Source organism: Colias eurytheme, chromosome 7 (assembly GCF_061535395.1).
Source record: "Colias eurytheme isolate Ceu_HAF_F1 chromosome 7, ilColEury1 Martin Lab GWU primary, whole genome shotgun sequence".
Taxonomy (NCBI): Eukaryota; Metazoa; Arthropoda; class Insecta; order Lepidoptera; family Pieridae; genus Colias; species Colias eurytheme.
Window position 1 is genome coordinate 2,694,157 of NC_142986.1, and position 144,179 is coordinate 2,838,335.

The 144,179-nt window shown below is 32.9% G+C and overlaps 10 protein-coding genes and 2 long non-coding RNA genes across 23 annotated transcripts; 4 read left to right on the forward strand and 8 right to left on the reverse strand.

Annotated features, from left to right (window-relative positions):
* Positions 1-7,645: 7,645 nt before the first annotated feature.
* On the reverse strand, positions 7,646-29,912 carry LOC149906919 (uncharacterized). The gene is made up of 9 exons (XM_090103958.1): positions 29,627-29,912; positions 23,848-24,058; positions 21,584-21,688; positions 20,801-21,052; positions 18,886-19,071; positions 17,894-18,015; positions 17,021-17,182; positions 8,505-8,675; positions 7,646-8,210 (listed from the first exon to the last, which is right to left on the reverse strand). The coding sequence occupies exons 1-9, from the start codon at positions 29,804-29,806 to the stop codon at positions 7,920-7,922; spliced, it is 1,680 nt and encodes a 559-aa protein (XP_089960084.1). The 5' UTR covers positions 29,807-29,912; the 3' UTR covers positions 7,646-7,919.
* LOC149906920 (uncharacterized) lies at positions 12,256-14,587 on the forward strand. Its single transcript, XM_090103957.1, has 4 exons — positions 12,256-12,758; positions 12,905-13,162; positions 13,580-13,934; positions 14,214-14,587. The coding sequence occupies exons 1-4, from the start codon at positions 12,738-12,740 to the stop codon at positions 14,441-14,443; spliced, it is 864 nt and encodes a 287-aa protein (XP_089960083.1). The 5' UTR covers positions 12,256-12,737; the 3' UTR covers positions 14,444-14,587.
* Positions 29,913-32,041: 2,129 nt separating the features above from the next.
* Positions 32,042-45,460, reverse strand: LOC149906921 (uncharacterized). 10 transcript variants are annotated; one of them, XM_090103959.1, is made up of 9 exons: positions 45,343-45,460; positions 43,600-43,867; positions 41,053-41,263; positions 40,432-40,794; positions 39,472-39,657; positions 38,373-38,494; positions 37,012-37,173; positions 34,290-34,457; positions 32,042-33,692 (listed from the first exon to the last, which is right to left on the reverse strand). In XM_090103959.1, exons 2-9 carry the CDS (start codon positions 43,804-43,806, stop codon positions 33,402-33,404), a joined length of 1,710 nt encoding a protein of 569 aa, XP_089960085.1. In that variant the 5' UTR covers positions 43,807-43,867; positions 45,343-45,460; the 3' UTR covers positions 32,042-33,401. The 10 variants fall into 10 exon arrangements, with proteins under 10 accessions (XP_089960085.1, XP_089960087.1, XP_089960086.1 ...); XM_090103961.1 differs by having other exon boundaries at positions 45,424-45,459; XM_090103960.1 differs by having other exon boundaries at positions 43,600-43,853; positions 45,343-45,459.
* A 1,690-nt stretch (positions 45,461-47,150) lies between these two features.
* Positions 47,151-61,330, reverse strand: LOC149906922 (uncharacterized). Its single transcript, XM_090103971.1, has 9 exons — positions 61,082-61,330; positions 55,809-56,019; positions 54,382-54,744; positions 52,981-53,166; positions 51,512-51,633; positions 50,683-50,853; positions 49,446-49,616; positions 48,476-48,557; positions 47,151-47,895 (listed from the first exon to the last, which is right to left on the reverse strand). The coding sequence occupies exons 1-9, from the start codon at positions 61,274-61,276 to the stop codon at positions 47,687-47,689; spliced, it is 1,710 nt and encodes a 569-aa protein (XP_089960097.1). The 5' UTR covers positions 61,277-61,330; the 3' UTR covers positions 47,151-47,686.
* A 373-nt stretch (positions 61,331-61,703) lies between these two features.
* On the forward strand, positions 61,704-62,456 carry LOC149906923 (uncharacterized). Its single transcript, XM_090103892.1, has one exon. It carries the CDS (start codon positions 61,704-61,706, stop codon positions 62,454-62,456), a length of 753 nt encoding a protein of 250 aa, XP_089960018.1.
* A 7,149-nt stretch (positions 62,457-69,605) lies between these two features.
* LOC149906924 (uncharacterized) lies at positions 69,606-78,198 on the reverse strand. 2 transcript variants are annotated; one of them, XM_090103973.1, is made up of 9 exons: positions 77,884-78,198; positions 77,484-77,703; positions 76,859-77,069; positions 75,294-75,650; positions 74,980-75,165; positions 72,050-72,168; positions 71,374-71,538; positions 70,978-71,148; positions 69,606-70,259 (listed from the first exon to the last, which is right to left on the reverse strand). In XM_090103973.1, exons 2-9 carry the CDS (start codon positions 77,673-77,675, stop codon positions 69,969-69,971), a joined length of 1,692 nt encoding a protein of 563 aa, XP_089960099.1. In that variant the 5' UTR covers positions 77,676-77,703; positions 77,884-78,198; the 3' UTR covers positions 69,606-69,968. The 2 variants fall into 2 exon arrangements, with proteins under 2 accessions (XP_089960099.1, XP_089960098.1); XM_090103972.1 differs by having other exon boundaries at positions 69,607-70,259; positions 77,888-78,198.
* Positions 78,199-78,879: 681 nt separating this feature from the next.
* Sou (required for meiotic nuclear division 5 protein souji) lies at positions 78,880-94,894 on the forward strand. 2 transcript variants are annotated; one of them, XM_090103979.1, is made up of 10 exons: positions 78,880-79,118; positions 82,420-82,549; positions 88,044-88,186; positions 88,776-88,868; positions 90,059-90,219; positions 90,577-90,783; positions 91,051-91,228; positions 91,409-91,593; positions 92,691-92,842; positions 93,964-94,894. In XM_090103979.1, the coding sequence occupies exons 3-10, from the start codon at positions 88,051-88,053 to the stop codon at positions 94,028-94,030; spliced, it is 1,179 nt and encodes a 392-aa protein (XP_089960105.1). In that variant the 5' UTR covers positions 78,880-79,118; positions 82,420-82,549; positions 88,044-88,050; the 3' UTR covers positions 94,031-94,894. The 2 variants fall into 2 exon arrangements, with proteins under 2 accessions (XP_089960105.1, XP_089960103.1); XM_090103977.1 differs by lacking the exons at positions 78,880-79,118; positions 82,420-82,549 and adding an exon at positions 87,826-87,961.
* Positions 79,773-81,702, reverse strand: LOC149906926 (THAP domain-containing protein 1 B-like). Its single transcript, XM_090103975.1, has 5 exons — positions 81,535-81,702; positions 81,061-81,235; positions 80,833-80,895; positions 80,552-80,611; positions 79,773-80,232 (listed from the first exon to the last, which is right to left on the reverse strand). The coding sequence occupies exons 1-5, from the start codon at positions 81,603-81,605 to the stop codon at positions 79,981-79,983; spliced, it is 621 nt and encodes a 206-aa protein (XP_089960101.1). The 5' UTR covers positions 81,606-81,702; the 3' UTR covers positions 79,773-79,980.
* LOC149906927 (mitochondrial genome maintenance exonuclease 1-like) lies at positions 82,380-87,540 on the reverse strand. The gene is made up of 5 exons (XM_090103976.1): positions 87,171-87,540; positions 86,495-86,956; positions 84,972-85,185; positions 84,227-84,572; positions 82,380-84,015 (listed from the first exon to the last, which is right to left on the reverse strand). Exons 1-4 carry the CDS (start codon positions 87,361-87,363, stop codon positions 84,236-84,238), a joined length of 1,206 nt encoding a protein of 401 aa, XP_089960102.1. The 5' UTR covers positions 87,364-87,540; the 3' UTR covers positions 82,380-84,015; positions 84,227-84,235.
* Positions 94,895-99,596: 4,702 nt separating the features above from the next.
* On the forward strand, positions 99,597-103,827 carry LOC149906928 (uncharacterized). The gene is made up of 3 exons (XR_016456953.1): positions 99,597-101,108; positions 101,466-101,666; positions 102,247-103,827. It is a non-coding gene; the product is annotated as an uncharacterized LOC149906928 (long non-coding RNA).
* Positions 103,828-124,127: 20,300 nt separating this feature from the next.
* Positions 124,128-125,922, reverse strand: LOC149906929 (uncharacterized). Its single transcript, XR_016456954.1, has 2 exons — positions 124,932-125,922; positions 124,128-124,708 (listed from the first exon to the last, which is right to left on the reverse strand). It is a non-coding gene; the product is annotated as an uncharacterized LOC149906929 (long non-coding RNA).
* Positions 125,923-131,999: 6,077 nt separating this feature from the next.
* LOC149906930 (uncharacterized) lies at positions 132,000-133,584 on the reverse strand. The gene has a single exon (XM_090103980.1). The coding sequence runs from the start codon at positions 133,542-133,544 to the stop codon at positions 132,156-132,158; it is 1,389 nt and encodes a 462-aa protein (XP_089960106.1). The 5' UTR covers positions 133,545-133,584; the 3' UTR covers positions 132,000-132,155.
* Positions 133,585-144,179: the final 10,595 nt, after the last annotated feature.

The following is a 144,179-nucleotide window of genomic DNA, read 5'->3' on the forward strand; positions in this document are numbered from 1 at the left end:
ATATTAAGCTTACATCGTAAATTATAGAACTGTCTTTGTCTGAATTTTTAAATTAATATTAATGTCTTCGATTTGTTATATAATAGAGTAGGCGTTGAATCTTTAAGTAAGTAATCTTTTAGTTATTTAGAAATATTAAAATTAGGAAAAATTAATATTTATAATTGCCTACGCATCTTATTTATGTTATAACTAGACATCGGATTATATGCACTAACAAAATGCCAAAATATGCATGCAAATATGCACTAAAAAAGGCCGAAATATGCACTAAAAACGACTGATATGCCTAAAATATGCACAATACAAAATCAAAAAACCTTTATTATTTTATATATGTATTTAAATCAAAGATTGTACAAATACAGTGAAATTTTCATGAAATTTAGTATAGTTTTTGTGCCAATATACAATTAGGCATTTTTACCTAATTTTCGAGCGCAAATTTGTGACGTTTGTCACCCGCGAGCCCAGTGTTGCCACCTTAGACCTTTCCGGGCTAAATCTAGCCCTTTTTTGGAATTCAACCCATGTTTTAAGTTTTAGGGTAATCTAGCCCTATTTTGAATAGCTCAAAATTTACTTAAAATGGAGCCCATTTTGTAATTTTTCGCCATTTTACCATGCCAAAATAGGGTTTGTTTACTCGCTGAGCGTTCTGATTGGCTAATAAAGGTTAGTCGACCAATCAAAACTCCCGTTACTTAACGAAATATGCACTATTGGGGAAAAAGGCTAAAATATGCACTAACGCCGTAATTAGCGAGTTTTATGCATTTGCATATGCAAATATGCAAATGCATATAATCCGATGTCTAGTTATAACTAAATAGAAATTTGAACTAGAGTGCTATCACTGTTAAGACCAATTTGACAGCCAATTGACGAAGTGGGTTGTGACCCTGTCTGACCCTCGGTGTGTGGGTTCGATTACTGGTGAATAACTTTTGATAAATATTGAATTATTATGACTTACTAAACCTTGTTACTAATTGATAAATAAATGTTTTATTTACTTTGCTCGAGAAATATATATGTAATCCATGTGATGTGGCTAAAACGTTAAAGGTAAAATGTATGTTTAACTAGCTGCGCTCCGCGGTTTCACCCGCGTGGCTCCGCTCCTGTTGGTGATGTGATGATATAATATAGCCTTATAGCCTTCTTCGATGAATGGGCTATCTAACACCGTAAGAATTTTTCAAATCAGACCAGTAGTTCCTGAGATTAGCGCTTTCAAACAAACAAACTCTTCAGCTTTATAGTATGTATTAGTATAGATTGGTAATTTAAGCTTTATCTTGAATGTGGAAATGCAAATGAATTATGACTTGCATGAAGTATACCAGTTAGCCGAACCTATTAATGTGAATAAAAGTTATACACGACTGCAAGATTTAATAAATTTTAGGTAAAATTTCTTACAGTGGACAGAAATGTTCTTTTGAATTTGATAAATATATATTTTATTTAAAATATCCATTTATCAAGTAAGAGTGAAAGCAGATTTTATTTTATCAATCTGAAAATAGCAATACAATATTATAAAAATGTGTCAGTTGTTACATTATTAAATAGGTACTTCCATAGACTTCTGTGAGCTTCTATTATTTTTAAAATAAATCATATAGAGATTAAAGTTAGCGTATATATATGTAGAATTTCACAATCCCCAATCGGTGGTAAATGTTAAAAATACTATGTAATGACGATTCGAAAGTGCTACTAAATAGTAGTCTAATTGAATAAATGAATGTTTGAGTTTGAGTTTGAGTTCCCAGTGTTATTGAGTTTCACGAAAAAATATTGTATTGTATATCCCAATAAAATGCATCAGTATCAAGATTTTTGGAATGTACGAGATGCAAATGAGCCTGCGTGGGGTTTGCTTTTTTATTTTGAATTTGACGCCGTTTCAAAAGATCCGGTTATTGTAATTGTACATCCTTGTTGAGTGTATTGAACCAGTGAAATGTAGTTCCTATTGAAGAACCTACTGATGGTGACGGTGCATTTTTTTCTATAGAAACAAAGATACCAGAAAAATTAGGAGATGTTGAAGTCTTAAGAATTTTTTTTTATGGTGAATGTATTTCTTTAATCTTTATCGATAGGAGGTCCATAGGTTCATTAATTTAAAAATAACTAATTAAACATCTGTATCAATGTATAATTATTGTTTGTTCTTACGATTTGAAAGAATGTAATTTACAATAAGAAAATAAAATGTTATCTAACTTTGTCTCATTAGCATGAGTTATTTGTTTATATGTTTATTAAATAATAATACGCAGTATCACAAGTATTTGAGGAATTTTCCTCAAGTGGCGCCTAAGGTATAAGCAAAAAACTAAGAGCTATACAATAATAATCTTATTTTCGTTTGGGTCACGACCTCACCGCTCGTTTTGTGGTATTCTACATATTTTCAACTTTCGTTTTTGCGCGGTTCATCAGCAGGGTATTTCCCAGATTATCTTAATTCTAATACATCGAATAATAAAATATTTGAATCAATAAATCTTATCGTTGCTTTTATGATAGAGTAATATAGGTAGGTATTTTTAAAAGGCTGTTGAAGTAAATTTTATTTCTATCTTTAACTTTCTTCTGTGAATGAAGAAAAGTCCCTTTTTTCATACTATTATCCAACAGTTTTTGTATTCATATAATCTCTAACAGAAAATTTGAGTTTGTCTCATGAATTATCCTCGTATTTTTATGATTTTTCGCCTTTTAAGTAATCCTACTATTCTAGTTCATAAAATTTCGTCTCATCGTCCTTGAGTTGCACGTTTTGTTACTAAGGTAACTATTTATGTAATAAAATTATACATAAAGAAATAATAACGGATTAATTTCTCTTATTTTATGCAAATGTAGTATAATATATAACAGAAAATAATATTTATTTATTATTATTTATTATGTATCTCAATTCCATCATAAGGAAGGTACCCGGTCCTTTGGAAGTCTTTCGTGGGGACACGGATCCAACAAACAGAGGCCCTTTCGAGAACTTTACTGTGTTGTGAGACATGTATACATACAAACATTTATTATTATTATTACATTCACATTTCATAAACAATTTACACATATAGTAAATATCATAAATTAATTTAAAAAAGTTATACAATAAAATAGGAGGAACTCCGGAATCTGTGGTAGTATAAAATGTGCTACAGATACGTCCCACCCCTCAAATATATAAAATATATAAAGGTTAGGCCTTATTTCTCATTATCACGTACATAAAATAAACCTTAAGAACATTTCTCGAATTCATGCAAAATTTCTGTAACGTATTTCTTTATGTAAAGCTCCGTAATATATGTGTACAATAATTTTGAAATATTATCATTATTCGTTTAAAAAAATTCCGTAAAGTGACAAACAGCCGAAAATTCAAGGAATGTCACAACGTAATTATTATTGCTGTAAACAAGTTAATATAAGTATATTTTAATACTAGAGGTCCGCCCCGGCTTCGCCCGTGGTACATATTTCGCAATAAAAGGTAGCCTATGTCCTTTCTCGGGTATCAAAATATCTCCATACCAAATTTCATGCAAATTGGTTCAGTAGTTAAGGCGTGATTGAGTAACAGACAGACAGACAGAGTTACTTTCGCATTTATAATATTAGTATGGATTACACATTTCTTGTAAATTCTTCTCATTGTCAAGATTTTAAATAACTAATATGTTAGCCTGTGACCTTTGACGCTCATAAAATTTCGAGTCAAAACATTACATAAATATGACAAGCATCATAGTAGATGCTTGTCTATGTCACTATCTGAATTATTATTTATTTATTGTATTGTTAATTAATTTATTTCTTTTTCAAAAATAGCGACGCAGTTATATGTAAATAAAAGGAAAACACACCAAATATTTTCAGAGACTGGGTTTTTTTTTCAAAATATCGTATCTAAGTATATACACGTATATATATCTACGTAAGTATATACAAAAAAAAGTTATAAAAACAGGAAACGTTTTTGTTATATATTATGTTTATTATAACCATTTATTTGCGCATTTTATATAATATTATAACGCGTTATTTGTAATGAAGTTACGGAAACAGTAAAGCTTACAATTTATGAATAGAATTTTGTTCCGGCACGTATGTGAAAACTTGTACCTACTTTACAATAAATGAGCATATAATTTTCTCTAGCAATAAGTATCCATCAATAAAAATATTTTAAAAGAGAAACAATGAAAATAATTAACAGAGTTCAAAAAAAGGAGAAAGTTCTCAATTCTTCGGAATATTTACCAAAAATAAATAAATATTTTTTTTTATTAAGTATATTATTTTTTATTACAGACAATCGAAGCCAATGGAAAATCTAACACAAATGCAAAGCAATTTAAGCTGTGAGAACTTCTTTGAAGACGATATCACAAAAATTCAAATTAAGCAGCCCTCGGAGTCAAAGCCATTATAATGTCAAAGCTACTACGAAACGTAAACAAAATACCAATATAATAATAGCGAGGAATTCCAATTTTACATTGGAATTCAAATAAATCGTCTCAATCAATTTGGATATCCCATAAAGACGCAAAATCGTGGCGCCTACATTCTTAGCATTGTCATAATATGATCGTAGGAGCCGACTGACCGTTTACGTTTATTTGTTTTTTCCGCTTCTATAAATTACGTTATTAGCTATATTAGACCGGCTACTCACCTACCTGCAGCAGGGGCAATATTGAAATTACACCATTAATTGCGATGTGTATTGTCTATACACATCATAATTAGGGGCAATTTAGAGAACTCTGAAATTGCTCCGGCCGCCGACCAACCGAGATTGCCCCTGCGGCAGGTACCTACGTGAATAGCCGGAATTATAATGTATGGGCAATTTGTAAAACTTGCGTCTTTAATAATCCTTTCGTCGATGAATTTATTAGTTTGTGACTTTATTATTTTAATGCCTATGTTTCTATGGACTATTGATAAGAAAATACCCAAATTATTATACTGTTATAAATTCGGACATAAAAACATTTTAGAGCACATCCGTTATGTTAAATCACAGAAAATACCTAATATCATGTTAGTAGCGTATAAGTAGGAAGAAACGGAAATTTTTGTCAAATATCCATAGACCGGTCATAGTTCTAAATTCCAGACACTTTATGAGAAAAACAAAACCCTTTCAGCCATTGTACATCTCAAAACACAACATGTTTATTTGCGACTATTTAAACAATCTAAAATAAAATTACAAATTCATTATATTACTTTAATATTATCTAAATTTTCGGGTTGTCTGGCAGAAATCGCTTTCAGCGATAAGACCGCCCTCTGTACATGTTATACTTGTATGGCTCTTAGTTTATAATCCTGTATTAAGTGTGCAATAAAATATTTTTCATTTCATTCATTTCATTTCATTATACAACTATATACACGCAAAAGTATATTGTTTTTTTCAAAAAATCAGCGGAGTCAAATCGTGAACTCTGGGAAATACCAAAACCCACGCCGCGGCCGCGGCCCAATATCCGACTGTTTTTACCTACCAAATATAGTAAAACAATATTCGCCTTCCAAATAGAATATTCAACATGTGCTGTTTGATTAAGATTGGATTCAGGATATGAACATTTCCTGGATAGTAGCGTTCAGATGTTCGATATTAAATTTCGTTTTTAAATACAGTTCCGAAAGAATGAAATATTTTACCAATAAAATTGTTTGACTGTAAAAGGCTTTAATTTTACGCATACGACGACGTTAAAATGATATATATAAGGTAAATCTACCAATAATTTATACGTATTAACATTTTTCAACATTTATTACGGCAATTCATTTACTTAAAGACTCCGGGAATGCATATCTTCTAGAATAATTGTAATTTAATTAAAATACAAGACATGTGACAGTCATTAACAACGAGGTGTGTATTATTTTATGTATTTTATTTCTTCATGCGTACATAATATGTAAAAACACTAAAGGATGTACAAGTTATTCTTGTACATTTAAGAGTTTCATAGAAAAGTAGAGATTTAATAAATATACATAGTATTAAATAAAGTTTAGCTTTTGATCAAAAATCTAGAGACGCTCCCGATTCAAAATAACTAATATGTAGGTACGTTTGTATAATAATATATCGCAGGTAGTCTTAAATGAATGTAATTTTTTATTTTTTTTTTATATCATTATACCAACAACTTTGTTATATTATACTTCTTAAGTAGCCTTAATACCTATATCGTAACTATTTAGTAAATATACTGATGCAACGGCCCTATGCGGATATAAATAAATTGATAAAATAAATTTGCATGTAATAAATAAACTCCTTGAATGTCACCTGGAATCAAGAGTAATTTACTTGATGGGATCATTTATTTAACTTAAATAAATCACCCATACAAGCGTCAAGTATGTATTTATCGTTTTTTGCAACAAAAACTTGCAACATATTCACAGAAAAAAACATTTGATTTCCTCTTATAATCTACTAGCATTCTTCAACACGATGAGTACACTTGATGTCTTCATAATAATAGGATATAGAAAAATTATATTTTGTGCAAATATTGATTTATTATTAATTTCTTTTTGTATCGTTAAAATACAAAGCAATGTGTCGTGGTCATCTTTATTTTAACCTATAGGTAAAGATAATATAATAATTAATAATACTATATTCTACTTATAGTAATGTCGACTGTCTGTTGGAATAGCGGCTAGCACGGAATCGTTACAACTAGGAGTATATGAATAAAAGTCGTGAAAATACCACATATTTGACAGAGGCTTCTCTTTTTAATCATAACTATAACAATAACACTAAATAAATCAATGAATCAGAGCTTGGAAACCAAGACTACAAATTTTCTAAACTAATCTATGTCCTTGAGACATATTATTACATACAAGAGGTCTATCATCATCTATCAAGGTTAATTTTAATTTAGAGGTAAGCCTGATATGAATCACTCTAAATTACACAAGCAAAAAAAATCGAAATTGCTGTGCGTACTTCAAATATAATAAATATGTAATGATGATCAATGAGAGGAACCGCGTGTACAATTCGAGATTTGTTTTGATCAATTGAAAATATCAAAATTTCTGAGATAGATCATTCAAATAGAAAATACCTCTGAATTTTTATTTATCTGTGTCATATCTATGACTGGAAAAATCTAACGATGGTCTATATTTGCTCGATTAATGCGATAAGGCGATCGTCATTACTCATTTATTTTCTAGAAAACTCGAAAAGGTTTGTGAAAAATATCATACAAATGCATTTGGGCTTTAGTATCCCTGTATTTTATAAGTAAGTAATTTATATCTAAGCTGATAACTGATTCCCACCCGATATTTTACAAGATACATAAAATTACCCATATGTCCCTGCGACACTTGAAATTATCTGATGGAAATAACAAATACATTTTTCTTTAAAACCTAGTTGATAAGGCAAGGTAATTCATTTAAGGTACACTTAAGACTGCCACATTTGGAGAAGGTAAGTATGAATATTTATCATTATTACCCAGATCTTGAGACATTTCAGATAATTGTTTAATCCATGGATATTTTTCTTTTCTTCGAATATTTATGTTTGAAATAAAATACAGTTAAACCATTTTGGAACATTTTATTTGTCAGCGCATAAAAAACCTCACGTTCAAAATGTAAGTCTTCCAAAAAGGGAAGCACGTAAACAAGAGCATAAACAACTCTCTAAAACTTTCTATTTACATTTGCAACAATATTTTATTACCATAACATAGTTTATTTTTCAGAACCAGTTCAAGATAATTTAATACCCATCAACACAATTTTATAAAAAAGTTTGATACAAAAACATTTGGAATAACATCTTATATTAGACTGTCCTCGGCATTTCATCGATACATATTTCAACAATATTTCTCTACGAGAACTCTTCTTAGTATTTTACCGGACGGATTCTTAGGAATTTCTTTGAGGAAAACTATTTCTTTAATTCTCTTGTAAGGGGCAACTCGTTTGCCTACAAATTCCAATATTTCTGATTCAGATACATTTCTATTCTCGTATAAAACAACGAATGCTTTTGGTTTTTGTCCCGTAGCAGGATCAGGTACCGGGACGACAGCTGCATCGAAGATATCTTGATGTTCTTTTAGAACGCTTTCTAACTCTGCTGGTGGTACTTGATAAGCGTTTACCTGTAAACAACAAAATAACATGAAATATATTTTGTACTAGTTTAAAAAGCACTTCGAATATGATTAAATCTCTATCATTCATACCGTCATCATCTCTTAGTAAAAAATAATATCCAAAAAGTAATTGTACATCGTCATGTACGTCGTCACAAACAAGTATACACAATTGCTCATCTTAATATCAATGATTTTATATGGAAAATACGTTACTATGTATTTTCCATATAAAATAAAGAATTAAAATTGCAAGTCAATATACTTATTGACTTGCAATTTTAATTCTTATACATATACCTTTATAAGTTCTTTCAGTCTATCAGCAATAATAACAGAGCCATCTTCAGCTATCCTGGCTTGATCTCCGCTACGGAACCATTTATCTTCAAGGAATACTTGGCTATTTGCTTCCGGATTGTTCTTGTATCCTTTCATGACATGAGGACCTTTTATGAGAAGTTCGCCAACCTGAAAATTAACTTCAATTAATAAAAAGCAAGACACCCACACATTCACGTGTTCATTAAATAGTTAACAGATCGTACAACAAATGTAATTAAAGGAAATTGTTATTGATCCAATGTTATAAATACCGAATTTAGTCACAATAAAACCTCTATCATTACGTTAATGTTCCGCTATTGTTTTACATTAAAACAATTGCAGCAATTATTATATTTATATTTGTATATGAGAACGGAATCAATTATGTATATGGCAAAATTTTGTTTCCATTAATCCCAATATTTTACAATTAGCGATTAAGTATCATTTAAATTCAAAAGAATTATTTCAGAAAACGACTTAAATTTGTAAGAATTATCAATTATGATATTGTATTAATGAGAATGATCAATAGAAGTGTGCAGTTACATACATTGATACATTTCATAGTATTTTAAGCAAGGTTTATGGAATTTTATTTTTGAGTTCTGGTCACTTGTAATGATGAATTACAGTCTAGAATAATATAATTTCAGCTACTCATTATATTATCTATAAGGGTCGATCAACTTTTAATGGTCCGACGGTACACGCATCATGTCCCTGAACGATAATTAATAAACATGAAATCATAAAGAGTTAAATTGGTTTTAATTATATTCTTTTTAATATTTTCTAACATTATTGTAAACAATATTTTACTTGTTTTATTAATTTGTGCGTAGTTTCATGGTTGTCCAGAGACTAAATGCAATTTTCCAGTACTATCACATTTGTCCCCAAGCTACAATGCATTAAAAAACTTCGCATCACGAACACATACTATCACGACCATAAATACCAAATACACTTCTTGTTTCAGTTAATGATTATTGACATAAAAACATACAAATAATTTTTTTTTATTGGATATAATACGATTTTCAGGCATTTTACTTAATAAATCATCTACATGGCACAGGTCTCACAGACAACCGTAATTTAGTTATGGAAACAAAACACAGAGTGCGCGGTAGATTCCTAAACAACAAGCTAAACACAATAATTAACTGTCGGGCTCAAACGCCATTTTGATTTGTATAAAATCACGGCAACAGTCGTCCGAGCAACGTTGGTGAGTGTGGGGTGGCTTTATTGTCAGTCCGTCAGACAACTGTGATTAAAACATAAGTACTTGATGCATTGTTATCAATTATACTACACGAGATGCGCTTTCATCTATAATTTAGTGTGAGCTGAGATTAATATATAAAATAACAATAGTATTTGCTTGGCGGGTCAAAATTTTAAAAATGTCCCGCCGACAACCAGTCACTTGGCCAACCAAAGTGGTTGCACCATGGACAATTTGGCTGTCCCTAGGACAATAATTATATAAAACTTATACTTTAACAGTTAAATAGTTCATGTTTTGTTTATTACTCGGCTGTTTCGGGAACACATTTTTATTACGCGATTTTATGTCTAGTTTAATTGTAATTTTAACATTTCAAAAATCAAGACGACTAAGATGTCCCCATATGAAAATCACATTATACTTTATTCATTCAGTTATATCGAGAATCAGTTCATTTTAATTAAGTAAAATCAATAATACGATACGTAACAACCTCGCCTTAATAGTTTTTTTGTAAAAAATATCACTATTTTCGCTTTACTGAAACTTTTTTATATATGAAACATTGTTTGGTTGTTCAAAAGACATCATTCGTTTCAATTTTAATAAAAATATTTCGTATTTTGGGTGTAAATAGAACAAATATCAAAATATTATTTATTAATTAATATTAGAAGAATTTATTTTAATTCTGAAGGGAATTTAACATTTAAAAAAGTACTATTGTGTAAGTTGTCCAAAGGACATTATTTCCCGTGAATAGATCGGTTCGTGAAGTTAAATCCACAAATGTATTTAATCAACATCACTGCTGCCTATATAATCTTAATCTACGAAGAATTATCTTCTAAATGAAATAGTAAAATGCTGAAAATTAAGTTAAAAAAAAAAATACGAGAAAATTATGATCGGGACCTTTAAAAATTGATTGACCCATAAATACTTTCACATACTAATACCTACGATTCTACTGAAGACAAGAGTTATCTGTTTGCAACAATTTTAGGCTTTAACTAAAGGTCAAAACTAAAAAAAGTCGTTACATCAAAACACATCTCGACACTCATGTGCATCTAGCCTTTTAAACAATTCTATTCAATTCGGATCGAATACCATAAACTTGTATGGATGTATTATAATTGTATGAATAAACTAATGACGATCTTATTAACTAAAGAAATCTTTTTATCGTCACCTCTATGATATGATGATGATGTCAATATTAAGCAATTTAGAACCTATCTCAAAAAGTATTGTTTATTTTACAATTAGTATAGTTAAAATGCTATTGACTCCGAACTCCAACAAGGAAACGTCATATTGTAAAAATAGAAATAGTGTTAACAAACCGTTTATAACACCATAACTTCAATGTAAATAAATTTCTTTTCTAATATTAAATATTATATTTAAATGAAATAACTGCGCATTTACAAAATTTTCTTGTAACTCTATAAAATAATCGTATAATTTACCAACGCCTGTCATATAATTTGGTCAAAAACTTAGTAACATAATATACCTACACAACAACAGGAACATTCAAAATTAAACATCTCATAACATACTTTCGTCTTTATATACTTTTCGAGCGTTTAAACATAATAAATATAATCTATTTTTTCACCACGCTTGGCAATGCGGTTACAACCAAAACAAATTGTGATCTTTCAAAATAAACGACTTATAAATGCACTACACAAACAACTACATAAATAATACACATAACCTAACACTATGTTTTTCATGTTTCTGATAAGAACATTATATTTATCACATGTTTTTCCCATAATTGGCGCCAAAACCACTTTGCAACAGACTAGGGTCACTAACCTGCATCGATAACTTCGTCTAGGAATTATATCTAGCGCAATAGGAATACTAAGAGGTGTTTAATATATAAATGTATTCAACCGCAAACTAGTTGTTACGTATATTGTTACCGACCTATAATTACATGTTAACTGTATCTAATTCAACGTGCAGTCCTTTAGGGTCTTGTGCTACACAATATACATAACTAATAATTTCTCAATTATGTTATAAATTCCTAGATAATAATGTTTAAATGCCTACTGGCAGTTATACTACATGTTCATTTTTTTTATTTAGATACTTATTTTTAGGCAACAATGTAGTTACAGTAAAAAATCTAAATATTACTTAAAACTACGACCCCTATGGTTTTACAGTATTGTATCTAGTTGGGGTGGGTCATACCGTCATTAAAACCAACGATTTAAATATTATTACCTACCTACTTAATATAATTTTTGTAAGCCTCTCATTGCCTCTATTTTTTCATACCCAAATTTGAAACCAAATTCATAAGTAAACAAGTTCTTATTAATAAGAAAAAAAAGTCCTGTTTCAAAAATACAGGAGAGTTTATTTGTATTTAGGTCGATTCAATTGCTACCTCACAGAAAAGATCTCCTCTAGGGAGACAATACGTTAAATATTAACGATAGCAACGTCTCTTTAACGGCCGCTTTCAATATTCGATCGTGAATCTTAGATTTCTATTGATCCAGATTTTATCCGATCCGTCGATTGATGTTGAATCTGCATTTCAATAAGCCGATCTCGTCTCCAAATCCATTAGAAAAAAGGGATTGGTCATAAATTTGCGCCCTCCTTAACGTTTTGTTTTACGCATTTGCAGTAAAAGAACATCAGCAATTGTTAATGAGTAAAATGGTGTTTGCTTTCTTATAGCTAATCTATTTTATGTATAATCACAAGAAATTGCATACACAGTAATAATAATAATTGATTGCAAAGTTGCAGCGGTAAAGTACTATAACGTTAACGTTAGATTAGTAACATACGTTTTGTTGAAGAGGAACGGAACGTCAGTCAATCGCAAACGTCAGTCAGTCAGTTTGACATTGGCAAAATTAACTTAAATTATATTATTATAGTCTCAAGTTTGTTTGTTCCTTGGAAAGAAGAAAGTTAAATAAAAAATGGAGTCAGAGGCAGAAACTGTAAGTAAATAATTATACTAAATATACGTGCAATAAACATTCACGTCCACAAATGTATAATTTTCTATGTAAAAGATAAACGCGTGGCGCGGTATTTCGCGCCATTTCGTACAAAACTTACTAAGTTTTATTTTATTTGTTTGTAGAGTAAAACTAAACCTCTTTCGAAGGAAGAGACGAAAGGGCTGCTCTACTTAATTGAGGGGAGCAAGATATTGTATAACAAGAAGACCAATGCCACCAGTAATAAAATGAAGATAGAAGAATGGACACGGATTGCAGGGGTCTTCAATGCAAATATAGGCACCTGTCGCCGTACACCACAACAACTGCGTCTTAAGTGGGAAAACTTGAAAAAGAATTCGCGAAAGCGCATTGGTCTCATGCGGATGGAACGGATAAAGGTAAATTAAGTTTAAAATAGATAAACCCTAAAAATACAAAACTTGGACTAGCCTTGCCTGCTTGTTAGTCTAATAACTAGACTAGTGGTTGTAAGCGACTGCTGAGCATGAGGTATTAGTCAGTATTTTCAGGTTGGGCAGTGTTTTTAAGTTTTAACATTAGGAATTTCTCAGTAGCTGCCCGGAGTCTGGATATGTGCCCGGTAGATGGCAATAGGCTTGCCTTAAAACATAACTGGCAAAATGTGGGTGTGCCAGGGTGTGCTACCGCTGCTCAACCTGTTGGGGAATACAGGGCATGATGTTATGTTATATTTTACTTATAGTTAAGTAGGTACTGTAAATGGTAGTCCAGAACATGTTGATGAGGAATTTTTTTAAATATATAATTAATGATTATGTCAAATTATGTTCCAGACTGGAGGTGGGCCACCAGGGTACTTTCCTCCAGATGAGATCCTGGACAGGGTAGCAGCATTACTGGGCAGCACTGGAGAGGGTCTCACAGTGAGGTTTGGTGGTGATGCTGAGCCCCAACTTATTGGTGATAGTGATGGTGATGGGAGTGTTGGGACAGCTTATATTGTGCCAGCTGATCATCCAATGCTATTGATTGACACTCCATTGCCTGTGGAAAATCCTACGCCGTCCATGGATTATACATCTGTGTCCATGGGCAATGAAGTGCCAGCCAATGGCATTGGGGATGAGTTGGTGTCGCTGGGTACGCCCAATATCCATTCCATTGAAAAAAGGAATTTCAAAACTAGTGGTAATATCCTATTACATAATAATAATGTGATACTTTGCATGTTTGTTACACAATAATGCTTTATTGGCTCAACCAATATGGATAAAATTTTGGCACACAGGTAGACTATGACCTGGAACATATATGTTAGGTACCTACATGAAGATTGTGAAGATGAATAAACATTAAAGTTTGTGAGGATGGATATTTGATACTTTTCCATGCAAAAACTACTAAAAGAATTTTGATGAAATTTTAAACATTATGTTTTCCTATATTTAATGCATTTTTGTTTTACAGGTGGTGTTAAGCGGAAGCTACTGAAGCCAGACAACGGGTGTCAAGCTCGAAACAAGGCATTGGCAGAGTATTATAACATTAAAAAACAAATGTTAGAAACTAAAATGAGAGAGAAGAATGAAACTTTATTATTACAGAATAAAAACTTAACGCTAGTAAATGAAAAATTAGAGTTAGAAAATGAAAAATTAAAATTAGAAATAAGGAAGCTGAAGGGTGAGGATTTTTAAAATTATATAATTTCGTGTAAATATATTTTATGTAGGTATGTAACTAAATAAACTATTTTGAAAAATTAATGTTTTATTGAAATTATCATTGTTTAATAATTTGAAGCTAATAAAAGGTATGATAATAAAGACAAAATGTTAATGATAAAAATCTAATCAAAGGAATTTACAAATTATCTCAAGACAGACTATTCATATTTTTGTAAAATAAATAGGTAGGTAATAAGTTTTAAAAATAATTAGAAATCAGTCCTTGTCTATTTCTGATATCATTTTCAATACTGTCCGAATTCTCTGATATCACAGTAGTTTCATTATCGTCTGGCATTTCTACTTCAGGGGGTACTTCTTCAATGTTATAATTTCTGCAGATATTGTGAAGAACAGCTGTAGCAATTATAACTGTTTGTATGTTATATAATGACAACCGCATGGTCAAGGATATTACTGGGAAGCGACGTTTCCAGACTCCAAATGTCCTAAACAAACAAATACATTTTTTTATAAACTTGGTTAATAAAAAGTAAATGAATAGGTAGGTACTTAATTTTTATAATCTCTAGTATAGTGAAAGCTTTATAAAATGGTGATTTTACCTTTCAATTGTGTTTCTAGTTTTTATCTGGGCCTCATTGTAGTTTATTTCCTGGGCAGTTGCTGGGTTTAACAAAGGTGTGAGCAAGTAAGGCCGGTTTGGATAGGCACTGTCCCCGAGCAACCAGCGATTTCCTAGAATACCATCTTCACACTGGGCTGTAATAAGAGTTAGATACATTAGAAATTCATATTATTTTAAATGTTAATAACATTTAAAAGGGCAATAAACCCAATATTACTTACCTTTTAATACTGACTGATTAAAAATTGTAGCATCATGAGCAGAACCAGGCCACCGAGCAACAACATTCATTAATTTAAGGTCTGCATCACAAACGGCTTGGACATTGATTGAAAAGTATCCTTTCCTATTTCTATATTCCTCTCCTATTGTTGAACCTGAAATACATAATATTTTATTTTATTTGTTGTAGCAAATGTATGGCAACTTTCTACAAATAGTAATTAAGTAAATTGCAAATTTTTTATTGATAACAAATCAGTACTTGTATACCTACATGGAGACTGAATGTGTACATGTGTACAGTCAATAGCACCACATACTCTAGGAAATTGAGCTATGTTATAAAATTTATCTGTAGTTCTAGAATGCAGAAAAATATATTTGTTATACAATCTAGCGATAGCAGCAGATATATCTGCCACTATTCTACAAGCTGATGATAAGGATACTCCAGCAAAGTCGGCCACTGAATTAAGCATTGTACCCAATGCATAAAATCGAAGTGCCAATAAAAGTTGATGCAATGGTGGTATACCATTATTCCTGAAAATGATAGGTACTTTAGTTATGTATCCAATTTTTAGGTTATGTTTATATACATTTTGAAGCAATTTGAGCAAACAAATAAATTTCTTACCGTCTTGATTTCACTTTGATATAGGGCATTATTTCATTAAAGACAGATTCTACTGAGGCTTTGTTCATTCTGAATCTGAATGTAAACTCTGCGTCAGTTAAACTTGCCATGAAGTTTATTCGTCGAAAAGTTTTTGAGGACACAGCTCTCTCTTGTTCGCTGTCGCTACTATCCCAATCCGACAGCTGAGCTAATAATTCAAGATCACTATCACTTGAAAATATTTCCATTTTCACGCCTTTTATCAATACAATCGGTCAAAATTGGAGGATCACAAATAAAGATCTATAACGTTCAAAAATCGATTTGTCAAAATCAGAGATCGGTTAAAGAAAACACCATACTCTCACTTTCATACAAATACCAATCTAAAAACCCGATCGGCCCTCCCAAAGATGGATTGAAAAAAAAGATCGAGTTAGCGATCCATCGATCGGTTATTGAAATACTAAAAGTAGAAAATGGATTGAAATATCAATCTCGACCAGCAAATTAGGGATTGAGATTCAATATAGAAAGCGGCCGTAAAAGGAAACTTCATTTTCAAGGTAAAGAAAAACGTGAGCAATATAATACACATGGATGTTCCATTTAGTTAATCCTGAAAAAATATGTGGCCTATATAAAAATTGTTTATTTATTCAAAACTGAAATCTTGTATTAATAGTAATCTGTTCCATCTAACGCTAAATGATTTTTGTCTTGAATACAAGAATCTGTAGAAATAAGCTACAATTTTTTGTTGTGCATGTTCCGCAAAAACGTCATTCTTAATCAACCGAAACTTCGCAAAAAACTCGTAATACTGATCATTTATTGACGAACATATCTACCAAGCATTTAGCTAATAACCGCCTCCGCCTCCTTGGTTCAGTGGTTGACGCGTGAACGTAGAACCGAGGGATCCTGGGTTCGATTCCCGGTGGAGACGAAGAAAAAAAAATGTCTCGGTCTGGCAGGACACAGAAAGCTGATCACCTACTTGTCCTTAAACAAAATCGATCAGTGAAACAGATGTATGGATAATGCATCTGACCCTTACCCCACTCGGGGACACGGGACTTCACTTAATTTAGCTAATAATGTAAGTTTAATTTACCTCATTAGGTCCCATATTGTTGAACTTTTCGTCCACCACTCTTAACTGTGTATTTGATAAAGCAAATCCCACACTAGTATAGTTCTTAAATCCTATCGGGCTGATTGTGGCTAGAGGACTGGTTTCTGTTAGCCCGTAACCTTGTCCGACATGTAAGTCCCTCTGTAATAATAACAAAGATTATAATTAAATAGTTTAGTAACAAAGTACAGAATTTAAAAAATTGTATTTAGAGAAATAAAGAAAAAAATACACCTTATGTTTAAATAATGGCAATAATGTGTAAGGCTATTTTAGCTCTTATCGTCTGAAGTAATAGAATAAGTATTCATTTCGATAGTGACAGAACTTATGCACCAAAACTCATATTCAGATAAGGCAACATCTTGCTACTATCATATCTATACTAATATTATAAAGCTGAAGAGCTTGTTTGTTTGTTTGTTTGAACGCGCTAATCTCAGGAACTACTGTTCCGAATTGAAAAATTCTTTCGGTGTTGGATAGCCCATTTATCGAGGAAGGCTATATATCATCACGCTTAAGACCAACACGAGTGAAGCAATGCGGGTGAAACCGCGCGGCACAGCTAGTAAGTTATAAATCTTCTTTGTCCTCCAGCCCACGTACCATGAAGTCTTAAAGCAATATTATTTCCATCGTGGAAAAATGACGTGCCATCGCTTTCCCACACTAAATAATACTGCTATAAGACAGCATGGTATTCCCGCAAGACGAAAAACTATAAAAAGGCTTTATGCAACAAGTATTTCTTGCAAAAATAGTGCCATAAATAACGTAACAGGATTAAAGTCATCAACTATTAATGCGACATAATCTTAATAAGGGATTAACGCTTAACCACATACTCACATTCATTTTTCTTAAAAACGTCTCAACGTCAACTTTCGGTAGAGGAGCTGCTCCAATAGTGACAGATCTCAAGCGATCCAAGTGTTTTGCTTTTACTTGAGGGTACGTCGATAGAAATAGTACTGGAAAAAATTATTTTGTATTTACAAATGGTAAGCAACATAGATCGTCCGTTCTGTATTTAACTGTATACAATATAGGTACATGATAATGAAAAATATGAAATAATAAAAAAAATTGGTTGTCTGTAAAGTCGGTTTACTGACGATTGTTGAACGTGACAACGTCCGATTGTGCTTCTTTGTCGCTCGTTCCGCGCTCTCGCTTGCACTTCAAGCCTTACATGGAACGCCTCAGAGCGAGGTAACGCCGCATGAGTCATGTTTTTTCGTGCGTGCAGCCGGCTCAATCGAATTATAAGACGTTGTCACGTCAATAAATGGTACAGTTGGAATATTTTTTCTAGAAGAAACCTTATAATAAACACAATGCCGCAAAACGACTAAAAATATAAAAGTAGCTTAGGTTTTATTCCAACCCAAAAAGTCACGTCTCATAATAAAGCTTTTTGAAGAATTTTGCTGAATGAAATAGACGTTGATCACTAATTTAAGTCAAGGCTATAAAACTAGAAAAATAATGTCATATAGATTTAGTATTAATCGTCTTTTCTAATAAACTTTATAATATAAAGCCAATTTATAATATGTATATGTACTAGATTTCCGCCCGCGGCTTCGCCCGCGTTTGCAAAGGAAAACCCGCATAGTTCCCGTTCCCGTGGAATTTCCGGGATAAAAACTATCCTATGTGTTAATCCAAGTTACCCTCTATATGTGTGCTAAATTTCATTGTAATCGGTTTAGTAGTTTTTACGTGAAAGAGTAACAAACATCCATACATCCATACAATTCTATACATCCTTACAAACTTTCGCCTTTATAATATATATATTAGATATATTAGATATATTAGATTCTCTGAATACTTACACAACGGTGGTGCTAAAAAGAAGAGCTCCATTTTATGCTTCTCTAGAGCTTCACAGAAAGTGTCAGGTTTGAATTTCGGCAGTGTCACCAGTCTCGTACCAACAGACAGCTTATGAATTGTAACTATACTAAGACCATAGGAATGGAACATGGGTAAGATGGCTAGAGTGGAATCCTGGTTTGAACCTGGAAAGAAATAAATGTTTTAATTAAAATTCTTATTAGTACGGTATGATGTGGATGTTTGGTGCTTCTTCATGCAATTTGATTTGACAGAAATTTAAGGCAGCAGTTGTTTATTTTGTTTTTAACAACACATGATTACGAAGTAGATAATAATTGAAGTAAATCTCCCTTTGGTCTGTAGTTAAAAATTTTTCTTTTAATAAGTAGATAATCTGTTCAGAATAACGCAAAATTGTCAGAAGAACGAACGAATAAAACATCAGAATAAGGCTTCTTATTCAGTTGAATAGTTGTATAGTTATACATACATAGCAATTTCCACATCTTAAGTCTAGAAACTAGATTCAATAAAACCACTATATAAGTAATAACTTCAAGTAATACTGAGAACCCTACAAACGTACAGACGGTAAGATTGGCAAACGAACGTGTTTCCAGAATTGTAAGAGTGATTACACAGCGGGATTAAAAACAACACCATTGTTGTTTGCGTCTTCAGACAGGGGTAATATTTCTAGGGGTGATGACAAAGCGTAATGCCTCGTATATATGATACCGGTAGTTTGGTATGGGGTATATAGTTACCTTACGTTAATCTGCCTAATAAGTTTGTTTATATACCAAAGATTACAACTAGGTTACAACCACTTTTTTTTAAGGGAAAATATACACCTTATGTGATACATCAGTTAATGTAACATCAGATTTGAGCTATCGTGTGTATGACTACAATTCAGAACGAGAGGAGTCTTGAATGGACAGTTTCTTAAAATAAATCTGTTGTTATTAAAATGTGCAGCACTTTCGATAGTTTTTGTTTGACCATATGCATCATGATTTTCGATACAATCATAATAGCAATCTAGTGAAAATGATTTTATAAATAAATTAAATTGATAAACGCAATCAATAATTAAATTGATAAACGCAATCAAAAATATTAATAACAGAAATTAAATACAATATGAATGGTAACTAATAACTATATTGGAGCAAAACTGTAGCATTTTATCCGTTACATTTGTCGTAGTAACCAGGTATGCAGCTCTATGAACAAAAACCTTTTCATCACTTTCACACTACGAACATTTACATATTTTCTTACAGATAATAATTATAGCATTAAGTTTATTTAACCTGTGGTCAATCGGAAGTGTAATATAGTAAATACTATAGTGTATTTACATTGCCACATTAATATGAATTGCAAATATTGAATATGTTAATCGAATTGTGTGACATTACGTAGTATGGATTGTTTTAACAAAATTGCCATATATATAGTCTGATTTAAAAAAAGCAGTGGCAGTTTTTAAGATTTGTTCCTAAAATTATTATCTGCCCTTCGAATATATCGTAACTTTTAAATGATTTTTACAGAATACATTCATCAAAGATATTAAGAGCGACTGTTGGTGTCAGAAATCATTCTAGATTAGAATGAATTTTTCAGGTCTAATTTTTATCTCTACAGTCCACAATAGCCATTAAGAAAGATCTTCTGCTGCGTTACCACAATTATTCGACAGCCTTATCTCACAAACAATTCAAAGAATAGAAATATAGAAAAATCCTACTTTAAACTATTTACTAGCAGCGTTCAAAGCTGTGTATTTGAAAACACAGACGTATTTGCATTTTAATGCATAAAAGTCTAAAAATAAAGTCTTAAACTCTACTATCAACATCAGACACGTTCGTTTAATTTAATCATAAAATAAAAAATTACCTGTTGTATCCGTATGTAGCTTGCATTCATAATTTTGCTGTTGACAATTAGTAACTATGTTATGATGAGTCAGTTCAACTCCTTTAGGTAATCCCGTGGTACCGCTTGAATATGGTAAGAAGGCTACGTCATCAAATTTTCGTTTAACTTCTTTTAAAATACTAATATCTATGTTTGTATTATTAATTATCTCTTTATAAGATATTGTTCCTTCTGGTCTATTACTGATTGTATCCATTGATATAATTGGTATACAGTAGAGCGTCGATTATCCGAACTAATTGGGGGACGTGGGTGTTCGGAAAACCGGTATTTTCGGATAATCGAACTAATGTACATATATATTGATTCTCATACAAATTTACGTACAGGTAAATGAAAACCATATTATTAACATTTATGAATATCTTTAATGACAAATAGGAAATAACAAAAAAAGTGCAGACAATCTTGTAGTCAAACTAGTGTTTACTAATTAAAATTAACGCTTAAAAAAATCTTGAATCTTCGTTTGTACTTAACTGGTTGCAGATTCGCCTTCTTCCAACCGTTTATTAATCTCGTATTTATCTTTCATAGAAAGGACAACACGCTTACGTTTAGGCATTTCAAAGAAACAGTTTACTTTCGACTAGCAGTTACTAGGACGTACAATAACGAAATGAAAAAGTCGCGACAAGTGTGCGAAAACTGACGCGCGGGCGGGCGGTGGTGACCGCGCGTACTATGTTCGGATAAGCGGTCGTTCGGTTGAGCGACGTTCGGATAATCGACGCTCCACTGTACTTTTTTTGTTCAATTCAAGCGCTTCTCTGACGACTGGGACTATATCTGGTATTGTTATTATCAGTTTTGCTTCTGATAACTCGATCTGTCTTTGAACTTCATCTGGAAAATAAAAGAGTATTTCTTAGTAGGTAAATAATTAAATTATTAATTCATCGTTGTCTATACCTTCATTTAAATGACTATTTAGGAGATGATTCCTAATAATTTCCTTAATAACTTACATGTTTAAATCGCTAAATAATGACATTTTATTAGAACTTAGATTTTAACTAGCTTTCCGCCCGCGGCTTCCACAAACCCGCATAGTTCCCGTTCCCGTGGGATTTCCGGGATGAAACCTATCCTATGTGTTAATCCAAGTTACCCTCTATATGTGTGCTAAATTTCATTATAATCGGTGCAGTAGTATTTGCGTGAAAGAATAACCAACACACACACATCCTCACAAACTTTCGCATTTATAATATTAGTAGGATTAATAACATTAATTAATAAAAACTCTTAATCCTACATCTGGACAAGTTTTTATGGTAAGTTATTTTCTTTTATTTATATTGGCAGCTGATTTTATTTCAATAACAAAACTGTTTAATTAAAATATTATTTTGTATAGGTAGTTAAATTATTGTTCTCTTACAATTTTTTTCCATCGCAACTCTAAATAAAATAACAGGTATAAAGATAGATTAAAATAAATATGAGATGCACAAGTCATTAAAAAAATATTTCGTAACTTATTATGGTGGTGTAGTGAGTTTTTTTTAAGGAATGGTACAACCTGGTAGTAATTATTATTGTAATTATTGTAAGAGCAGTAATTATCTCAATTATCTCGAATCCTCTTTTTTAGCACAAATATAAAGGTCTCATCTCAACTGTTGAAGTACCATGCTTTTCGAAATATGTACTTACAAATTTTATAAAAGCGAAAGTTTAGATATATAATAGATGAATGGATGTTTGTAACTCTTTCACGTTTAAACTACATAATATTTAACTACTGGATGGATTTGGATGAAACTTAACAGGAATATAGATATACATTTTTGTGTTTTATCAGAATAAAAATAAATTTTAGTCATAAGTCAGCGGGTGAAACCGCGCGGCACAGCTAGTATATAATAAATATTATAATGTAAACTACTAGAGCTTTTAACGTGAAATCAATATCAACTTCAATTACCAAACCATAAAATCACTTACTGAATAACAGAGCAATGCGCGTCGCATATATTAATTAAACTAATACACAAGCATTAAATGGAAATTTAATCAACAATGTACTGAAATATTATTGAAATAGACAAAAGCGCTTACTATTAAAGTTCTTTAAATTATTAAAGTATTTAATATACTTAGTTAAAGTGATTAGAGATGTGGTATGAAAGTTAAATGCGTTCATAAGTCTCTTCATCTTAATCTATTATTATTTTTGCACTAATTTGATCAATAAGAGTCGCCCTAACATAAGCAGAGGCGCTAACTCTTTGCAAAATTTCTCTATTTAAAAAGGAGATATGTATGTAAGAATGTAGCTCAAATACCTGTACGTTTTCCATCACTTTCTTAGTAAACTACCTACTATGAAAAATCAGATAATTTAGAGATGCACAGGATAGACAGTTGCATATAATATTTTATTTATAATTTTAAACGTAAATACAATTTTGTGACAATAAGCAATTGCAATTTTCCCTGAAGTTGTTGTTGATAATCGTGAGGAGATTATTAAAAATACGTTTCCATTATTCGTTAATTTTAATTCATGTTTGTTTATTTTCATTAAAAAGTCTGACAAAATAAAATCTAATAGTTCTAATAGTTAAGTATTTTATTTTTATTTCGGTGACATTAAATGATGATCTCATACTATGAAATTTTAATAATTTATAAGTAACTAGGTTTCCGCCCGCGGCTTCGCCCGCGCAGTCAAAGAAAAACCCGCACAGTTCCCGTTCCCTTGGGATTTCCGGGATTGTGTCATTTTCCCGGGATAAAAGTAGCCTATGTCCTTTCTCGGGTATCAAAATATCTCCATACCAAATTTCATGAAAATTGGTTCAGTACTTTAGGCGTGATTGAGTAACAGACGGACAGACAGAGTTACTTTCGCCTTTATAATATTAGTATAGATAATCACCAACAGTATCGTTGCACACAGCGATAAAGAGAATGACAATGCAAAAAAATGCAAAAAAGCAGGATTATACGGATTAATTTGTGTGACATATTATAAAAATAATCTAAAATGGACTTACATGCTGTATAAATAGGGTTCAAAGTCGTGACAACTCCACCCGCAGACAGTATCCCGAATATAGTTATAGGGTATTCTGGCAAGTTTGGCATCATAATAGCAACAGTGTCGCCATCTTTCACACCAAAGTTCTTTCGTAAATGTGCTCCCAGTATTTGCGAGTGCTTGTGGAGCTGTGCGTATGTGTACTTTCGTTCTGTAACCCCGCATTGCTTGAAAATCATGAAAATAATATTTTAATAATTAAATTAAAACAAAAATAGAATTAAAAAAAATCATGAGGAGGGAATTAAACTCGCGGTTTTCGCCTAGTCTGGTAAATATTTTCTAATCTTAAAGTTTTGGTGTAGACACTAGACACATTAATTATCATAGGTGTATCATAAAATATACCATGTTTCAATTATTATTTAATATTATAATAAATTATTTTATTTTCCAGTAGTGAAAATCTAATCTACATTCTTCAGTGCGTTATAAATTATAATTATTGCACCTGTTAGTAATAGATAATAAAAATCAATCAATCCCTTAATATATGATGAGGTCAATAAAATTTATTTATCAATATTACATTTTATACAACACGGCTTAACTTCGCTGGGCGTAAAAAATATTGTTATTTTCCATTTATATCACAAACAAAATATTATCAACCAAGAATTCTGTAAAATTCAAAAAGTCTAGCAAACTGCGTTACTATGTTAATACTTAAAATACTGTAAACTCAAAACTTTATTATAATAACATATAACAAATCATTTAAATTCTAAAATATATTTTAATTGAATATGAGCTGAAACATAAATTCTACTAGTTATTTGCGAATAATTCAAAAACCCTGTTAATTTGTAATGTTCATATATATGTATAATTTCATCTCTATTACAAAAACTGCATCAATGTCAAAATAATTACAGTATTGTAAAGATACAAAGTCATATATATAGGGGTATATTATTCTCTAGATTGGTCAATTTGTAAACTATTATTTAATTTAATGGCTATTTTCATGTTGTGGTAGAAAGGAAGTTGTAAATTATAGTTGAAACTATAGTGGACGAAATAATAATAGAAAAGAGTCTGTTTGTTTATGTTTTTGTTTACTTTGTCGTGTCATTATTACTATCTCTATTTTGTATGTTATGGAGCAAGTTAGGAATAGAGGCAATTTTCATTATGTCCATTCATAGAATATACACAGATTAAAATAGTGAACATAATCTAATCAAAACGTTAATGAAAATATGAAACAAAAACTCCTAGAGTTAAACTACATTTGGCCACAAATACAACAAATTAAAAATCATTATCAAATTATACCAATCCGCATTAGGATAAAATCTTTCTCGAGATCGTAAAGCATTATAATATTATATGAGCTAAAAATAAGTTGAAGAATTTAGTAATTTTCTGAATTATCTTATTGACGTGACAACGTCTTATAATTCGATACAGCCGGCTGCACACACGAAAAAACATGACTCATGCGGCGTTACCTCGCTCTGAGGCGTTCCATGTTAACATACGTCCAACTCTTGATAAAAAGCTATATGGGTCATTATACAAAAATGGGGTAACTTTTGAGGATATTTTGTTTACTATATTTTTTATATCAGATTGTTACAAATTAGGGTGTATATGATAGCTAATCTAATGAATATATTGTTCCAAATCGGGCCAGCCACTTTTTTAAATAGATTGTGAGATATTTTAAATTTTCTGGATTTGGCCTCCAGGGGACTGACGAGGCTAACATGGTACTGATAAAAAACTATAACTTGTAATATTCTTAAAGAAATTCAATGAAAATTACTACAAATCTCTCAGTTTTAATAATGGCACATGTCTTTTACGTACTTAACATGTTTAAAAATGATAATTAATAATATGTGATACTGGGAAAAACAATGTCTCAATTTTCAAAACAGCCTTCTGACATTTAACGCAACGTGAATATTCTTACTCTCTTACTTAACTTTTACTACTTTGAATTAGTTTTACTTGATATTTTAAGTAATTCACAAACAATAGAAACAAAAAAACGGCCAAGTGCGAGTTGGACTCCTAACAAACCTATTTTTTATTATGTTTGTAACTTAAAATTTACACTTTTAGCAATTTTTCCTTTATCTGTGTTATAAGACGTTGCTATTTACCGAGTAGAAGTAAACTATAGTAGACTGTATACACGGCAAGCATCCTGTGTGTTTTTTTATTCCCTTGCGAATATTGAATTTTGTGGAAATTTGCAGTATTAACGGATGTAGGTATCTTTTGATTGCGTTGCGGTATAAGTTTGATTTTTTTTACAGCCCCAAGGGTTCTTAATCTTGAGTATCCAATATAAATTTCAGATTGATACCTCCACGCGTTCCAAAAAAACGTCTTAACAGACAAACGGACAACAAAGTGATCCTATAAGGGTTCTGTTTTTTCCTTTTGAGGTTCGGAGCCCTAAAAATCTACCAATATTTATGTTAAAAGTACTAATTATTATAAAATTAAAAACCAAAGGCTCGAATGAAAGTCTCATCTGAGTTTTCATAAGAGCCCCTTGACATTTTTATAATGTTATTAAGTATATTAATTAACTTTTATGTTATTTTGAGGTAATTTTACTTCACAGTATCATACTATCACGTATACGTATTTATCTGATAAATATAAAAAGCTATGCCCTGAAAGCATCAAAATCAATAATTAAAAGAAAATAAGATCTTTTTAATAAAATTATTAGTAGTTTGTTTCAATAGCTCTTTTCTTTGCTACTCTTTTTTAAATGTTTCTTCCCTAGTCAAATTCAGTTTCTTTTAGCGAGGCGCATGATGTTTTTAACTGAAATATAATATAGAAATGCTTATACCAATAGCAATCAAGATAAAAGTTCTCAAAAATGATAGAATCATCAGTACTATGGGGCCGCGTCAGTCCTCTGGCGCGATATCTGACAAAGGACTGATGCCAGCGGATTGATGAAAAGGGACTTAATATGAGGTTATAATCACAAATTAGGTTTTTTTGCCTAATTTCTAATATCAACAAACTATATTTTTACAAATCATAGTTAACCATTTATAAATGAAAATAAAAATCGGATTAACAATAAAATAACGACTCACCATAGGACTGAAATGTTGACTGGCGCAGCAAGATTTTAGAGGACAAACACAACCCTAGCGCTGGTACAGTTATGACGGCCGTCAAAATATGCGGTGCACAAGTAACTTCATTACCAACATTAATACTTAAACAGGGATTTGACCTCGACTTGGTGATATTTAGCGAGAATTTCGAATTTAAAAAACACACAACGGACTGACTAGTGAAAACGATGACAAAGTTTAATTTTATTTTTTAAATAAAATGGAAAACATTGCGTTATGAAAGTTGTAGTATATAATACTACGTACATCAAAGATTGTAGTGAATTAGTAAGTTTTCTTAAATCGATGATAATGTTTAAACGATAGTCACTTGATTGTTGGTTTTCGGCGTTTCGGAGTTGTGACATGCCAAAGTACTGACGTTTGAGGTATTTATTTATTATTTTTATTCATTTGTATTTTAAATAAAGAAGTGAAATTGAGTGACCAAATAAAGGACGCTTCATTGTTTTAAAATAGATTGTTATTTGAATAAAATATAATAAGACTTTGTTTAAATTGGCTGATGACATCGAGTTACCCCATTTTTGTATAATCACCCATATGTATTTCAATTAAACTTATTTATTTTGTAACAAAGTTGAACTAAAAGATCATTATAATTACCAACATACATTTGTTTACATTTTCTTAACCCATTGAGCCCAGAACGGCCCGATCGGACCACGACACAATAGATTTTCTATTGTGTCTGTGATTCCGGGGCCTGAGTTATTAAAATTGAAACAATAAAAATTTACTCACACAAATAGCAAGAAATTATTACTATAAAAAAATTGCCATTGTTAATAATGACTGGGAAAACGCTTCATAATTGATGATTTGATTCTTTGAGTGATTCGATTAAGTAACTGTTTATCAAACTGTAAAAATATATAATATTGATTGATTATTTATTGCATTTATTAAGTATACTGTTACTTGCTGATAATGGTTGCTTTCCACGACAAGTATTTAAGGAATTTTATTAGTTCCACGCCGCAATACAGCACAGTTATTGTAGTTTTGAAAGTTTTTAACTTTCCTATCATTTGGAGACAAATCCGATTAAGTTTGGTTATCATCGAACTTATGAACTTAAAATCCTCTCAGCTGCAGTTCTCGGTTTATTCGTGATGTTACTAACATGACTTTCCTTAAAAATATACATTACCTAGAGGTCATTTTAGTTACCGGTGGTTATGAAATATGTTCATAGATGCAATATTGTAGAATCGCAACTACAAGTTTCTCTAAATCGACATAAATCTCCACATGTATCTCTACACATAATATCATTGAATACACATCGAAGAAGTAAACAGTTGTCGTTTTAGCATTGTTGTCTACATAGTTTTTGTCTTTTTCTTCAAAAAAACACATAACTTTTTGCTCCCATATCTCCTTTTACCTGCCTAAACTATTTGCCAAGTTCGATAAATTATAAAAACTGTGTCTTAAGATTTTTTGTGTTATCATCGGTACAAAGCGATCTAGAATAGTAAGAAACAATTTTTTAGATTTAGAGCAATATTTTTTGTATGAATGTGTAGTTCTATCACGCGTGTCGCAACAACTAGGTATCCACAGGTGTCATTATACTTCAAAAACAATACTATTGGTATTTCAAATAGTTTAAAATCCTAAGTAATACCATATACAGTGCGGAAATTTTCGATGGGCTCTGGAGGGAAAGTACTTGAAATACTGAAGATAGCGAATTTTGCTGAAAGGAAACATTCCATTATTTTTAAAACGAAATAGAACTGCTTTCAAAGATTTTCAAAAATTCACTTGCTTCGACCGGGAATCGGGAATCTTTAACTAATATCTAAAATAAAATTTATATATTTATTTTATGGTAGGTATAAATAATGCAAATCATTATTGTTATTAAAAGGAGATTGATAACATTTCATATCGATACATTAGTTCATAATTTTCCTGAATATGAGATAAAAACTTAAATTATTAATTCCAGACATGATTCTGAATTGTTTGTTATCGTTATAATCGAATTTCTTAACCTGTTATAAATCTAAATAATAACATTCGCTTTTAATTGATAATATTTTATCACATTATATTTATTAATTATTTTATTTATATTTTTCTCAAAAGTTTGCAATTATCGTCGGTTATTTTTTTTATTACCTATATGAGAAATATTTTAAAGAAGAAAACAAACATTATAAAAACTTTTTGATTGCCCGGCAAGATTAAATTAATTTTAATGTAAGCCGTTTGTAATTAGTATACATATAAAAATATACGCGCAACAAAAAATACAATAAAAAACCATACGCGTATAAATCCATACTAATATTATAAATGCGAAAGTAACTCTGTCTGTCTGTCTGTTACTCAATCACGCCTTAACTACTGAACCAATTTGCATGAAATTTGATATAGAGATATTTTGATACCCGAGAAAGGACATAGGATAGGTTTTATCCCGGAAATCCTACGGGAACGGGTTTTTCTTTGAAAACACGGGCGAAGCCGCGGGCGGAAAGCTAGTCCTATATAAACTAATTTATTGTGTCAAACTATCTGCTCACCGCAGTTCCTTCCTAGACTTCTTTTTACAAATTATTCAATACTTAATATATACAGAGATCATAAAATACATACCACTGCAGTTTTATCCGCCCATTTATTAATATTATCCCAAACATACTCCGGCAGCGTGACCTCTGGTATATTTACATCCCGGAACGGTGATTTGACGACATTCCCTTTAGTCCACACATGGTTTCTTCTAAAATAACACAACACTCCATTGCCTAAACTCGTTTCCAAGCGCCTTAACATTATTGGAATTTATTTTTAAATGAAATACGTAATAATAATGGGTCGTTTACATGCTATGTTAAGACGCGCGACCGGTATGGTAGTATCGCTTATGGCTGGTAGATTATACCTGACGAACGGATTTTTTACACCGAATCGAATATTACGGCTTCGGTGGGGACACTGGTCGGACTTTGAATATATGTACACATTGTATCGTATGTAATTAGTAAATGATTTAATGATCGTATGAATTATAAGGAAGAAGTCAAGAACACATAGTACCTAACTATATTTATTTATTTTGGTAAAGTTTTGATATACAAAATATTATATGATTGATTGTATAGTTACTAAAACTAATAATTCTTCTCGTAATAAAAATGATTGCAAAACATCGAAACACGTAGGTTTACCTTTGTCATATTGATATTGCATGTTATTATAATATTTAAGTGTCGAATAAACTTTTGTTACGCTACGGTGTAAGAAATAAACCTTAATATGTATATTCTTTAAAGATAGTGGCACAATGGGATAAAAACATTGTAATAACAATAACACTAGATGGTTAGAAGAGAAGAGGAGCATACATGGTTTGGCACTACATAATAAGAAACATCAGTCAATGATATAATAATTATAAAGCGTGTGTATGTGTAAGTAATTTTAAAATTAATAATAATTACATCACGAATATGTATTTACCTACAATTTTCACCAACAATTGTTATGATTTAATCAGTAATTGGTTGTTTTCAATCAATACTTCCAATAATTCCTTTATGAGTATTAATTAAGGTTAACTGGCACAAATGGTATCGCAATCTGTTTGTTCATAACACATTATTTTCTTCTAACGATGTAAACATATTATGGAAATACTCGGGGACAAATTTTTAATTTATATTTATATTTTTTATTTTTTATGATAACTCGGTGTATCACGAGCCTTACTAGCAAGGTCATATACCCTACTCATTATCATTTTATAACGTTATCATTATAACACAGCATTATCACAAATCAAAACACAACATTATATTAATATATGGTTATTATTGTTTTAAGATATTTTTCATATTTTAATGTAATAATGAGAGTAAGTAAAAAGTGATTTTGTGAGTGAATGTGTAAAATAATTATTAAATAATTTTACACTTACTAAAGACTTACTAAAGATATGTAAGTATATGGATTTTATTCTATAGCCACGGCTATAATTAACGAAATGTCGAATTAAAATTAAAGGTAGGACGTGCTAAATTCAATTCTTGAAAAAACAAAACTTATCGACTTATACTTAATTTTTAATCCTCATTAAAGTTCCACTAAATTAAAAATTTGTCCCCGAGTATTTCCATAATATGTTTACATCGTTAGAAGAAAATAATGTGTTATGAACAAACAGATTGCGATACCATTTGTGCCAGTTAATGACCTAGTGTTTTTCATTAAGAATATTGACCTCACAATATTTGACAATTCAATAGCACGTGTACCCTTGACCCCTTATAATCTTTTGTTTAAATACCTACTACTAGCTTTCAGCCCGCGGCTTCGCCCGCTTTATGTAAAACCTAATAAATTATATACTTACTTAAACCTGTGACTTAAACCGTCCTCGAGAATTACTCTATCTATTAAAAAAGCATTAAAATCCGTTGCGTAGTTATAAAGATTTAAGCATACATAGGGACAGAGAAAGCGACTTTGTTTTATACTTTTTGGAGAAGAGTTCTCTTTGTAGGTATATAGTGATTAAGCTGTAGGTATCTTAGCGTTATGATATTATATAGCCTATAGCTTTCGTAGATTGAGAACTAAGAATCGATTCTAGTGATTACAAAACATTTTAGATAATTAGTAATACAATAACTTTGTATTGTTCTTAATTTTTTTTTCAAATAGCTCACTATCAGTATTATCGCATAGATATTATCATTAAAATTACCTTATCTAGCATTAGAGAGTTTATGATATAGGTAGGTACATACTTATTAATTATATGTTAATATTTTATTACGTTTATCTACATATTACTATTGTAACTTGCTACCAAGATGTTATTATGTACTGATGTGTACTTGTTGTATTTGTCATCATTTTAAACGTCTACTATATGTATCTATTTATTTGATCAAACTTAATAAGGTATATGCAAATGATTACGAATAACCTTGCTGGTCATATGTTTTGTGTTCATAATAATAATGTGATCATTATATCAAACGAAAGAGACAATAAAAGCCAAAATATGTGTTATTATTTTATTATAAACTTCATAGTATGTATTATTTTTACATATAAAAAATATAAGATACAAAAACAGCCTTCTCTTTATGATTTTCTTATACATATATTTCCATTTACTTACTTATATAAAAATAAATGTTATACACATATCCAAATTAATATTTGTGACATAAATGCACTTAAAATTAGTAGCCACTTTTTACAATTACTCGGATTTTTTACATCTTCTAGTTCACACAACAATATTATTATGAAGCGTAGGCATATATGTATTTCAATTTTTAATACAATTTGTGGTATGTTATACACATTTAGATATATTTCATTAGCGGTCGGCTTACGTTTTCTCTACATAAGAATCCATCCTCGTACTTCAAGAAATATAATAAAAAAAGAATTATCGAAATCGGTTCAGCCGTTCACACGTGATGCCGTGACATCGCGAAACGGGTTTCATTTATATATACATATATATATAGATTACATAGGTACACGTGTATATAATGACTGATTATAACAAATTTATCTACAGATTAATAGAACATTTTGAATATTTTTATTTCGTTTTTTATAATTAAATTAGATTTGAAATCGTAATTTCACAAACGTGAATTTGAAATGTTTTTAAGACTTCTTTAAAATAAAAATTGTCGCTCAACGTTGTAAGTCAACTTTAATAAAACATTATTTTATCATTCTTATTTACAAATAGATACTTATCTGAAATATAAGGTTTCCATATTATGACTTATAATCATATGAGTGTATTTTATATCACCATGGATTAACCAGAATGCAGCCATCATTTTTTATCTATGGTCTTTACAAAGCCTATTTCCATGGCATAGAATGTCCTCTGAATTCCATGAAAATATCGGGGGTTTCCTGACTAGAGTACATCTTTACAAGAAACTTAAAACAAAATGATCAAATGAAAATATTGCCATAGAGCATGATGTCTAAGTACTAAACAAATACCTATAGTTTACAACATTTTAGAAAATTATTTGAATTAACTTTTAAAGAATAAAAAGTCGGCAAAATTCCAAAGTCAATAATTAATTGGCCTTAGATCTCAAATATTTTTAAGCAAATTAAATGCTGTAAAACAAATAATTAAAATTCAACATATAACAATTTCCAATACGCACTTGATCACTTAAATTCTCTTAGCATCCTGTTTACAGTTTGTCTGTTATTACTTACTTACTTACTCCTATTGCCCGTAAACCCCGAAGTGGGTCTATTATAAGTGGTTGTCTATTATTAACAAAATATATTATAGCCTATAGGTACTTAATAATAATGACCCTTTTCCCAATTCATACCAAGAAATCAATCATTACCCAGAAATTTAAACCTAACAATACTTAGCCTTCAAATCCTTTTTAAGTATCTTTCCCGCAGCAGATTTCGGAATACTATCAACAAAAACAACATCATCTATATGTTTAAAAGCCGCAACTTTTTCGTTAACAAAATTACAAATATCTTTAACATCATTTTTAGCGTTTTCTTTAATAACTACAAATGCTTTGGGAGTTTCGCCCTTAGTAGGATGTGGAACTCCGATTACTGCAGCGTCTTTGACAGATGGATGGTCTCTTAAAAGGGCTTCTAATTCCGCTGGTGGTACTTGGAATCCTTTTACCTGAGAAATATTAATTTAGAAATTATAGTCTTTTAAGCGGATTTTAAACGCGATTTTAAACCTATTACCGTGAATATAGTCTCTTTGTGACCACGCTCACTGTGTTCGGAACTTCGGGTTAATGATATAATAAATAAATCGCGTTTATTATCTGTTTTAAAAGTCTATGATTCCTCAATAGTTGTTAATTCAAAATTCTACACAATATTATCAAAATGATGTATCACTTTCAATTTCATTTTTATAGGGAAATATTTAATAGTTTCGATATTTATTTATTCAAACTATTATCTATCTATCTAATTACTGTACGTAGTTTTAAATAAAACATAAATCAACTGTTCTACTCATAGATAATAATTAAGGAAGTCATTAGAAAGTTTCATTATTACGACAAGTACCTAATTATCGAATTGTAGATACTTGATAATAAAAGGAAATAATATTGTAATACTGTGATAATAATGCTTAGCATGTTTTTGGCTACGAGTATTTGTATCTATTTTATTTGTACTTTTAACCATTGCTTTAAGTACTTTATCTAAATGCTTACATTTTTCAAGACCCTTTATTATGTTTTCATTTATTATTTCTTACCTTAATAAGTTCCTTAATCCGATCAACAATTTTAACAACTCCATTTTCATCAGCGACCGCCATATCTCCAGTTAGGAACCAACCGTCAACAAACGCTTCTGAATTGGCTTTAGGATTATTCCTATATCCTTTCATTACTTGAGGACCTCTTACTAGAAGTTCACCAGTCTGGAATGTATTTAGTTTTGGTTATATTTTAGTTAAGATATTTTGGCTTGTTGTATATAGTAATTTTTAAATAGATGAAATAGTGAATAGTTCACTGGGTTAGAATGGATAATTTAGTTCTGATGATACTTCTGTAGTAATATCTTTCGGTTCATTGATTATGGCATATTTTTATCAATGAAATATTCAATTGTTTGGTTGTAAAATTTATACAAACGGTAGTTACAAGGTCAATAATTTGCAATATTAATAACAAAATTATTTGTAGATAGCCACATCATTACGTATTTTTTTTTTAATACACAATTTATTATTGAATAAGGACTCTAATTTAAGGTTTCTATCGAAGAAAATGTACGTTTCGTGTTCACCAAAAAAAAAATTTATATCCAAAGTAATATTCTACATTATCTTCCAACAAAATAATTAATTTTATTTTATTTATTTATTTATAAAAGGATACCTTACAGCTTATAATACAATAAATAGTAAATTAATAATTAAGTACGCCAATAACAAGGTACACCAATTATCAGTTCAACTTAAGTGACAAAAATAGAAAACAGTGCTTAAAGTACTTAACACTATACAAATTGGAATTGGTTATTATAATTAAATAGCAAATTTCAACCCAAAACAGGTATGTGTGTATGTGTGTGTGTGTGTGTGTGTGTGTGAATGTGTGTGTTGTGTGTGGGTGAAAGAGAGTGTGTATGAGAGGGTACATTGAATGTAGATATAGTTCAACTAAGTATGCAAATTATTTTTTATATTCTAAATTAATCAAGTCAAGGATCGCAGTTTTAAATTTAGCGCGAGATAAGTGGAAAATGTCGACAGATGAGAATTTTTTATTGTAAACGTTGGGAACTCTAAGAAACGGTGTGTTTTTAAGATAATTTGTTGATACAGCCGGTACATGGAATAGGGGTGTGTGGCGAGTTCTCTGAGTAGGTGTGCAAAAGTTGATGTTTGAGAGCGCTGATAAGAAATCAAACTTATTACTTACGATATCATGCAATAGCATCATATCAATAAGATTTCTTCTATCTTCTAAGGTATTAATATTAAAGTGTAAACAAGCCTCTGGGTAATTTGTTGAGAAATATTTAGTTTTAAAACTTAATTTTTTAATAAAAATCTTTTGAAGCCTTTCTATTTTCTCGATGTGGCATTTATATATTGGACGGCAAATGACACTAGCAAATTCGAGGATGCTGCGAACATATGCAAAATAAATTACTTTAAGACAAAGGATATCATCAAACGGATCTGCCTGGCGAAGAATAAAACCTAGATTTTTATATGCCTTTTGGGTTATTGTATTAATGTGTATGTTATAAGAAAGTTTTTCATCAAGGATCACACCAAGGTCCCTCACAGTTGTAGCAGCCGGAATAATTTCATCGCAGATTTTGTAGTTGAAAGATATAATAGATTTATTACGAGAGAATGATATTTTTTGACATTTTTGGATATTTACGGATATTTTATTAATTTTATAATAATTCGAGAGTCTATTTAGGTCTTCCTGAAGTAAAAAGCAGTCTTCTAATGTGTTTATTTTCCTAAAAATTTTTTTATCGTCGGCATACAACAAGAATTTTGAATTCAAAAAGCAGTTAACAATATCGAATAAATATAAATTGTATAATAAGGGACCGAGATGTGAACCCTGAGGAACTCCTGAGGTTACATCGACGAAGTTGGATTTAAAGCCTCCCAGTACGACTGATTGACACCTGTTTCGGATATATGATTCTGTCCACTTAAGAAGATTTCCCCGTATTCCGGCTGCAAAAAGTTTACGCATTAAGACATTGTAGCTAACCCTGTCAAAAGCTTTCTCAAAATCTGTGTATATGACGTCGATCTGAACACGGTTATTCATATTATTATTTATGTAATGTGTTAATTCAAGTAGATTAGTTACGACATTGCGCGATTTAATAAATCCATGTTGCTCGGAAGGAATACAGCTGATAGTGTGGTTATAAATCTGTCGGTATACTAATTTTTCTAACATTTTTGCGAATATATTCAGCAGTGATATCCCTCTATAGTTTGTTATACATTTTTTGGAATTTTTTTTATGAATAGGTATTATTAATGCTTCTTTCCAGCAATTTGGAAAGATGCCTTCATCTATAGATCGTTGGAAAAGAATACGTAAAGGAGCGAGAAGACTAGTATGACAGCGTTTGATAAAAACTGCGGGTATACCGTCAGAACCCGCTCCTTTCCGACCGTCTAATTGTTTGAAAAGCATCTTAAGATCCTTATCTTCTATGGCGATGGTAAATAAATTGTTAGTAAAGGGAGACTCACATACCGAGGGCAGAGAATCCAAAGGATTATCAGATTGAAAAACAGACTGGAAGTATTCGCTAAACGCTGAACAGAAATATATGTACATGTAAGCAAAATTTACATACTTGTATTATTTTATCGTTAATAGGTACCTTAACGAAGTTAACTTTATCATTTTTCCAATAATTCTGTATTTCTGTAACAATTCTGTACACATCTATCTATTACCAGATTTAATATTTACCTGACCAGGTCCCAAAGGCTTCCCATCACTCCCAACAATCTTTACTTCAGTACTAGGCACGGGAGGACCAACAGCGCTGTAGTCATCCGAGTCTATAGGCGCAACACACACTACAGGAGACGTTTCTGTCAGACCATAGCCTTGGTTGAAACGGATTTTACGCTGAAATTATAAAGACTATCTATACTAATATTATAAAGAGGAAAAGTTTGTAATTATATATTATGTATGTATTGTTTTCACGCATAAACCTCTTAACCGATTTTGATGAAATTTGGCACAGACAATCTTTAGACCCTGAGAAAGAACATAGGCTACCTTTTATTGCGAAATATGTAGCGAGCGAAGCCAGGGCGGACCGCTAGTAATATATAAATAGAGCTAAAAAATATAGTTTTTTTACTGGTTCATCATGGTCTGTTTTAAGTTCGCGTTTATTTATCATCTGAGTCTATAGGTGCTACACACACTACAGGAGACGTTTCTGTTACGTAGCCTTGGTTGAAACGGATATTACGCTTGAATTATATAGAATAAAATAAAATAAATAACTAACTATATTGAAAACAAATTTTTTTGGCTTTTAAAGCTGTAGACACTCCTGTAGCTGCTAAAAGTATCGTAAGACACAAAAGTACCAGAGTTTCTTGGCAGCTGTTTTTGGCGATTTTAGCTGCTACATGAAGTAGATTTGGTGAAGAAATTAATGCTTGAATTGGGCTCGAGTTTAATTGGTTGATAAAGTATTGATAAAAGCCTGTGTCTTCTTAATGAGATAATAAAACGTTTTCCTTAGAGCATTGGGATACTTAATTTAAAGGAATTTTAACTAAAAAGATTCCGTAGAAAATGAAACAATTCATTTTAAGATCACATTTTATCATTAGTCTGTATCTTAGTACCTACACTTGATAGTTACATTTAGTTGAGAAACGTGTCCATCGTTGTATTGCCAATTGCCATGAATTATACTGTACAGATTTTCCTATTAGATAAAACAGTAGGAAGTATTTCCCCGATATCATCTAATTTATTCACACAATTGCATTTTAATGATTCACCTGAGTCATATAGCGGCATTATTATAATTCTAAAACGATCATAATAATATAGTTAACTCTTTCATGTTCTACATATTGTTTCATACTAAATAGATACTTACTTATTAAAGTATTTCATGGCATATAATTCTATTATACCTAATAGGCAAACCTAAAAAATATTTTGTTTATTATTTTTGAAACTGCGAATTGCGCAAAAAAACTATCATAATGACAATTATAAAAAATGGTTTTGTAAGATTTGAACTCTAAATGTATAATCTATTCCCTTCCCCATAAAGTTAATATTTCAATATTTACCTGAACTTTACTCAAGAACCGTTCAGCATCAGACGGCGCCATTGGAGCCGCGCCGTTTATAACCATTTGTAAGTGACGATATGTTTTGGGAGAAGCTGCAGGGTGAGATGCCATGAGGAGTACTGAAAATTTTGTCCAAAACATTGATGAAAAAATCGTATGAATGAATCACATCTTAAAAATAATTAATCGACACTTATAAAAAGCCTCTGGCTTAATATGTACTATTAATTGTTTTTGAACATAATATAAGTTGAAAAGTGGTTAGGTTCTATTAATAGGACACCAATCCCACCTGACGATAAAATTTTAATATTATTTACATAACTATTGAAAATCAATAAAAATTACATTAATAAGTGTTAATCGCGAATATATTTGAGCATTTTTTGAAAATGATAATATAATATTAGAAGTTCTTATGTGAATAAAACACGCACATCATTGTTTGCAAATGTCTAGCTAGTAGGTACGTGGCAAAAAATAGCAGACAGATAAAATAAGAATGCTTCATGCATATTAAATAATAGTGTGTTAAAACGTGATTAACTCTGCCAATAAATACTTTATTTACGTTTTATCGATATTGCAAGAAGGATTTAGTCAATCTGTGAAAATTTGCATATTCTAATTCCCTCCATTACTTCAATTATTCACATAACATTTTTTACAAATTATTTGTACGCTTTACTGATAATTAATTTCTTAAGCTTTAGTTGTCTTCATGCAGAATGTAATAGTCAATAGTGTATTCAGTATGGGGATGAAAAACATCCATAACCAGGCAAATACTCACATAATACTTATTTCGAGCAAGTTATAACTTCGAACGCAACAATTACCGTTATGTCAATGCATTGGAACTACCTATAGCTATTGTTACCTAAATATATTATAAACATCGTATATTCCTGAAGCCATATTCATGGTAAACAAAAAATTAAATCAATTGAAAATTTAAAATATTTCTGTGTTATTTAACATTTAACTAAAGTTAAAACGACACGTTAAGAACGTGTCAAACAAGTATTTTAGGTATAATATCTTCTTCTCAAACCTTTATCAATTCGAATCTCAATTCATACAATGTATTACTTACCTAGAGGTGGTGCAACAAACACCAAATTAGTTTTATATTTCTCCAAGGCGTTCACAAAATGGTCTGGGTTCATTTTGGGCAACGTCACCAATTTGATACCATGCGACATTTTGTGAAACATCAACACTGTGGCTGCGTAAATGTGGAAGAATGGCAGCACTGACATTACTGAATCTTGGTGGGTAGCTGAAAAGTTATTTTATAACATTAATACTTAACGATGAACCAGAACATACAGAGCCGTAAGTAATTAAAGAGAGTAAAAGTAATTTAAATACCCAAGTTTTCTATTAGTCTGAAAATTCTACATTATTTAACAGAATTTAAACAATTTAATGAGATATTGTGCATTTCATTGGTATACCGTATAGATAATGCGGAAGACTGAATAAAAACTTCTGACAATCCATGAAATCGTGATATAAAAATATAAAAAATCCAATAGTGGATTGTCGTATTTTTTACATTTTAATGAAATAGTACAAAAACGAATTATTGTCTTATGTACTAGTAAGATTCTAAATAGCCAATAGATAGTAAAAGGTGAATTAACAATAGCGTGGACGAGGTCCACCTCAAAATTACGTAATCTAAGATAACATTCCAGCATAACTAGATAATGTTGTTTATATCCGAATATTTGAATTCTTTAAAGCAGGTAACATCATTATGTTTTAGTTTTGTGCAAAATTACTTATTAATTAGGTACACATCAAGAACATTTTTCACGGTCGTATTTTAATGAAAATGTCTAAGGTTATCTTAATTGGCTGACTATGAAGCCTAATTAAACTCGAAAGTAATTTTGGAGTTAGATTATATATCCTCTATCTATTTTGAAATATGTACATTACATGTAATTTCCTTTCACGAAAACAATATGTAATTCCACAACTTGGCTAATATTTTTAATATTTAAGGTTACACAATTCTATTTAGATATTATAGATTAAATCTTACCTGTAGTTTCGTTGTATAATTGAATTTTCGGCTCGTTAATTTGTTCACAATTTGCTGTAATATTCTTACTGGTCAATTCTACACCTTTCGGTAATCCAGTCGTACCACTTGAATATGGCAGAAAGCAAATATCATCAGGTGACCTTCTAACTTCTTTCAAACAAGATGTATCTACATGGACATCTTGGCTGAGGTCATTAAAAGCTATGGTACCTTCTGGAATGGATTCTCCATTCGTTTTAACAACGATAAGGGGTATTTCTATTTTGGCCAGTGCAAATGCATTTTTTATAACTCCTACTAATTCTGGTAATGTTACTATAGCTTTAGCTTCGGACATTTGGAGCAAACGGTGGACTTCATCTGAAAAATATTTATTTTTTAACACCTTCTATTTGCAATATTTTTAAAAGTGACCTTTGAAATGTAGTCTTAATGACCACAGTATATATGTATGATACGTAATTGTCTAAAATAACGAACGAACGAGTACAGTATTACAAATTTTGCGAAATAAATTGTAACTTCTAGTCATAATTAAGGCAATAAGGAAATAACGTGTCGTTTTTATTAAAAAATGCTATAATAATTGTATTTTTATCATCATATGACACTACTTACTTGCGGTATAAATCGGATTTATGGTAGTGATAACACCTCCAGCCTGTAATATGCCCAGAGATACAAGGGGGTAATCAGGCACATTCGGTAACATAATCGCAACGGTGTCTCCATCTCTGAAATTCAACTTTTTTCTTAGATTTGCAGCAAAGGCGTTGGACAGTTTGAATGCTTGTTCGTAGGTGTAGCCTCGGCCTGTGATGGCACATACCTGGAATTAGCATTTTAGATTAAATTGGTGTATCTCTGGCCTTATAAATTACGGTTTGAATTACTTATTTTTCAGTATCACTTTTACATTATAATTTATTGCTCTGTCTGTAATTACGGCAATCATATTCATGATCATCGTTGGAAAAGGCATGCAGCTCTGTAACAAAAGGCATTGTCTTCTAGGCTATCGATAATACAAATTGTGAAGTTCTGCTGTCCACTAGAACAACAAGTATACAGTCAATAAATATGATTTGGTGTGAGGATACGACACAGTTAAAATAAAATGATCTGTGTCTTCCATAACGGTATGTATGGTCAGGAATCCGTGTCTATACATAGATTCCCTTTACAAGTAAGTAGTTTTCACTTCTAGAACTAAATGCAAACCTGTTTATTTTATTTCGTAATCTTACAACGATTAAGCGAGATCTTTATAAAATATCACATTATTATATTTTTTTAGATAGCATAAATATTTTTATTATTGTCTACTTTATCTAATCTGTCTTTCTTATTACACTAATATCATAAATTTTACTTTTCCATTGGCAGATAATAACCATAATGAAGTAACCAAAATAATAAAATTTACAACATATCAAAATTCTCTAAAGGGCCTCCTCCTATATCTCCACGTAGGCTTTCCAAAAGGACAGGGTCTTTCCCGTGAATTATGGGGAGAAACATAATAATATAAATAAATAAAAGGTTCCTACAATAATTGAGTGCTATCGGTTGGAATTCAATAGAAAAAGAAATAGAAGTTTGTCGAAAAGAAGATGAATTATTTTCCTCAAAACATACGTGACTCTTATGTATGTCAAAATATTGGATTCTCATTAAAAACTCATCAACTTCGACATTAATTACGACTTTTTGTTTTTGTTTTACGGTATCTCATTAACCATTGACGTATCAAACTGATATGAAATAAATATTGACATTTTAAATGGTAATAATTACACAATATTGCGGTTTAAAAAATAAATTTAGTAATAGAGTCCTAATTGCCACAGGGCGCATATTAGCAGAATTTCAAAACATAAGTAATTTTCACGGTAATTTTATAAATTTCGATGGACGTTGTGTTTGAAAGTTAAGCATTTATAGTAATTTTATAAATTTCGGTGGACATTTTAAGTTAGGCATTTAATTAAATTTTACTTTGCTGCGGAATTGCTATCTATATTCTGTAATAATTATTTTTAAACATAATACCTACATATTACAGTCGTTAAAACAACGTTGCAACTTTCAGCCTTTGATTATATATATAATCAAAGCTTTCAGCGTTCTGTAACGGCTAAAAGATGAAAGTACAATAATTAATCTTGGTATATTTAATTTTACTTCTTGCAACTAAATTAAACAACTGCAATTTCACATAAAGGACAGCAACTTTATATCTACATGTATAAAAACTGCAAATAAAATTATCTCGGCTTTAGCCTGTAATTTAATAAATATTTTTTCTTATTAATAAATTAGATTAACCTATTCGTAAGTTTCTGTAAAGAATTGAAGAAAAACTGAGTAGAGTAAAAATTTAGAGTTAATAAGTTTAAAAGTAGAGTTTTCCTACCTCTGCATATTCTGTAGTCGTTCGTCGAAAGTCGAAATGACATTTTATATTAGTTGTCTATTTTTTTACAGATAGCATTGTACCTACTCGCAGTAGGTTTTTATTCAATACATATTATAATTATTTAAATAAAATTGTTCTACAAAAACATAATTGGATCGTGAATATACAAGGTCATTGAGAATATTCATAACGGAAAAACTTGCCCAAAACAAAGGAAGCCTATGTTATGAATCATAATAATATTATGTTTCTTCTGGTAAAAAACTCTATTATTCTTTTTTATTTAAATTTAATTGTACTAGTAGTCAGTAGAGTCATGCTCACATAAAAATTGGGGAAGTCGGTATGTCAAATTTGGAAATAATTGTGGTTATAGGTAGGTACATATCTAGCAAAATATAAAAGATTATAAGGAAAATTTATGCGTCAGTACGAAGTTCAGCTCAACTATCTACTAACGTCTTTTTTTCATAATTAGGTACATTTCTTAATAAAATTCAGTCATATATATTATTTTGATGTACATAGTTAAAAATTGAATCAGCGATGGAGAAACTCATGGCTGGCCAACATGTTCGAATAAGAATAAGAATTTAATGTGTTTAAATGTATGAATGAATGAATGAATGAAAACGCTTTATTTTCCCCCTTACAATTAGAAAAAGACACACATAGGTATACAGAAGAGAGAGTAGAGACATGCACAAATGTATGTTAACTCTTTGGAACATTAAAAAAATACTTACAGACAGTGTCCTTTCGGGCCATCTTTCCAAATTCTGCCACACGTAGTCATACAAGGTACAATTAGGAACCTGTATATCCTTAAAAGGTGATCTAATTATTCCATCATTAGTCCAAACACTATTATGCCTCACACACACGACAGAGCATTTTGAACTCTTAATGTATTTCATTAAAGTCCTTTGTGCACTGCGTAAAACCTTCTCCATATTGCACGTCGTGATTTGAAGAGAATATGTTTATTACTGACTATTATCTGCTCAAAACAAACTATAAGGTGATAAATTAATTGATAAATGTGTTACTGAGGCACTTATGTTTTTCCTATCAATAACAAAAATATAAGACCATAAAATATACACTAACATAGTATCGTAAATCTTCAAGTCTAGGCCATTATGTAATTATTATTTATCTATGTGTCCAGCAGCTGAAGAGCGATGAATATCTGCTGTAAAAATACATTCATTATCTGGTTAATTACCGACATCGCATCTTTTTTTTACTTATTTGTTGATATAATTTTGAAAAATATAAAGAAACTATAGGTATTTTACAGTTTTCGAAGGTGTTTCAGACAGCGCAATTACAATCTGTTAATCTTTCTTTTTCTATCGCATTCCTATAAATTTATTATCATAGATTCTACGCTAATCTATAATAATATAATCATTTTTGCACAATCAAACTTTTATATTTATAAAAATGTTTATCTGTTTTCTATTTACCTACCACGATTTTATCGTAGACAAAAAACCGGCAAAAATTTAAGTTTTACGAGTAAAATTACCATAAACATATACCTATACTTGAGTATAAACAGGCGGATACACATGGTTTCTGAATAATATGAAGTATTTATATGCTTATCTCATTTAATAGCACAAAACGTGAAAATGACGTAAATCTGGCTCATAAAATTAAAATTGTTATTACGTTTATGACATGGTGGTTTTAAGTTTCTGTTACTTCATCAGTTTTTAAGCTATATCAATAGTTAATTGTAGATTGAAATTTTGTTAAAATTAAGAATACTCTATTGTCTATATTATTATCTACTGTAAGAATAGTTTCTACTATAATATCTATAAGTACTCTATTTGTCTATTTATTCTGTACAACTGGACTCTAGGTGTGTGGATCCGACTCGCTCTTAACCGGCTTTTTTTATTTAATAATATTACAAGCTGTTGTTTACGTCCTATTAACAAAGTTGGCCTTGGATATTCGCAAATAATGATACATAATGTAAACACTAAGCTTCATCACAATACAGCTTGCGAAATAACATTAAAGCTATTTTTAGATTTCAAGGATTATCACTTTATATGCCGGATGATGTTTATTTTGTTTTATTGTCATTTTAAAAGCTTTAATTATGCACATTTTTTCAGCAAAAAATATACCAAACATGGACTTTTCAGAAAATAATACTCAAACAGGCCTTCCTCTTCCTCATCTTAAAATTCTCTAGACGATTTCAATTGACTCACGTAAAAGTACACCTAAGAACAAATTTATTTTAGTGGACATTGCTTTAAGTACTCAAAAAATTGACAATACACTAGAAAATTTCAACAACAACAAGTTACAAGACAGTTCGGTCAATCGTGACTATTAAAAATTAATCGACTTGATTCCGATTAACTTATAACGCATAGACAGACACACATTAACTTGCCTAAAAATATTCTTACTAGAATCCACATTACACTATCCTATAAAATCCATAGAGCATCCTATACCTTTATACCTAACTGTAATAAAAACAAAACATAAACAATAACAAAAGCGCTATAAACTTGATCAAGGTTTTCTCTTTTTACCACGCGTGTGAACGCGCCCGATACCGGTATTATACTGAATACTGATCACTGATGCTAAATGCTACTAGCATTGAATATAAACATATATTAATGCATACGAAGCAGTGTATTTTTGTGCAACAGTCAAGTGCAGTTTGTTTACAAAAATAAATGGATCAACTGAATAAAATTTAGCGAGTGCTTCCTCGTTCGTTGACCTATAATGCTCAATGATTGGCGGAGAGCAATATTTCACAGGAAACAACAGATAATTTAATAAATAAACAGTATTCTTGGAAATTTTTTGGTGACCCATAAATTCAGCAATGTAAATTTGGTATCCTTAGGACTCTTACAAATACTGAAAGTTCATTATCTTAGGGTACCTATTTTTGAAATCAACTCTCCTTAAAATATAATAGAAGGACTCTACAATTACTTAACTGTTTCCCGTTGTCTGTCTGTCCTTAGGTATCCTGAGATTATTTTTAACTTTTAACTTTAAAACTACGCAACGGATTGTGATGTGTTTTTTTAAATAGACAGAGTTGTTCAAGAGACACATTTTAGTATTTTATTTGTTTTAGACATCGCGAGCAAAACCGCGTGTGGAAAATATATAATGGGTAAATCACACGCCTATAAAATCTAAACGCCCACATAGCAATGTATTACCGCAGATAATATAACATACTAGGTATTACGTATTGCGGTCATATTGGTTTAAACATTCATGCATTTCTACTATTGACCTACGATAAGGCAATGAGTCGGTTTAAGTTTTATAAATAATTAATTTAAATGTTATTTCTTATTAAATAAGGTTGAAATTTCAACGGTACAGCCGAGATTACAAATATTGTACATTCTAAATATTGAATGAAACCGTCCTCATCACACAAAATCAAGAGGAAAATGTTGACAAATACTTACACTATTTTTTATTTTGAAATACGGTGTATACCTACTTGAAATTATAACTGACCCTTAGACTCAACTGCACTTCAAAAGCAAATCATCTCTAGTAGGCACTTCTTGCAAAATACACTCCCGCTAAATTGTAAAATAGATTGTATAATTTGCTCTTCCTGCTAAGATAGATTGTATTTGAACGATTTTCATTCGAGAGGAACTGCTACTCTTTTCTACTTCAGGAAAATCTATATATATAAAACTCAAAGGTGACTGATATAGTGATCTATCAATGCACAGCCACTGGACGTATCGGGCTGAAATTTGGCATGTAGGTAGATGTTAGGACGTAGGCATCCGCTAAGAAAGGATTTCCCGAAACTCTTGCGGGAACGGGGAAAAACGGGGATGCACGCACAAAGTCGTGGGCGGAAGCTAGTTGAAAATAAAATGGAAAAATGCAGGCTATTGATATACATGGTTAACGTGATGGCAAATTTTATCTAGGGTATCTCTATTTATTCAAATATCTTAATTTGTGTAAATTCATATTTAAAGCGAAATAACAAATTGTTAAATTGTTATCATATACAATTCAGAAAGTATAATAATATTATCCAGGTATTTCAGTATTACTTCATGATATTCCAATTATTGCAGAAAAAACTGATAATAATTAGAATGACTGTTCTAGTAAATACATAGATGTGTTTTTGTTTCAAGGCGCAACAAAATCCATAGAACTCGTTATATCAATTTTGTACATGTTTCTCATTTTGTTTTTTTTAATTTTTTTACTTGAGCTACTTGGTAGTTAAAAAATAAAACTACTTAAATTGAAAACAAAAATTTATTTTCCAATTTATAAGTGCCTATTCGAAAAGTATATATACATATAAAATTTGATACAACATGATACAATTAATAATAAATTTGATAGTCAACAATATATTATAATCATTAAAATGTTCACATGTATAAAGATAGAAATTTGAGAAGTTTCGAATATGACTTGACAAGAAAAACATAAGAAACTTTTGTAAATGTTTTTTTAATCAAAAAACACGTCAAAATAATTAAAAACTACTCTATAAAGAACATCATCAACATCATACCATCTCAAATTTCAATCTAATAAACAGGTTTGTATAGGACGGATTTAACCTTTCAAAATTTTAATAGCAAAAACGACAAGCTAAAAATTTGTAATTAAAATTTTCCCATTAAAAATATAAACTCTCTTAACTGACTTTTTAAGTCATGATGGAATAAAAAATACTAAAAATAGATTTAATTTCTTAAACATCTATAAAGTGATTTCATCCAAGCATTTGATTCAGTCTCTCTTATGAAACTTATATATATTATCTCACTAACCGTACATTTTTTTCAAATCCTTCCTTAAAATCTTTCCTGTACTAGTTTTAGGGATTTCATTAACAAAAACAACTTCTTCTATTTTCTTGAAAGAGGCGACTTGGTTCGCGACAAAGTCTTGGAGTTCCTCAGGGGTCGCGCTGAGACCATTTTTCTTTATAATAAATGCTTTTGGTACTTCACCGTGGAATTCGTGGGGTACTCCTAGAATGTAAGAAAGCAAATGTCAGATGAATGTATGTATTTATACAATATAAACAACCGTCTAGACTAAATATTTTTATAAGGTGTATAGTATAGTATGCATATTACTACGTTATTTTTTAAAATATAAAAACTAAACATTTGACTTTTAAAATATTAACTACATGTATCTACTAAATACAACCAATTAATAATACTCATCCAATTAAAATTTCTAATATTGCTTAATTAAAGCACCATTTATTAACCAATAAAATGTTTGTTTTATGAAATTGTAAGAAACCCAATGGGTACAGCTTTAATCTTGTTTACTTGTAGGCCCACATCCCTTCCTATCCCCTACCCATCCTCTCCTCCCCTATCCTTAATCCCTCCCATCCTCGCCCCTTTCTCCCTAATTCCTTCCAAATCCCTTAATCCTGGTAGGCAACAACCATAACCTCTGTTATGGTCTATGGGCGACGCAACCTGCTTACCACCAGGCAGTGCGTCCGCTCGTTTACCTTCCCATAACATAAAAAAAGGGTACATTAATTAGTTATGTACAAAATAAAAAATATTGTCGTACTAAATTCCTTACCAATAACAGCAGCATCCTGAACGGCTGGATGCGATCGGAGCAAACTTTCCAGTTCCGCTGGTGCTACTTGCATTCCTTTAACCTGGAATATATTAATAACATATTATCTATTTTCATTGAAATCATTAAGCGCGTCACACACGGTGAAGATACTATAATATTTTATCTTAAGATACTGTAATATTTTATATTCCATCTGACCATATGACCATCATTTTTCTTTTTGTCATTGCGTACTAAGACCTCTGTAGAACCGCCATCCTGTTACAAATGACCCGAAATTTTGTGGGTCATTGATGGTCAGAACGCTGATACCGGATACCTTAAGATACTGGAATATAAAATATAACAGTATCTTAAGATAAAATATTATAGTATCTTCACCGTGTGTGACGCACTTTAGGTACTTATCTTATAAAGATGAATAGTATGTTTGGATCATTTGTTAAATGCGTTTTTATTAGGAAGTATGGTTTGAAAAAATGTAATTGGTGTATCTGATACTTCTGATAGTCCCTTTATCGAGAAACTCTAAGCTATAAGATATAATATAATATATCGCCACTATCAATAGCAGCGAAGGAAATAAAAATGTTGCAAATGCGCGAAAAAATATATTTTTAAATCAGAAGAAGTTAACTACATGGATCGGCTTGCATAATATAATTTTTTGAAGTGAAAACTTCTTTAGCGGCGTTGGGTATAAAATCTTAAACTCGCGTCAGGACACGTGGCCTGATCGAAAAAGCGTAAGACGGATGGATATCAAACATGCTCAACGTTAATAATCAAGTTTTCACTTCTGCCGGCACTCCCGGAGTGCAACCCGTCTTTTTTTTTTATTCAGGGGTAACAAAGATCAGCTACTTAAACAATCATTAGCTACTAAATTTCTCACTGTCATTATAATAATTGATGAACCGATTTCTTATCTGTTTACATACAATTATATTTATAGTAAACAACAAACCTTAATAAGTTCCTTAATCCTATCAGTCACGTACAATCCGACATTAGGCTTATAATACCCAAGGTCTCCAGTTTTGAAGAAACCATCTTCAGTAATTGATTCTTTAGTTGCTTTTTCGTTTTTGTGGTAACCTTTCATTAGTGTTGGTGATCTTACTAACAATTCTCCCGACTGAAAATTAAATATGGGAATTCGTCATAGAAATTTTATTTCTCTAAGGGCTGATTTTTCAATCCTTGGTTAAAACTTATTCATCGAATAACGTATTAAACTACCATTTCAAAAATATATTATACTAGCGGTCCGCCCCGGCTTCGCCCGTGGTACATATGAAAAATAGATGTTGGCCGATTCTCAGACTTACCCGATATGCACAGAAAATTTCATGAGAATCGGTCCACCCGTTTCGGAGGAGTATGCAGACTAACATTGTGACACGAGAATTTTATATATAAGACTAGCGGTCCGCCCCGGCTTCGCCCGTGGTACATATGAAAAATAGATGTTGGCCGATTCTCAGACTTACCCGTTATGCACAGAAAATTTCATGAGAATCGGTCCACCCGTTTCGGAGGAGTATGCAGACTAACATTGTGACACGAGAATTTTATATATAAGATTTGTTCGTATTTGACAGTATACAGGTGACATTTTAAAATGTTAGTGTAATACTTTATTGGACGGATAAATTTTAACCAACGATTGAAAAATCGGCCCTTAGTTGCTCATTAAACAAATAATTAAAAACCTATCGACAACATGACAAGAATTCGTATTCATTTATTTCAGATCACCATGTTTTTAACATTAGCAAGATAAAAAATTCAATCATGATACGGGATTCAAACCCATTACCTATACATTTTAATTATATAAATTTAAAGACATTTAATTTGAAGCAATACAATTTCACTTGCATAAGAAATGATATAATTTGTATGCATAAAAATAGTATTTGGAAAATATTTTTAAAGTGAAACTTTTATTACATCGTCTCAAACTTTTTGGTCTGTGTAGCGCATGTCGCGTGTATCGCGGCTGCCGAGTAGGTATACCTACCGGTCAGCCGACCGTCACGCGACATGCGCTACACAAAGCAGTGTTCAGAACCGTTCGAACAGTTTCACTTTTACCGTGGTTTCATAAAACCACACAACATTTTTTTTAAGACCCTTGAACATGACTACGATTTTTATAATATCTATATCTACTATAAATTGCATTAATCAATACTTACTTCACCAATAGGCACATCATTTCCAGTAACTGGATCAACAAACTTCAATTCAACATTAACCATCGGTTCGCCACACGACGAATAGTCTTCTATCTTTGTGTCTATAAATGTTGTAGTTGTTAGCGAACACGTTTCTGTTGCTCCGAAACCTTGTCCGAACGCTAGGTTCGACTGAAAATTGTTAATTTTAAGTTAAATCCTATTAATATTATAAATGTGAAAGTTTGTATGGATGTATGGATGTTTGTTAGGTACTCTTTCACGCAAAAACTACTGAACCGATTACAATGAATTTTAGCACACATATAGAGGGTAACTTGGATTAACACATAGGATAGGTTTTATCCCTTATCCCTATTTTATCTTTGAAAATGCGGGCGAAGCCGCGGGCGGAAAGCTAGTTATTAATAAGAACAATCAGTGTTTCAAAAATCTATTTAGTTTTATTACCTTGGAAAGTGTAATTCAAGAAAATAGATGGATTAATTCTGTATCATTGTAACTATGAGTACAAGCAATCAATATGAAAAACCTTCTATTCCTTACTAGACTATAAGCTTGTTCTACAACTTCTGATGATGGTCTGTATTGTCTGTTAGTAAAAAACTTCAAATTAAAATTTTAGCAATTAGTCGACTATTTATTATTGAAGTGAAACTTCTTTAGGCGCGTTGAGGGTAAAATTTCAAGATCGCGTCATAGCAATACCATCACATCATGAAGTAAGGTGACGATTTTCGTATCTTGCCAAAGATTTCTGACACGTGTTTACACCTGTCTTTTTTTTCTTCTATTAAACCTTTTTTTTTTCTACTATTTCTATACTCACCTTACTCTTTTCCAGGATAGCATCAGCATCAGATGCCGCTAGCGGTGCGGCTCCACATATAATTCTACGAACATGTGTGAAATGTTCTGCCTTTACATCGGGATGTTTTCCTAACAGAATCACTGAAAGAATAATATATATTTATAAAGTACTAGCGGTCCGCCCCGGCTTCGCCCGTGGTACCTACATGTTTAAATTACTATCCTATCTATCAAGTTGGATCGAACTGCACATGGTGTGCGAATTTTATTATAATCGGTTAAGTGGTTTAGGAGTTCATTGAGGACAAACATTGTGACACGAGATTTATATATATATTAAGATTTGTTTCAAATTTTATAACTATAACCTAAGACTATAAAATTATCAATTTGTGCAATCTAATGATAATTACTAAATTTACGGTATGATTAACATTGAAAAGAATGCAATTCTTATCAAATCCTCAGATTAATATGAAAAATTTGGAATAACGTCAACATTCTTAAAATTATTGTTATGCAATATAAAGCTTTTGGTATATTTTAGATCTTCAGGAGAATGTTCTATCATCATGATTATATCTAAGACTAGCGGTCCGCCCCGGCTTCGCCCGTGGTACATGTTTACGTTTTCTCTACATAAGAACCATCCTCGTACTTCAAGGAATATAATAAAAAAAGAATTATCGAAATCGGTTCAGCCGTTCTCGAGTTATGCGCTTACCAACACATTTTGCGATTCATTTTTATATATAAGAAGATTGTCCATTATTGTTTTATTAGTCACATAACATATTTGTATGTACCTATATTGTATATTGCAACATTACGTCAACTTTTTTTATGATTTGGGAATTCACCTTACACCATTCATTGGCGTAATCTATAGATAGATGGCCACTTAAATGAATGCAATACTGGCAATCTTTTTACATTGCTAGCTCTTGTTTATTACATATTTATTTCATTTATAGTGAGAATTATTTAAATGCATTTAGCAAACACAAAAAAAAATATAAATATAAAAAATGCTACATCAAAGACAAGTGTTCTTAAGTACCTAATTAATGATCTCTATTAAGAATAATTTTGAAACATCATTAAAATGCAAACTATCTGATTGACGTAAAAGAATATTTTCCTCCTAGATAACCATCTTAAAAAGGGGTGTCCTTGCGCGACGTTAAAACGACTTCCTTAAATCAGTTTAAAACAATATTATAATTGAAAACTGTAATTTTACACTCAGTCTATGTAAACAAGTACCTAAACAACAATGACGGTCAGAACATATTTTTGAAGTGAAACTTCTTTAGGCGCTCTCATAGTAAAATATCAAGGTCGCGTCATGGCAATACCGTCACATTATTGAGTAAGGCGATGATTTCAGTATCTTTGAATCTTGCTAAAGAAGTTTCACTTCTGACACGTGTGCTCAGCACAAACGCTTATTTATTTTCTTTATATGTTTGATATTTTTTAACTCACCAATAGGCGGAACCACATACAAGAGATGTGGTTTATCGTTCTTCAGAACATCAAAGAAGGTAGTTGCAGAAAATCGTGGCATTGTGACCAATTGGCAACCCTTGGTTATATGCCCTATTAAAGTTACCACTAGCCCATAGATGTGGAAGAATGGCAGGATACAGGGCACTATGTCTTGATAATTCGCTGAAATATATACACATACCTATATAAAAAATTATGAATATTAAATAACAGCAAAGTATGTATTTATTAACTGAAATTGTCAAAATCGAAATAAATAGGTAATTATTAATTTACAAATGAATATACCTAAACAATTTTTTGCGTAATATTTGCTAAATCATGAGTCTACTAAAATTAACGACAAGTAAATTTATAGATGAATGCACAAATTCTCACATTAGTTGTATTGCGTTTATTTAATAGAAATAACCGTATATGAGTTAAAATCATTTACTTATTAAAATAATGTCAATTGTACAACAATTGATGCATACAATTGAGTCATGAAATCCAACAATTCAGAATATGATGATGATTCGTTTATGAAACTGAAAATGTATTTTTTACTTATAAAATCTACTCGACTTCTTAAATACGTTAAAAATAGAAAACTATTTATAAAACAAACCATACAACAAATGATGTAAGTACATAATCGTTTGAGTATAGACCTAAACCAGTAATAATTATTAACTACGAAGTCGATACCTTAGTTACTTAAAAACTAGTTTTAGTAACTGGGTCTCGATAGTTACATTGTAGAGTTGTATAATTTGCTATCCGTATAAGAACATCTATACTTAGTAGATTTAACAGTTTAACAGATTCAATTGAATATGAGACCAAAAAAAATGCAGTTGGCAAAATATTGCCACTCTCTAGTAAAATTCTTGTTTCTTTATACTTAATTTTCCCGATAAGTTAGTTATAAATTTACATTTGTTTGTTGAGTTCTGGTGCATTGATAATTCTATTAATATTAAACTTACATTGCGAATAAACTACATGATTAGGTACTGTATTTAATTCTTTCTACAATTTTTTTCTTATTTTGTAATTTCATACACTTATCTTACTTAACGTACCAACAATTTTTTTTTTATGTATCGATTAAAATTTCCAATTATTTACTACTAGCTTTCCGCCCGCGGCATCGCCCGCGTTTTCAAAGAAAAACCCATTCCCGTAGGATTTCCGGGATAAAACCTATCCTATGTCCTTTCTCGGGTATCAAAATATCTCTATACCAAATTTCATGCAAATTGGTTCAGTAGTTAAGGCGTGATTGAGTAACAGACAGACAGACAGAGTTACTTTCGCATTTATAATATTAGTATGGATGTAGCAATCAAAACACTATCTAGATACTCAATAACTACTCAAGGAACAACTTACCATCGGCCATCAACGCGAAATCATTAGGCTTTTGGCTCATCAAAGTACTACTGGCTAGTAAATTCCCATGCGTTATATCAACTCCTTTAGGAAGACCTGTTGTTCCACTAGAAAACGGTATAAAAGCAACATCATCTTTCTTCCTCTCTATTTTTTCCAACATAGCATAATCAGCCTCTGCATTTTCAGCGATTTCAGAAAATCTTATAGCTCCATCTGGTAAGGATTTGTTTGGTTTATCTAATAGAACAATTTTAGCTTGACTTTTAGCGCTTTGAAGACCCTTTCTAAGGTTATCGTAACATTCGGATATTGTGACCACCACTTTTGGATTTGTTGTCGCCACTTGATGGCCTATCTCCACTGGAATTATAAAAATCAAACTTTATTAATAATTATTTTTTGTTCTAGATCAATAAAAATATTTTAAATAAAATATAAAAGATATTAACGTAAGTAATAGCAAGTTATTAATAGACTACAGGCCCGTGTTGAAAAAATTATGGGTCATTTGACCCACCACCTGACCTATCTAGAATGATATAAGAGCATAAAATAATAAGATTCAGCACTATAACGTCACTTGTAAGCTGTCCACCTGAGTGCAGATGAGAATTCGAAGGTTCAGGTAGAGATTTTCTCCCCTTGTCTCCATGATTTTTGTACGGCGTTGCGGAATAATTGATTAAAAGTAGTATAGAAATAGTATGACACAGATGCCGTACAAAATCAAATGACCAAATTTACCCCGGCAACTGTCGAAAAATAAAAATAAATTCCGACTTTGTGGACCACCATTTTTGTACGGCATCTGTGTCATACTATTTCTATACTGCTTTTAAGCCATTATTCCGCAACGCCGTACAAAAATCATGGAGACAAGGGGAGAAAATCTCTACCTGAACTTTCGAATTCTCACCTGCACTCAGGTGGACAGCTTACGAGTGACGTCATAGTGCTGAATCTTATTATTTTATGCTCTTATATCATTCTAGATAGGTCAGGTGGTGGGTCAAATGACCCATAATTTTTTCAACATGGGCCTGTAGTCTATAACCTTGATAATTTTTAATTGTTTTGAAATTCACGTTATTGTTATAAGGACTTTTTTACAATTTCAATCTATTTTTATCAATGTCATTTAAAACGCAAAATTAAATCTACATTTAGTATTCTATTATTATATAGTAAATTCATTTTTCAGCAAAATATCTCACGTTTTTCATGTTCACGAGCTTTACACGAGTAAATAATTTAGAAATCATCAATATTTTTTATTATAAATACATAATTAATTTCCTATTTTGCTTCTATTACACGTGTCTATATTTGCATGTCAATTGGTTCTTAAAGTATCAGATTACAGTTTATATTGATAAAACTGCAAACTATCTTTCCAGCAATAAAGTACATTAAACAATTCTCACTTTCTTTATAAATAGGGTTTATTGTAGTCACAATACATCCTGCCTTTAGAGATCCAAAGGCAACTACAGGAAACTCTGGGCAATTAGGTAACATCACTGCTACAACATCATTTGCTTGTAACCCCAATTTCTTCCGAAGGGATGTCGCGAATACTGCTGTATACTTCCATAACTCTGCAAACGTGTAGGTCTTCTTTGTTTCTGCACATTTCTGGAATAGATTGGATAAGGATATTAGCGGGTATCAATATTCTAGCATAATATATGATGAATATATTATGTATTGTTAAGTACGAGCAGTGGTGAGGACCTCGGGCTTCAAATTGGTAATTGGAGGGCTGAAGACCAGGTGAGTATGCCGGAAATAAATTAATTTTTCAATTTAATTGCGCATGTTGATGATATAACCACTGTTCAAAACGGTGAAGGAAATCATTGTGATGAAACCGACATGTCGAAGAATCAAAAAGTTCGACGATATGTGACATCTTCCAACCCGCACTTGTCCACTGTGGTTGATAATGAATGCAATTGAGAATGACTGAGACTACTGACACAATTAAGACTGCAGGTTTACGAGCCCGAATCCTGCAGTGAGAACATAATAGGATGATGATGATGAAATCATTAACTGTTAATTTTGTTTTATTTAGCTATCAAATTGTCAAACAATTTCTTATTTAAGAATATGTGTATTGCATGTTGAACATCTTTATGCATGCATTTCCACTTAGTTCCTTGCAATTTTCAGCAATTTGGTAAATTGTACTAAAGATTGTTTACTTGAGTGTGTAGACATAACAATAATCACGCTAAGGTCGTCTAATGTCGATATTATTGCTGAGACTGTCTCGTAGTATTAACTATGTGGTCTCGTAATCCATTAATCGTTTAGAGATATTGGCAAATCCTCTTTAATTACTATTTTATCTGACTTCGTGTAAACTCATTATTTCATTATTAATCAACTAGATTTCCGCCCGCGGCTTCGCCCGCGTTTGTTTTTTTTTTCCCGTTCCCGTGGGATTTCCGGGATAAAAACCAAGTGTAAAAACCAATATGTGTTATCCAAGTTACCCTCTATATGTGTGCTAAATTTCATTGTAATCGGTTCAGTAGTTTTTACGTGAAAGAGTAACAAACATCCAGACATCCATACATCCATACAAACTTTCGCCTTTATAATATATATTAGAATATTAGATATTAGATTTAGAAAGTTAAATAGCAGTTGTAGTAGAATATACATTTTTATTTCATGTTAAGGCTTCTTTGTGATCGTTCAAATAATACTTACGAAGTAGGTATGCAAAAAGTCAATTGTTTTTATCGTTTTAATTTAATCAAAACATTAACTTGTACACACCTTCATTCGTTTATCTGTCATCAAAACCGCTATCAGTTATGGTATCACCACTCGCATATTTTAATCTTATTTACTTTATTATGTGCGATTACATTATCATTTTTGGGCTATCAAGCTTTGAGTCATTTTTTTTTTAATTTTAGCAAAATTTTACGATACTATCGCTAGGCCTAATGTCTGAAATTCATTTCATTATTTCTGTTATCTGACATCAGACGCTAATAAAAATGTAATTAAGTAAAAAATCACAATGAGGGGCTACAATTTATCATGTAGAATATTATGAATATTTTGACTTTTTCATGTAATTATTTTTAAATTCCGTGTGAATTGAGCATTTTTTCACGAAAAATGTATGTGTGTATGAAAACTCATCAAACCTATCTGACAATTATAAAACCTTATCAGATAGGTATCATAGAAATATTTTGACTCACGGGGTCATTATTCCTTTATCAGCATACATTGCAACATTATAGCTATATAGGTACATTATCAAACTAAAAATTCGAGAACTATGTATTATGAATGCCGTGTGCATTCCTACAAAATTCCTACACCAAGTATGGATTCAGGATTTGCAAGGCTGGCAAGATTGCTTCCTAGCACAAAATAGAATGTCCAAAACCATTCACTTATCAGTTTGAGCAATACAAATGAAGATAAAACTACGTAAGTGAAGTTCTCGAAAATTCCACTCTAACTATTTATTTATTTTTTAAGGAAGTATAGTAATAATAGGAAATAGGTAGTTTAAATATATATTTTTTAATTTAATGTAATATTAAATTCAACTTCCTAGAAAATATTACTACTTTTTGATTAATATAATAACGAGAAATAAGTACTTCCATAATTATCGTATAGAGGAGAAGTCAAGGAAAAAAGTAGCCTTAACTTACTCAACTTTATAGCTATTGTAATAACTAAGTATCATTGGAATTTTCAACATAATATTATATTTAAATTCCTAGTAAGCTATACATAAATATATGTTTATCTTATATATAAAAATGAATCGCAAAATGTGTTGGTAAGCGCATAACTCGAGAACGGCTGAACCGATTTCGATAATTCTTTTTTTATTATATTCCTTGAAGTACGAGGATGGTTCTTATGTAGAGAAAACGTAAACATGTACCACGGGCGAAGCCGGGGCGGACGGCTAGTTGGTAATAAATATGTGTCAATAGATTACTTTTAATCACTACATATTAATACTATAGAGTAAACAGGTAGTCAGGCCTATACCAAATGTAAATTTCTCCTCGATGATTCATGATTTCAAGAATTATTTATATTGATTTAATTTTATACTAAACTTAAACATAATATTATGTACACACCTACATCATGTTATATAGAGGTTATGTTGATATATTTTTCTTAGATTTGTTCATAGAACTACCGTAAACAAGTTGTGAACTTGTTTATTACGATAGCTACGTCATAATATAACCAAATCTAGGAAAATTTTATTTCTATAAATATTTATGCAAAAAATTGATCGATACTTAATAATAATAATATAATGTTCGACCTTACCTTTGAACAGAACTAAGCAATTTTTCGGTAACCTATACTTATGTTATTGTAATAATATGTAATTTTGTATATATGTAATTTTTATATATTTACTGCTAATCAGGCGACCGTGCGACGATATTATCTACTATATAAAAATAAGTCGGGTTTTCCTTCCTGACGCTATAACTCCAGAACGGACGAACCGATTTCCACGGTTTTGCATTCGTTGGAAAGGTCTCGGGCTCCGTGAGGTTTATAGCAAAGAAAAGGTGTCTCTGGTGGCGAAACGGAGTTCACCCGGTTTGCTAGTTATCTATGTATTAAATTTCATCTATACTATATTTACAACAGTCATCATCTTATTTTATATGTACATCCATATATCAAATACTCCGTAAAATCATCGTCTCGAAAGCCGAGTTCACATAATAAAGTTACAGTATGACATAATAGACAAAATCTGCATAACCTCAACCTTGATAGTTTCTGCTCATTTTGTTATTCGGCTTACGCTAAATGACCTCGTCGCCAAATTAGCGTTCCGTATATTATTTATTTTTACCGGTAAATACGATCGTCTTTTGGGAAAACTGTATTTCCTTCTACGAAACGTTATTGTGAAATATTTTTAATTTAATTCTTGTTTTACTAACCTTTAAACTGTTTTAATTAATGTATTTGTGATTCATATAACGTTACAGATTACTTAGTTATTTATTAACCTATTTGTCTTTATCATAATATATGACGGGGAAAATGAGGAGATTATTTCGTTCGTAGTCATTTCATGAATGTAGAGTAGTAGAGAAATATTAGGAAATATTAGTTACAGATTTTTAAACGTTAAAATTGCTTTTTTATCATTTGGTCGTAACTATTGTATACTGTTTATACAGGTGGGTGACATTTAATTTCAAAATTTAAGAAGATAGAATATAAAATATTTTGAAACTAGTTGCGCTAGCCAACTCTGGCTATCTATAGATTAGATGCGTAAATTTTTGTTTGAAATCTTTTAAATTGGATAAATATTTCGTCTCATACTTATCTTATCGAATGTAATAAATATTTAAAGATTTATTACAAAAACGTCTACCTAGGTAAAATGAGAGAGAATAAAAAGGCCAAAGATCATCAGTGTCTCGTTAGATTTTTCAGGTGACAAACAACAGTTTCAACACAAGATATATTTAACCTGATATTGTTTATAATCTTTTTACAAGGCTACAACTAATACGTAAATCTGCTTATCTTATCTGCAAACGTGTGGACTTTGAACAATTATGCCAAAGTCCACATGCAATAAAATTAAAATTATAAAAATAGCCTAGGAATAGCACGCTAGTTTGTAAAAATCTGACGGGTGAAATTTTCCAGAGGGAAAAATCTGGTGTATATAATATGGTGTAGTATAATATGGTGTCCGCCTTCTGGTTTTGGAAATCTCAGACATTTTCCTCATCTTAATAAAATTAAGATTTACCAATAACACGTCCAGGGCCATCCAAATGGTGGAAAAACGAATGTATTATGTAGCCAAGCAAATTATTTACTTGTACAAGGGTCAGTATTGATAATACATACGTACGCACGTCTATACTTATTTTTTTATTTTCTATTATTCGCTTTTGGAGACTCTATTTCTTATATTTCATACAACGCTTTGAGAGACAGAGCTGTAAAAGCTAAAAGCTAGTAGGTATGCTATACGAGATGACTTATTGTGTTTCTAACGATGGCAAATCACTTATTGTTCTTTACTTCCTGAATAAATACGCAACTGCCCCAAATATTGGTTAGGTATATTTACCTAGTAACTAGGTAAATATTGCTATGTGTAAGTAATTAGGAACACTAGTGTTCAAAAATAGTTATTTTCTAAAATTATAATTAAATAGTGAGCAGGAAAATATAAAAATATTTAAATATTCTAGTTTTTATAACACGGAAATAATTAAAAATGTGACGCACACTCACGCATGTTCGCATATAGGTCACATCTCACAAAAACCTGCCCGGTTTTCATATATATTTAGTTTTAAAATCACTATCCGCAAACTATAAACATTGTGGACATACGAATAGGCTACACTAAACAAACAACAGACAATTAGTAATTACATTTTAAATTCTGGAATAAGTCTGACGGGTTACAGGAGGCCGATTACCTAAGATATTCGGTATAAACCTGAGTAATTGAAATTGCATAATATTCCTCAAGCTGCAGGCATGACCTGTGACTTATAATATCCTAGATGAAATATACAACGTTTTTGTTACATCTATAAACAAAAACGATGTAGAAATCAATTTGTGTTAGTGTAATGTGTATTTTATTTCATGTTTTATACTTTATTGAAGGTTTATTGTTAGAACTTACAAGAGCGATATGGTTGCTATTCCATCGATGAGAATCAATCCAAAGCCGGTCTAAAAATTTCATATCCGGAACAACTACATCAGGAATCGATGATTTGACTATAAATTGTTCATTTTTATTCAATTTCACACTCGCAGACAATTTTCTAACTGATTTCAATTCATTTATTTCACGTAACAATAATTTTCGCGCCATATTTACAAATTCGCGCGCGCTTTTCTCAACAGCGAATTGTAGACTGAAGGGCTTCGCGAATCGCGACGCGTTTTACGCAAACTTTATAACACTGCTAATTTGAGCTGTGCGAAATGAATGAATTACAGAATTATTATTTTTTCGTTTATTAACAAAATACTTTTAATAGTGAAGGTGGAGCATTTATGTTTCATTTATATATGCACTTAATCAATATACTTTTTTTTTTTTTTTTTTTTTTTTTTGCGCGGGTAGATGTGTACACGTCAACACGTAAAAGTTGCGCTCTTATAAATTTTTATTAATTTAAATACATTTTAAACAAGTTAAGTTTGATTTAAATGATTAACTAGTGTGTAGTACATACCAGCAATATAAATACAACATTCACTCCCTGCAATAACAGCATATTCAATAAATCACCACAATGGATTCTCTTCAACAGTCATTAGACAGCATGACAACTATGTTCACCACCCGGATGGCTGAATTTGAAAACACTTTGAAAGGAAACAAAGTGTCACCAGCTTGCAATGCAAACCCCAGCTTGGTATCAGAATTTTCCGAATTTCGGAATTTTGTTCTGTCTACCTTGAAACAACTTCATGCTCAAGTCAACCTTCTCTTCAAACTATATGATCATCAGGAAACTAGAAGTAGAAAGAAAATACTCCTAATTCATGGGTTGCCTGAAGACAATCAAGAGGATACATCTGAGTTACTGGTGCAGTTTGTTCGTTCAAATCTTAAAATAACTGACTTCAGCACAAATAACATAAACAGATGCCATCGCATTGGACGCACGAGTTTGGACAAACCAAGGCCTATTCTTGTAAAGCTAAGTGATTTATCTACTAAAAATAAACTCTGGTACGGTAAAACTGCATTAAAATCTACTGGAATTACAATCTCAGAGTTCCTCACCAAGCAGTGGCATGAAGCATTCCTTGCTGCTCGTAAACAGTTTGGGATTAATAAATGCTGGACTAGAGATGGCCTTGTGATTGTGTTAGATTCCAAAGGTGTGAAGCGGCAAGTAACTTGTTTATCTGATCTGAATGCCATTCCTCAAACTAACTCGGAGTTGGAGTCTGATCTGACTTCACAAGCTAGTGGTGGTGTCAAAGAAGCCCATGTTTCACAGAATGCCAGGCCAAAGCGATGCACTAAGAAACAATAAGCGGTATATCTTGTATGTATTTATCTTTTTATTAACTATTGGTCCTCCGTCTGTGTTTAGTGTGTAATGAATTCTTGCTTTCTGTTTTTACCTATATGTTTGTAACTGTGTTTGTAACAATTCACTGGTTCTTAAAATTAATTCATCTTTCCTACCTATGTGCCTTTTGTCTCCAATGTATGTTTTGTATGTTGTTATGTGATTATAATATTCATATTAAATCACTTTGTGGTTATTGGTTAACATATTTAGTAGTCACCCACGCTTAATATAATAAAAGTTAATGCCACTTGTGAGTACCGTCGTTTTGTAATTATTAAGCATTTTTTGTAATATCAAGTTTCATAAATATTGACAAAACTTTGTAGGTAATGTAAACAATTATTATGACAGCTGTCGACACCTGTCATATTTTATGTCCTTTTGACATTTGAGGTACATTGTTCGGCCTAGCTCCTTGGCATTCAGGTTTATTATATGTACTTAAAAATTTGTTTAGGAAATTAGTTCTTAGTCCTTGTTACCTAAAAATATTTTGGATGTAATGTTTATTTTAATCTATTTCTTTTCTTCTTTTTTTTCTCGTTGGCTTTGTATGTACCTCTAATGTATTTTTTTTTTATTTTTATTCTTTGTTTTTTATTTGCTGTATTTGCTTATATTGCTGGTAGTATTGGTATTGGTATTACTGGTTTAGCTTATTTTGTGCTTATAACTATAAGTAATTGTAACTAGTTACTTTTTTATGTCTAACTGCAGTGCAAATAGTGATATCTTTTATTCGGCATCTTCAAATAGTAGTAGCGATGAAAATAGTTTTTGTAGTACTTCCTTTCCCTCCCTTGAAAAAACCCTTTTTTCCCATTTCCATGATTGTCTTAAAAATTTAAATATTGTGCATATTAATGCTCAAAGTATCCCAGCACATTTCCCTGACCTTCTTTCATCTTTTGATTCAAAAGTTATCAGCGCAATTCTGGTTTCAGAATCGTGGCTAAAACCTTGCCTATCATCATCCTCATATTCCTTGCCTGGGTATAATTTAATCCGCAACGATAGAGTGGGCCGTGGTGGGGGAGGTGTCGCCATTTATCTTTCTGACTGCATTCCCTTCTCTATAGTTAGTATGTCGCCACAACCCCCACCTGCGGACGCCGCTGAGCACCTCATCATAGAGATTAGCGTAAACTCAACTAAATTACTACTCGGAGTATTCTACAGTCCTTCTCTCAATGTAAATTATTTCTCGTCCTTAGAAACTATCCTAGAAAATGCATCTTCTATTTACAAGCACATAATCTGTATGGGAGATTTCAATACTTGCATGTTAAAAAATGATACTCGATCTAAAAAACTACAAACCTTGGTAGATGCTTGCAACCTCCACTTGCTCCCTCTTAATGCTACGCACATTATCCCAAATTGTATACCTTCCTTACTCGACCTCATCCTTACCTCTTCTCCTACATATGTTGTTAAGCATGGTCAGTGTGCTGCGGATGCTTTTTCAAACCATGACCTTCTTTACCTATCCTTTCGACTCCGCCTTCCTAAACTAAAGCATAAAATTCTGATGCAGCGTAATTTTGGTGGAATGGATATAAATTGTCTCCGCAATGATGCTTCAAAAATCGATTGGGATGTTTTACTGAAGGCTGAATCTGTTGAAGATAAAGTCTCAATATTTAACAATTTTATGGTTAATTTATATGATGTTCACGCTCCTATAAGACCAGTCAAAATTAAACACCTTCCTGCTCCCTGGCTCACTGACGATTTAAAAGCTCTTCTGCATAAGAAGAATATGTCCAAGGCTCGTTATAAGATGAAGCCGTCAGATAGCAATCGAGACAAATACAAAATAATCCGTAATAAATGTAACACAGCTTGTAGAGATGCACAAAGGCGTCACATACACACCTCTGTTGAAAACGGTGATCCTGCCAGGCTCTGGAAATTTCTGAAATCATTGGGAGTGGGTAAGGATAGTAATTGTAAGTTATCTAAAGATATTTCTCTAGAATCATTAAACCAGCACTTTACTTCAGTCTGTTCTTTGGATGTAAATATAAAAACTAAAACCTTAAGCTATTTATCTTCTTTGCCCCCTCCTAATTTCCCACCATTTAATTTTCGTTCTTTCTCTGTCACTGAAGTTGAGAAAACTGTATTGTCCATTACCTCAAACTCTGTCGGTGTGGATGGCATTAGTCGTAAAATGATCGTTCCAATCCTAGACATAGTCATTCCTATCATAACCCACATCCTTAATTCCTCTATCTCATCTAGTGTTTTTCCTCATATGTGGAAAAAGGCTAATGTTATCCCTCTTCCTAAAATAAATACTCCTAACTCCTTATCGGACTATCGGCCTATTTCTATCCTACCCTTTCTCTCCAAAATCCTAGAACGCCTTATCCAACAACAGCTCAGTCTCTTTCTTAATAAAAATTCCCTCCTCGATCCCTTTCAATCCGGTTTCCGCCCCGGTCATAGTACGACTACTGCTCTTCTTAAAATCACAGATGACATACGCTGGGGTATGGACAACAGGATGCTCACAGTCCTTATACTTTTAGATTTTAGTAATGCCTTCAATACAGTGGATTTTGATTTATTGTTAGGCATGCTTCGTTCCATAAACCTATCTCCCAATGTTCTTGGATGGTTTCAGAGTTACTTGGCTGGCCGCCAGCAACGTATTCTTGTTGATAATTCTTTTTCAACCTGGCGCAACATATCTGCTGGCGTGCCACAAGGTGGTGTGCTCTCTCCAATTCTGTTTGCTGTATTTATTAATTTTTTAACTCCTCACCTAACTTCCCTTTATCATCTTTATGCAGACGACCTTCAAATATATACACAGTCGCCTTTAGCTGATATTAACACTGCCATTAATGATATAAACAACAATCTAAATAAGGTGTATGATTGGAGTGTATCCCATGGTCTCAAATTAAACCCATTAAAATCACAAGCCATCATTATTGGTAGTCAGAGTCTGGTGGCTAGAATCAACTGGACTACCTTACCACCTATCTATATTGATGGCGTCGTCGTGCCTTACCGCAAATATGTTAAAAACTTGGGCTTATATATGGACGAAACTCTGTCATGGTCAGTGCAGTTAAAAAACATCAGTAAAAAAATATTTTGGACAGCATCTAGTTTAAGAAGGCTGCGCAATTTTTTGCCTATTCCCACCAAAGTTATGCTTGCTCAGACCTTAATGCTGCCCATTCTGGACTATGCTGATGTGTGTTTTTCCAACCTAACCCAGGAGCAACTCGATAAAATCGAACGTTTGCAGAACCTTGCCCTGCGTTTCGTTTTTGGGTTGAGAAAATTTGACCATGTCTCAGCATTTCGGAAGCAACTTAAATGGCTACCCATCCGCCACCGCCGCAATGCTCATGCCCTCTCGCTCCTATACTGCATACTATTTGATCCTCGTATTCCTTGCTATTTAAAAGATAACTTTGAATTTTTATCTGCCAGGAGTTTGAACCTACGTTCTAATGATAACCTAATGCTAAGTGTTCCTGTTCACTCAACTAAATTTTATAACGCTTCTTTTACTGTTAAAGCTGTGCAACTTTGGAATGATCTACCCACCAGCATTAGGAAAGCTCAATCGCTTGAGTCTTTTAAAAATATGGTAAAGAATCATTATTTGCAAACCTGCTAATTTTCTGTGCTGTTTTTCTTTTTGTGTTTTATTTTTAGTGTTTTTGATATTGTTTGTTTTTTTTTTGTTTATTTTGATTTGAATGTTTTTGTATTAATTTATTTGCTTTATGTGTACACTATCTTCCCATATTTGCAACTGTATATTTCATGCTTGGTACTGGTTGCTTGGAAGAAATTGCTGTTTAGCAATAAAGCCGCCAATTGCTTCTGATATCCTTGTATTGTAAAATTAAAAATTTGTGTGCAATAAAGAATATATAACTATAACTATAACTATAACAATATAATATATTTTTGTATAATTATTATTATCTTACACATAATGCATAATAAGGCCAATTCGATCCGTGCCGGTGCGACTTTTATATTAGTTTTTTCGAAGTATTTGAGCAAAAAATATGTTTAATCTGCAATATAAAAATAATAATACTAGATATCTATTAGTAGATTCATATTTTACTTAATAATAATCGAAGGACTGATTTGTAATAAATACATTAGGTACCTATATTATTATTATGTTTCTATGTCCGAAACTGATAGCGAAACGCCCCTGTATTCGGGTAATTTTTTTTTTCAATGAGCCATACGTATGTATAGACTATAGATCTTTTTCAAGATTAGATACTTAATAGGTACCTATAAAATATGCAATAGCAAATTTGAATCTATAGCACATATTACGAAATAGTTACTACCCTTTGTTATTAAGTTTTTTTATAAATATTTTGCGACTAACATGCGACCCGGATATTCGAACTTAAAATTATTTATCTTCAACAATTCATTGCCCCCTAAAGATTAAAAAATATGACGGCTAGAAAGTACCTACAGATAAGATAAAATAATAATAACGATATAATTCGTTTCAATGTTTTTTAGTCACAGAATTTTGCGATAAAGTGCTAAATTTTAATACAACATAATTTAATATTTGTATTACTTTGCGAGCAGTTTTTATTATCAACAAAATATGCCGATGTTTATGTATACTGTAAAATATGTTTATATACAGCAGATATGGGGAAATTTGTGTATGCCAACTTCAGTAGATCATTTGATTGTAAGTATCAAACTCAAACTCAAACATTCATTTATTCAATTAGACTACTATTTAGTAGCACTTTCGAATCGTCATTACATAAGTATTTTTAACATTAAATTTACCACCGATTCGGAAAGCAGTATCTATCATCTATGGAGAAGAATCGGCAAGAAACTCCATAGTTCGTATCGGGTAAGTACACTATGAGAATATACAGGACTACAGGTTTGATAATAATTACAGCAGTCATACTATTATATTTTGATTTAAATTTTCATTAACAATAATTCTGGTATAGCTTTTAATGGCTTTGGAATTACCACGAAATAAAAGCATCCACTTTAAATAATTTTAACTTAGGCGACCATTGTTTCCATAAATTTTAACAGCTATGCTACTTTTTTTAATATATAGTACCTACGATACGAATATAAGCAGCGATTTTTTTAACTAAAATTGGATGTGAGTCTTTCAAAAAAATTAAACACATTATTACTTATAAAAATTATCTTTTTAATAAAAGGCAGGTTACAAAAACATTACATAACATAATAACAATAATCATTTTTATAAAGATCCATTATATGGATTAAACAAGCACCAATAAAAACACTTTAATAAATTACGTATTATATGATATGTTTTATTTAACTCCATATAAAGAGATAATCATTTTTTTTAACAAGCGTTAATAATCAAGGAAAAAGAAGATGCATTTTTACACTATTGCCAATTAAAATAGAACAATAGCTCATTTTAAATATAAAAATATTTAATTAGGAAATTATGCAAAATACAATTAAAGCAAATACACGAAAACATGTTTAGAACGACGGAGATTCTTAAATATTATAAACCATTATTATTTATGCCAATACTTCAATAACCGTATTTTTATACAAAACTATGATATTCCGATTTATTAGATATTTAAATATTATAATCATACATTGTTCTTCGATATATTTAAGGTATTTAAAAATATGCTTAAAGCTAAAATGTATTCAAAATAACATCAGGCTTAACCCTAATTTTAAAAGAATAATTATTATAGACTAGTATACTTTTAAGGCACTTTGTAAAACTAAAGTAAATGTAAAAAATTAATAACAAATCCAAGTATACCTCAACCGATAAAAAATATATTTCTAGCTTATAATAGTAGCATAATAACCTTTATATTACATGCAAATATATTCTTCAGTGTAAATAGATATTTTGAATGATAAAAAATAAGAAAGACGTGTGGCACTCGGGGACTGCCGCGGTAAAGCTATTGCATGCTATGCCTTCAAGCCACACCTCCGCGCCCGTCGGAGTGGGGAGCGTGAGGTTTTTTGATTTTTCGTTACGGAATTTCTCGTTTCGGTTCTCGCGCTCAAGGCCCGCGATAGAAGCTATGCAATAGCTTAAAATTTTGATTAAAATTGACTTGGATCCCTTCTGAGTTCACCTAATCAATTTTCTTTATAATTTAATACATATTTTGTAACCACTGTACCAAAGAGAGTAAAATGTATGATGTGTATTTTTGAAAAATATTATATAGAAAAATACTAAACAAGTTATATATAGATACTGAAGCAGCAGTGATAGAATATTCTAAAAGATTTTTTTTAATACATATAAAGTGTTTACCATAATTTCCTTGAATTAGTACAACAATATTTATTAAAAGTCCAAACTCAAAGGATCTCTTTCCCTTTTATATTATTGAACGTGAAAAAAAAGAAGTCAATATCAAGTTTATATTATTGATTTGTCAGTAATTCATATTTTTAATCGATCTCTTAGAAATGATGTATTAACTACATTTGAATTGGATAGAAAATTACTATTTCAGTCTTTTGTCATAATACGTTGTGTTGTCTGTAAATGCATTTTAAAAAAATAATCAAAAATAGTCAAAAATAGTCAAAAATGTTGCATATAGTTGCGTTCAGCGAAGTAATAATACAGGGATAGTTTTCAATGACCGGCCAAATTTTCAGAAATTGTTCAGAATCGATAACATTATCGATCTAATGAAAAAAAAAAGACGTGTGGCACTCGAGGACTGCCGCGGTAAAGCTATTGCATAGCATGCCTTCAAGCCACACCTCCGCGCCCGTCGGAGTGGGGAGCGTGAGGTTTTTCTTAACGGAATTTCTCGATTCGGTCCCCACGCTCAAGGCCCGCGATAGAAGCTATGCAATAGCTTAAAAACGTTTTTTTTAATTAGATTTCATTCCTGTCCGCCACTAAAAAGCGAACGTGTGAACATTACAAAAGCACAATTCAGTTCAACAACCTAGATAGGTATAAGTTAGCACACACATAAATTTGGCGATGCGCGCACGCACACAAGTGCATTGAATTAAGCTTATCACGTGTTTACGATTTAGGAAATTTTTTGAGACATTTTCAAATGAATGCTATTATTATTTATTTATTTTTTATTCGACAATAATATTTCAAATGTACCTTTGGTTTAATATCTAGATCTTAATTTTAAATTTTGGCTGGTCATTGAAAACTAACCCTGTAGACAGCTTTTATTTTACGTAAAAGATTGTAAAATAAACGTTAAAGAATTATGTATAAAATTAATCGTAAATTATGCAATGACAAACTAATAAGTGCTTAATACATAGTACATCTTAGTTTTTACATAGATATATTAATAATTTCCATACAAAAAGGTGATGACACGATTAATTCTAATTCTGTTTTTGTTCTTTATTCGAATCTTCATAATTTGTCATAAAAAAGCTGCATATATAATCTGTGCTCCTTAACTAGCAATACTTGGCCTTCAGATCTTTCCTCAATATTTTTCCCCCCGGATTTTTCGGGATCGCATCGACGAATTGCACTTCTTTTATATTCTTAAATGCTACGACTTGTTTGTTCACGAATTCGAGTATTTCTTTCGGGTCCAATGTTTGTTTCGGCTGAGTTACTATGAAGGCTTTTGGCGCTTCTCCCGTAATATCGTCTTTGATTCCTATGACTGCACAATCTAGAACTTTCGGATGCATTCGGAGTATTGTTTCTAGTTCCGCTGGTGGCACTTGGAAACCTTTTACCTGCAATTTCATATTAATATTATTAGTTAGTATGGTAGAAGGATATTTGGAACGGTGTTTAGGACATCGGTTAAAAGAGCTCGGAGTTTATTATCTACTAGCTGTGCCTCGCGGTTTTACCCGCATTGCTCTGTGATGATATATAGCCTTCCTGGATAAATGGGCTATCTACCACCGAAAGAATTTTTCAAATCGGATAAGTAGTTCCTGAGATTAGCGCGTTCAAACAAAAAAACAAACAAACTCTTCAGCTTTATAATATTAGTATAGATATTATAGATGTAAATAATGTGCAGATACTTAACTGCACATTATCTACACAATTATTCCGATTGATGAAGGAAAACATCATCAGGATCATCAGGAGAGCCAAAAGTTCGACATGTAACATCTGCATTATATGAAAACGCTAATGTTTATATATAAGAGCGGGTTACCAGTAGGTGGGTCACCTAATAAAGCGATCACCATGAGTAATATAATATAATATATTACTCATGGTTATATGAATATAATCCGGCAAAAAATCTTCTCAATTAAAGTAGTAAGTGAATTAGACTCTCTTTTTTGTTATTGCAATTAAGTTTTAATAAGTCTGTCCTTGTCTTAAAGATTAATAGTTGCAATATTATTACTCAAATAAAATACATATTTTATTAAAGTTTTATCAGGAAAAATGAAGTTAAAAATTGCGGAAAATATTTATAAAAAATAATACCTTTATTAATTCCTTAAGTCGGTCAGTAATATACAAGTATTTATCATCATCATATTTCCCAATATCACCAGTTTTGAACCACCCATCTTCTGTAAAAACTTCCTTATTAGCTGCGTCATTTTCATAGTAACCTTGCATCATTATTGGACCACGGAACCAGATTTCACCCTCCTGTTGAAAACAGTAAATATTTCGTTCAGAACTTGTTACATTCACTAATAATAAATTAGGCGAAATCTATACAATTAATTAAACAAAAAAAATGTGTGTAGTTACTCTTATGGTTAAATTTTGATTCGTTAGAATTGCTCTCCGCTCGGATTACAAAATAATATCTGTAAAAAATGTGAAAAACTTACAAGCGAGTAGTTTAAAAGTAACATAAAACAAACAAACCTCATTAGGACCCAAAGCTTCCTGTGTCTGCAAGTCGGCAATCTTGACTTCGCAACTCCCAAAAACATGGCCGACAGCAGCGTGGTTATTATCTCCCTTCTTACCTACCGAAATTCCTCCGTTTGTCTCAGTCAGTCCGTACCCTTGACGGAAGTTAATGTTCCTCTGAAAATATAGATTTATTTATTTAGAAAAAAATCATGGTACATAACGCATTTTGGTTGATATTATATATTTTTGCTGTTTTCGCATGGCAGATCAAAACTAAAATCATCGACAATTAAAAAAAAAATGTGTACCTTTACCATTATTTTGACATTACTCCTGAGTCCGGTTTGATAATGCTTGTATTAGAATCAAGATTAGAATATATCAGAAATACTCTTAACTTAAAACACTCAAATATTCGGACATAAGACAAGTTCCATAAAAAAAAAGACGGGTTGCACTCCGGGAGTGCCGGCAGAAGTGAAAACTTGATTATTAACGTTGAGCATGTTTGATATTTTGGAATGGTATCCGTCTTACACTTTTTCGATCAGGTCACGTGTCCTGACGCGAGTTTAAGATTTTATACCCATTACAGACAAAGTGCTCAACGCCGCAAAAGAAGTTTTCACTTCAAAAAAACGTACCAAACGAACACCAATGTTTTACCCGCATGCAGCATACCTACATTTTTCTTTAGCAGAGCCTCTGCGTCGCTTCTGGCCAAAGACGCCGCTCCACAAACAATAGTTTTTAACGATTGGACGTGTGCTGGAGTAACCGCAGAATGCTTACCTAGGAATATTACTGAAAAAGATTAAAATAAAAATTACTATGGGAGAAAACAATAAGAAATATTTTTGAATTGAAAATATTTTTATAAATGCAAAGGCAAAATACAAACACGCGCTATAATTTAATTATCTTATAAATAATGTGAATACGAAAGCTTAGAGGAAAAACACCTCATAAAAAACTATTAGTGAAGAAAAAGTGATTAAATTGTTATTAAAGTAAATGGGAATTTAAAATAACTAGCTTTCCACCCGCGTCGTCGCGTTTTCTAAAGCCTTGTTGTCTATTGGTTCTGGAAAGAGCACAAAGAGCCGTGTTAAAGGTTATGCTGCATCTCCCTATCCGCTACCCAACTGACTTGCTTTATAAGGAGATTGGATTGTTGAGCGTCAGAAAATTATTTATTCTCAATGTAGCATTACTAACCCATAAAAATATTCTCTCTTCAAGTGATCATAGCCCAGTCATATTAGGGGTTTCACCTCGGAATGAAAGATAATAAGCTGGAAATTGGTAAAAACCTTTGTTTTGGTACCCTAAATATTGTCTCAAAAGTCACAAATGCTATCGTGTCCGCGTCTTAAGATATTGAGGGTCAAAGGTCACAAAAAACGATTTTTCGCGAATATCTCGGTTCCTATTGCTTAAATGATATTTTCACCTATTATGAAAGTTGTAGAGTATAAAATTCTCTACAACTTTTGTCTAAACTTTTTTTTTATACGATCAACCGTTTTTGAAGTAGAGCGCGAAGAGTGCGCAGCGTACAGTCATATATGAGCTAATGCAGGGTCAAGCGTGAGTTACGGTTATCAGTACGTTGTATAAAGTCAATTATTGACAAAAAATTATAATTATTAAGCAATTATTCAATTATAGTATATTATTAATTCTGGATTATCTATTTTAGTTATATTTTAAAATAAAACGACATTATATATGTTTCCTTTAAAACGTGTAAATTTTTAAATACTTATATAACTGGAAATACTTGTCCCTACCCTATGATCATTTCTATTTATAGCCGATTTAAAAAAAGAAAAAAAAGTGTTACTAGAGCATTGGAGAAAATTACCAATTTGGATAAACTGGTGGAAGTATTTCAACAAGAAAACTGCCCCGTACAAACTTTATTTTAAAATGGAGTGCGCATCTTTTTGGCATTATATAATGCTCCAGAATCTGAGGACAACCTTGATTATTTCCGCTACACGCAATTCATCAAATTAACAAAACTAAATAAACCTGTACAATTGTCAACACTTCCACCAACAAGTGTAGCAGCCCGTCAACATATCAATCTCATAATATTATAAATGCGAAAGTAACTCTGTCTGTCTGTCTGTTACTCAATCACGCCTAAACTACTGAACCAATTTACATGAAATTTGGTATGGAGATATTTTGATACCCGAGAAAGGACATAGGCTACTTTTTATTGCGAAATATGTACCACGGGCGAAGCCGGGGCGGCCCGCTAGTGAAAAATAAAGATATATCTAAAATATATTTCCTTACTGTCTTTTTATTTTAAAATATAACTAAAATAGATAATCCAGAATTAATAATATACTATAGTTGAATAATTAAATATAATAATTAAGAATAAGTACAGAAATAATGGGCATTGCTTAATAATTATATTTTTTTTAATTATAACCGTAACTCACGCTTGACCCTGCATTAGCTCATATATGACTGTACGCTGCGCATTCTTCGCGCTCTACCGCAAAAACGGTTGATCGTATAAAAAAAAAGTTTAGACAAAAGTTGTAGATAATTTTATACTCTACAACTTTCATAATAGGTGAAAATATCATTTAAGCAATAGGAACCGAGATATTCGCGAAAAATCATTTTTTGTGACCTTTGACCTTCAATATCTTAAGACGCGGACACGATAGCATTTGTGACTTTTGAGACAATATTTAGGGTAACAAAACAAAGGTTTTTACCAATTTCCAGCTTATTATCTTTCATTCCGAGGTTGACCCCTTTTTTTACCTAATTTCACTGGGCAATCACGCTAACTTACTCAACAATAGAATATATAAAATTCCTTTACCTCAGGTTACTACCTCCTTTGCCAAACGATTTAGTCAATTCCTACACCCGCTTATATATAACCGCGTCAACCAGGCATTGCATTCTATTAGGCAGAGTGGTGTCGCAAAGGCCAAGAAAATTATTAAAAAATGGTTACTCTCTTTGTCTTTTCAACAAACGGAAAATTTGATTAGGTCTTTAATCTAACGCTCTTACTCACAAGTTTTACCCCATGCATCTCTTATTCAGCACACACACATATAAAAAGTATCTATTTATTTATATTTTATTCTGATATTTATTTGTTTTTTTTTTGTTCATTTAAGTTTTATCTAATGAAATAAAAAAGCATAAAGAATAAAATATGAATTGCAATTTATTCTTAAAACATTAATAAATCGACATTTCATTTACATCCTTGTCTAGTTTTGTTTGTTTCTTTATATTTTGTACTGATGCCCACAATACAGGCCACGAGTCTAGTGTGGGCATCTTGGTTAAAATGATGTATAGAGTATACTACATATTTACTGTGTTAACAGCCTTATTGTAATAAGTTCAACGAGATTGTATGCTAGATTTTTTGAATAAATATTTTTTACTTTTACAAAGACCTTCCTCGAAATTCGATATTGGAGAAAACGGAATGAAAATTTTGTTTTTGAGTTTATTGCGAAAAGACAGAAAGTCAGCGAGGAGCGTGTTGTATAAACTATAGTGATAAAATAATAATATATTTAAAATTATTAACTATGTAAACAGTAAAAAAATGCTTACTCATTGGTGGTACAGCATACATATGTTGTGCTCTGTGTCGCACAATTGTTTCCAAAAATACCTCAGGTTTGAAAGAGCTGAGCGTCACCAACTTCACTCCCACACACATTAGATTCAACATTAACGCGTTGAAACCAAATATATGGAAGAAGGGTAATATTCCTGGCAACACTGATTGGTAGTTTGCTGCAAAAAAATTACAGGAAATGAAATTATTATTTTTTTTTTTTTGAGGTCTGTTCCTTTTCTAGGAATTTTTTGCTAGTAATAGTTTTTTCAAGCAAAATAAATAAATTTTAAACTATTATATTTACCTGATGCCTCTTCTATCGCGACGATATTAGGATCCAGAATAGCTTTATTGAAGGACACAACAGATTTATGTGTACAAACAACTGCTTTAGGAAAACCAGTGGTGCCGCTAGAAAACGGCATGATGGCTACATCTTTGGGACTCCTTTTAACTGACTTCAAACAATCTATATCTACATTCAGATCATTGGCAAATTCGGCAAACTTTATCGTTCCTTCAGGAAGCGAATCATGGTCAATAAGAATAACTGGTAGATTCTTATTCATAGCACTTAGTGCTTCTGAAATATTCGCGTATGAAATTTTCGAGGCTACTATGGCTTTGCATTTTATTTGTTCCAATTGTCGTTTCAGTTCATCTGTTGAATAAAAAATTATAATAATTGATATTACTTAATTCATTCCAGAAATTGAATTCATAATATAATTACCATTCACTTGAACTATGAATCACACTCAATTTGGTAAAACCATCAAAACAAATTGAATAAATTTCATATAGAGCCTGCACCCTATATATGTGAAATAGGGTGCAGGCTCTGCCTAATGCAATTTAAAATTGATATACTACAGGCTGAACCTAATAAATTTAGCTAATAAATACTAAACCACATTTAATATAAGTTTTTCTTAACAATTATTGTAGATGTACTCTATATATTTGTTTTTTTAGCTAATCTTAAGTAGATTATGGGGAGGTATTACAAATAATTTAATCATACATTTTGCAGTGAATTGCTTATTTCAATGAGATAAGATTATAATATTTTATATGATATGATTTTATCATTTGTATCTCACTCAAGGTGTGGCAATTTTCAATTGAACCATCAATCAATTAATAATGTTTATTATTTTTATCAAACGGTAAACATTTGTACCTCGGTTCAAGAAACTGGATTGGCAACAACATTGAAATATAATCACTCTGAATTAACTGAATTTGTAGAAATTCCCTGTTTGTTATCCATAATGAATTTTGTTTATACAGTAGAACTCCAATTATCCGAATTAATGGGGACCGGGACCCATTCGGATAATCAAATATTCGGATAATCGGATTTAAAAAAAATTGTCGTTTCGATATTGCACTATTTTTTTATTAAATTAAATGAAAGAAACATGAAATTTTCACATGTTTTAAATATAAATAAAATGTACTTATGTACAAGTTTAGAAATAAAAATCATTGTTTTTTAAACATCTCCGTCAATGTAAGCTGTTTTGCGGTCTTCAACCGTTTTCGGGCAGCCAGGTCACGCATTCGCTTGACGCTTGACTGGACAATTTTTTGTGATTCGGATAATCGGCGATTCGGATAGTCGGAGTTCGGATAATTGGAGTTCTACTGTACACTACAAATGTTCCCAAAAAACATCAGTTTCCGATAAAAAAAAATGTTTAGGAAGGAAACCTATATGTACATTCGCAAAGTAAGTAAAAAATAATTTAGGAAGCTGTATATTCGCAATAGTAAAAATTTCATGCATGCAATCTAACACAATTTGGTGCAAGTAATATATTAGGTGTCTTAGCTTAAGAATTAGTGTAATAAGTTCAAACTCACGAGCATTATATGCCGGATTCATCATACTGATCACACATCCAGCTTCCAGAATACCCAATGTTATACAAGGGTATTCCGGAACATTTGGCAATATGATAGCAACTGTATCATCATTCTTTAGCTTTAATTTTGTTCGCAGAGATGCTGCAAATGTTATAGACATGCGGTATGTTTGTGCGTAAGTATATCCATGTCCAGTTGTGGCACATACCTAAAATCATGTTTAATATTTCAAAACTATCGGAAAAAAGACACACAAGCAATTTTATTTCTAATTGAACATGTTAGTCTGCTAGTCACTTTATAGAAAAACAATGTAGGATCTATATATTAATATGTATATAGAAAAAACTAATTATATATTATGTCCTTTTAAGGCTTAAAGAATTCAATAATATATTTTAGGAGGTAGGTAGGTAGATACCTAGTTAAACAGAAAAAATACAATTTGTTCTAAATTTAAAATTTTATACTTACTTACTTCAAATTAAATTGCAGTTATGAATTACATAAAATTACAATTTTTAAAGTTTTAATAGTCATACTAAAATTTGTTTATACAAGTTACTTATTAAGACATTGCAGAGATAGACAATTAACAGATGGTAAAAAAAAATAAACTTACTGTAAAAGTTTTGTCTGGCCATCTGTCCAAATTTTGCCACACAAATTCATTAACTGTGTAATTGGTATCCTCAACATTTTTAAACACTGATTTAAGTATTTTTGAATCTGTACTCTGCTGAAGTATTGAGGTAAAATAAATATTCCTTTTATTTATTGCTTGCGAAACTGTTCGTCTTAGTGTTGAAGCCATATTTACTAAATGTATTTTTAAGCAGCAGCTGTAGATAAAGAGAAAAACATATAATTAATTTCTCTACTTCAAAATAACTTCGTGCTTAAATATTTTTATTACTTCTGTTATAATATATTCATAGAACTCGTTTACGAATGACTGGTTTTTATTATTGTGATTGAACTCATTTCATTTAGAATATTTTAAATATGGCTAAAGAACTTACTTACTTGTCTTTTTGGTAGCTGCCTATTAGTCCTATATGCCCACACTCTACCTATCGAATTAGACTTTGTACTGGTGCTCAAATTAACATATTGTTTCTCTGATTGGCCTTGTTGTAAAAAAGAAATATACGTCCTATCTTCTAAACATTAACAATAGTTCTGTTTCACTTTTAACGTTATTAAATATATATATAAAAACAAATTCCAATAATAAAGATAATCAAATGATAAGAAAATAAACAAATGATAAGTAAAAAAAACTCCGTTTATCAACAACAAGTAGACAACAAGTAGGTACCCACTACCCACTCCAAATAGAAGTTAAACCGTAAACGTCAGTGAAGTGAAACTTGTCGTCTGTCAAGAAACGAAAACGTCATAATGGCTGGTTCACACTTTGATTAGTGCGAGTGCAGGTGATTAGTGCGAGTGCAGGTGTGTAGTGCGAGTAGTGTCCAATTCAACTGCGAGTGCAGGTGTTTAGTGCGAGTGCAGGACAATGGTGAAATTCGCGACGCTACACACCACGCTAAACACTAAACACTAAACACTCCTGTCCAGACGTGTTTAGGCAGGCACACTGCGAGTGAGGGGGAAGGGAGGACGCGCGGGACGTGGCTACTCGCAGTCCACTCGCAAAAAAATAGAATACGCTTCTATTCACTTTACTACACAGCCTACTAAACACTCGCACTAAACAGTCGCTGTCCACACGTAGTACTACTCATCACCTGCACTCGCACTAATCAAAGTGTGAACCAGCCAAAATTGTAGTATTTAAGTATAAGAGCGAGCGCGCACGAGCAACTTTGTCTCCGCAACGCGTATTTTGTCTCTCCCATCAATTTGTATGCGGAGTTGCGTCGCTACGTGCGCGCACTTTCATACTAGCCCATAGGTGGGAGAGACAAAATAGTTGCGGAGACAAAATAGTTGCGGAGACAAAGTTGCTCGTGCGCGCACTGTCTAACCCGAGCTGCGAGCAGATAGAGAATAGATCTGAAGATGGCGTTCGCTCGTTCTCGCTCACTCTCTTTCGCTGCCTATACTCACACAGTGAGGTACAAACAAACAAACAAAAATACTTTATTGTACTGTATTGCACAAGAAATAAAAATTACACAAGTAACTAAATACATATATAAAAGAAATAGACACAGTTGAGCACAACAGGCGGTCTTATCGCTAAGACAGCGATCTCTTCCAGACAACCTGGTGGTCAAGGAAAAACAGTGTAAGTACATAGAAGTTTTTAAGAGGTGCATTTATAAAGTTAAAATACATAAACACAAAGAACATAATATATATATATATATATATATATATATATATATATATATATATATATATATATATATATATATATATCTCCATATTATTATACACATACATATACATACCTAAAACACATACATACATAAAAGTAGTAAAGGTACGTAGATAAAATAATATAAAAATCTTAGAGTATATATTATTATTACAGTAGTATATATTATACTCTAAGATAAGAATACAAAGTACATAAATACATCCATATTATATACATACATATATATTATATACTCATACAAACATACATACACATAGAAATGAGCTAATTAGCCCAGTCATTTAAGGTTAAATTAGGTAAGAATCTCGGAATTCGAGATACCCAGCTGTAAGTCTGTAAATACTTGAATATTGATCGGCGGCGCATACGGCGCGCTCTCCGCCCTCTATCTCGAAAACGGTTCACCGTAATAAAAAAAATTTAAACAAAATTTGTAGAGAATTTTCTATTCTACAATATTGATAATAAATACAAATAGCAAAAAACCCATCGGAAATGAGATATTTAAAAAAAAAAACGATTTTTGTGACCTTTGACCTTGAAATTTAATAGTTTCTTACACCCGTAGAGGGAGAATGTACTAGAGATCACATCGGCGTATACCCGAACGAGATGGCGAATCCTTACGTCAATGTTGCCAACTATTACAAAAACTTTTTATCCGAAAAACTGGCAAAATATCTATAAATGTTTGGGTATTTTTTTGTAAGATAGGTTTATGAAGAAAAAGACAGATTTGAAAAGATTTTGTTATTTATTAACTTAACTAGCGACCCGCCCCGGCTTCGCACGGGTGCAATGCTGATACTAAATACACTACAGAAAAATTATGAACGTTGTATATAAAAACATAGCGGCCCGCTCCGGCTTCGCACGGGTATAAAATATATAGCCGGGCGGCTAAATAATAAATGTATTCATTCATTAATTTATTGTTGTATATGAAATAATGATATACCTCAAAACTTGGTTCAGGGGCTTTCGACTGTTTGCTAGTACTAGGTAGCTCAATAATATCCTGTAAAGATAAAGTTTAACTTCGGTAAACCAGAAAATTCAAATAACATAAATGTACAAAATGTACCCAAATGAAATTATTACTAACTAGCTATGTCCCGCGGTTTCACCCGCATTGCTCCGCTCCTGTTGGTCTGTTGAGATAATATATAGCCTAAAGCCTTCCTCGATAAATGGGCTATCTAACACCGAAAGAAATTCTCAAATTGGACCAGTAGTTCCTGAGATTAGTGCGTTGAAACAAACAAACAAACTCTTCAGCTTTATAATATTAGTATAGATATATATTTCACCATAATTTTATAATATAATCAATTTACCTCAAGACTTGGTTCAGGGGTTTTCGCCTGTTCTCTTGTATTAGGTAGCTCAACAACATCCTGAAAAGATTAAGTTAGTTGAATCAGATAATACTAAGAACATCCATGTACAAAATAAAAGGTGTAAAAAACCGGTGACTAATCCAGGCTTCACACATTCATATGAGCCGTGTACATACACAACAACACCTCATAAACTTCCTCTCCACGGTATGTCGTGCAGTTCTAAAATAGTGCAGTGTTGTTGCTCGTGGGAAAGTGCAATGGAATTATTAATTTACCTTAAGACCTGGTCCATGGACTTTTGATTGTTGGGCAGTACTCAGTCGCTCAACAATAATATCCTAAAAAAATAAAATTTGATTTAGTATAAATAGAAAATATACCCCTATAAAAATAAATTAATAACTTGTTTTGTTTATTATGTAGACGTAGCAACAAAATCGGTCTATGAATATTTAAACTACAACATTTAAATCCAAACTAAATGCATCACAAAAATTACTCACTGTTGTAAAAAGTGTTGGAATTGCATTGGGCATCAAATAGGTTTTTTTTTTCGTTTTTCGAAAATAACGCGACTCAAAATGTATAGAACATATTCTGTGACTTTTTCCTGGTAACCAGTTCTTCCTTCCGGTAGCTCGAATCCATCTGTTTAATGTACTTGTTTCTTTTGGAAACCTAAAAAACATATTTAATATTAAAAAAACATTTCACGATTTTGGGGAAAATTTTACCCTGTACTGGTATCCCTAATGTTAATCACATGATTATACCATAAATTTGAAACTACGTAAAAACAAATGGCGTCCTGAACAACAAGAACACTTCGTAATTTAGTCGGATAACACAAAAAAATGTTTACGTCTATTTCGATGAAAATATTATATATTTGTAGATAATTTCACATTAGAGTTAATGAAAATGTATCAACTATATCCAGTTCTATAAAACAATATACTTCAAATAAGTTTACTTACGTGTGAAAGGTAATATTTGGTAATCTTCGTTCCGGCCGATTTTTACAACCAATCACACTACAACGCACCATATTTTCACTTAAAGTCGGATTAAAACAGATCACTGTCAACGTTTATTAAACTTTGAAGTCACTTAACAGCGAGAAAAAACAGAAAACTAGCAAAACAATGGACTGTAGCCGCTTGTTTGGGACAAACTGCCTTTGTCCCCAACAAAAGAAATCGCATAACATGAGAGAAACAAAAAACAATGTTTCTGTCTCGCTTGCTCTTAGCTTTATAGTCATAAGTGTATTTCTCTCACGCATTACTTGTCATTTTAGTGCCTCCTCTATGGTTCATTCTCACTCTACGCTTACACCCTACCATAATTATGTAGGTTTTGACTTTTGAGACAACTTTTATGGTGCTAATATACAAGTATATACAGACTTACAGTTGGGTATCTCGAATTCCGTGGTGAACTTCCTATAATGACTGGATCAAATGAAGTACACGTTGCAAAAAAATAATCAGGCGGGATTCGCTTTCTAAGTTATACTTAGTAGTTTTTATTGATATTGTTGTTTTTGTTGAGTTCGATTGTTATATTGTTTGCGTTTCATTTGATTGTTATTTATTTTCGTTAAGTTTTTGTTACAAAATTTAAAACAAATGGATGAACCAAAAACTGTTGAACCGTTTGAAAAACGGTGCAAATATTTGTAGAAGAAAAAAATATTGGCGACATTCGTACAGACGAAATTTTAACAGACAACAGTTTTTGATTTTGAAACACTCGAACCGTGCTGTTTCTAAATTGTTGTCCAGAATAGGGATAATTTAAAAATAAATATACAATCATATTTTTAAACTTTTTATTAAACAAAAATGGCGTGTTTACAGAGACGGCTGAATAAATGCTGTTATAATAATTATTAACATATAAAATTGTGAGTGAAGTACAAACAAGATGACTAGTCTTTAACTATTTGGCGGGAAAAAGCAAACGGATTACGGAACTTACAGAATCTAGGTAAGTAATTATTGATAACACATTTTTTCACGAAAATCATCAAATTTATAACACGTTTTTCTAGTTTAAAAAAGAATGAACGCATCATTCTCTCTTAATATTGATATTTAAAAAGTTACAATAGGTATAGGTAGGTATAATGACTAATAACCTAACTGTTTAAAACTCCCACATTTTTGGTAGGTACCTAATAATGAATAAGTATTCTAATTTTTTTACTAGCAAATTTTTGGTTATCAAACATCCTTTACATTTACTGAACAATAATTTAAATAGAATAATAACATTTAACAATATGTATTTTACTTAATTAAAAGCCAAGAAATTAAGAGAAGACATACCTACTTCATTGGTCTTTATATCTTTACACATTGAAAAAGCTATGGGGAATTTACATTAGGAGAAAGTTTTCATCTTATCAAAAAATTGGTTGTCTGTAAAGTCGGTTTACTGACGATAGTTGAACGTGACAACGTCTTAAGGCCGATTGTGCTTCTTTGTCGCTCGTTCCGCGCTCTCACTTGCACTTCAAGCCTTACATGGAACGCCTCAGAGCGAGGTAACGCCGCATGAGTCATGTTTTTTCGAGCGTGCAGCCTGCTCAATCGAATTGTAAGACGTTGTCACGTCAAAATTACAATGTCAAGTGATATTGAGACATCCTAATCAAAACTTTTCTGTAACTTTTTGGGAAGCAAATTCTTACTAAACTTTTAAACACTAGACACTAGATTATGGTTTTTAACTCTATATGTATAGACTATATAAATTAGAGATACAAGTAATCAACCATCACAATAACATACCAGTCTTTTCCACATTCAATTATTTACGCCTCTAATTTCTTACTTATATGTGCAATCTTTGAAGATTGTATGAATTGCAAACTACTAACAATATAATAATAATTGATATTGGAATCTTCAATATTGTACATAAGAAAGAATTATCCAACACTACTCATACACTCACAATAGTCATGTTATTTATTTCCTTTTATATATAAACTGGGTGAAAACTGAACGGAACATAAAAATACATATACATACCAATATCAAAGTAATAATAAAGGAACACATATAATATGAAATAATACAAAATCAAACAATATTTCAATCAGATCCTAGAACTTGCGAACAATATCATCTTACATCAATACCATTTTTTTTCTATTGTAATATTTTTCTACAAATAAAATCTGTGACATTTATGATCACATATATTAAGGAGTACATTTTTTGCGCTTTATTTAGCTTTACAATCAGCATTCTATCCTTATCTTATAACATAAAAAAAGGTTTTATTATGGCAATGGAATTTTCGAGTACTGAGTATAAGAGATATGTAAGATTGTTTATTTGTTCACAAGACATAAACTTTATAGTATCCTCCCATTATAACATGGGAGTAGCTCTAAGCATGAATAGGTGTCTTTTATCGAAGTTCAATTGAGATGATTCTGCCTCCTGAAAGTAATATTATTATGATATATTGCGAAAGAATTGATAAAAATTAGGTGTATACTACAAAGTTGAGGAACGTTCTACAAATTGATCTTAGGCATTAAATATTAAATTAGTTGAGACGAAATTAATATAAATTTTGGTGCTCTTGCATTGCAATCTTTAAATCAACAATCAATAAAGTCGTTAATAAAACAAATTTAATAAAACTTACCAACATTATTTAGAGATTCTCCAATTCCACTTCGAAAAGCCGTTTGCCACCTTTCAAAAACTTCTCAGATTCATTGTTGTGAGTTTTCATATACTCTTCTAGTCTTATTAACCACTGCGCCCAGTGTTCCCTTAACTTGTCTGTATGTAAGTGATATACGTCAGCTTTCGATCCATCAGTGTATGCAATGACAAGTAACGCGTCTCGCACATTTAAATGTTTGTAGTTCAGATCATTGCACACAGCCCCAAAGTACGCAGCTAGCTGTACGGGATTATCGTAAGTGAGTGCTAACGATTTTCGAGGCTTGTCGGATTTCTTCCATTCAATTAATGTAGGTTTGTCTCTATAAAAAAATAAAAGTACACATTTTTTTTATTCTTGTTGCTGAGATTAATCATATTCCACTTAAGATTTAATTACCACAATATGTTTATTATGTTTAAATATTATAGCAGGATAAAGAATATCAAACAAATTTTATGATTGTTTTTTATTGTTGAAGGAAAACGTTTACAATAAACTGGAATTACTAATGCTAATATAAACAAAACCAGCAGTATTTTTTTAAATAATGAATAAAATAAAAGTAAATAAGGCAATATGGCAATTTTTTTCTAATTTATTGGAAACATAATTACAATACAGGAAATTCTGTCTTCCTCTGTTGCCTCATAATAAAAGAAATACTACAATATTAATTGTGCAGGCTATTAATGATATAAAACAATAAAACAAAACTTACTCATAATCAGCGATAGCATCGAAAATCCCCCTATACTTCAATACAGGATGAATAACATTGGATTCTATTGCCTTCGGTGAGGATATATTTTTCAATACCTCTGACACTGAGACCCACACACCCTCTACATCTTTCTCAATTCGCAACTGCGTTTGTGGTTGAGTAAAATAGTTTTTTAATGTGCTATGAAACTTTGTTCCGACCGCCATTTGTGCTGAAAATAACAATATACAAATTTATCAGTATTTGCAGCCAAGAATGTGTGACATAAAACAATAGTCTTATAGAAAAAAAACAAATTAAATGATATTGAGAAGGTAGCTACTTTGAAATTATTATACTATTAAGTACCCATCTTCTTAGTAATTGTGTCTAAGTAAATGTTAACAATATATAGAAATAGATTTTACAACTTCAGTATTCATAAGCATATCACAATAATGTACCGATTGCAATGCAAATCTAAAACAATGCCTAGAACAATAAGTAGTATAAATAACACCTATGTAAATATAGAACTAATTTTATCAGTATATCAATTTTAATTCTTATTTATCATCACACATAATCTTCTTATATATAAAAATGAATCGCAAAATGTGTTGGTAAGCGCATAACTCGAGAACGGCTGAACCGATTTCGATATTTCTTTTTTTATTATATTCCTTGAAGTACGAGGATGGTTCTTATGTAGAGAAAACGTAAACATGTACCACGGGCGAAGCCGGAGCGGACCGCTAGTTATGAATACATTTAAATCAATTTATGTATCTATTCTATACATAGTGTTTTAGTAATGTGACTATACAAGGGGATAGAGAAAATAGTAATTCTGTTTCAATCAATATATGGTTGATTTACAGTTACCAAATTGGAACATAAATTGGCATCAGTTTGAATAGTAAACATACTTTGTAATACATGCAATATTTACATGTCACCTTCAAGACAATGCAGTCTGAGTGCAATGTCCTTTATTCAAATGCACTTGTGCCGATAATATAAGCGTAAAAATTACAATAAGTATGAGTTTTTGATTCCTTCCTAATAACAAATAACTATCCGATTTGTTTATATTATTGTGCAGTAAGCACTAAAGAAATGTAATTATAATACTTTAATGTTATCAAATAAGACCAATTATTGCTTTAAAAATTTAAATAGACATTCATGTTCATAAATGACAGTAAGAACATATGTTCAAGTGGTTGACCTTGTTATGCAAGTTTGTTGGGTGAATTACTGCAGGGTATATTTAGTTAAAACTGGTTGACCATTCCTAGCCCTGAGCAATTTACACATTGAAGCTATGCACATCCAGATGCCGAGTTATAATTATATTAAAAGAATAATCTTATTTCCCAATTGATTAAAAATAAATTGATTGGGCATTGTGTTTTATAAGTACATACAATTTATGATAAAATATTTTATGTATTGTCTGTTTTAATTAGGCTGGGCAAATCACTAACAACGTATTGGAAATGACACTAATTAAGTTAATAAAACCAAAAACAACTCACCCTCATAGAACCTATTAAATTCTTCTAAGCCCATCTCTTCTATTCTTTCCTTTTTCCACTTTTCTAATGCCTTCTTCGAATCTTCAGTCATTGTTTTGTTCAAAATAAGAGTAACAGATGGATACTGCTGAGCATAGTCATTTCTGTGCTGCTTTATTTGGAGAATCTTATCTTCACTTACAAAGCCAGGCTCTGCTGGAATACTCTTAGTTGCATTCACCAAAGAGGATGTCCGTAACCCTCTGATTGGAACATTATTCAACACTGCACCAGCAAAATTCAATATGTTCCGCGTATTTTGATACATCATGTTTCTTACACTCGAAAACAAGTATGGCTTGCTTCTTCTGAATCCTACTGAATACAAGGCGTCTAAAACATTGTTATTCGATGTTTCTAAATATTTTTGCGTACTCTCACTTTGCACTTTTGTTCTGTTGTTTTGATGTGTACTATTTTTAGCTGCGAAAGATAATTTTATATATAGTGAATGTTAATGCGTATATATCACACGGCGCTACTGTCATATGATAATGTGTATTGGCAAAAACACCAAGCACGAGTTCAGTATACTATTAATTAATGCGTAGTATGAATTTTCACAGTTTCTCACGGTTTCCTATGAACGACTATCGTATTCGTAGTTAACTAAAACCTTGAAAGTGAATGCACTAACCTTCTTTTTTCAATCGGCTCTTTTTTTGCTTGTTAGTTTCTATTAGGGGACCAAAAAGTTCTTTATTTTCTTTATTGTAAAGCTTTAATTTTTCCGCAGGTTTCAAAAGGGACGCGGGTCGTACCACCTTGTTTCTAATAAATTTTTGTTGCACAGAAATATTACAACCAATTTTAGTAATCGGTCGAAACATATTGAATATGGATATTACAATAATTGTTACTCATCACCATTAATTAGCGAAGAATGCTGCCTGTAGGCTGTAATTACTATTTTAACAAATCTTCACGTAAATCTATATTTTAAGTTTGAGAGCTAAAAATAAAGTATCGTTTCACTTTTTAGTTTTCTCCATAGAACTTGAATTGAAAATGAAAATTGCATATTATACCATAGGACATAGACCGTGATAAGACCAAAAATTGTTTTAAAAGAAAACAGCTTTTTTTTAAGTCCAGAAATATTAAATAATTTCATACTTTCATAACTACAGAATAATATATAAAAATATTTTTATAACACAAATTACTGTAGCATTGAATTTCCATTCTCTCCCGAAACTGTGGAGTGTGGGGCCATAAACAATGAGAAGAGAAGATAATATTTGTACGACATGTCAAGAATGACAAATAACACTGACAGCTATTTATTTGACAAATTGATATGTCATAAGTGATTGAAAATAAAAAGGTGAAAACTGAATCAAAAGCAAAGCAGTCAAAAGCAGTCAAAGAATATAAATATGCTTCTGCATTGAAAATATTATCAAAATTCATTTCGAAAAACCAAAGGTATCAACACTTACGATATCTAGTCTTAAAGTAAATACAATATTGAAAGTTTACGTAATATAGTTTTGAATATACATTCAAGCAAAACAATGGATTCGTGTCTTGGTGTTGAACAAGATTTAGACAAAGCAACGACAAAATTTACGGGTATAAGCGATCATACAAATAAAGTCCTGCAAGATTTGATAACTCAAGTGGAGAATTTAAAACAGGAGATATCTCAACGTAAGTACCATCTATCAGTAGGTAAATTTGGTACAACAGGATTCATGTGCATGATTTGACATTTTTGTTTGTATTATTTGAATTTTATGACCCTAATTTGCCGATGTTCCAAATGTGTTTATGAGACTATATTACAAGTAAATTATCAAACATTCTGTCTTCAAGGAGAGTTTATTCAATTCACATAAATAGATTTCAGGTTTCTTTAATAGTAATTCTTGTTTTAAGTTTCATTTGGAACACTATGTATTTGTATGAATGTGTTGATTATTTAAACTACAACAAATAATTACAATGTAATTTTAACATTTTATGAAAAAGTGAAAGTTTTGGTACTAATTAACTTTAATATTTTAACAGTTATTTTTTGTGATCTGGTTAAGAAACTTTGCTCATATTACAATAGTATAAGTCCCTTACTCTTATCATTTAGGGGTATTAGAGATGTTGATTGATTCACAGACCTACCCAATAGCCACAGCAAATTTCATGAGAATTGAAAAAAGCAGATTACCATTACACACTGTAACATAAGAATGTTCGATTTTCAAGCTTCAATATAATTTAAAGTTTAAAATTATTATTCCAGAGCCAGAAAATGAAAAGCTTTCTGAAGCGCAGGCAATGTTGGTTACTGAACTAGCTGCAACACTAAAACAAACTGTGTTTCAGATGTCTACAGGTATATAATTAAATTAAATCAAATTTTAAATACAATAAAATTATTTATAAACATTATAAAGCATTTTTTAACCCATTGACCACCGTAAGGCCCGATCGGGGCGCGACACAATAGATTTTCTATTGTGTCTGTGATTCCGAGGACTGATGGATTAAAATATGTACTGTGTAACTATTGATGAATGTAGTCCAATTCATAAATACAGTAGATGTCTATCAATGGATAATGAATAAAGAGAGTATGGTGTATACTTTTTGTGTAACAGGCCTCTGTATTAGTTTCAAAAGTGACAGTAATATATAGTTAATTGAATATGGGGTAGTATTTATTCAGGTTTAACCACTATACCTAAAATTATTATAACATTTATAATTTATTTGCATATTAGAAGCATAGTTGAAGATTTGAGATTTTTGAGGATGTAATATGGTATATATTATTAATGAAGAGTTGTAAAATTAAATAAAATCAAATAAAGACATTCATTAGGTAGTGTAAAACTAAATTGTAGTGTACCTACTATGCTTTCAAACTACGAAAATAAAAATAAACAATAACTTATTTTTGAAGTGAATTGATGACTGGAAACAGGTTATTATTGAAACCTATTGCAACTGACCTTTTCTATTAAACAGACAGGTTTTTAATCACCTTAAGGAATGTGAATTGCTTTGATTTATTAAGTGTAATAATTTTCAGCATAACACACAAATAACATTGAAACATAATGGATGTAGCACTTAGATTTTGATGTTGATACTATATACTAAGTAAAAAAATAAAGATTTTTTTTTCTAAAACATTTTGAAAATCAATCAAGTTCAGTAAAATCAATCAGTTCTTCCATTATATCATAATAATTAATGAAAAATAATACTTTTCCATTTTCTCTATATTATTTCATAATTCTGCAAAAATACTGATGATTTTCCCCTTTTTAATTCAAAATCCTACCCATAGGCTGCCTGGTAGAAATCGCTCAGTAGCGATAAGGCCGCCTTTTTGGCTTTATATTATATTGTCTTTTTCTCTTTGTTATATTGTCTGTTTCTATTTGGTGCTAAATAAAGTGTATTTATTTTTTTATTTTTTATTTTATGTTTTAAGTTATTTACTCAAGTTTCAGTCTGTTTAAAGGCCTAATACAAAGAATATATATTTTTTAATTTATATTCTACATGCAATTTCAGAGCATCGCGAGTTACACGCAACAGTGTCTCGTGTCGGCAAATCAATTGACAGGCATTTTATAGCCGACTACGCGTCTGTTGCGCCCAAAGCCGAGTCCTTTTGCAATGATACCAACAGGCCTATTATGGAACAGGCTATCGCTCAGCATTTGTATAGACAGGTTTGTGTTTAGTGTTAATAGTTATGTTGTTATGTTACGCTGATGATCGAAAACGCTCATTGATCGAAAAAATACGTTGTGATCATATTAACAGATCCTTTTCGTGAAATTTGTCGTACATTTTTTTTTATTTTGATTCGTATTTGTTTTTGTAATTTATAATATAATTATTAAACCAAACAATTACAGGGTCTAGAAAATAGAAATTAACCATGACCATGCTCGCTGCAAAGTGTTCAAAACGTGGGGTTAATAATATAATGAATAAATCGCGTTTAAAATCCGTTAAAATATTTAATTTTTAAATAATACTCGCGTAAAATAGAATAAAATCAAACCATAAATTACTAATTACAGGGTCTAGAAGAAGTGGGTGACATATTTGTCGCGGAAGCTCAGATACCACCCGTAGAGCGCACGTGCACGTTCGCGCAGCTGCAGCGCTGTGCGGCCGCGCTCGCTGATGGAGATCCTTCTTTAGCATTAGAGTGGGTGGAGAAGAGGAGCCAGGAGCTTGCGCACTCGCCGCTGCCGTTCACTTTGCATAGGATGCAAGCATTAAAGGTATATTACTTATTCATGATTAAGGGGTCATAATACACATGTTATGTTTTTGGTTTGCAATCCAATGGTATTTTTGCTGGATTAAAATTATCTATCAAGTATTCAGCGAGATTCGCAGAGATCATTCAGCTGAATTTTAAAAAGTTTATCGATAATTTAAGTTTTTGATCATTTTTTTTGATTCTGCAACTAAATGATATGTGCCAATATTACGAGGAATGTTCGAAACGTCGCGGTTTTCCTTCTTACAATCTCAATTTTCCGCAGCTCGCGCGCGAACAAGGCGTAGTGGCGGCTATAGAGTACGCGCGGCGGCAGTTCCCGGCGCACGCGGCGCGGCACGAGCGCCAGCTGCAGGCGGCGGTGTGCGCGCTCGCCTGGTGCACGCCCGGCGCGCCGCCCGCCCCCGCGCACTACGCGCACCTGCTCGACCCCAGGGCGCTGGGTGAGTGTGGTAGTGTATCGAGTACGCGTGCCAGAAGTGAAACTTTTTTGGCAAGAATCAAAGTTACTTAAAAATCGTCGTCTTACTCCATGACGTGACGATATTGCTATGATGCGACCTTAAAATTTTACTCAACGCGCCATCAAAAGTTTCAATTGAATAAATAATGTATCGTTGCAGGTCTGGAAGCGTCGGAGCTGTTCATATCGGAGGCGTGCTCGGCGCTGCGGCTGGCGGCGCTGTCCCCGCTGGCGGGCGGCGTGGCGGCGGGCGCGCGCGTGCTGCCCGCGCTGCACGACATCCGCAACAAGATGGCGCACCCGCACGTCATCGCCGCCTGGGCGGACGACGAGCTGCCGCTAGAGGTTATACACAAACAAACAAAAACTTTATATATAAAGCCAACAAAAACTTAGACTACGTTAACTTAAAAAAAAAGACGGGTTGCACTCCGGGAGTGCCGGCAGAAGTGAAAACTTGATTATTAACGTTGAGCATGTTTTATATCCATCCGTCTTACGCTTTTTCGATCAGGTCACGTGTCCTGACGCGAGTTTAAGATTTTATACCCAACGCCGCTAAAGAAGTTTTCACTTCAAAACGCTTTATTGCCAACAAAAACTTAGATATAAGACGCGTCGCCGCATGGGCGGACGACGAGCTGCCGCTTGAGGTTATACCACAGAATGTATAATAAGTACTAGCTTTCCGTCCGCGGCTTCAACAGCGTTTTCAAAGAAAAACCCCCATAGTTCCCGTTCCCATGGGAATTCCGGGATAAAACCTATCCTTTGTGTTAATCCAAGTTACCCTCTATATGTGTGCTTTATTAAATTGTAATCGGTTCAGCAGTATTTGCGTGAAAGAGTAACAAACACACACATACACATCCTCACAAACTTTCGCATCTATAATTGCAAAAAAGTGATACCGCGTGTTGCAGCATCATGCTGCGTGGTGCGTGATGCCGCGTGCTGCCGCGCACCACGCACATCACGCACCACTCTGCATCACGCACTACTCTGCATCACGCACCACTCTGCATCACGCACTACTCTGCATCACGCACCACTCTGCATCACGCACCTCTCTGCATCACGCACTACTCTGCATCATGCAACACTCTGCATCACGCACCACGCGGCATCACGCACCACTCTGCATCACGCACTACTCTGCATCACGCACCACTCTGCATCACGCACCACGCGTCACCACGCGGCTTGATGCAGCAACACGCGGCATCATGCACCACGCAGCATCACGCGGCATGATGCAGCAACACGTGGTATCACGCACCACGCAGTATTACGCCGCAACACGCGGCACCCACCGACACACTTGTTCACACGGGAAGCGAATCAAATTTTAAATCGGTTCGGTAGTTTTTGAGTCCATCGCGGACAAACAAAGTGCCACGTACTTTTTATATATTATATAAATAATACTCATACTGTGTCAGGTGGAGCTGGGCGCGGACGGCGGCGGCTACCACTCGGTGTTCGCGTGCCCCATCCTGCGGCAGCAGGCGTCCGACGCCAACCCGCCCATGCGCCTGCTGTGCGGACACGTCATCTCGCGGGACGCGCTCAACAAGCTCGCTATGGGCGTCAAGTGAGTTGTGTCACAGAATACATAATAGTAGCTAAACGCTACAGAACGGACACTCTCCGCCTCCCGCCAAAATTAAACACTTACCTCACCCCGCAGGATCAGGCTAAAAATGGGCCACATTTTTCTGCAAGGACGACACGCAACGAAGATTGACAACATTAATCAAATTGACGTAAAGTAATTTTATTATTTTGGATTTGTGATTATCGTTTTTCGTAGAAAATGGTTAGATATTGTGCTGTTTACGGATGTATTTCAGCAGAAAAACGCGAATTTTTTTTACGCTAGTCACAAATGTGCCAACCATAAAGCGTTAACACACACATTTGCAGTTTCTACAGTGTGACCGTCAAAACGGTAATTTTGTATGGAGTGTCCGGGGTGTGGTTGTATAATAATTAGAAAAAAAAATGTGTGCGTGCACTAGTGTACACACGTAAGAAGTGAAACTTCTTTATGACCTTTCAAAAAATAATTTACTATATGCAACTTTACAGAAATACGTCGAATCACGCGTGGTATGGATAAGAAAAAGATGGCGTGTAACGGAAAAATGTCACGCGTAACGAAAAAATTTTACACTAAATTTTTTTTAACCCCGATAAAGAAGTTTCACTTCAAAATAAAAAATTAATAAACATACCTTTGGGAAAATATGTGATTGATGAATCATCATCATACATAATACGACTTTTTTTAACGTTTCGCGACAAGTCCTGAACCTGTCGCGCTGCTATTGCGCGGCTATCTGCTGATTTTTAAAGATTGCTAATTTTTAAAAAATGCTTGATTTTCCTGCTAATAAGGATAATAGGGCCGGTTTGCGACCGCTCGGCTAGTTGATAAACACAGGGCTTGCACAACGCACGCGTCTTGTTTATGACTATAGCTGTGCTTCCCTCCTATTGGTCTTAGCGTGATTGTAACACATAATTATAGCCTTCTACAATAAATAAGTAATCAAACACTGAAGTAATTTTTCTAATCATATCTGAGGTTATCGCGTTCAACCGAACAAAAACATCTTTGATGATATAATTCTAGATCACATTATTTTTTTACCTTTTCATTCATTGTGAAAAATAAATAAAACAAAAATAAATACATAATATTGTTTTCAGGTTGAAATGCCCGTACTGCCCCATGGAGCAGTCGCCGGCTGAAGCGAGACAGATCTACTTCTCTTGAACTAGTGCATTTGAATATTGTAGACTTTTTGTTAAGTTGTACGGCTCTAGGTATAGTCTACTCTTTGGTAGAATTACGTGATAATTGTTGTTGAAAAAATTTTATATTTTTTTGCAATGGTGTTTTGTATACCTAAATATGTTGTGAGTGAGTTGAAAATATAACTTTTTTTGTTGTTTTGCACATAAAAATAATCTCCTATATTGTATGTGTTACTGTCATGATTTAAAAGGAAAAAAAAACATTTATTTTAAGGCATACAGTATAAGAAATATGCGAAAGACTGGGTTCGATAGATACCTATTGCTACAAAAGTTTATGCGATGAATTTAATAATTTTTGTAATGTATGTGTGTATGAAAACATGTATTTATTTATGAATTACGCCATGTTTGGGAATTGCTTGTGCAGAATATTTGAGATATTTATTTTAAAATAAACTGTATTTTATCCTTCGCATTAACTTAATGTAGGTAAGTATCATGCAACTAAATAAAGTTTATTTGATGATAAAAATCAACTATTAATGAAGTAGATGCAATTTTTATAATTATTATTGTTATGTCTTTGAAAAAAAATGTGTCGTTTGTGATGAAATTCGTCGACGCTCAAAAAATTGGAATACAAAACTCAATTATTAAATGGACATAATATGTAATATGTTGTCTTATTTTTTGTTTACATTATGTATATGAGAACTAGTGGACAGCTGCTTACTAGAGGTATATTTTTCTCTTGGAATTTGTCTATTTGAGCGTCCCAATAACGTTTTGACAGCTGTCAGCCAGTAATGGCCGTTCCCAATATCATATCAGCTATCTTACGATAGATAGAACCTTACTAGCTATCGGAGATAGCTGTCTATCTATATTTCTATAACCGTAGTTTGAATATTGGGAACGGCCATTAAACGCATTACTATTCGGAAGACTTAATTAAATTTCAGTCTTACTATGACAATATATTATATAAAACACACGGATCCTTTGATAGTCAGATCGTTATAAAACAGAATATTATAACGGATTTTAATCATCATTCGAAGAAACATTTTCATTTTAGCACAAATTTAAAATCAATTTAAATACCTATGTGATAAATCTCACTTTTTAATGTATAAATTCAAATTCAATTTTAATATTTTTTTTAACTATCAATTAACAGAGTTTAATTTTTAACGAATTATTGTTGTGAGCAAGAAAATATTTATATTATATTTTTAATTCAAACGTGTATTATAGTATTATGTAAAATATTTATAGTCGTGTTTTACGTGCAGTAAGTAATGATAGACATAATATTCTAGATTTTTCTAAATAAGGCAGTTTATATAAAATAGAGTAACAGTATGAATTTTCATGTAACATTGATGTCAAATTAATATTATCTTTAATATCAATAGGAAGTTATTTTTATTCAGTAAACATTCTAGTAATATGAAAATGTATTCAATCGACAGGTTGTAGAAAACTATCGATTTTGTAATAAACAATTACTAAATTATGAAGTGTTTTATTTCAGAAAACTTTTGACATTACAATTTACAAATACAAGAATCTTAAGCTTTTCTTCGCTAACTCAAACTCAAACTCAAACTCAAACATTTATTTATTCAATTAGACTTCTTCTAGAAGCACTTTTGAAACGTCATTAAGTACATGTTTTTAACATTACCACCGATTCGGAAAGCAGTATCTACGGAGAAGAATCGGCAAGAAACTCCATAGTTGCTCTTTTTAATCATGTCAGATTTACAATTTTACAAATTACATAATATGTAATATCATAATATATTATCATAATATACCAAAGAACTGTCCTGTGGTTTTTACGCGACAACCCTCCATGGGTTTTTATCTTCCATATATTCCTTAATACTGTAATAGGCTCTCTTGACAAGTACATTTTTTATATAAGATTTAAATGTAGAACTACTAAACTCTTTAATATTATGAGGAATTCTGTTGTAAAAGCGTATACCTTGGCCCATAAATGAATTTTTAACTTTAGCTAGCCGGAATAATGGCATTTCAATTTTATTTCTGTTTCTTGTGTCATAACAATGTCTATCTCCTACTTTTGTGTGTAAGTAAGCGTTATTATGTACATATAAAATATTATTAAATATATACTGCGACGGTACAGTAAGGATACCAGTATTCTTAAAGAGATCTCTTAGTGAGTCTCGAGCACGCAAATTATATACAGAGCGTATGGCTCTTTTCTGTAATATAAATATAGTTTCTATATCTGCAGCCCTGCCCCATAGCAGGATTCCATAGGACATTATGCTATGAAAGTAGCTAAAGTAAACCAATCTAGCCGTTTCTTCATCGGTGAGATGCCTTATTCTTCTAACTGCATATGCAGCTGAGCTGAGCTTAGCAGCGGTGGTGGTAACATGGGCCCCCCATTGAAGCTTCTCATCTAATGTCAAACCAAGAAAAACAGTCGATTCCACAGGGTATAATACCTCCCCGTTTAAAATAATATTCCTTTTCACCTTTTTTACATTTGGGAGGATAAATTCTACACAATTTGTTTTTTTTGTATTTAATAGTAAATTATTAGCATTAAACCAATTGGATATGCGTAAAAGAGCAGAGTTTACTTCGTCAACATTTGTGTCATGTCTATCCACATTAAAAATTAATGAGGTGTCATCTGCAAACAGTACTATTTCACACATATCCTGCAAATAATAAGGTAGGTCATTAATATACACTAAGAACAAAAACGGTCCTAAGATAGATCCCTGCGGAACACCTATGTTAATCGGCGCACCGCGAGATTTCTCTCCATTAACGACAACGGTTTGTACCCTGTTCTGAAGATATGAAGCTATGAGATCCTGAGCTAAACCTTTGATACCATAAAAATTTAGTTTCCGTAATAGAGTGGAATGTTCTACACAGTCGAAAGCCTTAGAAAGGTCGCAGAATATCCCCAAAGCATTCTTTGAATTTTCCCATGCTTTGTATATATGTGATAAAAGAGCTACTCCGGCATCAGTGGTAGAGCGCCCCTTTGTGAAACCATACTGTTTGGCGTGCAGTAAACCATTTGATGCAAAATGACTATTTAATTGGTTTAAAATTAGTTTCTCGAAGACTTTGCTCAAAGTTGGTAATATGGAAATTGGCCTATAGTTATTACTGTCTTCTTGGTCACCACTTTTAAATAAAGGAATAACTTTGCTAAACTTTAGTAAATCAGGGAAAATACCACAGTCGCAACACTGATTAAATATAAACGCTAGTTGATTGGCAATGTTTTCTATGATATTATTTACTAAATTTACAGACATACCCCAGAGATCACATGTTTTTTTTAAATTTAATGTTTTAAAAGTTTTAACAATTTCATCAGCAGTCACGTGTCGCAATTCAAATAATTTGTTACACTCAGCAACGTGATCCCTCAATAAAGACTCTGCAAGCGCTGAAGACAAATTTAAATTCTTAGTTAAACTAGCAGGGACACTACTAAAGAAATCTTCAAAAGCAAGCGCAACATCAGCACTTTTGTCAATGACCCTACCAGAGTTGACAAGTTTTATGGTACTATCGTTTGATCGGATTTTGCCCAATTCACCATTAATAATTGTCCAAACCGTTTTAACTTTATTGTCAGAGTTGCGTATTTTGTCTCTGATATACAAACTCTTGGCAGTGAAACAAACTTTTTTAAATGTTTTTGAATAATTTCTAACATAACTAAGAAATGATAAGTCTTTGTTATATTGTTTCATACCATATATAACTCGTAAAGAACGTTCCTGCATCTGTGTATACTAGGAGTTGCCCATTGGCTGAATGGTAAATCCTTGGTAATAGTTAAAGATTTAATTTTAAATATTTTTTCATATTCACTATGAATGAACTTAAAAAGATTTGTAAACATTTCACAAGGATTTTTATGAAAGGATTGATTATTCAGGTCAGGTAGTTTATTATCAATATTATTTCTAAATGTATGAATGCCTTTTCTAGTTATAGGCCTAACATTAATTCTTTTAAATGTAGGTATGCAATCCCATTCAAAAACTACTTTCTGGCCACAGTGATCCGAAGTTAGCGTGTTGAGAATATATAAAGAAATCCTAAAGAAATCTCAGCTAAAGAAATCCTCAAATTCAGACCATAATCTATTTGCTCACAATATTATCAAACAAATCCGATCACTACTTCTTGTTTGTGTGCAATAAATAGGTCAAACTTTACATATAAAAATTCCCAAATTTCCATAAAGCTGAAAATTGGTTCATTAGTATATTAAATTAAATGTAAAAAGTCCCCTACCATCTGACCCTTCGCATATTATAATCACAAAGTTATTTGCGTTTTATAACTGAACTTTTGTGACGTCATTCATGTATAGACATGAATGACGTTCTTAGATCATTAAGTAATGGATAACACTCGCAGGCGTTTCCCCTTTTGCCGAGGTATAAGATTATTCGAATCAAAAAATCTTATGCTTTCATAAAAACTACTTGCGTAATCGATTACAAACACTCTGCGTATTCGTAAAACATCGAAAGAACGTCTGCGAGTGCTCCGCTAAAAATGCCGTTTTGCACTGTCAAGACTTGAAGAAGCAATTCAAACATGTCGAATATTAAAAAAGATGGAATAACCTTTCATTTGTGTATATTTTTTTATTTTTTTAACGTACATTTCTAATTAAATGCAATTTCTAATAATCGTCGATGTATCGTTTAGCGATATGATCAAGACAACTAATCGAGTCATGTTTACTCGATCATTGATGCGGCCCCACGAGACTATCATGGAAAGAAAATATACAAATTTAATCTTTATGAACTAAGAGATAAAGTTGAATTTAAAACGCGATAATGAACCGCATTCCTTACGAGACTATCTTTTAAAGAAATACAAATTTAATCTTTATATTCTAAGTTATAAAGTTGAATTTAGAACGCGATATTGAACCGCATCCCCACGAGACAACTTAGAATGAAACACAAATTTAATCTTTATGAACTTAGGGATAGAGTTGAATTTAAAAACTCTTCGCTTAAAAGGTCGTAAATTTTTACGACTTTCGTGACACAAATTATTTTTGTGAATGTGTTATTGTGTTTCAATAGTGTGAGTTACCCTCCCCGCACCAAAATCAGCAGAAAGTTAGAACATTTGCCAGCGTACTCCATCCATTACTTAATGATCTAAGATGACGTTGTATAATATTATAGTGTTAGAACTAGTACATAATATATAAACCAAACAATGTAAATTGTCTTTAAGTTGTCTGGATAGCTCTTTAGAGCATATACAGACGCTCCGATTTGGTTGGTGCCAACCATATTGGAACCGACATGGCAACCATTCCTAAGCATCAGCATAATTCGGTATTATGCGGCACTGAGTCGCATTATGCTCTGTAATTGGAAAACAGCGTGTATATGCTATTATATTATTATTATTTTTATATTTGTAGCTACTGTCTATAATGTAATATTGTTTATTATCTGTGGTCGCTTTATACTTCCTCTTGTGTGATGTGTCAACTGTCAACTGTTTTGCTGTGAGTGTGTCTGTGTAACTTGGCTAAGATTAATTGGATTAAATCTCAGTATATCAAGATAATCTGTTGTTATTTTCCCATAATCCCATCAGGTTATGGGCCCAGAATACGCAAAGAATAAGTGTGCATAAAAGTTTTTGTATAAAAAAGAGAAATATCTAAGAGATGCGATTCCGCGTAACGACGCATTACCACCATCATCATCGACAGCTGCAAATTCTGGAATTGCAATAAATTTTGATAAGCTCATCGGAATATCGAACTATGGTAACTGGAAATTTATGATGCGCATGTATTTAGTCCATGAAGATTTATGGGATTGTGTCGAGGAATCTGCACCGGGTGTTCCCAGGGTCAGTGACGGCCGCAAACAACTAAAGGCACTCGCAAAGATAGGTTTGATGGTTCAACCCTCGTCTTTTTCCCACGTCAGAAATGCTACCACTGGTTACGAGGCATGGAACAATTTGAAGACAGCTTATGAGGATAGGGGGCTGTGTCTACGTCTGGGACTCTTGCGCACGTTATTTGGATTTAAATTGGAACAAGTTAGTGTTATGGAAGCGTATATCTTGCGAATCACAGATTTGGATCAACAATTGTTAGACACAAACACGTCTCCATTGGAAGATGATTTTCTGTCAGTGTTAATGTTAAGCGGTTTACCTCCAGATTATGATCCGCTTATCATGGCTTTAGAAAATTCGAACATTAAATTGTGTAGTGAAACAGTGAAAAGTAAATTGTTACAAGAAAATTTACGTAGAGACTTTGACAAGAGCGAAGGTGCAATGTTTACAAATAAGTTTACTACAAAAGGTGTCAAACCTCTTAAAGTGCTTTATTTGCAAGAAACCAAATCACTTTGCTAAAAACTGTCCAACTAAAATGAATAATAAAAATAACTATCAGGGTGAAAATGTAAAATGTGAGAAAGCGTGGAATGGAACATTATTGACAGCACTGGCTGTGAACATTGACTCAAATGCTTGGTATGTCGACTCTGGCGCTACTTGTCACATGACAAACAACAAAAATCTATTAAAAAATTATGCTGTGGACACTCCGCGGTTAGTTAGAGTTGCTAAAAATAAAAAATTGCATAGTGAAGGTCATGGTGAGGTAGAACTGTTGTTGAAAGGACAAACTCAAGTTACAAAGTTAAGTGAGGTTATTTTTGTGCCGGGACTATGAACAAATCTTATTTCTGTAGGCAAAATTGCTTCTAAGGGACTTGAAGTTTGTTTTGAAACTGAGAAGTGTAATGTTTATCGTGGAAATCTGCCAGTTGCAAGTGCTACAAAGGTGAATGGTGTCTATGAATTGGACACAGTGGGTCAACAATTAACAAATGGTCATGAGCTGGCTGCGACATGTCAAACAGTGGCTTTGGTCAAGCCACATATCCAGTCCGTGGATGAGGAAGGCGCAGAAGGTGTGAATTTGTGTGAAGCCAACCAATCGCAGGAGATTTGGCATCGGAGACTTGGACACCTGAACTGACGAAGTATGCATTTACTTAAACAAGGTATGGCAAATGGAATTGATTACACTTATATTAAAAGTAAACCTTGTGCGGCTTGTATTGAAGGGAAGCAAAGTAGAATACCATTCCCAAAACAATCCTTAAGTCGAGAAATTAGGTCTCATACATTCCGACTTATGTGGGCTTATGTCAGTTTCCTCATTTAGTGGTGCCAAGTATTTATTAACATTTATAGATGATTATACGAGGATGACGTCATTTGGTTATTTTATTAAAAGTAAAGATGAAGTTCTGTCTGTATTCAAAATCTTTAAAAATTTTGTAGAAAATCAAACTAATTTGAAAATAAAGATAATTAGGACAGACAATGGTTGTGAGTATATTAATAAACACTTTCAGACATTCCTTCAAGAGCATGGCATTGTGCATCAGACGACTGTACCCTACTCCCCACAACAAAATGGAGTTGCGGAAAGAGCAAATCGGACAATTGTGGAGGCCGGACGATGTATGTTACAATGTGCAGGAATGAACCAAAGATTTTGGGCCGAGGCTTTGAATGCAGCAATCTTTATCAAGAATAAATCCCCAAGTAAAGCGGTAAGAGGAACCACACCAGAAGAAAAATGGTCATGTTGTAAAGTTAATTTATCAAATTTGAGAATACATATTTGGTTGTGTTGCTTATTCAATGATCCCAGATGAGAGGCGTAAGAAACTAGATCAAAGAGTAAAAAATATATTTTTGTAGGATATTGTAATGAGTCAAAAGGATACAGATTAATTGATCCACATAATCCTTCTAAGGGCCGATTTTTCAATGCTTGGATAAAACTTATTCGTCAAATAATGTATAAAACTACCATTTTAAAAACGTATTCTAATTGCCCGTATTTGACAGTTTACGTGACATTTTAATATTATCGTGTAATACGGACGGATAAGTTTTATCCAAGCATTGAAAAATCAGCCCTTAATGTATTAAATCAAGTGATGTGTGCTTCTTGGAAGATATAATGTATAAAGATTTAAAATTGAATCAGAATAACACTACTACTGATTGTCAAATAAATTTTACTGATGGAATAGAAAATGTGAGAACAAACGATAATGTCAATTCTTTGCCTACTACAGATTTATCAGACTCAACCACAACTAATTCAACTTTTTCTGACTCCAGCTTTGCAGATGATCCCAATGATGTCACATGGAATCCAGACATGACTCAAGATGAAAATTCTAGCTATTATGAAGACATTGATCAAAGTGTGAATGCTGTAATTGCAATGACAGCTACAAGGCATAATGGAGAACCACAGACAATTGAGGAAGCATTATCAGGATCTGAAAAAATATTGGAGGGAAGCTATTGAAGATGAATATGAATCATTTGAGAAAAATGAGGCTTGGAGTTTGACATTACTACCTGAATCAAAGAAGGCTGTACGCTGCAAGTGGGTTTTTAAGAAGAAGCTAGTATAGTTATTCCACTATACGTACATTGATTGCCCTAGCATTAAATCTAAACTTACACATTGATCATATGGATGTAAAAACAGCATTTTTAAACTTGCAAGAGACTGTTTATATGGAACAACCAAGTGGATTCAAGTTAAATAGTCAAGAAAACCATGTATTTAAACTAAATAAAGCTATATTTACAAGCCTCAAAGGCATGGTATGACAAGAAAGATAATGTCTTAATGGATCTACAGTTCAGAAAAACACTCAGCGAACCTTGTGTTTACATTAAATCAGACAACTCAGAAAATATTATTATATTAGCATTGTATGTCGATGACATTTTAATTATAAGTAAAGATACATCAGAAAAGAATGCACTCAAGGAAAAACTGATGAAAAGATTTGAAACAAAATATCTTGGCCGAGCTACATATGTACTAGGAATTAAATTAAATCAAATTACATTGGATCAGAAAAACTATATACAGAAAGTATATAGATAAGGAACGGTACAGTGAATTTTGAGAAGCACTTTGAGTAACATCACTGTTGGGTGGAATGTACGAACTATATTCTCTAAAATATGGACTAAATGGAGCAGTTTGTTGTACGATTTGTGAACTGTCTCCCCCGTTGTTGATTGGTAGTATCATTTTTTTCACAAGTGTAACTATTTCCGTCAAAAATTAAGGTAGAGCTGAAAAGTTTATGGCCGCACAATTGGCTAAGCCATTTGTTTGTGAAATTCCAAATCCGTGAGGGCCGATTGTTCCAGGAAGAAAACCACGTAGTAGTTGAATTGGTGAGTAGATGGGTATACCGTTGTTTAAAAGATTAAATGGAAAATTTAGCTGGCCAGAACCATTATAAAATGGAGGTATGTAACCAAGGAATTTAGGTGTGTAATAAACTCCAACGTTCATGGGGAGATATGATGGTGGATTAGTCGCTTCATCATCTTCAACACATAAACAGATTGGATCTCTATTGGGAAAATACACACTGACAGAGTGTTGATTAATAGGACAAGTTGAAAAGCCCGTTAATAGATCCTTACTACAATCTTCTAGCTTAGGAGTTCCTGGTGGGGCGTTTGTTGAACATCCATTGACATCACCTCCTTTACACGATTCTTTAGTATAATCGGGGTTGGTTCTATTATTACGACCAGTATTTGAGTCCTTTGATGGGTCATTAGTTGAATCACCGTTCACATTATTTCCTTCATCATCGCCAGCGTTGGCTTTGTTATTAGTAGACGCTGAATCTGCCGACCATACATTGGTTGAATCTTTTTTTTCGCCAGCTTTTTCTTTGTTATTAGTAAACGCAGAATCTCCCGATGAGACATCTCCTTTTATTTTTCCACCTTCCTTGCCACCGTTAAATCACTTCACCAGTGATCTGAGGGCCATCACATTTTTTTCCTCATCTCGTCACAGGCGGCGCCGCTCGAACCCCTTCAAGAAAAAATCACAACAATGTACAGTAGATGGGTATACCGTTGTTTAAAAGATTAAATGGAAAATTTAGCTGGCCAGAACCATTATAAAATGGAGGTATGTAACCAAGGAATTTAGGTGGGTAATAAACTCCAATGTTCATAGGGAGATATGATGGTGGATTAGTCGCTTCATCATCTTCAACACATAAACAGATTGGATCTCTATTGGGAAAATACACACTGACAGAGTGTTGATTAATAGGACAAGTTGAAAAGCCCGTTAATAGATCCTTACTACAATCTTCTAGCTTAGGAGTTCCTGGTGGGGCGTTTGTTGAACATCCATTGACATCACCTCCTTTACACGATTCTTTAGTATAATCGGGGTTGGTTCTATTATTACGACCAGTATTTGAGTCCTTTGATGGGTCATTAGTTGAATCACCGTTCACATTATTTCCTTCATCATCGCCAGCGTTGGCTTTGTTATTAGTAGACGCTGAATCTGCCGACCATACATTGGTTGAATCTCTTTTTTTTCGCCAGCTTTTTCTTTGTTATTAGTAAACGCAGAATCTCCCGATGAGACATCTCCTTTTATTTTCCACCTTCCTTGCCACCGTTAAATCACTTCACCAGTGATCTGATGGCCATCACATTTTTTTCCGCATCTCGTCACAGGCGGCGCCGCTCGAACCCCTTCAAGAAAAAATCACAACAATGTACAGTAGATGGGTATACCGTTGTTTAAAAGATTAAATGGAAAATTTAGCTGGCCAGAACTATTATAAAATGGAGGTATGTAACCAAGGAATTTAGGTGTGTAATAAACTCCAACGTTCATGGGGAGATATGATGGTGGATTAGTCGCTTCATCATCTTCAACACATAAACAGATTGGATCTCTATTGGGAAAATACACACTGACAGAGTGTTGATTAAAAGGACAAGTTGAAAAGCCCGTTAATAGATCCTTACTACAATCTTCTAGCTTAGGAGTTCCTGGTGGGGCGTTTGTTGAACATCCATTGACATCACCTCCTTTACACGATTCTTTAGTATAATCGGGGTTGGTTCTATTATTACGACCAGTATTTGAGTCCTTTGATGGGTCATTAGTTGAATCACCGTTCACATTATTTCCTTCATCATCGCCAGCGTTGGCTTTGTTATTAGTAGACGCTGAATCTGCCGACCATACATTGGTTGAATATCTTTTTTTCGCCAGCTTTTTCTTTGTTATTAGTAAACGCAGAATCTCCCGATGAGACATCTCCTTTTATTTTTCCACCTTCCTTGCCACCGTTAAATCACTTCACCAGTGATCTGAGGGCCATCACATTTTTTTCCTCATCTCGTCACAGGCGGCGCCGCTCGAACCCCTTCAAGAAAAAATCACAACAATGTACAGTAGATGGGTATACCGTTGTTTAAAAGATTAAATGTAAAATTTAGCTGGCCAGAACCATTATAAAATGGAGGTATGTAACCAAGGAATTTAGGTGTGTAATAAACTCCAACGTTCATGGGGAGATATGATGGTGGATTAGTCGCTTCATCATCTTCAACACATAAACAGATTGGATCTCTATTGGGAAAATACACACTGACAGAGTGTTGATTAATAGGACAAGTTGAAAAGCCCGTTAATAGATCCTTACTACAATCTTCTAGCTTAGGAGTTCCTGGTGGGGCGTTTGTTGAACATCCATTGACATCACCTCCTTTACACGATTCTTTAGTATAATCGGGGTTGGTTCTATTATTACGACCAGTATTTGAGTCCTTTGATGGGTCATTAGTTGAATCACCGTTCACATTATTTCCTTCATCATCGCCAGCGTTGGCTTTGTTATTAGTAGACGCTGAATCTGCCGACCATACATTGGTTGAATCTCTTTTTTTTCGCCAGCTTTTTCTTTGTTATTAGTAAACGCAGAATCTCCCGATGAGACATCTCCTTTTATTTTTCCACCTTCCTTGCCACCGTTAAATCACTTCACCAGTGATCTGAGGGCCATCACATTTTTTTCCTCATCTCGTCACAGACGGCGCCGCTCGGACCCCTTCAAGAAAAAATCACAACAATGTACAGTAGATGGGTATACCGTTGTTTAAAAGATTAAATGGAAAATTTAGCTGGCCAGAACCATTATAAAATGGAGGTATGTAACCAAGGAATTTAGGTGTGTAATAAACTCCAACGTTCATGGGGAGATATGATGGTGGATTAGTCGCTTCATCATCTTCAACACATAAACAGATTGGATCTCTATTGGGAAAATACACACTGACAGAGTGTTGATTAAAAGGACAAGTTGAAAAGCCCGTTAATAGATCCTTACTACAATCTTCTAGCTTAGGAGTTCCTGGTGGGGCGTTTGTTGAACATCCATTGACATCACCTCCTTTACACGATTCTTTAGTATAATCGGGGTTGGTTCTATTATTACGACCAGTATTTGAGTCCTTTGATGGGTCATTAGTTGAATCACCGTTCACATTATTTCCTTCATCATCGCCAGCGTTGGCTTTGTTATTAGTAGACGCTGAATCTGCCGACCATACATTGGTTGAATATCTTTTTTTTCGCCAGCTTTTTCTTTGTTATTAGTAAACGCAGAATCTCCCAATGAGACATCTCCTTTTATTTTTCCACCTTCCTTGCCACCGTTAAATCACTTCACCAGTGATCTGAGGGCCATCACATTTTTTTCCTCATCTCGTCACAGGCGGCGCCGCTCGAACCCCTTCAAGAAAAAATCACAACAATGTACAGTAGATGGGTATACCGTTGTTTAAAAGATTAAATGGAAAATTTAGCTGGCCAGAACCATTATAAAATGGAGGTATGTAACCAAGGAATTTAGGTGTGTAATAAACTCCAACGTTCATGGGGAGATATGATGGTGGATTAGTCGCTTCATCATCTTCAACACATAAACAGATTGGATCTCTATTGGGAAAATACACACTGACAGAGTGTTGATTAATAGGACAAGTTGAAAAGCCCGTTAATAGATCCTTACTACAATCTTCTAGCTTAGGAATTCCTGGTGGGGCGTTTCTTGAACATCCATTGACATCACCTCCTTTACACGATTCTTTAGTATAATCGGGGTTGGTTCTATTATTACGACCAGTATTTGAGTCCTTTGATGGGTCATTAGTTGAATCACCGTTCACATTATTTCCTTCATCATCGCCAGCGTTGGCTTTGTTATTAGTAGACGCTGAATCTGCCGACCATACATTGGTTGAATCTCTTTTTTTTCGCCAGCTTTTTCTTTGTTATTAGTAAACGCAGAATCTCCCGATGAGACATCTCCTTTTATTTTTCCACCTTCCTTGCCACCGTTAAATCACTTCACCAGTGATCTGAGGGCCATCACATTTTTTTCCTCATCTCGTCACAGACGGCGCCGCTCGGACCCCTTCAAGAAAAAATCACAACAATGTACAGTAGATGGGTATACCGTTGTTTAAAAGATTAAATGGAAAATTTAGCTGGCCAGAACCATTATAAAATGGAGGTATGTAACCAAGGAATTTAGGTGTGTAATAAACTCCAACGTTCATGGGGAGATATGATGGTGGATTAGTCGCTTCATCATCTTCAACACATAAACAGATTGGATCTCTATTGGGAAAATACACACTGACAGAGTGTTGATTAAAAGGACAAGTTGAAAAGCCCGTTAATAGATCCTTACTACAATCTTCTAGCTTAGGAGTTCCTGGTGGGGCGTTTGTTGAACATCCATTGACATCACCTCCTTTACACGATTCTTTAGTATAATCGGGGTTGGTTCTATTATTACGACCAGTATTTGAGTCCTTTGATGGGTCATTAGTTGAATCACCGTTCACATTATTTCCTTCATCATCGCCAGCGTTGGCTTTGTTATTAGTAGACGCTGAATCTGCCGACCATACATTGGTTGAATCTCTTTTTTTTCGCCAGCTTTTTCTTTGTTATTAGTAAACGCAGAATCTCCCGATGAGACATCTCCTTTTATTTTTCCACCTTCCTTGCCACCGTTAAATCACTTCACCAGTGATCTGAGGGCCATCACATTTTTTTCCTCATCTCGTCACAGGCGGCGCCGCTCGAACCCCTTCAAGAAAAAATCACAACAATGTACAGTAGATGGGTATACCGTTGTTTAAAAGATTAAATGGAAAATTTAGCTGGCCAGAACCATTATAAAATGGAGGTATGTAACCAAGGAATTTAGGTGTGTAATAAACTCCAACGTTCATGGGGAGATATGATGGTGGATTAGTCGCTTCATCATCTTCAACACATAAACAGATTGGATCTCTATTGGGAAAATACACACTGACAGAGTGTTGATTAATAGGACAAGTTGAAAAGCCCGTTAATAGATCCTTACTACAATCTTCTAGCTTAGGAGTTCCTGGTGGGGCGTTTGTTGAACATCCATTGACATCACCTCCTTTACACGATTCTTTAGTATAATCGGGGTTGGTTCTATTATTACGACCAGTATTTGAGTCCTTTGATGGGTCATTAGTTGAATCACCGTTCACATTATTTCCTTCATCATCGCCAGCGTTGGCTTTGTTATTAGTAGACGCTGAATCTGCCGACCATACATTGGTTGAATATCTTTTTTTTCGCCAGCTTTTTCTTTGTTATTAGTAAACGCAGAATCTCCCGATGAGACATCTCCTTTTATTTTTCCACCTTCCTTGCCACCGTTAAATCACTTCACCAGTGATCTGAGGGCCATCACATTTTTTTCCTCATCTCGTCACAGGCGGCGCCGCTCGAACCCCTTCAAGAAAAAATCACAACAATGTACAGTAGATGGGTATACCGTTGTTTAAAAGATTAAATGGAAAATTTAGCTGGCCAGAACCATTATAAAATGGAGGTATGTAACCAAGGAATTTAGGTGGGTAATAAACTCCAATGTTCATAGGGAGATATGATGGTGGATTAGTCGCTTCATCATCTTCAACACATAAACAGATTGGATCTCTATTGGGAAAATACACACTGACAGAGTGTTGATTAATAGGACAAGTTGAAAAGCCCGTTAATAGATCCTTACTACAATCTTCTAGCTTAGGAGTTCCTGGTGGGGCGTTTGTTGAACATCCATTGACATCACCTCCTTTACACGATTCTTTAGTATAATCGGGGTTGGTTCTATTATTACGACCAGTATTTGAGTCCTTTGATGGGTCATTAGTTGAATCACCGTTCACATTATTTCCTTCATCATCGCCAGCGTTGGCTTTGTTATTAGTAGACGCTGAATCTGCCGACCATACATTGGTTGAATCTCTTTTTTTTCGCCAGCTTTTTCTTTGTTATTAGTAAACGCAGAATCTCCCGATGAGACATCTCCTTTTATTTTTCCACCTTCCTTGCCACCGTTAAATCATTCACCAGTGATCTGAGGGCCATCACATTTTTTTCCTCATCTCGTCACAGGCGGCGCCGCTCGAACCCCTTCAAGAAAAAATCACAACAATGTACAGTAGATGGGTATACCGTTGTTTAAAAGATTAAATGGAAAATCTAGCTGGCCAGAACCATTATAAAATGGAGGTATGTAACCAAGGAATTTAGGTGGGTAATAAACTCCAATGTTCATAGGGAGATATGATGGTGGATTAGTCGCTTCATCATCTTCAACACATAAACAGATTGGATCTCTATTGGGAAAATACACACTGACAGAGTGTTGATTAATAGGACAAGTTGAAAAGCCCGTTAATAGATCCTTACTACAATCTTCTAGCTTAGGAGTTCCTGGTGGGGCGTTTGTTGAACATCCATTGACATCACCTCCTTTACACGATTCTTTAGTATAATCGGGGTTGGTTCTATTATTACGACCAGTATTTGAGTCCTTTGATGGGTCATTAGTTGAATCACCGTTCACATTATTTCCTTCATCATCGCCAGCGTTGGCTTTGTTATTAGTAGACGCTGAATCTGCCGACCATACATTGGTTGAATCTTTTTTTTCGCCAGCTTTTTCTTTGTTATTAGTAAACGCAGAATCTCCCGATGAGACATCTCCTTTTATTTTTCCACCTTCCTTGCCACCGTTAAATCACTTCACCAGTGATCTGAGGGCCATCACATTTTTTTCCTCATCTCGTCACAGGCGGCGCCGCTCGAACCCCTTAAAGAAAAAATCACAACAATGTACAGTAGATGGGTATACCGTTGTTTAAAAGATTAAATGGAAAATTTAGCTGGCCAGAACCATTATAAAATGGAGGTATGTAACCAAGGAATTTAGGTGTGTAATAAACTCCAACGTTCATGGGGAGATATGATGGTGGATTAGTCGCTTCATCATCTTCAACACATAAACAGATTGGATCTCTATTGGGAAAATACACACTGACAGAGTGTTGATTAATAGGACAAGTTGAAAAGCCCGTTAATAGATCCTTACTACAATCTTCTAGCTTAGGAGTTCCTGGTGGGGCGTTTGTTGAACATCCATTGACATCACCTCCTTTACACGATTCTTTAGTATAATCGGGGTTGGTTCTATTATTACGACCAGTATTTGAGTCCTTTGATGGGTCATTAGTTGAATCACCGTTCACATTATTTCCTTCATCATCGCCAGCGTTGGCTTTGTTATTAGTAGACGCTAAATCTGCCGACCATACATTGGTTGAATCTCTTTTTTTTCGCCAGCTTTTTCTTTGTTATTAGTAAACGCAGAATCTCCCGATGAGACATCTCCTTTTATTTTTCCACCTTCCTTGCCACCGTTAAATCACTTCACCAGTGATCTGATGGCCATCACATTTTTTTCCGCATCTCGTCACAGGCGGCGCCGCTCGAACCCCTTCAAGAAAAAATCACAACAATGTACAGTAGATGGGTATACCGTTGTTTAAAAGATTAAATGGAAAATTTAGCTGGCCAGAACCATTATAAAATGGAGGTATGTAACCAAGGAATTTAGGTGTGTAATAAACTCCAACGTTCATGGGGAGATATGATGGTGGATTAGTCGCTTCATCATCTTCAACACATAAACAGATTGGATCTCTATTGGGAAAATACACACTGACAGAGTGTTGATTAATAGGACAAGTTGAAAAGCCCGTTAATAGATCCTTACTACAATCTTCTAGCTTAGGAGTTCCTGGTGGAGCGTTTGTTGAACATCCATTGACATCACCTTCTTTACACGATTCTTTAGTATAATCGGGGTTGGTTCTATTATTACGACCAGTATTTGAGTCCTTTGATGGGTCATTAGTTGAATCACCGTTCACATTATTTTCTTCATCATCGCCAGCGTTGGCTTTGTTATTAGTAGACGCTGAATCTGCCGACCATACATTGGTTGAATCTCTTTTTTTTCGCCAGCTTTTTCTTTGTTATTAGTAAACGCAGAATCTCCCGATGAGACATCTCCTTTTATTTTTCCACCTTCCTTGCCACCGTTAAATCACTTCACCAGTGATCTGATGGCCATCACATTTTTTTCCGCATCTCGTCACAGGCGGCGCCGCTCGAACCCCTTCAAGAAAAAATCACAACAATGTACAGTAGATGGGTATACCGTTGTTTAAAAGATTAAATGGAAAATTTAGCTGGCCAGAACCATTATAAAATGGAGGTATGTAACCAAGGAATTTAGGTGTGTAATAAACTCCAACGTTCATGGGGAGATATGATGGTGGATTAGTCGCTTCATCATCTTCAACACATAAACAGATTGGATCTCTATTGGGAAAATACACACTGACAGAGTGTTGATTAATAGGACAAGTTGAAAAGCCCGTTAATAGATCCTTACTACAATCTTCTAGCTTAGGAATTCCTGGTGGGGCGTTTCTTGAACATCCATTGACATCACCTCCTTTACACGATTCTTTAGTATAATCGGGGTTGGTTCTATTATTACGACCAGTATTTGAGTCCTTTGATGGGTCATTAGTTGAATCACCGTTCACATTATTTCCTTCATCATCGCCAGCGTTGGCTTTGTTATTAGTAGACGCTGAATCTGCCGACCATACATTGGTTGAATCTCTTTTTTTTCGCCAGCTTTTTCTTTGTTATTAGTAAACGCAGAATCTCCCGATGAGACATCTCCTTTTATTTTTCCACCTTCCTTGCCACCGTTAAATCACTTCACCAGTGATCTGAGGGCCATCACATTTTTTTCCTCATCTCGTCACAGACGGCGCCGCTCGGACCCCTTCAAGAAAAAATCACAACAATGTACAGTAGATGGGTATACCGTTGTTTAAAAGATTAAATGGAAAATTTAGCTGGCCAGAACCATTATAAAATGGAGGTATGTAACCAAGGAATTTAGGTGTGTAATAAACTCCAACGTTCATGGGGAGATATGATGGTGGATTAGTCGCTTCATCATCTTCAACACATAAACAGATTGGATCTCTATTGGGAAAATACACACTGACAGAGTGTTGATTAAAAGGACAAGTTGAAAAGCCCGTTAATAGATCCTTACTACAATCTTCTAGCTTAGGAGTTCCTGGTGGGGCGTTTGTTGAACATCCATTGACATCACCTCCTTTACACGATTCTTTAGTATAATCGGGGTTGGTTCTATTATTACGACCAGTATTTGAGTCCTTTGATGGGTCATTAGTTGAATCACCGTTCACATTATTTCCTTCATCATCGCCAGCGTTGGCTTTGTTATTAGTAGACGCTGAATCTGCCGACCATACATTGGTTGAATATCTTTTTTTTCGCCAGCTTTTTCTTTGTTATTAGTAAACGCAGAATCTCCCGATGAGACATCTCCTTTTATTTTTCCACCTTCCTTGCCACCGTTAAATCACTTCACCAGTGATCTGAGGGCCATCACATTTTTTTCCTCATCTCGTCACAGGCGGCGCCGCTCGAACCCCTTCAAGAAAAAATCACAACAATGTACAGTAGATGGGTATACCGTTGTTTAAAAGATTAAATGGAAAATTTAGCTGGCCAGAACCATTATAAAATGGAGGTATGTAACCAAGGAATTTAGGTGTGTAATAAACTCCAACGTTCATGGGGAGATATGATGGTGGATTAGTCGCTTCATCATCTTCAACACATAAACAGATTGGATCTCTATTGGGAAAATACACACTGACAGAGTGTTGATTAATAGGACAAGTTGAAAAGCCCGTTAATAGATCCTTACTACAATCTTCTAGCTTAGGAGTTCCTGGTGGGGCGTTTGTTGAACATCCATTGACATCACCTCCTTTACACGATTCTTTAGTATAATCGGGGTTGGTTCTATTATTACGACCAGTATTTGAGTCCTTTGATGGGTCATTAGTTGAATCACCGTTCACATTATTTCCTTCATCATCGCCAGCGTTGGCTTTGTTATTAGTAGACGCTGAATCTGCCGACCATACATTGGTTGAATATCTTTTTTTTCGCCAGCTTTTTCTTTGTTATTAGTAAACGCAGAATCTCCCGATAAGACATCTCCTTTTATTTTTCCACCTTCCTTGCCACCGTTAAATCACTTCACCAGTGATCTGAGGGCCATCACATTTTTTTCCTCATCTCGTCACAGGCGGCGCCGCTCGAACCCCTTCAAGAAAAAATCACAACAATGTACAGTAGATGGGTATACCGTTGTTTAAAAGATTAAATGGAAAATTTAGCTGGCCAGAACCATTATAAAATGGAGGTATGTAACCAAGGAATTTAGGTGGGTAATAAACTCCAATGTTCATAGGGAGATATGATGGTGGATTAGTCGCTTCATCATCTTCAACACATAAACAGATTGGATCTCTATTGGGAAAATACACACTGACAGAGTGTTGATTAATAGGACAAGTTGAAAAGCCCGTTAATAGATCCTTACTACAATCTTCTAGCTTAGGAGTTCCTGGTGGGGCGTTTGTTGAACATCCATTGACATCACCTCCTTTACACGATTCTTTAGTATAATCGGGGTTGGTTCTATTATTACGACCAGTATTTGAGTCCTTTGATGGGTCATTAGTTGAATCACCGTTCACATTATTTCCTTCATCATCGCCAGCGTTGGCTTTGTTATTAGTAGACGCTGAATCTGCCGACCATACATTGGTTGAATCTCTTTTTTTTCGCCAGCTTTTTCTTTGTTATTAGTAAACGCAGAATCTCCCGATGAGACATCTCCTTTTATTTTTCCACCTTCCTTGCCACCGTTAAATCATTCACCAGTGATCTGAGGGCCATCACATTTTTTTCCTCATCTCGTCACAGGCGGCGCCGCTCGAACCCCTTCAAGAAAAAATCACAACAATGTACAGTAGATGGGTATACCGTTGTTTAAAAGATTAAATGGAAAATCTAGCTGGCCAGAACCATTATAAAATGGAGGTATGTAACCAAGGAATTTAGGTGGGTAATAAACTCCAATGTTCATAGGGAGATATGATGGTGGATTAGTCGCTTCATCATCTTCAACACATAAACAGATTGGATCTCTATTGGGAAAATACACACTGACAGAGTGTTGATTAATAGGACAAGTTGAAAAGCCCGTTAATAGATCCTTACTACAATCTTCTAGCTTAGGAGTTCCTGGTGGGGCGTTTGTTGAACATCCATTGACATCACCTCCTTTACACGATTCTTTAGTATAATCGGGGTTGGTTCTATTATTACGACCAGTATTTGAGTCCTTTGATGGGTCATTAGTTGAATCACCGTTCACATTATTTCCTTCATCATCGCCAGCGTTGGCTTTGTTATTAGTAGACGCTGAATCTGCCGACCATACATTGGTTGAATCTTTTTTTTCGCCAGCTTTTTCTTTGTTATTAGTAAACGCAGAATCTCCCGATGAGACATCTCCTTTTATTTTTCCACCTTCCTTGCCACCGTTAAATCACTTCACCAGTGATCTGAGGGCCATCACATTTTTTTCCTCATCTCGTCACAGGCGGCGCCGCTCGAACCCCTTAAAGAAAAAATCACAACAATGTACAGTAGATGGGTATACCGTTGTTTAAAAGATTAAATGGAAAATTTAGCTGGCCAGAACCATTATAAAATGGAGGTATGTAACCAAGGAATTTAGGTGTGTAATAAACTCCAACGTTCATGGGGAGATATGATGGTGGATTAGTCGCTTCATCATCTTCAACACATAAACAGATTGGATCTCTATTGGGAAAATACACACTGACAGAGTGTTGATTAATAGGACAAGTTGAAAAGCCCGTTAATAGATCCTTACTACAATCTTCTAGCTTAGGAGTTCCTGGTGGGGCGTTTGTTGAACATCCATTGACATCACCTCCTTTACACGATTCTTTAGTATAATCGGGGTTGGTTCTATTATTACGACCAGTATTTGAGTCCTTTGATGGGTCATTAGTTGAATCACCGTTCACATTATTTCCTTCATCATCGCCAGCGTTGGCTTTGTTATTAGTAGACGCTAAATCTGCCGACCATACATTGGTTGAATCTCTTTTTTTTCGCCAGCTTTTTCTTTGTTATTAGTAAACGCAGAATCTCCCGATGAGACATCTCCTTTTATTTTTCCACCTTCCTTGCCACCGTTAAATCACTTCACCAGTGATCTGATGGCCATCACATTTTTTTCCGCATCTCGTCACAGGCGGCGCCGCTCGAACCCCTTCAAGAAAAAATCACAACAATGTACAGTAGATGGGTATACCGTTGTTTAAAAGATTAAATGGAAAATTTAGCTGGCCAGAACCATTATAAAATGGAGGTATGTAACCAAGGAATTTAGGTGTGTAATAAACTCCAACGTTCATGGGGAGATATGATGGTGGATTAGTCGCTTCATCATCTTCAACACATAAACAGATTGGATCTCTATTGGGAAAATACACACTGACAGAGTGTTGATTAATAGGACAAGTTGAAAAGCCCGTTAATAGATCCTTACTACAATCTTCTAGCTTAGGAGTTCCTGGTGGAGCGTTTGTTGAACATCCATTGACATCACCTTCTTTACACGATTCTTTAGTATAATCGGGGTTGGTTCTATTATTACGACCAGTATTTGAGTCCTTTGATGGGTCATTAGTTGAATCACCGTTCACATTATTTTCTTCATCATCGCCAGCGTTGGCTTTGTTATTAGTAGACGCTGAATCTGCCGACCATACATTGGTTGAATCTCTTTTTTTTCGCCAGCTTTTTCTTTGTTATTAGTAAACGCAGAATCTCCCGATGAGACATCTCCTTTTATTTTTCCACCTTCCTTGCCACCGTTAAATCACTTCACCAGTGATCTGATGGCCATCACATTTTTTTCCGCATCTCGTCACAGGCGGCGCCGCTCGAACCCCTTCAAGAAAAAATCACAACAATGTACAGTAGATGGGTATACCGTTGTTTAAAAGATTAAATGGAAAATTTAGCTGGCCAGAACCATTATAAAATGGAGGTATGTAACCAAGGAATTTAGGTGGGTAATAAACTCCAACGTTCATGGGGAGATATGATGGTGGATTAGTCGCTTCATCATCTTCAACACAGAAACAGATTGGATCTCTATTGGGAAAATACACACTGACAGAGTGTTGATTAATAGGACAAGTTGAAAAGCCCGTTAATAGATCCTTACTACAATCTTCTAGCTTAGGAGTTCCTGGTGGGGCGTTTGTTGAACATCCATTGACATCACCTCCTTTACACGATTCTTTAGTATCATCGGGGTTGGTTCTATTATTACGACCAGTATTTGAGTCCTTTGATGGGTCATTGGTTGAATCACCGTTCACATTATTTCCTTCATCATCGCCAGCATTGGCCTTGTTATTAGTAGACGCTGAATCTCCCGACCATACATTGGTTGAATCTCCTTTTTTTTCGCCAGCTTTTTCTTTGTTATTAGTGAACGCAGAATCTCCCGATGAGACATCTCCTTTTATTTTTCCACCTTCCTTGCCACCGTTAAATCACTTCACCAGTGATCTGATTGCCATCACATTTTTTTCCGCATCTCGTCACAGGCGGCGCCGCTCGAACGGCTTCAAGAAAAAATCACAACAATGGCTCTTTGTAGTATTAAATGGTTTGGTAAAACGAGTAAAACCTCAAGTTTGCGGAAGGACGGGATTACTTTTCATATATAAGTAGTTTGTTTGCGTATAATTTAAATATTATTACGAACAATAATTTACCAAATTTATTTTCCGTCTGATTTGCTTCTGGATAACTGATTAAGCTGTTGATTGTCAGCTAATGGTTCATATTGTGGACCGGATTCCGAAAACGGATACGACTTTGAGGTGATATTATACTTATCATTGTTGTTAGTGATTACTGCGTCCAATACTCCAACATCATTTCCATAGTTTTGTGAACCTTGCGTTGAATATATTATGCTATCAAGGATGGGTTCATCAACGCTTTGCTTCGGTACACGCTGTTGAAGTTCAGCGGTGTTCTTGTTGTTTTCATCAGATACGGAACGGTACATTGAATTTTGAGAAGCACTTTGAGTAACATCACTGTTGGGTGGAATGTACGAACTATATTCTCTAAAATATGGACTAAACGGAGCAGTTTGTTGTACGATTTGTGAACTGTCTCCCCCGTTGTTGATTGGTAGTATCATTTTACTACAATCTCCTAGCTTAGGAGTTCCTGGTGGGGCGTTTGTTGAACATCCATTGACATCACCTCCTTTACACAATTCTTTAGTATGTGGTTAAGTTCTATAATGCTTCTCTCAAATATTTCAAGGAATAAGAATTGTATTACAATAATTGTTTTATTTATTTTATTGTAATTTTTATTATATTTTTATTATTATTTTTTTAATTTTAATATTGTAAGTAATTAATTGAATGACGATTTAATTTTAATATGAATATAAATTGTTTACATTGTCTATAAATAGATATTTTCTTATGTTTGTCAAACTATATTTTTGTGTAGATATTATTATAATTATATTTAAAAAAATTGAATTTTTGTGTCGGTTTTTATGTACTTAACTACTTTAATTTTATATTTTAAAATTGTAATCTGAATGCCGATGTTATTTTAATATTATGAATGTTTACATTGCTGATAAATATATGTATATACATGGACGTATAAAAAAAGACGGACGCCGTATTACGAACAAACAACGTGAAGCCACCATAGTAAGCTAGCGATCGTGTAAAGACAATAAACACGCACACACTCTCACCATAGTAAGCTAGTCGGCCGCCATTACGTCGTGAACTACCGACTGATTAACTGCGTCACTGTTTCAAAAAAAATATTTAAAATGCCGTCTTGCGTGGTTAAATGGTGTCGCAACAATACAATTTTAAATAACAAAACACAAGGGATTACATTCCACAGGGAAGCAAGTTATTTCTTTTATGTTTTAATGACAAAATTATTACGGCAAAATTTATAGAAAAAAATACAGCCGCCATTGACATCAACACAGCTGTTGCCATGGCAACATGGCACACACACAAGGATGTTTCGCCGCCATTACTAGGCTTCACTCAATGTTTAGGCGATATACCGTCCGTCTTTTTTTATACGTCCATGTGTATATATTATGTGTTTCGAACTTTATTTCTATGTACATATTATTATCATATAAAAAAAATGAATTGTTATGTATTTTAATTTGATATTTTTAAATTGTAATTTTGTGTACAGATTTTATTTTTATATGGCTGACATTATTATTATTTTTTTTAAATATGTTTTATTGATAATTCTTGAACGTTATTTTGTGTAGTTATTTTTTTGTTCTTAAATCATAATCGTTTTTAAATGCATGTGGTGTTAGCCTATAATTAATTGTTGCACTTGATATGTTAAATTGTATTTTCCTTGTATGTCTATAATTAGTGTTAACAATTGTTGGCTATCCTTTGTAAAATAAATAAATAAAGTATCATCGGGGTTGGTTCTATTATTACGACCAGTATTTGAGTCCTTTGATGAGTCATTGGTTGAATCACCGTTCACATTATTTCCTTCATCATCGCCAGCATTGGCTTTGTTATTAGTAGACGCTGAATCTCCCGACCATACATTGGTTGAATATATAGCGCCAAGCAATGTGGCAACCCCGCGCGCCCATAGGAATCGTCGACCGCCCGTTCGGTTTCGAGATACTACATACATACTACGTAGTTATTTAAAAAGTGAACTGTGAAAGTCAGTGAGCTACAAAACTTAAGACGCAATTGTCACTGCGCGTTTTAATTATTGATTGTAACCGTTTTTTGCTCATGTCATTTTAGTATTGTGTGTGCTTTTTAGTATTAATAAATGTTTTTAATCAGTAGTAAAGCCGGGTATCCACTTAGGTTCGCCGTGGATTGCGAACAATGTGTGCTCCGCGAACGTGAACGTGTATAGTGTACACACTTAGGCTGCAACATCAGTGCTCCTGTCGGAGCGCTAAATTCCGCGCTCCGACAGACGGTCGGTGCAAACATGCCGCCTCCAGAATTAGTAGGAAGTGCAGCTTATATTTTGATACATTATATTGTGATGGAATACAAACAACCTCTTCAATTTTGGCAAGGTAATATGAATAAGGGAAGAAGAAATAATGAAATAATGCATATATTCATAATTTCATCGGACCACTCCATGTTCGCGAACTTAACAAACACACGCTCGCGTCCACGAACAAACTGCGCTCCCCTTTGAGTTCGCGCAAAAAACCGCTTCCGGAGCGCTCCGCCGTGCTCCGATCGTGCTCCAGTCGCGCTCCGCGATCACGACGTATCCATTATGTTTGGTTTGCGGAGCGGGCGCGTTCGCAAACCACGGCGAACCTAAGTGGATACCCGGCTTAAAGTGTATAATTCAAGAAAACCCCTTATCTAACGAACCCAAACTATAAAACTATAATTAAATGTTTACATGAGTTATTATGTAAATGAATCTATTATAGTTAACAAATTTCACAATATTAATCTCGGAGCAATTATCAAGCCTGGAGAAGTAACAATTAATTGAACAATATAGCACTAGTTTGGCCTTTTTGGCTTATGGCAAAATGCACAGAACAGTAAAAACATATAGAAGTGCTGTAATGTCTAATTAGTATGAAAACCAGTGTCGCCAAACCCACACATTTAAACCGATAGTTATACAGTACACTACAAGTAAACTATGCCTTTGATTGGACAGCTTAATTTGAGTAAAAACTGACTTAGGTTATAAATTCAGCATTTCAATATGTACCCTAACACACCATGTTACGGTTTATTTTAATATAACATCCCTAGGTATATTAGCTGTTTTGTTTCTCATTGCACAGAAATTCCAAATTCGAAAACATTCAGCTACTCCACAACAGAGGGCGTTAGTTTTCGATAGATATAAATTTGAAACGCAACACATAGAGATAAGGTTGAAATTTGTGTCACTCAACATTAATGACATTAACTTGATATTTATCTGATGCTATGCTCTGAGGGATGTCAGCCTTGTTATCGATAATTCACAAATAAATATTTTTTGTGTATTTTTTTTTCTTTCTTTTATATGAGTATAGTATAATGCGTCACATTTTGGAGTATGTTTATTACTACTAAGTACGTCTTTTTATATTATTATTATTAAATAAAAAACGGAATAGAATAGTATAAATCTATATTTACAAAATACAAACAGAAAATATATGCATTATTTTAAATCTTGGAACTGCTGAAGGTTTGATGTATCGGTGGCCTTTGTTAGACCGCTTAGTACTGTTCGGCATCCAGTTAACTCGTCACGTTGCATTTATCCATTTCTCTTTTAAATTAGCCTCTTTGGGAAATCTATAAATAAATTAGACAAATGAAAGCTAAGGAAAAATAAAATAAAATTTAATATTTATAATGTTTGTCTGTGTAAATATGGAAAAAAGGTTTGACAGCTGACAACCGACTCGAATATTTTTCTGCGCACAACTGAGAGCAAGTTAGGTGATCTAAACTTATCATTGACACGTGGGCCACGCCCACATCACACTTCTATCTACTTTACTGTTCTGTGGCAAAATGTCATGCGAAAAAAGAGGACAGATATATGTCAGTTCGACAGTTTGAAATGACATGTGCCCATGTCAATTTGTTTCAGTGACCAGTCTGGTCACGGACGCATGGTGATTTTAATTATTATTTTTGAAGTGAAAAACGAGTGTTTTAGTTTAATTTGTTATTTTATGAAAAGACAATTGACTAAAGATAACATGGCTTGTGATGCTTAAGGCTGTAAAAGCCGTAGTAATGTGAAATCGGACGAAGATAGAAATTTGTCATTTCACAGGTTAGTGTTTTGATCAATTTTTTTGTTAATTGTATGATAAATAAGTTAATATACCTTATTTTCTTAATCATCTATGTTTTATCTAACCGTAATCATTGAAATGAAATCATAATCAGCTTAGTTTTTAGAAAAAATGCAAAATATAACTTCCATAGTGTTGTGCAATTATCGATACTTGAGTAGGAACGAAGTACTTCATTGATAATGACTGCTTTAGGTTAGGAGAAAAAAAAGGTATTTAAGTATGGATTTTATTGTTATTTGCAGGTTTCTGGCTTGAGAACAATTAAAAGATGTTTGAGTTAAAGCTATAGCACAGGAAAAATTGGAAGCCTTCAAAACATTCTCGGCCTTGTTCAAATCATTTCGAATCAGACGGGAAGAAAAGTAAAGTGCTTTGCAGAGATGCTGTGCCACAAGTTTAAGGTGGCATCTATTTTAAATAATAAATATTGTAATTTGGTAATTAACCCTTATTAAAACGCTGGGAGCTATACTTCCCACGTCTCAGATTGAAGTAAATCGTGTTTTATTTTTATATGCTTAAACCTAATGCAGTGTAATATTTATCTACGCAATCTTAACATTTCAGAGAACTTTTTTCATCGAAACACTTTTCAGAGAATTATTACATGTCATGGTAAACACACGTCAAAGTTAGGTGACGTGATTTTGCAGCCGAAAGCCACCGTTATTTTTTAGTTTTTGGTGTAGTGCTCAAAAAAAATTAGATAAGTAGATTTGAGTTCTAGCTATGTAAACTAGACTATATTACGGTTGCGTGAAACGTAAAAATATGCCCAGAATCTTTCGTATATACCTTGGTAGAGTCGATTGAAATTAAGTCTTTAAGTGGGAAGATATCATCCCAGTGTTCGTCACTGCACACGACATTCGGAAATTCTATATCTAAAATCTGTGTGTCTAAAAAATCTTTTTTAGTTGGTATAAGCTACTTATTTATTGTTATTCGTTATTTCCTGATCAGATAATTAGAAATCTTAACTCAATACATTAGTATTTACCTATTGTTTTTATTTTGTTTTAGAAAAATGCCATTTTTATCAACATAAAAAAAGTCATTCATTTTTCAATTCCCGAATTCTTCCCTCAGTAAAAGAAACTTGCATTGATGAGTACTTGCACCTCCTTTATTAAAAAACTTGAACTTTATAATTTTTTACGATAACATTAAATTCACAAGTAGATTCAGGGCAACTAACTAGTGTTTTAAAATATTGATGTCTGGAGTGGACACTGGGAGCTATAGTTCCCACCTTTCCAAACTTTTTACAATAGGGAACAGATGACGGGATATAAAGGGTACTTCCCCCCCACTAACCCCTTTTTTGTGTATATTTTTTAAATCTACGACCCAAAATTACCCAGGAACGTATATTACTTTTTTGTTAGCTCCTCCACAGGCTCGCGTTTGAATAAGGGTTAAGTATCGAAATAAAATGTTGTTAAAAAAATAAATGTTTATTTGTTTTATTTGAAGCAATTTATTTTAAACTTGTACCAATTTTTTCCTGTGGGAATGAGTTATTTTCCTGTGGTAAATTGTAGCTTATATGTTATTCTGATGTTTAAACTATATAATTGTAAAGTTCCATAAAAACTCATTCAGTAGTGTTTACGTGAAAGAGTATCAAAATATGTCCATTCTTATATATTTTTGCTTTTATAAGGATACGACTATTTGTAAAAAGATCAACTAGGTGGAAGTCAGATTCGCGCACGAAGGGTTCCGTATAATGTAAAAATACTATGAATGAATCTATGAAAACAGGAAAAAATACGTACCTTTTTACGAAACCATAAAAACAACCTAAACCGAAATACCTAATAATATTTTTTTATAAATACCACTACCATACAATGCAAGACAGTCAATACGCATCGTAAATGAATAATTCCAAATTAAACGAATCTTAAAATTTGAAATTACCTATCCATAATTCAAAATTAAACGAATCTTAAATTATCTTCAAGCAATTTTATAACTTAATTTTTTTATTTATCGATATTTTAGTATTCGATAAAGTAAAGGCAAGCACTACCTTTTTAGAACAAAAAGTGGCTACATGTGGATTTGAATGCCAAGCAGATAACAGTGTGTTGTCTCTTTCTATCGCATTAATTAGGGTATTGAATAAAAGAGAGCCACTATATAAGAAACGTTCAATTAATTGTTACTTCTCCAGGCGGCAGGCTTGTTAATTGCTCCGAGATATTATATAATTGTTTATGAGAAACAGTATGTGCAATGTGCATACAAAGCATCTGATAATCTGAGTTTTACGACGGGAGCAACTTCAAATTTATTTTCCGTCTGATTTGCTTCTGGATAACTGATTAAGCTGTTGATTGTCAGCTAATGGTTCATATTGTGGACCGGATTCCGAAAACGGATACGACTTTGAGGTGATATCATACTTATCATTGTTGTTAGTGATTACTGCGTCCAATACTCCAACATCATTTCCGTAGTTTTGTGAACCTTGCGTTGAATATACATATTATACTATCAAGGATGGGTTCATCAACGCTTTGCTTCGGCAGACGCTGTTGAAGTTCAGCGGTGTTCTCAGTTCTTGTAGTTCACATCAGATAAGGAACGTTACATTGAATTTTGAGAAGCAATTTGAGTACCTAACATCACTGTTGGGTGGAATGTACGAACTATTTTCTCTACTAGCTGTGCCCGCGACTTCGTCCGCGTGGAATAGTGACTGCATAGTAGTTACTAGTTACTACTTAACACTCAATTATTGAGTAAACAGTAAACACGTCTTGAAACAGGTACTATCATATGTACAACTAAATTATAAGTACTTACAGATTATTATACAGTTAAGAAATAAAATAAATAATAACACAAAAGAACTGCTAGTAAAATTTATTACTAAACTGAGCTATAAAACTTAGGTAGTTACAGAAGAGTTCAAAATTTCCAGGATGTGGTTTTTCTCCCGCTCCCATATCCTTCTACTTTCACAGACTTTCAACTTTTCCCTTTCACCCCTAGTAAATGGCAGAACCGATTTTGATCTAAACCATGTCTAATCATACCTATAAATGTATGTAACCAAGGAATTTAGGTGGTTAATAAACTCCAACGTTCATGGGGAGATATGATGGTGGAATAGTCGCTTCTTCATCTTCAACACATAAACAGATTGGATCTCTATTGAGAAAATACACACTGCCAGAGTGTTGATTAATTAAATAGGACAAGATGAAAAGCCCGTTAATAGATCCTTACTACAATCTTCTAGCTTAGGAGTTCCTGGTGGGGCGTTTGTTGAACATCCATTGACATCACCTCCTTTACACGATTCTTTAGTATCATCGGGGTTGATTCTATTATTACGACCAGTATTTGTTGCATCAATCACTTCACCAGTGATCTGATGGCCATCACATTTTTCTCCGCACTCGTCACAGGCAGCGCCGCTCGAACCCCTTCAAGAAAAAATCACAACATGATGAATATCCTGTTAAGTCACATTCAAATTATCAATTTTATCTCAACATATTACTCGTGGACTTGTGAAACAACACCCAAGTTTAAACAACAAACTTTTGCGACATTGAGCTTGAGAGCTTCCAAACAAAATTACAATACATTAACTATACAACAGTTCAAGAAACTGTCAGGATAAAATAAATTTAAAACTTCACTTACATTCTGCACCGACGATTGCGGCAAATACCACAACTACTTTTGCGTTGAATAACATGCTCATGCGTTTCCCAAACTAGAAGGAAGATTTTGGGGAGCTACTCCTCTTTTATACCATTTCTTATCACTTATTCATACACGCATTCGGACTAACGATAAATCGTTTTAATTGTTTATTATTTGGTTAGTTAAAGTATAAACAGACGTTCGAACTGGTGCGACCGGACCACCGTACTCGTGCGGTGCGATCGACTCGCCACACGACCGCACCGCACCTAGGGTTGCCAGTATTTGATTTAAGGGTTAACAGCATCAAAAATACGAGTTTTAGTTATTTTTTACGGGAGATAATTAAAACAGCAATGTTAAATAGAGAAAATTTATTTTTGGCATTTATATTTGCTGTTGGAAGAAACAGCTTTTAATAGCTCTTCATTTTCTAAAGCGAATGTATAAAAATCTTTGCACGATAATTTAAAATTACATTTAATTAATTTGCAGCTTCGCCTTTACAGTTTCAATATTCAATCGGTTTCGGCTATCCGTCCAGGCATTGCCGCACAAAGAAAATATTCTTTGTTTAAAAATTACGATTAAATTTACGATTTTTAAAAAAACATTTAAAATATTGGAATTTTCGCGGCCGACTGAGCTAAATAAATTCGTATAAAAAAATAGATACACTAGTGACTAGATAATTTATTACGTTGCTAATATATGAAGTGATTAAAGGCGCAAATTATCCCTTTTTGAAATTTTCGATATTGTCGATAGAGGCGAAAGTATTGTAATTTTTACTGATTTTCGTTTTTATTTTTTTATATTATATGCAGGCGTTAGTAGAAGCTCTGTTTAGTACCAAAAGAAACCTTGAACTAAGTTCAACATGTGACAAAAATACCACATTCTAGCCACGAAGTTATTACGAGATATAGATTTTCAAAGAATGTCAGGGTTGTCCCTAGTAAACAAAATTATATATATCATCTATCTATTACCAAGTTTTTGTTTATGTTTTAGTCGTTAGCTGTTATAGTCGATATTTCAATATATTATTATAGGTACTAGGTACTTAATCCTTATATGTAATAAATTAACGGAACAAAAAAAATATCTTAGATTTATAAGACAATTCAATAATATTTATTTATTTATTTATTTATTTATTAGACACACCAATAATGACTCAATTACTACAATTTACAGATACATTAATAATTATTTCATAAACTGAATTGGCCATAAAGCAGGCGTATACAACAATTATAAAAAAAATATGTCTTAAAATTTTTCAGTTTTAAAAGTCTAAAAATACATAATCAAATTTATCATCCATCGACGAAAAGAATAAATATAAAACATAAAATTCATCACATAATTAAAAATTTATCAAGAATACATCAAATTAATACTACAATGATAACATGATTAAAATTTTGTAATTTTAAACATCCATGAAATAAAAAATATATAAAATTCAATTAAAACATGGCAATTCAATTAACACATAAAATCTAAGATAAAATACAATACAAATTAATAAAATATCAAATTAATACAAACTAATATAACATACACTATACACTATATAACATATCAAATTAATACAAATTAATCTCCTTTTTTTGTGAATATTTCGAGCATTGATCATAGTAATCTCATTAAAAGTCAAACCGAATTCTTTGAAAATCTATTTCTCGTAATAAATTCGTGGTTAGAATGTTGTATTTTTTTCACATGTAGACCTCAGTTCAAGGCTTCTTTTGGTACAAGTACAAGTACAAGTTACAACCATTGAAAAGAAGAAAACGAAGAGAAAAGAATGGGCAAAATTATATTTAAAAGACAGGGTTTCATTCAGACATATGCAGTCATATCATAAATCTTTGTAGAGTTCTAAAATTTATATTATTAATCTTTTTTCAGTATTAGCCACGTCATCCGACGCCATCGCCATTGATAACGATCGACCGACGTCCGTTTTGTTTGGCGGTAGAACTGTGACTAAAGCTGTAATAAGTATATAGTCTATGACTAATGCGCTGTCCGGTGCGATCGCCCGTCCACACGCGCGAATTTGGTACGGTCCGCACCAAGTTCGGAAGAAAAAACCATCGAACCAACCGTACCGTCAATAATAATAATTATGTCCGGCGGACCACTGTACAATAAGATCGAATATGGTCCGGACCGCACCAAGGTCACGGTGCGGTCCGTACCAAATTCGAACGTCTGTTTATACTTTTACTGGTCATGAGTCAGTGAACTTCCTGACCTAAACTTACTGATACGGTTGCCATCTGACGAAATTTGAGGCAATTATTGGATTTCAATTTTTAAAACACAATTGCACAATCAATTCCAAGAACATCAACTAATGATAATGGGTTCCAAGCTAAGGTTCCAAGTAATAACGAATAATGGACTTGTTTTGATTCTATTTAGTAGAATAATTTTCCTTGTTATTATGCAAAACATAGAAACATTTTTTTGAAAACATTATAATAATTAATAATTAGCAACAAACATAGCTGATTATGGAATAAGAGCTAGCGCACACGAGCAACTTTGTCTCCGCAACTATTTTGTCTCTCTCATCAATTTGTATGGGGAGTTGCGTCGCTACGTGCGCGCACTTTCATACTAGACCATAGGTGGGAGAGACAAAATAGTTGCGGAGACAAAATAGTTGCGGAGACAAAGTTGCTCGTGCGCGCACTGTCTAAGGAATTAGGATTTATAGTAGTGATGTAACGATACATGATTTTGCCGATAATCGTATCGATACTGATACCGATATTTGTGTTAAAAATTGGTGATACCGTACCGATACCGATATCGATGGCTTTTTAGAAAAATAAATAGTGAATTATGCATAAAAGTTACCAACATTTAATAGAGACTCAACTGTAAATCGTATTTTTTTAAATAAAAATGCCAAATCAAAAAAACTAGAAAAACATTTATTTTAGTATAATTATTTTACAAAGTCAGTTAAATTTTAAGTAATACACATAATCAGTAATCAAAGTTTACTATTGGTAGAGTCTTTGACGTGACAACGTCTTATAATTCGATAGAGCCGGTTGCACGCACGAAAAAACATGACTCATGCGGCGTTACCTCGCTCTGAGGCGTTCCATGTGGCTTGAAGTGCAAGCGAGAGCGCGGAACGAGCGACAAAGAAGCACAATCGGACGTTGTCACGTTCAACTATCGTCCGTAAACCGACTTTACAGACAACCAATTTTTTTCAGAAAACAAAGCGCCCGCGCGCGGGCGACCTCCCGCCTCGTTCATTGGGCGCGGTTTTTTGAATTGTTTAATTTTGATATCGGTATCGGTATCATTACATCCCTTATTTATAGTTTTGAATACATGTGGAAGCTGTTTGTTTCAGCGAAAGATACTAGATTTAGCGGCCTACTTATATTCACAAACTTCACATGTTATTCATGTGTCTGTTTAATACACTGAAAGTTCTGAAGAAAATTAAATGATAGTTATTTCAATTCATTATTCAAAAAGCTATATATATAATGTAAAATGTTAAGTTATTGTAATAAAATAACACTAAAAATGAAAATCGAGGTTAAGCAAGGGTCATAATTTAGATGGGTGACCAATTTTTTGCAGATTTGTTGTTCTTTAGCCTGTTTGTACGGAACCCTCAGTGTCGCGAGTCCGACTTGCGCTGGACTGGTTTTTATTAATATGTACTAACATCGTATTCAATTTCCAATGATAAAGTATGTGTATACAAAATATCTATATCGACAAAGTATGTGAATACAAAATATATGGATAAAGTATATGTATACAAATTGACTATGTCCCATCTCTAGAACATTTGGTGACCTTGAATTAGCCAATGAGAATGCAGCGCCCCGCTTCACCATACTTCAAATTATTGACAGATAGGGATGGCGATTCTTTTAAAAAAAAGATCGATTTTTAAATCGATTCAAATCGTAACTTGATAAATCGATTCATAAACAAATCGAGGTCTAAAAAATCGATTTCTAAAAAATCTATTTTTTTTCAAATTTGTATTTACAATGTAAATATAAATCCATTTTATGAAAAACAAGAATAGTACCATAATAAACAATCTCTGGAATCTCTTATCAGTAAAATCAGGATTTTTTTAGTTCAGGGAATTCGATAGTTACAATTATTTTTATTACCATGACAAAATATCAGATCACATCTATAAGGTACTACACATTAGGTACACATAAAATGGTGTAAAGTAAGAAAATATTTATTTTCTAAATGTATTTGTTACATTAAAAATTTAGGAGAGTAGATAACATAGTATGGAGTTCCCAAAGCTTCATATCTAAGCTTTTTAAAAACAACAATTTGTCAAGTCTACTGAGATCCAAGCGGTTCCGCTCATCACTTGCGTAGTTACCGGCAATCGAAAAAAGGCGCTCACGGGGAACAGATGACCCTACGGGCGACGATACTCATATACATCACGGCTATTGAGTGAACATGGTGATATAGGTAAACCAGAATCTGATGGCAATTAGGGAAATCAAAATTTAGAGTGTGCAACCCTCGGGAAAATGAACTGAACGATCTTGATACTATTATTTTTTATTTTGTCCTCGATATCATTAGACACACTACATAAGTGGACAATACTGTATTTAATAATGAGATATCCACTCAATATTATGTAGGTACACACTTAGGAACACATATTACTTTTATATTGGTAGGTAATACATATTATTATTTACACATAATATGTACCTATATTTGTATATTCATTATTATTATGCCATGTGAAAATATAGATGTAATGATAATGCAGATCAAAACTAGATTGCTTATAATTTTTTATAAAATAAAATAAAAATAAAATAAAACTATACATATTTATTTTCGTAAGTATTAACAAGTACACACATTATAAAATTGAATTGGACAGCTTGGACTTGACGAATAGCCGTATTGGAAACTCCTGTAATAAGTTTTCATAAAATTATATTGTAATCAACAAACAATATTATAGTTACCTACTTATAATATTTTTAATTTAAACTTTAAAGTATCAAACCGGGTAAGTCGAATTTACCAATAAAATCTTCAAAATTGAAAATTGTGATGTGTTTGACCATTCTTCATCGAATATTTTTCTATACACATTATAAACAACACCTCTGGCTTGTGATCGCACAGGCTTTTTCGAAATTTTCGAAGATTTTTTAGACAAAATCCTAAAAATTATTCATCAACTGCGAAGAAGACAATAATTTGACAACCAATTTGATAGTTGTCAAATAAAGTTGCCACATGAATTTCTTTTATTTCTTAAATATAAAAATGCCATCAGATTCTGGTAGACCTAAATGGGTGCACTCACACACATCAGTCACCGTCAAGTCACCGATGACTGATCGGTGACGGTTTGTGTACGTATCCACAAACACCAGTCACCGTCATGTTGTCCGTCAGTCACGTCGCCGGTTTGACTGAATCATTGAACACATACATCAGGTTAGTGAGTGATTAGACGTGTGTCACGCTAGACTCTAGAGAACATGTAGCAATTGACGGTAGCACGACGCTGACTGAACTGAGACGTGACGGCACCGGGTGAGTGGGGATAAAAGTATGATACATGTATGGAAAGATTATTTGACGTGCCTGACCGGGGACTGATGTGTGTGAGTGCACCCTAAGGGTGCACTCACACACATCAGTCACCGTCACGGCACGTCACCGGACAGGATTAAAAAAAAATATGTATCAATAGTTCTAGTATGACTCTGTTCCCACACGACAGTCGCCGGCACGAAATCTATCAGTGACGTCCCCGGTCAGGCACGTCAAATAATCTTTCCATACATGTATCATACTTTTATCCCCACTCACCCGGTGCCGTCACGTCTCAGTTCAGTCAGCGTCGTGCTACCGTCAATTGCTACATGTTCTCTAGCGTGACACACGTCTAATTACTCACTAACCTGATGTATGTGTTCAATGATTCAGTCAAACCGGCGACGTGACTGACGGACAACATGACGGTGACTGGTGTTTGTGGATACGTACACAAACCGTCACCGATCAGTCATCGGTGACTTGACGGTGACTGATGTGTGTGAGTGCACCCTAATACAGTTTTTATAGAAATATTAATTAAGAATTCCACATAGTTATTTCAATGCTCAAAATAGATTATTTTCATATAGACTAGAGTAGATAATTTTTGAAACAAAAATAATCGCAGTCGGATGAAACCCATTAGAAAAGGAGGGGAATATGATGAAAATAAAAGGAAAAATAAATTACGGTCAATCCGCGTTCGGGAAGTGGGAGGGGGGAGCTTTTAAGAGAAAAAAATGGTTTCTCTCAATTTTCCGACAAAACTACAAGTCCTACGGAAAAAAGATCTATTCCCGATTCATCCGGATAAATTTGATTAAATATTGAAATACCTATGATATTTTCCCCATTCATCCGAAGAGTAAATGGTATGTCCGATTCATCCGAGAGTTTTAAAGATAGTTATTAATAAAAAAAGTGATGGAGGGTTGACAAATAAAACAAATATTTTAATTATGTAAATATATATTATTTCTTTGTAAAACTTTAAATAGTAAGATGTAACATATAATATAACACCAGTAATACAGTACCATAAAAATCAACTTTAGGACTTATCTATTATTCTTCCTGTATAGGTTTGATACATATAAATCTGGATATACAACTATTTGTTAATTCTTTTTTAAGCTGTAAACAGTAACAAATACAATATTTAAATTACTACATTAGTAATAAAGTGTTACAAAATCAACTTTAATGCCTATTGCCCTTTTTGTAAGTATAGGTTTGATACATACAGATTTGGATAATAATATTTTTTAACTAATACACTCAAAAATCAACTTTAGGACTTATCTATTATTCTTCCTGCATAGGTTTGATACATATAAATCTGGATATACAACTATTTGTTAATTCTTTTTTAAGCTGTAAACAGTAACAAATACAATATTTAAATTTTGTAATAAAGTGTTACAAAATCAACTTTAATGCCTATTACCCTTTTTGTATAGGTTTGATACATACAGATTTGGATAATAATATTTTTTAAGTAATACACACAAAAATCAACTTTAGGACTTATCTATTATTCTTCCTGTATAGGTTTGATACATATAAATCGAAAGCCTATGATGTATAAATTTCAGACTTTAATATTAATAACTACGTTAAGTTGCAAATTTTTTCTAAGCAATGACCCAAGGTAATTTCACAGTTTTGATGCTGCGTAATTATATGAGCGAGACGTTTATCAAAATCTATGACATTTTTGTTTCTATATGAAATTGGAATACCCTGTTCAAATTGTTTTATTTTGAGATCAAATTCTTTTATATTTTTCAATAGGAGATCTAATAATTTAATAAATGACGGTTTTGCATTCGATATTCCTTTATTTAACTTTGAATGCCACCCTTCTAAATGATTTGTGGTCCTGAATCTTTCACCGTAGAATGACCATTTTCCGAAAAAACTAGATTCAATCCAGGCGTTCACAAAGTAGTCATTAAAAGCTAATATTTGCCCGTTATTGGAACAATCTTCCATTATATATAAATAACCATCACTGATTAAGTGTTGTGGCAGAAGTGATAAAGCGCCACAGATTGCAACGTGAGCTTTATGTACGGGATTTTTATTTAATTTTAATTCTTTTGCTTTTTTTCTTAGAGCACTTTTAAAATGAAAATAACAACCTACAATTTTACAATTAGGCATTATTTTTTGCATTGCGTTCATAGCTGCTGCCTCGTAATCAGATTGAAATTTTTTTGGATTCCAATCCGGCACTTGCGACTTTATTATTTGAAAAAGGATTTCATAAGTAGCCTGTTTCTTATTTAATAATAACGCGTATACCAGCGGGACAACGTTAGATGTTTCTTCGGAACTACCCAAATCTCCATGGATTGTGTAAAGTTGGTAGAAGGGCTTAGGACATATTTTAAACGTACCATCTGCAAAAATATGTTCAACTGTTGCTAGTAAGTGCTTCGCATTATGTGTTCCAAATACTATGATTCTGTTCCTTTGGTCTGTATAGTCAGCCAGCAATATTTTGTCTTTATATGCATCTGGGATTTCAACGGCAGAAGCAGTTTGAAATGTGGTTCTTTTCACTCCCAGTGCTTTATTTCTGGAATGGTATAAACTGTTCTTTATTGATGTAAACTTCGGTATTGTTGCTACTAGGTCGAGGCCAAAATCAGCGAGCGAAGACATCTCATTGTTGAATAACGTTGGTATTGGGTCTGATTTCGTTGCAGCTAATTTTCGGCATTGGTTCAGTTGTTTCTTTATTATGTTGGCAGCAAAATTTGGTTGGCATGTATGAGGATCATCACTCACAACTAGATTGTTTTTTGTGACTACACGTCCACGACATTTCCGAGTTTGCCACTTCACACAACACCAAACAGTTGTACCGTTTTTGTTTTCGCGTTTTTTGTTATGCTGATAGCCACCACGCAATAAAAGAAGTCCTCCTCGTTCTGATTGCTCAAAAACTAATTGAGTCTGACTGGAACTACTAGGTTCACAAGTAGAATCCATGATAAACTAATCCAAATCGTAGGCAAAACAACAAATCCGATCACGAGCAAGGGTCAAATGTTCAGAAAGTGATTACAGTAAGTGATAGTAGAGATGTTTCCTGATCGCGAGCGAAAAGTCAACTAAATTTTCATTTATGCAAAATATGTGACATAATTTTTAAAAAGAAGGGTGGTTTTGCGTTATGATGCCGACAAAAGCAAAGTTAAAAACTTTTTACATTGTCTTTTTAAAATTAACAATTACATTTAAATAACAATATTTTAACAAATACTAATCCATTCCGAAAACTCTCACCAGTGTTATCTATCCCATCATAAAACCCCTTTTATGCAATATAGAGCTCGTATTTTTAAATACCTACCTGACGCTCTGTAGCCCTTTTGTTCGGTTGCCGACTGCAAAATTCTCGTAATAAGAACAATTGGTTAGGCACACTTATTAACATTTTTTTGTTAATATATAATGGAAGAAGGGAAAAGGTATTATAAAAATATGGTATCTACCTATATATATATATATATATATATATTTTTTTTTTACAGGTTGGTCGTGTCACCTGACCGACGACAAATAAAAGATTTTGAATATTAGAAGATATTATTTTTGTAGTAAGTAGGTAATGTTTTTCTTTTTAGTTTTTTTTTGGGCATTTTAGATAATGTAGGAATAGATTCGTACAGTTTATCTTATAAAAATAAATTTAAAAAAAACCGACTTCCAAAAGGTAAAAATAATAAACCTTCCCGACTTCTAACACGTACTTAGAAGTCGGACAGGTATATTCAATTCACTTTTTAGTGTTGTAAGAAGGGTACAACACGAAATTTCAAGCGAGAATTCGTTACGTATGTAGGTACTTCTTCTTCTTTTAAAAGTCGGTTAGTCTCTATCTACATTCGTATGCAAAGTTACAACACGATACGTGCAGTAGAAGTTAGTGTACATCGTCTCGCAAGTTCGAGAAATCGACCGATTGTCTCCGCCTGGAAACTACTGGATCGATTTCAAATATTCTTGAAATGGGCCCACTCGGAATATATTTCGGGTCGAATGTAAAAAGAATCACATCAATCGGTCAACGCGTTTGGGCGCTATCGATGTACAAACACACAAAAAAACACAACTCGGCAGTTGAGACCCTCCTCCTTTTTGGGAAGTCAGTTAAAAAGTGAAAAAATATTGTAAAAAAGTGAGTACTTGTATTTATACATACATATAATTTGTAATACCTAATACAGTATATTAAAAATATGAGTTAATATATTTTAAAATATTTTTTCTGCTATCTATACTTTTTCTTGTCTTATTTAAGGATATTTTCATGCCGGATGAAAAGGGAATATTTTTTCGGATGAATTGGTAATTATATAATTATAATTTGGATTTCGGATGAATCGGGAATATTTTTTCGGATGAATCGGGAACTAAAATAATTCGGATGAGTTTTGCGGATGAATCGGTAATAGATCGGAAAAAAGTTCAATGGCAAAGTTGTAGGTAATTAAAAGTTCTACAACTTTTGTATTCACAATTTTTTCACATAACCTCAAAATTTAGGTGAAAAATTCAAAAAACCAAGTTTTTGGTCTTTTATTTTTATCTACTTCAAAATTTATAATTTTTTTTTTCTACGAAATTTGGTGGAAACTTTATTGTGTCTCAAATACACTGTAATTTATTTGATTGAAAATATTTATTTTTTCACCTTATTTTGAATTAATAGGTACCAAAAAAATAACCAATCGAAAAGTCAAAATTCAATCGAAAAGTCACGGCCGTCAAAATATCAGCTTTTTTCAAAAACTTGGGGAGCCTTTTATTCATTGAAATCTCTACTTTCATAATATGGTATAAAAAAAAATAAACACCACCATAGTAAATGTTCTCAGGAAATGCATACAAACAGTGTGAAAATGAGCTTTTACTAAATCAGGCACACTTCTCGAACTACCTGAAATGTTTTTATCGACATCATTTTGCTTTTGAATATGCTGTAAAATATTATACTTAGAACAGATAATTTTTTTCTTTTGAAATATTACCGAAAAGCCGATACAAGAGAAGATATAGAGTAAGCAAATTTAGTTTATTGTTGTATTCTGAAAAGGTGATATCAGTTAGTTTTTAAAGTGAAACTTTTATTACATCGTCTCAAACTTTTTGGTCTGTGTAGCGCATGTCGCGTGACGGTCGGCTGCCGAGTAGGTATAAAGCAGTGTTCGGAACCGTACGATAATTATCGTACAAATACGATAATTTTGTGCCTAAGTTTCACTTTTACCGGGGTTTCATAAAACCACACAACATTTTTTCATTTCGGCTTGGAATATTCTGGGACGTATATATATATATCTACCAGAAAAATTAATTTTTAGTGGGAAAAAGAAAACTCATATTTTCGTCTTAAAAAAATCTAAAGGTGATATTTTTTTAATTTTAAATAATTTGTCTGTCGGATCATAAGATGTCCTCATTTATAAATTTTGAGGCCGGATATCAAAGTGAAAATTAATCAAAATAAAAATAAAAAAAATGTCATGTCTTCATTTTTAGTAAATCTACAGATGATATATCTCGGATTTTATATATTCTTGTTTATTTGTTGTATATATCCCATATATCCTCATCTTTAGATTGTTTTTATCCGAAATGGAATATCAGGCATGAATTATTCTTTTTTTTATTAAATAAAGAAAAACATATTATCAAGGCAATTCAACTGTAATTAATATTCAACCCTGGCGTATTCAGAAAGAAAGCTTGAAACTTATAAGCGCCTATAAGCGCTTATCGGCGCTTATAAGCGCTGGTAACCCGCGCAGGAAAATATATGAACATGCGCTTATAAGCGCTGATAGGCGCCGACAAGTTTCAACAAGTTTCAACAAACTTGCGCGCTTATAAGCGCTTATAAGTTTCAAGCTTTCTTTCTGAATACGCCCTTAGATTCAACCCATAATAAGAGAAAATTATGGAATAAAATATTTTCAGTCTTTATAACATAGCCCGGTCAAATTAGACCTTTGCAATAACAATAATTCCTACAGAGCCAAATATTTATATATATTTTTATTTTTTAGTATGAATTTTCATATTTATAACATTGATGTCAAATTAATATTATCTTTAATATCAATAGGATGTTATTTTTATTCAGTAAACATTCTAGTTAGTAATATGAAAATGTTTTCTTAATCAACAGGAAGTGTTTTATTTCAGAAAACTTTATGGTACCTACTTTTGACATTAAAATTTACAAAGGCAAGAATCTTTAAGGTTTTGCTCTCAAACTCATATAGAAATCCTAAATTTAGTCCATAATCTATTTGCACACAATATTATCAAACAAATCCGATCACTATTTTTGTTTGAAGGAAAATAAAGAGTGACTTAATATCCAAAAAAATATTTTGTGTGCAATAAAATATAGGTCAAACTTTACATATCAAAAAATAAAAAATCGCATAAAGCTGAAAATTGGTTCGAATATTCACATTCGTAGTTATATTAAATTAAATATAAAAAGTCCCCTGCCATCCGGTCCTTGAAAAATGAAGAATGTTACTAGGTATGCCAAATCCCTTGAAATTGTGTCTCAGTAAAGCCTGTATGTATACAAATACACTAGTTTTTGTCGTAGTCAAAAATACCAAGTAGTTTTGATTTTATACGCATTCAAAGTTTCGAAAAATATCGAGTCCCGCTAATAGTCACGTGACCGCTTGTGACGTCACGTCACAACGCACCGCGCGGCCGCGTCCCCGCGCGGTGTGTATAAAGCAAAATTACCAATCTTCTATTGGATGATACGTGTAATATTCAAGACCAAATCTAAAAAATAAAATATATATCAAACTAGATGATATGTTCAACGATTCTGTTTAATCAAAAACATAAAATATTAAAATTTACTCGATAAAAAAAAATCACCAAGTTAGCTCTAATTTTCACACTTTTACGTTTTCTACTTGACATGGTAATGATTTTTTTTTTCATAAACAATTATGTATATTAAAACATTTGCAAGATATTTGTCAGAGCATTTTGTGTAATTACTTTTAGTTTTGGTTTTATCTGCGATAATAATAAGTAATATATATAAATATAATAAAGGATAGGTGGCGCTACCGTCACGTAAACATCTGATCGGCGTTATAAAATGTTTAAAAATAAATTTAATAGTAAAACAGTGCTAAAACTAAGACTCAACTAATCTATACGTACCCAATTAGTGTGTATATCGTTTGCGCTAACTATACTTTTAAATTCAGTGAGATAAACTATCATACAGTTGCAGCTGGGACAAAGTGAACAGTGATAATAATATAAAGTTGGACAATCCACGGACATACCTCAATGAAGTGAAAGACAAAAAATCCAAACAATCCAGGAGCATTTATAGTGATATCTATATGGACAAACAACCACTCAACATAAAAATACAGTGTTTAGAAAATAATTATTAATTACTTAACGAAACGGTTAATTTTCACTACATTGACAGATGTTTGAATACTTTTGATATCAGCTGTCATAAACAACGTAAACAACAGTCAAAGTCGTTAATAAGAGACATCTATCGTCCTTTTCAACGAAACAATTTGAGCCACCTTTCGGCAACAGGCGGAACTAACTGAATCTATCGATACTACAGAATATTATCTTCAACTAGTTTAAGATACGTACACGAGAGGGCGCAGATATAAAATTTCATTAGTGTTAAAACATAAAATACTAAAATCTAAGATTAAAATTGTAAAAGAATTGTCTAAAAATGTCTGACATACAAAAATTATTAAATCAATTGAGAGCAGATATAAGAAAAGATTCAAACGAGTCTTTAAAGTCATTAGAAACAAGAAAACATTAACACTAATATGGATAAAAAGTTTGACGTCATAAAAAAGGAAATAGAGGACATTAAATTACACAACACTGAATCAGATAGAAGATTACTGGCATTAGAGAAGCATATAAGATACAGAAACTTAATATTCTTTGGCGTTGAGGAACGGGAAAAATCTTACGAAGATTTGGAGAATTCTATTTTAAAAATAATCAACAAGGATTTGGCATTGAATTACGAAAACAGAGATCTAGAAATGGTTAGACGTATGGGAAGCAAAAAAGAAAATAAAATAAGACCAATAATAGTTTCATTTACAACCTTCGGCAAAAAACTCGCAGTATTAAAACATAAACAAAATTTAAAAAACCACGGAATGTACATTAAACAAGACTATCCTCCACAAGTGTTAGAAGCACGTAAGAAACTACAAGAACAGTTAGAAAAAGAAAAAGAGAAGGGAAACAATGCTTATATTCGACATAACAAACTAATAGTACATCCCCATAAGACCACACAACACCAGTTCAATACAAATATGGAACAAAACAAACAAAAAAAACGGGAACTAGAAATCACACCGCCAAATCCAAAACATAACATCCAATCCAATCCAACACAAAATACCGAGCCATCAACATCTAAAGGTCATGTGGCTAAAAAGAACAAAGTAACAGGACATCAAAGTCAATTAAGCAATTTCTTCCATAAACAAAACAATCAAAATAATAATTCAGATACTGTACAATCCAACTCGGACAACGAATAGCCAATATCCCTCCTCCAAAAGAAACAAACTAATACCACCTATTCATCCACAAAATATATTAATAAACAAAATGATAAAATAAAACACATCCCTCCCCCACAACGGCTTGTCACCGCGGGGGCAGTAGACTCTCACCCTCCAATAAAACAAAAATATTATATAGCTACATTTAATCTAAGATCATTAGCTAATGAAACAAGAATACTAGAACTTGAATTTGCTTTGTCGTCTATTAATTGGGACATACTCGGAATTTGCGAAGTTAGAAGAGAAGGATTAAAAATTGAACAGAGAAGAAACTACGTTTTATATTACTACGGCATGATAAAGGGACAGAAAGGAATAGGATTTTTAGTCAAGAAAAGTTCAAATACAAAAGTTAAAGAGTTCCAACCTATATCAGACAGAGTTGCAATTCTACATGTGGATATATACCACACTTCCTTTTCCCTTATACAAGTCTACGCGCCGACCGAAAGCTGCAGCGAGACGGAATTAAAAAACTTCTACAATGATCTGGACATAGCTATAGAGAAATGTACCAATAAGATAATTTTAATGGGAGATATGAATGCTAAGATTGGTCAGACCAACTCGTACGAACATCTTGTCATGGGCAGCTTTGGGTATGGCAAGCGTAACAAAAGAGGACAAATGTTCATAGATTTCTGTTTGAGGTATAAACTTAAAATAGTAAACACACTTTTTAAAAAACCTGAGAGACTTAGATGGACTTGGCTCGCCCCAAATGGAAGAACAAAAAATGAAATCGACTACATAGCTACCAACTGTCCTGGAATTATCGAAAACTACAACGTACTTAGTAAATTTATACATCCAAGTGATCACCGAATCGTAAGAATAACACTTGATCTTGGCAGAAGAAAAAAATTAACCCGAGCTCGTTTCAATAACACGAGTTCTTCAAAGCTCAACTTTAAAAATTTTAAAAACAACATTTTAACACTCAATATCACTAATAATATTTGTGTTCAGGACTTTTATAACACCTTAATAAATGAAATAAAAAAATCACTAGAACGAAATTCACGAATACGCGAAAAAAGAATTGAAACTGTAATGACAGACGAAATAATTAACATGAAGAAAGAATTACACAACCTTAGAAATACAGAAAACAAGACAAAAATAGAAAAAAAGAGAATTAGCCAACTTTACAAGACAATAAAAAGAAAAATAAAAAGCAATGATAAGGAACTTAGAATAAAGACCTTGGAAACCTTTTTAGAAAAGACAGGAGGTGTCAAAAAAGCATATAAATCACTCGAAATTAAAAAAGATTTACTGTCACAACTTACCCATCCTTCAGGTTCCTCAGTCTTTAATCGAGCAGGAATACTGGATCTAGCCACACAGTACTACAGAGACTTATATAAAACTAAGACCATACCAACCAAGTTGGATTCGTACACTACCTACTTGAATAACGATCCAATACCTGTCTTTTTGAATGAAGAAGTAGAACAAGCAATTAAAAATCTAAAGTCTGACAAGAGTCCCGGTGCAGATGGAATTACCAATGAGATGATAAAAGCAGGTTCTTATATGATGGTCGAGACACTAACAAATTTATTCAATCTGATTCTCTCACAAAATGCAATACCAAATCAGTGGAAGGAGTCTGAAATAGTTTTAATATATAAAAAAGGAAGTCCAAAACTAATATCTAACTACAGACCTATAAGCTTAATATCATGTCTCTATAAAGTTTTCGCATCTACCCTATTACGACGAATAAGCCATACAATAGATGAGAGCCAACCGGTAGAGCAGGCTGGATTTATGTCAAAATTCTCTACAGTAGATCATATATTTACATTAAAAATAGTTATTGAGAAATGCGTGGAATATAACAGACCCCTATACATATTATTCATAGACTACTCAAAAGCCTTTGACTCAATATTTCATGACTCTATGTGGGAAGCTCTTCAAGCACAGGGTTTAGAGGCTGGCTACATCAATCTTCTAAAAGAAATATATAGAGAAAACTATGCAAGGATAAAGTTGGACACAAATGGTTCACCCTTTCCAATAGAACGTGGTGTTAAACAAGGAGACCCACTCTCACCAAAATTATTCATTGCGGTACTTGAAAACATATTTAGGAAACTTGATTGGGCAGACAAAGGCATAAGAATAAATGGAAAATACTTGTCCCATTTACGGTTCGCAGATGATATAGTGTTACTATCAGAATGCCCGATTCAGCTTCAGTCAATGTTAACCACCCTCAGTGAACATAGCAAAAATGCAGGATTAGAAATCAACTATGACAAAACACAAATTATGACAAACAGACAGAAAATACCTTTATATGTAGACACAAAAGAACTGAAATATACAGATGAGTACATATATCTGGGTCACCTTATCTCATTTAAGTCCTGCACAGAGAGGGAGATATCTAGAAGAATAACTATGACATGGAACAAGTACTGGTCTATGAAAGACATATTTAAAGGACCAATACCAGTACGCTTGAAGACGAAGGCCATGAACAGCTGCTTGTTACCGTGTCTTACTTACGCATGCCAAACCTGGCCACTGACCAAAAAATCTCTTAACCAATTAAGAGTCTGCCAACGAGGAATTGAAAGAAGCTACATGAATATTCGATTAAAAGACCATATAAAAAATACATCAATAAGGAAAGTAACAAAAGCGAATGACGTCGGTAATCATGTTCTTCGATTAAAATGGAGATGGGCAGGACACAACCAAAGGCAAAAAGATGAAAGATGGTCAACGATCATTACAAACTGGTTTTTAGCGGACAGGAGCCGAAAAAGAGGCAGACCCTATAAAAGGTGGCAAGACGACATTGTTGGTGTAGCGGGGAACCACTGGGTAAAACTGGCTAATGATAGGCAGAAATGGAAGATTTTGGAGGAGGCTTTCACCGCACAAAGCGGTCCTTACAATATAGAATAATAAGATAAATACTAACATAGAATAACTAAAAATGTCACTAACAATACACATAATTATATTAGTTTTTAAGGTTTTATTATATAAAGTATTTAGTATTAAGTTAAAGTGTAAATTTTTTTGTAAAAGTAAGGAAATAAAAGCTTATATTATATTATATTATATATAAATATATATACCCTGTTTTTGTTTAATTCTTCCCCCGACCAACTTATATTTTAGTATAGTTCTCCATATCATTCTCAACTTAAAACAAGAAAAAATCTTACTAGCCATCTACCTATACTTAGCCCATACGAGCAGAGCAGAAGCACAGTCTAGTATACAAGTAAATAAAAACAAAACAATATATACAAGTAAATATAAACTGTATATTAAAACTTGTATAGAAAACAAAGGATAACGCAAAACAGCTGCAATGTTCTCAAAATATATATGTATAATATGTATGTAGCTTACGTCCTTTGCAACTATAAAAAACAACTTATCCGGCGAATTGGTAGTTGTATTTTTACATTTAGGAACAACACATGATTTTCTGGTATTTGGATTGGACATTTTTAAAAGTATTTAATTATAATTTCGACGGCACGGGCGCGCGATCGCTAGCGGACTGAGTGAGCCAGATTGAGCGTGTTGTAGTGTGACGTCACACCATCACCGGGCGTTTACAACTTCTTTTACTTCTAAATCGGAAACTAATTGACGTATCGAAGTAATTTTTTCACTAGTATTATTTATTTTTGACAGAGAATATGGAGTGCTAATAATCAAAATTAGTGAACATTCTCCATTATGGGAACTATATTTTCTATCACCAAAATTTATATTTGTCATCAAGTTGTATCACCTAATAAATAGATCTATCACCATGAAATATTTTCGTTCTCAGATAAACAAAAATTGTTCCCAGGTATGAATTATCAAATTAATGTTAATAATTAATATATGTGTAAAATAAGAGATCGATAACCAATAAAATTATATTGCATTACATGAATATAAACTTCGTTTTTATAATAACAGTTTTGTTACTTAAATAATAGCTCTGTCATCTGTGCTCAGAATGGTAGATCTGTCACCAAATAAATCGATTATCGATCCCTGACTGCGACTCCTTTTTATTTGATATTTTGTCACCAATACAGTAGTTAACATTTTATTTCGTTCAGATATTAAATTAATAGTATTCGTTACCAATTTAATACATCAATTTATAATTTTAATGAAAAAATGATCAAAGGGGCGGAGACAAATTGGCGCGCTTTAAAAATTGACCAATGATGACCAAATGATTATTCAGTGGTTATCATTTTTAAGAATAAATATTGATTATTTTAACTTTAATTAAGTGTTTTATCTACTATTCTGCTAGCCATAAGCCAGCTATTTTAAACCAGCGCTGATTGTTCAGTGGTAATTATTTTAAACAATAAATATTGATTATTTTGACTTTAATTGTTTTATTTACTACTCTGCTAAAAATTTTATTTAAGTAAATATAATTTATACTACCAGTGGAAATTTAGAACCTTGGGAGTCTAGTTAAGTAGCAGAATCTTTTGGTTGAAACGATGATGACAACCCTAATTTTTTAATTTTCTATTAACATAATATGATTTATTGGTGATCTCTTTAAATTAGTTTGCTTAAATAGGTACTTATTAGGACACACCTATTATAATACATACAAAAACATTTATTTGGTACTAGACCTTATATCTCAGAATTTTAGGTGATTTATTGTGGAACTGATTTTGCATTGTTTGGTGACTACATTTTGGTGACAGATCTACTATTTTGAGGACAAACCCTATTATTTAAGGGCTTGGTCTAGTAGTGCAAACAAATGCATCCTGTCATCCTATATGTAAATAATACAAATGTACTAAGGGAAAGTTGCTCCACTTAATTTTTAAAAATTAAATCATTCGTATGCATAATTTAATATTCGTAATAAGTACCAAAAATGACAATTTGAAACAATTTTCGTGAAAATTACACCGGGTGATTTTTTTTTATCAGTACACAAAATTTGCGAATACTTTCTATTGATATCTTCAAC

Coding starts and splice junctions, on each gene's coding strand:
- LOC149906923 (XM_090103892.1), top strand. CDS start 61,704: ATGGATTCTCTTCAACAGTCATTAGACAGCATGACAACTATGTTCACC.
- LOC149906930 (XM_090103980.1), bottom strand. CDS start 133,544: ATGGATTCTACTTGTGAACCTAGTAGTTCCAGTCAGACTCAATTAGTT.
- LOC149906921 (XM_090103959.1), bottom strand. CDS start 43,806: ATGGAGAAGGTTTTACGCAGTGCACAAAGGACTTTAATGAAATACATT. Junction 40,795..41,052: donor AAATCCGATTTATACCGCAA/GTAAGTAGTGTC, acceptor AATATTTTTCAG/ATGAAGTCCACCGTTTGCTC. Junction 37,174..38,372: donor GGTTCTTGAGTAAAGTTCAG/GTAAATATTGAA, acceptor TTATAATTTCAG/CGTAAAATCCGTTTCAACCA.
- LOC149906920 (XM_090103957.1), top strand. CDS start 12,738: ATGGAGTCAGAGGCAGAAACT. Junction 12,759..12,904: donor TGGAGTCAGAGGCAGAAACT/GTAAGTAAATAA, acceptor ATTTGTTTGTAG/AGTAAAACTAAACCTCTTTC. Junction 13,163..13,579: donor TGCGGATGGAACGGATAAAG/GTAAATTAAGTT, acceptor ATTATGTTCCAG/ACTGGAGGTGGGCCACCAGG.
- LOC149906919 (XM_090103958.1), bottom strand. CDS start 29,806: ATGTTAAGGCGCTTGGAAACGAGTTTAGGCAATGGAGTGTTGTGTTAT. Junction 21,053..21,583: donor TGAATTGAACAAAAAAAGTA/CAGTGGAGCGTC, acceptor CGCTCTACTGTA/TACCAATTATATCAATGGAT. Junction 18,016..18,885: donor CTTTTTAGCACCACCGTTGT/GTAAGTATTCAG, acceptor AATTTTTTCCAG/TACTATTTCTATCGACGTAC.
- LOC149906922 (XM_090103971.1), bottom strand. CDS start 61,276: ATGGCGCGAAAATTATTGTTACGTGAAATAAATGAATTGAAATCAGTT. Junction 54,745..55,808: donor AAACCCTATTTATAAAGAAA/GTGAGAATTGTT, acceptor TTATAATTCCAG/TGGAGATAGGCCATCAAGTG. Junction 53,167..54,381: donor TTTCGCGTTGATGGCCGATG/GTAAGTTGTTCC, acceptor TATATATTTCAG/CGAATTATCAAGACATAGTG.
- LOC149906926 (XM_090103975.1), bottom strand. CDS start 81,605: ATGGTGCGTTGTAGTGTGATTGGTTGTAAAAATCGGCCGGAACGAAGA. Junction 80,896..81,060: donor TTCCAACACTTTTTACAACA/GTGAGTAATTTT, acceptor TTATTTTTTTAG/GATATTATTGTTGAGCGACT. Junction 80,612..80,832: donor TCCATGGACCAGGTCTTAAG/GTAAATTAATAA, acceptor TAATCTTTTCAG/GATGTTGTTGAGCTACCTAA.
- Sou (XM_090103979.1), top strand. CDS start 88,051: ATGGATTCGTGTCTTGGTGTTGAACAAGATTTAGACAAAGCAACGACA. Junction 88,187..88,775: donor AAAACAGGAGATATCTCAAC/GTAAGTACCATC, acceptor TTATTATTCCAG/AGCCAGAAAATGAAAAGCTT. Junction 88,869..90,058: donor TGTGTTTCAGATGTCTACAG/GTATATAATTAA, acceptor ATGCAATTTCAG/AGCATCGCGAGTTACACGCA.
- LOC149906924 (XM_090103973.1), bottom strand. CDS start 77,675: ATGGCTTCAACACTAAGACGAACAGTTTCGCAAGCAATAAATAAAAGG. Junction 71,539..72,049: donor AGGCTCTGCTAAAGAAAAAT/GTAGGTATGCTG, acceptor CTATATTTTCAG/AGGAACATTAACTTCCGTCA. Junction 70,260..70,977: donor GACTTAAGGAATTAATAAAG/GTATTATTTTTT, acceptor ATGAAATTGCAG/GTAAAAGGTTTCCAAGTGCC.
- LOC149906927 (XM_090103976.1), bottom strand. CDS start 87,363: ATGTTTCGACCGATTACTAAAATTGGTTGTAATATTTCTGTGCAACAA. Junction 86,957..87,170: donor GAGCCGATTGAAAAAAGAAG/GTTAGTGCATTC, acceptor TATCTTTCGCAG/CTAAAAATAGTACACATCAA. Junction 84,573..84,971: donor GATGCTATCGCTGATTATGA/GTAAGTTTTGTT, acceptor ATTTTTTTATAG/AGACAAACCTACATTAATTG.